Below are 144,179 nucleotides of genomic sequence, written 5' to 3'. Positions count from 1 at the left end.
AAGTTACACAGTCAAACTAAATATACTGCATTTACACTGCCGTTCAAAAGTTTGGGGTCAGTACATTTTTGTCAGTGAAAACATTACAAAATATTTCAAATAAAATTATGTTCTTTTGAACTCGAATAAATGTTTGAGCAGCAAATCAGCATGTTGCAATGCTTTCTGAAGGATCATGTGACACTGAAGACTTGAGTAAAAATGCAAAAATATTTGATTTAAAACAGAAATTAATTACATTTTACTATTAGTCATATAGAAAATGCTTATTTTAAATTATAAAACTATTTCACAATATTATTTTTTTTCTGTATTTATTGATCAAATACTGTAATTGCAGCCCTGGTGAGCAAAGGCAAAAGCAAAATAAGCAGAACTTTTTTTAAATCATAACTCAAACTTTTGATTGGTATTGTAAAGAGCATTAATATGTTTGTGGTATGTTAGAATGGATCTAAGCAGTACTTGAACAAAGGAACAGGCAATGGTTCCACTTCTCAGCTGGTTCAGCAGAGTTTCACACACAGCTACATCAGGAACGCTCGTCACTCCATCAGTGATGATTATTATACCTGCAGGATATCACAAAAGATGAGTAACTGTACTGTATTCATAACCATTTATTCACTTATTTTACTGCCTACTCAACAATCAAACACATTTTGTTTTGTTCTTACACGTCATTTAGCCATGGGTAAATTGGTTAAACATGGCAAACTTTGGTTAAATGGGTAACTAGTTTGTCTTTAAAAATCCATCATACTATGATACAAAAATAATTATAGGTGCTTAAACTAATGAAAAATAAAATAGGTTTATAATGGTGTATTCACCCTTGTAATTCAGTTTGCTTGGTTCATTTGGTCTGGACCACAAAAAAACAAACACATTTAGTCCTGGTCCGCTTAGCATTCACACTGGCATTTTAACACAGAACCTAAAGGCATACAAATAAGTTAACAACCTAATTGGTTGGCTTTTATTAAGTATATTTGGTGGCCCAACATCCAAAACAATGCTGTGTGTTGGGCTAAATGAGCTCGTTGTAAGTGCGTAGCCTGCATATGATGGTGTTTTGACCAGCTGAAAACTCATGAAGAGCTTATAAAATCTGTGTAAAGGAGTCAAAACCATGGCAAAAATCCCTCAGTCACACACACAAATGAAGATCTACTGCGAGGAGACGTGGTTCTGATGCCTGTATCAAACTGTGACAGGAAACATCAAGACTATGATAAGAAAAAACAGGTGCTTGAGCATTCTTTCCTTTGTAGGATCGCATCTTGTGACATCATGTCCTGTTGGTACATTTACATGTCTTTGGTCGATGTTGTGTTCATATTTCCTATGAACCGCACCAGAGTTCAAATGGAAGCGGAGTGAGACCCATGTTTTCAGTGGTCTCGGTCTACTTGTTTGGTTCAGATGGCAGCGTTCACTTGTCTGGCAATCACCGGACCAAGCTCAATTTAAAACTGAACATTGGTCTGGGGAGTCTGCTCAGTATTTTCTACTGCACAAGAGGCAGGATCAAGGAGCATTATTTGAGTGACTCTATACGCAATTGGACAGTCCTTCAACCAATCAGACCACAAGAGCCGTGATCAACAGGCAACGACCCATCGTTTCTCTATCCCTCATCATGTTAAACCTGCCAATAGCGCATCAGATGGATAAGCCAGTCTGTGATTGGTTCCCGCAAAAGTGTAACAGCAGCAGTAGATATTAATGTATGGGTTTCCAGACTGAGTTGCAGGGCAAAATCAAACCGCCGGCAGATCAGCCTGGGTTTACCCAGTTTAAGCGTTCACACTTATTCAAATGAACCGCACTAACAAAGCAATCACAAGTAGAATTAGTTTGAATCCAACAAAAAAAACCTAAATGTATTTTAACATCAGTTTGGACATAGGGCGCATAGAGACACTGACCTGCACCAGAGTTTGGAGGCAGAAGTTGCAGCGCCATAATCCCCTGCCTCACCATGCTGACCAGCCCGACATCTGCCGTCACCATTGAAACCCCAGGCTTCCTCTGAGATGGTTCCTCCACAACGTCATTGGAAAAGGACTGATAAACAGATCCATTGAACTGAAGAGTATAGAAAGATGATGTTTTTCAGACAAGTGTCTAATGTAACAAATTCAAATCTTATTATAAACATACACTACTGTTGCTAAGATTACTTAATGTTTTTGACCCCCACAAAGACTACATTTATTTGAGCAAAGATACAGTAAAAACAATTGTGACATTATTACAATTTTAAAAGAACTGTTTTCTATGTGAATATATGTTAAAATGTTTTTTTTTCCTGTGGTCGAAGCAAAACATTTTAGCATTGTTACTCTTCTGTTGATCTTTTTTTATTTTTCAGGATTCTCTGATGAATAGAAAGTTCATAAGAATTTATAGTATTAGAAAAACAGTCACATTTGATTAACTGAATGCATCCTTACTGAATACATGTATTAATATATTTTTTAAATCTTACTTTTAAACAGTAGTGTATGACATTACACTGTAAAACTATTGTGAAATATAACATATTAACATTAAGCAACAACATATGAGAGGTTATGCAATTAGTACACAATAGCACACTGAACACTGGTGTCTTTTATAATGTTGCTGTTGCTGACAAAGCAATAAGCCACTTGTGGCTGTGCATTAAAGTGATTTTATCGACGCTTTTTACAAAGTTTTGTTTCCTACCAAAAAAAAAAAAACAATTTAACCAGGCCTTAAAGGGGCACTTCAGTGCTGGAAATATGAATCTGTATTTAAACTGGGTCATTAATGTAGTATAAACGTGAAAGTATTTTTGAATTTGGTGCCTTCTAGACTGAGAAAAGACAGAAAATTATTTTTTTTCTAATGGGGATGAAAGACAACAATTCCCAGAATGCTTCGCTGCCCTACGAGGCCACTCCCAAAACCACCGCTACTAGATTACTGGATCATTTGCCCACTGCAATAATTTTCATAAAATCTGTTCAGTTAGATAACAGACACTACAATTAAAAACTGAACATGTCTGTTCAATATAATGTGATTTAGCCGCTGAGGGAGTGTCACAGCACAAACGCTGAAGGAGTCAGATTACATTCATCGTGATGACTGAGCTGATTGTAGGTAAACGCGTCCGCGCTTGCGACATAGATTCACAGCGCATGTTCAGTCTGGCACGTTTTCAGATCATGCCTTTGGAAGCTTAACTTTCATAGGAATTAATCTGAGAAGTCGAAACACTCCCTTTGCTCTGCCGGCTGCTCTGTTTACATGAATGCCTGAGGCTGCAGCTGCCCGAGCTGAGCTGTGATTGGGATCCCACCTCCCATGGACCGGTTGAAAACATGCAAAAATTCCTCCAAAAAGGAATTTAAAAAGATTTATCCATAAAATGCATAAATCTCTTGTCTCAGGGGGATATGAGGGGGAAAACACAATCATTTGAATGTACTCAAGGGTTTCTACTGATACAAAGCCATATGCTAATCACTGAAGTAACCCTTTAAACTAACTTTTTGCCACACCTGCCAATGGCCGGCTGCCAATTTACCAGTCATAAATATTTTTATTTATTTTTTAATATTTTTCACTTGTTGTTTATTTAACATAAAAAAGAAAGTAGCAGGAATATTAAGCTGCTGTCACTTTAAGAGCGAATACCTACTGACACTGTCCACTTGTTTACTTTCTCAACTGCTTAAGACATGACCGATTATGTTTACTAGGATACATAGTCTATATTTGTGCTTTAATTTTTAAATTCTTAACCAGCCTGGCGAGTGACACCGTTTCAAATGGCAATTTTTACTCGCATTTGACGCTTGATTAGTGTTAATTTTAGGCCCTGTATTTAGCTTTAGTAAAATTGCTGTAATGCACTGCAGTGTGGCCTCCTGCTGATTATATGACGTCTGTATAAAAACCACAAGTGCTCTTGCCTGATTGTGCTGCTGCTGTAGGACGTCAGCAATGCTGCTCTCCACGGCTCTCAGCTGCTGATAGATCTGATGCAAGAACTGCTCCAAATCCATACAGTCCAGCTGACAGCCCTGAACCAACACCTGATAGCCAGAATCATTGCATATAACCAGTCACAAAAAGCGTTCTACTAATATGCACTTATAAATTCACAATGACCTGCAATCCAGACCTGATGAGAACTAAGGCCAATGATGGAGGAATAAGCCAGAATAGTGATAAAGATCTCTGGCTGGAACAGGTAATCAGTTCCTGGGACTTTAAAGGGTTTTGCCAGACCAATCAAGCACCGAGACAGAGCATGGAAGACTTCGTCAAAGATCATCTCTCCTGTGCTGTCATCCTGAAACAAGCAACATATGACATTGGACTTTTAAAGACTTAAAACAAGCCACTTAACGTGATGTCGGTGATCTCTTACCACGATCCCAGTGGACGGGCTCAGGTCCAGCTCGATGATGAAGCGGTACCTGCGAGCCAGGAAGGTCACACGCGTGGAGGGAACCAGCAGACACGAGCAGGATGAGGGAGGAGAATCCGCCTGCCATCCTTTCGGGAGGATGCTCAAAACATCCAGCTCATTTTCTGACTTCAGCTAAGCAGATGCAACACAAACATGACCAGAGACGAACAGACACACACACAGATTCTCATGGGATATGATGTGATACAGTGTAACCTGAACTGATCTGGGAGATGTGATTTTACCACAAGAATTGAACAATAAAATTGTTATTGTTAGCTTTCAAGGTTGAAGTAAGGTCTAAAACATGCATGGAAAGATAATAAAAATAGAATATATTAAATTAAGGTTAATTGACTGATATTTGACCATTTTGAGGTTGTTGTTGATATCAACTAGTATATATTGTGCAAGTGTTCATTTTATTTTATGACTTTGTGCAATCTCATTTTCCATCATTAAACGCACACTACCGTTCAAAAATTTGGGGTCAGTAAGATTTTTTTTTATTTTTAGGAAGAAATGTATACTTTTATTCAGCAAGGATGTGTTAAACTGATCAAATGTGGCAGAAAAGACTTATCATTTTACAAAAGATTTCAATTTCCAATAAATACTGTTCTTCCTATTCATTTAACAATCCTGAAGAAAAAAAATGTGTCGTGCTTTCCACAAAAATATGAAGAAGCGCAAATGTTTTAGGCATTGATAATAACAAGAAATTACATTTCTGAAGGATCATGTGACACTGAAGACTGGAGTAATGATGCTGAAAATCCAGCTTTGATCACAGGAATAAATTACATTTTAAGATATATTCAAAAAGAAAATCTTTTAAATGGTTTCTAAATCATTTTATTTTTGATCAAATAAGATCACTCTTTTCCCCAGTGCAAAAACCATCAGTCAACCACTAAATAATCCCAGTCTGTCTCTTACCAGCTCAGACTGTGGACTGGGCCGAATGACCTGATTGAGACGGCTAAGGAACCAGGACAGACGCACGTTGCGTGATATCCTGTACTCCTCTTTCATCAGCAGGTACACCTGCTCAGCCTCCTCCACCTTCAGACAGAAACACACCATATATTGCCATATATACACCATACATCTCAACAAACTGCCTGGTCTTTGTTTTTGAGACAAACTGCTTTTAGAAAGATACAAAGGCAGTACTGATCCTCATGATGTTGAATGTGTTGTAGTTAAGTTGTACAGTATATGTTCACCTTCTCACTACACTATCACATATACAACATAATAAAAATAATAATAATAATAATAATAATAATAATAATAATAATACATTTTATTATCACACAGTGATGATAAAAAACAGCAAATACACCAAAAAAAACACAGATATTTCAAATGTGTGGGCATGGTGAAAACTAACATTTAATATATGTTATAATTCGTATCTGGTTATGTTTATATCTAGACACCTGTATTCTTTGTCACACCACATTGATGGTGGTTGAGGAAATTCCCCCCTTCTATATGTAAAGTGCTTTGAGTACCTAGAAAAGTGCCATATAAATGTAGCAAGAGAAAAAAAGGGGAAAAAAGTGTTGCCTAGTTATTATAAATGGTTCATTAATATTAATTGATTCAATTAACATAAATAGACAGCACAATTTTGACAAACAAACTGCAAAAAAAAAAATGCTTTCCTTACTTAGGTTTTTTTGTATCGTTTCCAGCCCATATATATATATATATATATATATATATATATATATATATATATATATATATATATATATATATATATATATATATATATATATATTAAATCTAGGTGTATTTACTAGACAAGTAAAATGACATAACGAAATTATCTGCCAATGGAGTAAAATCAACAAAAAAATCTTGTTCGTCTCAACAACATTTTTCTTACCCCAAGGGCAGATTATTTTGCTTGTTAAGAATTGAGATATTTGGGCTGAAAAGAAGACAAAAAAAATACTAAATAAGAAATCATTCTTGCAGTAAATAAGTAAAAAAAAAAAAGAAGAAGAAAACTAGCATCGCAGATTTCACTTTGGACATCAAGTGGAGAACTAACAAAGAACCAAAACAGAAAACAGGAAAAAACAGAAGGGTCTTTATAGTGTTTGAGTGTCTGACTGATTCTTGACAGGACTAAAATATGAGTTCAGTGCTGAGAGACACTTGCTGCAGTTTTGGTCCCACAAACTGCTTCTACTGCTGAATAATTTTAAAACGCTTCAGCTACATTTGTAAAACAACGATACATACATGCACATGCAGTGTGTCCACATTTAAAATCACTCAGATATGATCTACGTGAACAGCATGTTGTTGTTGTTGTTGTTGTTGTTGTGTAGTCTGAGGGAGTGGCTGCAAACACATGACAGAACGGCATTGATCTGATTTACTTCCAATCCCTGCGATAAACTCCCTGCAAATATCTCTTATTTTTACAAGATTAATTACAGAACAGGGTATTCGGTGTGAGAATAACAGAATAAAAGTCTCATATTTATTGTAAAATAAATGTGTTCCTCCTGTTCTGTTTATTTGCTCTGTTGCCTAACCTGTAAACAATTTTCGAGCAGAAACTTAACAAAACAAATAAAGTAAGTCAAAGTAAGAGTTTACTTTACCTCATTGTCCTGTCTGTCTGCCATGCCGTGTTTCGCATTACTGGCGGGTTGTTTTTGAGCGAGTTTTAGAGGGTTTGTGTCAATAACTGTAAACTGCAGCTCCTCTGACTGCTGCAGCTGCTTCACTTCCCGTTCACCAATTCAAAATAAGAGTCCTCATAGATACACAGGCTATAGAAAAAATTTATGTACATTACAGTATTGTATTAAAATACAAATGTGCAAATTAAACTTTTCACTCAAATCGGTATGGTGATTATATCATTGGTTAAGCACACACTCACTTAAAATACAATTTATTTAATACTATTCTACTGTATTAAATCTTAATAAACTACTGGTTGCATTACCTGTGATATTATCACTATACCAATGTAAGTGCAAATTTAATTTTCAATTAAAATTAAAGATAATCATTTGTATTATACATGTCGAAATCAATATTTGTTTGGCTCCATTTGCTAACACTACTTTTGGACCCTACAGCATCTTGGCACAGTAGATAAACTAGAAATATGAAAAGCTTCTGTATATTCCTCTGACCATTAAAAGCCTATAATACACTAAAATACTGGTCTATAAATATGTTGCCATGCTAATAATGAATATTTATTAAAGAAGTTAGGAACCATTCTTTCGGGTGAGTTTTGACATCCGGACTCGATTTACTGCTACGAGTGTTTGTTTACTTCCGCTTGATTGTGCCGTTCTTCTAGCCGCTTTAAAATGCAGGTAAATTGATAAAACATTGCCATTTTTTGTCTATTTTTGCAGCTATTTGGCATTAAGAGAAACTTCATCAAAATCGTGACACTAGCACTTAGATAGTTTGCGGGAAGAGGGCTTTTTGTAATTGTTTTTTTTCTGCGGATAAAGTGCTGGCATGCTAACTGTCGAGATAGAAACAGTTATTGCTGTTTTATTTTATCATGTAAGAGCTGATGGGTGATCTGTGTATGTTTTATTTCAATAGCAGCGTGAGGAGAAGCAGCTGGAGGCGTCTGTGGAGTCTCTGGTCACTCGCGTGGCTCATCTGAAAGGTTCCCTGCAGAGTTTCATTTATAAACTAGAAAATGAGTATGAGCGGCTCACATGGTGAGTACGAACTACAAATCGTTCCTGATAAACTCCACAGTGCATCTGTCAATGCTGATGTTTTGTGTGCAGGCCCTCTGTGCTGGATAATTTCGCCCTTGTGTCTGGGCAGCTGAACACCATCAACAAGCTGTTAAGAAATGAGAAGACCCCATCATACAGGTCGCAGGTCATCATCCCCCTGCTGCTGTCTCCTGATCGGGATGAAGAGCTGGCGGTAAGCATATTTACGAAGTCACACTGGTTATGATGACACCAGAACTGGTGAAATCGGGCCACAGTGTAACCTGCATTATTTTGTTACTTCTCAGAAACTGACAGAGCAGCGAGTGCCTGTGTTCAGCCATGAGATCGTGCCTGACCACCTCAGAACTAAGCCTGACCCGGAGGTTGAGGAACAGGAGAAACACCTGAGTGCCGAAGCGGCTCGGATCGGACCTGAATTAGCCCAGGTAAACAAACACTAGTGTGAAATTCATCCTGCTCAACAAAGCAACCTCCTAGCACAATGTCTACATCCTTTTAAACTAAAATCTGATGACCCAGGTATTCAGACTAATTGGCTCTTGTTTAACCCTCTGATGTTCCTCTGATACATTTGTGATCCTCTGCGGTCCTAGCAGACAGAAGACAATAAATAAATAAATAAATGGATGTACTTTATTTTGTTTCAATACTATACAATAAATGTACATTATTTTGTATTTTGAGGTTTTCCTGTAACTAGACAAGATGCACATGATTTTTTTTCTTTGTAAATTAATGCAAATATTACTGAAAAGTTGCATATCTTCAACTAATACAGTGATGCAGTGTTTAGCACTTATAAAGCACATATTAATGCCTTATTCTGCTTGACCATATTCTACATCCCTTAATCCTCCACAATACATAAACTTAACAACTACTATTAATAAGCAATACATTAGGAGTGTATTAAGGCAAAAGTCCTAGTTAATAGAGATAATTGGACCCTAACCTAAAGTGTAACCAAATATATAACCCCAATATTGGACCCCCAAAAAAGTTAGAAAAGTTTGCCTTTTCTAATCATGTCCACATTTTGTTTTCATATAGCAAGTCAACAAGTTTCTGCCATTCCGATGAAGTAAAAAAAATAAAAATAAATTCAGTCTAAAGCCCAGGGCACACCAAGCCGACGATCGATCGCCGGCCAACGTTGGACCATTTTTGAGCATCGGGCGACTTAGTTTTTTAGGTGTGTTCCACACCGTTGGGTTTTTTGGGGCCGATTCAGCATGTAGAATCGGTCTCGGGCCGTCGGTGAGAGAGAGAACTCTGATTGGCTGTTCAGCTTAATGAACGAGTACAGCGAGCAAAAGAAATCATCATCTTTCCTGAATGTCTCCTATTTGAATTAACATGAGCGGAAAGCCTGCAGAGTTTCCCTTTTCGAATGATGAGTATTGATGAATATATCTGCTGAAACAGACTGTTGTCCATTTACACTCAGACACAGAACACGCGTGATGGCTGACAGTCGGCTGTAATTCTCTTGGTGTGTTCGTGCAATTTTTTTCCTGACGCGAAGTGACAATACAGTCTGCTTTCATCAGCGTTAGTTCTTTGGCGTCGGTTTGGTGTGTCCCTACCATAAAATGACCAAAGACCACCGGAGGTTTAAATGCTTTTTTAAACTGCTGTGAATGTATTTAAAATCTATAATGTGGGTTGTTTAATTTTGTTCTGTTTTCTTTTTAGAAACAGATCCAAATATTGAATAAACTTTGCTCAAATCTTTTGGAAAAGCTGAATAATCCTCGTGACGACAGAGACTCTGATTCATCAGGTAGTTTAACTGTTGCTCCTGGTTTTATAGTTGCCTGTTTTGCATGCGTGCAAAGTCATTGATGTTAAATGGACATTTGTATCCAGCTTTAAGACAAAACAAGCCGTCCTTTAACCCGGCCGACACTAATGCACTGGTGGCCGCGGTGGGGTTCGGAAAGGGCCTGTCGAAATGCAGACCACCTGGACCCGTCGCCCCGGGTCACCCTGGACAGCCGATGATGTCCGCAGGCCCCGCACTACATCAGGTCACAGTCGCTGGAGCCTCGGGCCATCAGGCTGGCATGGGCGGACAGGTCACCCAACAGCAGCCTGGACAACCTGGTACCACATTTAATAACATCACAAATAAATGTAGGCTTAAAACCATCCTTTATCATGCTAATAAAATGTTCTGTTTTATCAGGTAAAATGCCCAGCAATATCAAGACTAACATCAAGTCAGCATCTGCATCCATGCATCCTTATAACCGATGAGTTTCATGCATAAGTGCTGCATTTTCTTATACAGTGTTTGGTATTTCAGATTTAAAAAAAGTTAATTTGTTTTGTGCATTTTCAATAAACGTATTTGTTGAAATCTAGTGTTATCATTTCTTTTATCAAAATCAGGATTGAGGATTTCAAAGAAACTAATATAGTGGTCTGTTTTAGTCACTAGGTGGCAATATTGGCATTTTATAAGTGGGTCTGTTTAATGCAAAACAAGTGCTAAGAACACTACCTTTCAAAATGTTAGGGTCAGGAAGATTTATTAAAAATATATATATTTTATTAAGTAATTAAGCATTAAACTGACTAATAAATAAAATACATTTATGATGTTAATCATACATTTTAATACAAAAATTTCAAATAAATTCTGTTCTTTAGAATTTTCTATTCATCAAGGAAACCTAGAAAAATTACTGTATGGATTCCACAAAAATATGAAGCAGCACAACTGTTTTTAACATTGATACAAATAATAATAATTGTTTCTTGAGCAGAAAATCATCATATTAGAATGATTTTGGAGGATCATGTGACACTGAAGACTGTTAGGAATGAACTGAAAATTCAACTTTGATTACAGAAATACATTACATTTATAAATGTTACTAAAACTCTGAAATCTTAATCTTACTGACCCCAGACTTATCCTCATAATTAATTAAATTTGCTTTTAGATTTAAAATTTAAAACTATACGTTTAAAGTGTTAGCCTTGGAGATTTATATTACAGTTTCAGTCTTGTATGTTCCTCATTAAAACTACATTGTAACTTTTATAGTTTATTCTTAGCTAAAAACACTTAGTTCTTTCAAAAATATATGTGCTCATTAATGTATATTTACTTCTTTCAAGTAATAAAGTATTCTCGTAAGTTTATAATACGCCATTGAAAATACATACGGGTGAGGGATAGAATGCCGGTCGCCATGTTGCCCCTCCATCTTGAAAGTCCATTAGCCAAAGAGGGACATACCCATAAATTCAAGCTTCGCTTTTCGTGTTTTAACACTCGATGGCACTCATGAACAAGGTCGAACTGGAAGCCATGTTAATCTTGGACTAAATCGGCCACCGTAGGAGTTAAAACAAAATCGGAATTGAGAGGAACAGAAAATAATATTCACTGGATTGTCATATACCTTTACACCGCTAGATGGGGGAAAATGTAGCTAGATGTAGCTTTAAAGCTACACTGTGTGATATTTTCGGCCGATTTAGTCCAAGATTAACATGGCTTCCAGTTCGACCTCGTTCATGAGTGCCATCGAGTGTTAAACCGCGAAAACCAAAGCTTGAATTTACGGGTATGTCCCTCTTTGGCTTCAAGATGGAGGGGCAACATGGTGACCGGCATTTGAACCCCTCACCCGTATGTATTTTCAATGGCATATTATAAACTTATGAGAATACTTTATTACTTGAAAGAAGTAAATATACATTAATGAGCACATATATTTTTGAAAGTGTTTTTAGCTACTAAAAAAGTTACATAGTGTAGCTTTAAGATGTGTTATGTGTAACAGTGTTATGATGACTGCTGTTTGTTTCATTCTAGCTTGGTACCATTGTAGAACCATGGGTTTTTTACATGTGTCATGGTATTCTATGATCATGATTATCAACAAAGTTTCTTTAATTGATAAATATCATTCCCTTTAGGACTAGGGACATTTTCCTTATAATGTTTCCTTACTAATCTCTTTTAACTCCTCCTTTCTTAGAGCTTCCTCTGCTCTGATTGGTCAGATGGCCGAGTCTGTTGTGATTGGTCGACCACTTACAGTGTGTCAGAAACTAAATTTCTATTACCATATCTGAATTTGCTTTCCTCAGCACTTTATACTCAGTAATACGAATAATGGCGTTGGTTTTTCGATATCAATTCCTCACCCTTTGGAAGTGCATCAAAGTGGACTCGCAGCGCAGAAAACAGCGTCTTCTCGACGACAAGAACCAAACACTTCCAGTCTCAGCTACAACTAGTGTTTGAGGGTGGGGCAAAGGAGACGCTGTTCGCCGGCAGCTAATTAAGACCATAGGCTGGCTTTATGAGAGCCTATGGCCTTAATGTGTTTTATCGTTACGTAGGTATAACAGGAAGTGAGACGATGACTTGGTTCCACAGTTTAGAATCAATTCTTTTAGAAGACAGTAAATATTTATTATGCAATTAGATCTTTACATTCACAAACTACACACTGCATGAAAGATAATATAAAAAATTAAAACATAATGGGGGATAAATAAATAAATGTATCTGCTACTCTGCCAGCAGCCCATCACCCTGTGATAACCTGACAACTAGCACTGATCCCATGACATCGCACACGTTCAGTATCACCTCACATCGTGGGGGTGTTTAATGGTAAATCTAAAAGTGAAAATGAAAACGGTTTGGGACCCTTTTGAGCCTCTTCAAGCCAATTAGCACATCAGGAACATCAGTGGGTGATACATGAATCTTCTCAGAGGACCCCCAAATTTAATCACATCCCTAAATTTGCACATAAATTGGGTATTAAATTTCAGTTCCCGTTTGTGTTCTGTGGGTGTTAATGAATACATAGGAGGAAATAATCGCTGAGAATTAACTGATTTGAGCTTTATGCCTTTGCCCACCAATTTGGACAGATCCACAAATATTCATGACTATAATAGAAAACAGTCAAAATAATCAGTCATAGCCATTTTTATTTCATCATCAGGCTCTGCAACCAGATAGCAAATACGCATCGTGGTGACAATTTTATATAGACAAAACACTTCAGACGGTGTTCAGAAAAGGAAAAATACACACACACACACACACACACACACACACACACACACACACACACACACACACACACACACACACACACACACACACACAACACACAACACACACACAACACACACACACACACACACACACACACACACACACACACACACACACACACACGTGATGCTGCCTTTAATACAATTATCTTGGATTTTTAAGTAATTTATATAATGTAAATTACATTAAACTAAAAAAACTAAAAAATGTAATCCAAAATGTCACAATAATTCTCTGAAATGATCATGATAAACAAGTCTTGAAGCTTCCATTATTAGAAGGCATGACATCACATGACATGATGGATGTAGTCAAGACAAAAGGAAAATCTAATGGGTGTCTTCTTGTGTTATTAGTCTAGAAAACTCCTCCATATGAGGTCAGCATTGCCCCACGGTGCCAGACATCACTGCCTTCAGCACAGCTCGACTCAGATGATGACAGTTTGTGTTATGAGCAGTGTTTATCTAGGCAAGCATCACTATAACTGTTGCTCATTTTTTTGGGATTATTGGACCTGTTTGCGCTATACAGACATGGACATCACTTTATTTTAGTTTTTTTTTTTAAGTCACCATTAAAAACATTTAATGAAATATTTAAGTATTTATTCTAAATGATTTATCTGTGTACATCATTTTTGTGCCTAGTAATCTTGAATCAGAATAACTTCCCCTCCTCTTACAATGACATCTCTTCTCTTATTTTGATGACGAAGGCGGGGCAACCTGGCTGTCACTCACATGAGATCCACCAATAGCAAACCACAACCATCCAATCAATTCCCAACAGACAAAATCAAGCCCCGCCCTACATTTGTTCTTGTTCTAGAAGCATTTCACTTGGATATATGTCACAAGGGATGAAAAGACTAGTGTGACTTACACTTACTAAAGGTTTCTTTGCAGAACCATGTAGTTTCATGTAGTGTAGGTATTCCTTTGTGAAACAAAATTATTTTGAAAAATAAGCTGAAATAATGCGGGCTGATGGCTTCCTTCAGCAGAAGCATATTAGCCTAGAAATCAAGAGGCACCCTAACGGCAGCAAATCTAATCTGCCGCGAGTGTCGTCTAGCAACTCTGAATACACTTCTGAGCTGTAAACGCCAAACTCTGGTTGGGCCAATCACATCATGTATAGAGTCGGTGGGCGGGGCTTAACATAATGACGGCCGAGTTGCGTTTGTGTGCTTCTAGTAAACACAGAAACTGGCGAACGGCGGTCTTTCGAATCAGCTTTGACCGCGACTCTGGAAGACTTGGAGTTAAGCTTTTCTCTGAGAAAAGAACAAAGAACGGCACTGAAGTCATTCTTAAGAAGGGAAGATGTGTTCTGAGTTTTGCCAAACGGATATGCCGAAAGTTTAATCTGTCAACGAGCTCTGTTTAACCTTCGTTGCTCTGGTTGGTTGTAGCGCTATCCTATCGCGTGCAGAGGGAGTTTGAAAGACAACTGTTTATCCCGCCCCTCAGATTGAGCTGTCAATGGTGAGTTTCCAGACCAAACATCTTGATGTGGGTCTGGCTTGTCAGGCTGGAAGCATATACCATCAATCAACAAACCTCATAGCTCATAGGTTTATAAGTTTAAATGAATAGGACTTCCAGAATCAGACTGTTGGATTCTGTAACACTGAAATATGTCTCATATTTTCTTTTCCCCATTGCCATGTTTCTTTATGGTCTCCATTGCAACCAACTCTCTGAAATCATCCAGAACACCCTAGCAAATAATCATGCACGATGCATCTGCCATCATATCGGTATCAGCCGATATATATTCATCTCTAATGTTTTAGTTATCGGCCCCATAAGAAGATTTGTTCGATATATTAAAGGCGATAAATAATGGATTATTTCCTTCATCTGAGACACTTGCCGCATCAGATGGCCACGGTTCGCCATGATGGTTTTGAATCGCTTGAAATATGATTGGAATCACTTCAGAAAAAGAAAACAGTTCAGTGCAACATGTGCAGCACAAATTGTTCATACAGGCTTTATTTTAGATGTTGCATTATTAATAATAACAAGCACTTTTATTTTTCTCATATTTCCATCAACAATATAGTTGAATTAAAATCACTTCAATTATTGTCTGTGCGGAGGCTGCATTTTGATTCTTTATATGCGACTAAGGTTGTGCAGTGATTTGTTTGCATTATTTAGGCATTATTTTATTAATTTGTAAGGTAATAGATTTTATTTGAATGTTGACCATAGAAGTGTAAAATGAATTAGTTCAAAAGGCTACTGTATTTTATTCTATATATTTGATTTATACATGGCTTTTAAATGTGAGTTGTTTTTGGAATCAGGCTCTCAAAAATGTGTATAAAAAGATTTATCACTCACAATATTGGTTATCAACTTTCAAATATAAAGAATTATCGGTAGCGGCCAAAATAAAGACCAATAAAGACTAGCACTTAACTATCCAATTAAATGTTCTGTTTGTTTGTCTTTTTTTTTTTTTTATTATTGTTTGTGTACTGTGCTGGATTAACTGAGAATTCTTACAGCTCTTGCAGGTTGTTGCCCTTTTTTGTTTCGTTGCTTCTATTGCTCTCCCCTTTTTGTAAGTCCCTTTGGATAAAATCGTCTGCTAAATGATTAAATTTAAATGTAAAATGTTCATATTGGTGTAAAGATACATTTAAGTGTGTTGAAAGTTATAATGCTACTCTGCAATTTCTTTCAGCGGTTATGAGACACTTGGGTGGAGCGTATGGTGTCATTGATAAGCGACGCACAGACACGGCCCATATCCTGGTTAAAATTGCTGATTTCTCTGGATTTAAACATTCTGGGAAACATTTAGGATAAGGTACACAAGTCAACAAAATATAGAACACTGTTCTAGTGTATATTTTTGTATATTTGAATCCAAATATCTTACATATTGTGCCTTTAATTTGAAGTTATTTGAGTTTATTGTTGTCATGGATGAATTCTATCATCCAAATGCTTTTAAAATGAACTTCACAGATTTCCGAGTGCGTTCTTGTTGTCATATTACAGGGCATTTCCCAGTGTTCAGCAGGCCAGGGACAGAGGAACTCAACATGACAGCGGCCTCCCGCCTTCAGTCTCGTCTCAGCCTCAGACATGAGTTATTCTGAAAACTCATCTGTTACAGAGAAATGTAGGGCTCGGAGATCTGAGCAGAGACAGAAATAACAACACAGATTTACCCATGTAACCCTGAGTACACACACTTAAATAACTTATCAAACAAATCAACTTAACCTGACCCACAAAGCAGCAGAATGTGTCAGAAAACAGTAAAACTGCAAATCAAACAGCCTTTTTGTTCTGCCAAACGCACTTTTAATCCTTCAAAACAGTGATAATTGTTTGACAAGAAAGACAGAATAGACACAGGTCTGGATGAGCTTCCTCCAGGACTCTGACAATCTGCCATCGTCTTTCAAGGGTATTTAGATTGTATCCGCATCAACGCAAAGCATCCCACACTCCCTTCACTTTCGCGCTTCGTTTTGAATTCGTGTTTCAAAGAGATAAGTTTCCTGTTTGTCTCGAGGCGTTCTTTTCAAAGATGCTCGAGCACAATGCGAGAACGCATGTCTGATTCATTAACACGAGACGCTTTAGGCGCATCTCACAAAGCCGCGCTGTTTAACTTCCAACACCCACATCGCAAAAGTTCATCTCGTGTAAGCACTGGCACCGCTTCCGCGATTTTCGAGGCGTTGTTCTGCGGTTTGATCCACATGAAACGCGTGAGTGACACACCGCGCGAATCTTCCCCAAATGGAACTGAACGCGTCTCTTTGTGTGTGTGTGTGCTTGTGCGTGTGTGTGGAAAAGTTGGTGTCTGAGGCAGATCAGAGGAATATGTTTATCTCCCTGTGGGTGGCAGATGCAAACGGGACACTTAACGAATCCATCCGCCCTGCCTACTGTACGGATATATCAACGGCAACATCTAACCTGATCTCTATTCTCTGTGCCAATTCAACGCGAGTCAACTGATGATGGAGCTGAAATCCTTGCAGCTACGCACAATTCGAGACCCCCATCCGGCATGTCAATATGATAAAGCCCTCGCGCAGAACACTTCGCGTTTCTTTGCTCGATAGAGACGAGAGGAGATAAGACGTGGCTCATCCTCCCTCTGGTCTGCTCCGTAATCTCTACACGGGAACAAAGACGCACACTACAGGCTTTAATTCCTGCCCTGTAGACCTGAGAGATGTTCCCATCTACCCTGCGGCTCACAGATGATGATCACACACACACACACACACACACACACACACACACACACACACACACACACACACACACACACACACACACACACACACACACACACACACACACAGGGGCGGAATGTGTGTGCATTATACTGCCATTGATATGGTACATCATACGTGCATTATGCGGAACGCGTAAACACGCGCTGGGGCTTCTATGTCGCACAAATGCCTCATTCTGTTTAAAGACACTCTGCTCCATTTTCAGCAGACGGATGTATGGAAGGATGCCATTTTATAAACTTTTTTCTTCATTCAGCCACATGTAGGCTATTAACTGTCAATTATGCGTAATTACAACCCTAACCATAGTAGGCTACTACATGCTAATTTATAAGCTTTTACTGAGTAAGGCAACACTTTATTTTACAGTGACCTTTTACACGTTAATACCTATAAATTATGCATAGGCTACTTACATGTAACCGACCCCAAATCAAACCCTAATCCTAACCCATATATTTACTTATTACTCAGTAGGCTTAAATGTACATCAAAAATTAAAATAGAGTATAACATTTTATTTTAAAGAGTCCTTTAACTGTAAATTATGCATGATTACATGCAACTAACCCTCAACCAAATCCCAACCCTATAGTAAGCACATGCAGTTAATTATTATTAAACATAGGCTATAAATTCATAATTACACTGTAACACGGACACCTTAAAATAAAGGGTTACACTTTATTGTAAGGTGTCATTGTTACAATGTAATTATACATTTAAATACAGACATTACATACTTAATATAGGGTTTGGTTTGGGGTTAGTTGCATGGAATTATGCATAATTTACTGTTATTACTACGGTAAGAACAAGGAATAAAGTATTTAAATAAACATATATATTTTTTACATTTTAATAAAATGTATTTTAAATGTGTTTATATTAAATTTATGTTGCCAGATAAAGTGTAACCCTCAGTAATTATCTGTGTAAGTACAATGTAACTACGTCACCTTAAAATAAAGTGTAACTAAAATAAGCTCCAGACTCTCTCTCATTATCATTTTATTTCTAAGGTGTTGTGTTGTATTTTATTACAGTGCCTGTACAGGGTGTGTCTCAAAATCTGTGCAGAATTTTTGTTCCTGGACTTTCTGTTCAATGAGACATTAATTACCCTTTAAAAAAAATAAGTGTTTGATCTGTCTGACATAATGTTATTGGGGTTTTTTTTACAATTTGTGTGTGTTTCTCTGATACTTGACTGGAAAAGGAATGTTTTGAAAATTCAGCAGTAACTAACCCTGAAAGAGTTTAATGTGTTGTATATCACAAGATAACATTTCATGAAATGAAGTGCTGATCATGTGATATTAATGTATATTCTCTTTAAAGATTATTTAATCCCCCCATCCCCTGTGTTGTCTTCTGGGATTTGTGATGTTCTCTTAACGCTGTGTTTGTGAAGCGCATTTTGACTTCACTCAAAGGTTCCTGCTCTGAATTCAATTTCAGAACAGGGTCCCGCTCGTGGCGAGTGAAAAATGGACTACAGAGATCCTCTAAATGGTGGCCATCAATAAACGCACAGCGCTTTGCTTTGCATTCATCTTCCTCCCTTAATTTGTTTTCCAGACCTCAGTCCCTCGGCGGCTGACCTTTCAGAGAGACGCTCCTGAAACAGCAGATAGAGTGAGACGCTCTCCACAGAGAACTCGTGTATTTATGAAGTGCAGTCCGGGAAGAATAGACTGAACGAGCTGTAAATATCAAAGCGCATTTAGCATGAGAGAGAGGGAATCTGGAGTCAGGTTACCATGGTAAAGCTACATCCATTCTCAGGAAACGCTGATATTTGTGCTTGGAAAATGATCAGGATTATTTCTTTTTTTTTTTTTTTTTTAAAAACAAAACAAAAACAATTTTAAACTTCCAATGTTTTCTTTTACTGTACCAAAGTATTCAGATGAGTGCTCAGCATATGTGCTTACAGCCTCACTCTTAGAAAAAGGTTCGGTGAGTTTCTATAGAGAACTCTAGGGTTCCTGGATCAATTTAAAATTTTAAAAGGTTCTATATAAGGAGAATGTCTTAAATGACTGCATAACACTTTCATGTGTCATTTCATTTTTCTTTCTTCTAGTGATAACGTAATTTAACATGAATGTCATTAAAGGTGCACTATGTCGTATTTTTGCAGTGAAATATCCAAAAACCACTAGGCTGGTGTTATATATTTTGTTCAGTTGAGTACCTACAATATCCCAAATGTTTTCAACTATTTGTAAATTGTGAGAAAATTGCTATTTTAACCAAGGACCGGGACGTGTCAGCATAGCGTTTGATGAAGTAGCCTGTCAATCGCGTCATATCTGCGCTACCCTCGGTTTCGTGTTTTATTTGGCAGAAGCGCTTTACTCATAGCAGTGTGAACAAGTGAACGCAAGGAGTAATGTCATTACATCATTTTCAACACACTTAAATGTATCTAATATGATAAACAGAGCTGCATTACCTCATAATCATAATCGGAAAAGCAGATCAGTGCAGGCGCCCGGCGACTGTGTCCCATCCCGTCAAAATTAAAGTCCCGGTGCTCGCGAGGCAGGTTTTGTGTAAAAATCACTCCAGCGGCCGTGCTCAGCTCCACAACACTTTCTGTCCTGCTCTGCTTTACACTACAGTAACGTAATAACCGCATGCATGAATGTGATTTCTGCCCGAGTCCTATTTTCCACCGGCTGTGATGTGAAGACCACATGTCCCAAGATACTGCGCTCAAACTTTGCGTCATCAAACTACGCCTTTGTTTTGAATAGGCGCCTTCCAGTGGACAGAAAGTTGCATAGTGCACCTTTAAAATGAAAAATGTATTAGAGCAAAATTTATTTAAAAAATGATTCCATGATGGGAATCCCTAAAATGTTCTATATGACAGAACCCTTTATATGTAGAATTCAGATGTACAAGAGACTGAACGTGATTCAAGGCCACAATATGACAAAGTTCTTTTTTACATTCTTTGCTCAGAAGTAAAAAGAATTGTAATGCATTATTACCAAACCGTCTCCAAAACATCTCACATGTGCTGTTCCTCTGATGTACTCATTCCTGATCCTATCCATCCTCGTCCCTCCCAAAGAGAACCTCAACATCTTCAGCTCTGCTTCCTCTAGCTCTTCCTCCTGTCTTTTCCTCAGAGCAACTGTCTCCAAACCATACAACATCGCTGGTCTCACTACCGTCCTGTACACCTTTCCTTTCATTCTTGCTGGTACTCTTTTATCACACAACAGACCTAACACTTTTCTCCACCCATTCCAAACTGCCTGCACACACTTCTTCACCTCTTTTCCACACTCCCCATTGCTCTGGACTGTTGACCCTAAGTACTTAAAATCCTGCACCTTCTTTACCTCTTCTCCCTGTAACCTCACTGTCCCACTTGGTTCCCTCTCATTCACACACATGTATTCTGTCTTGCTGCGACTAACCTTCATGCCTCTCCTCTCCAGAGCAAACCTCCACCTCTCTAGACTTTCCTCCACCTGCTCCCTGCTCTCACTACAGATCACAATGTCATCCGCAAACATCATAGTCCATGGAGATTCCTGTCTGACCTCATCCGTCAGTCTGTTCATCACCACCGCAAACAAGGAGGGGCTCAGAGACGATCCTTGATGCAGTCCCACCTTCACCGTGAAGTCCTCTGTCTCACCTACGGCACACCTTACCACTGTCCTACTGCTCTCACACATATCCTGGACCACTCTAACATACTTCTCTGCCACTCCAGACCTCCTCATACAATGCCACAGCGTGAAACCTCATTGAACAACCTAGTTAAAAACTCTACTGCCATCTCTCCTAGACACTTCCATACCTCCACTGGTATGTCATCAGGACCAACTGGCTTTTCTCTCTTCATTCTCTTTAAAGCTCTCCTAACTTCACCCTTGCTAATACTTTCTACTTCCTGTTCAACAATATTTGCCTCTACAACTCTTCTCTCCCTGTCATTTTCCTCATTCATCAGTTCCTCAATGTACTCCTTCCAACTTTCCCTCACCCTCCTGTCAACACATTTCCATCTCTATCTTTAATCACTCTAACCTGTTGCACATCCTTTCCATCTCTATTCCTCTGCCTCGCCAACACATCCCTCTCACCTTCCTTTCTATCTAACATTGTGTACATGTCCTCATATGCTTTCTGTTTGGCCTTTGCCACCTCTATCTTAACCTCACGCTGCATCGCCCTATTATCCTGTCTACTTTCTTCCGTCCTCTCACTGTCCCACTTCTTCCTAGCTAACCTCTTCCTCTGGATACGCTCCTGGACTTCCTCATTCCACCACCAAGTCTCCTTGTCTTCTTTCCTCCTTCCAGATGACACCTAGCACCTTTCTACCTGTCTCCCTGATCACTTTGGCTGTAGTAGTCCAGTCATCTGGAAGCCCTTCTTGACCACCTTGTCTCAACTCCTCCCTGAAAACCACACAGCACTCTTCCTTTTCCAACTTCCACCTCTATACTTTTAGCAAAGTCTACCAACCTCTGTCCTTCTGGGTTCCTTTCCTGAGGACCAAACCTGCCCATCACTTCCTCTTCCCCACTATTCCCTTCCCCAACATGTCCATTCAAATCTGCCCCTATCACTACACTAACAAAAAAAGTAATAAAAAATTGATACACTAATAAAAAAATTGGTGCTATTTGGCACTAAGGGCGTTTTCACACCTGAAAATCCGCACCAAGCTCCGAACCAAAGTTTGTGTTTTGATATATTGTATACATTTGGTTCGTTTTGGTTTGCTTTCACATTGCAGTTATGTCAGCGCACCAAAGAACTTTACATGACGCACTATGTGGGCTGCATCTGAACATTGATTGGTTTGTTAGCGGACGTGCGTCTGACGTCAGTGTGTTGTCAATTCAGCGGGTAACTTTGACAAGAATGAATGAACAGACGCATATCGTTGCCAATACTGTTAATATTATGGCATTACTATCTGCAGCACCAACTATACTCGAGGCAAATTCACCAAATGAACGTCCTCGTTGTGCAAACATTTTATCGGCGCCGACAAGAAAGGAGGAGCTCCTCCTAGAAGATAGGCTTTTTAGCCAAACAGTGTATTTTATTTTATAGTTAAGTTTAAATATTATAATGTTACTTTTCAATTTCATCTAGGCTATATTGATTATGAAACGTGCACGGTGTTCTGTTTGGTCCGGACCGAGACTACCTCTTTTCGTCGGACCAAATTTCGTCTGTTTGGTCCGGACCATGGTCCGAGGGAGGTTTCACACCTGTAATTTTGGTTCGTACCAAACTGAAAAGTCCGAAAATCCGGACCAAACAAGGTAGGTGTGAAAGCACCCTAAAAGTGGTTCTTGGCTTGTAATCATAGGGGAACCACTTTTGATGCAAAATAGCACCATTTCTTTAAAGGTGATCTATAGCACCTTTGTCGAATGGTGCTATGTACAACCCAAAAGAGGTGCCATATCACATTTGATTTTTTGCTCAATAATGGTGGTAAATGGCACCAAAAGTAGCTCTTTGGTGTGTAAAGAACATTTAAAGGTTCTTTGTACGGCAGTGGTGCTATATAGCACCTTTATCACCCCAAAGAACTGCTGAAGAACCACTGAATCGCCAAGATTTGGTGCTATACAGCACTTAAAGTGGTTCTCCTATGATTACAAGCCAAAGAACCACTTTTAGTACTATATACTGTAGCACCGTTTTTTTTAGAGTGTACCCTCTCACCTCTGGGAACAGTCTGCATCACTTTCTCCAACTCAAATCTGTCTCTCTCATTGTGTACAACTTGTGGAGCATAGGCACTAACAACATTCAACATCACACCTTCAATATTTAGCTTCAGACTCATCAACCTATCTGACATTCTCTTTACCTCCAGAACATTCTTCACAAACTCTTCCTTCAGGATCACTCCAACTCCATTTTTCTCCCTGTCCACACCATTATAAAACAATTTAAAACCTGCTCCAATGCTTCTAGCCTTGCTCCCTTTCCTCCTGGTCTCCTGGACACACAGAATGTCAACTTTCCTCCTCTGCATCATATCTATATCTACTAGCTCTCTGCCTTTACCTGCCATTGTACCAACATTCAAAGTCCCTACTCCTGCCTTTCCTCTTCTCTCTCTGCCTTCCTCCTCTAACACACTTTCTTCCTCTCCTTGTTTGACTATCAGTAGCCCAATTTCCACCAGTGCCCTGTAGGTCAACGGCACCGATGGCGGTTGTTGTTAACCCGGGACCCAACCGATCCGGAATGGAAGTCATATTCGTGATTCGCATAATGAATTAGGCAAAAAATTTAAGTCAGATGCCCGTCCTGACACAACCCTCTCTATTTATCTGGGCTTGGGACCAGCAATAAAGGTACACCGGCGTGTGACTTCCTGTGGCTAGATTCTTTCTATGAGAGTCATGAGAGTAAAAAAAAAAAAAAACTCAGACATATGAATCATATTAAATCCTGCGGCTCGTGATGATACATTGATCTCTTAAGTCTTAATACATTAATGTATCGTCATGTGCCACAGGGTTGAATATGGATTCATATGGCTACGTGTTTTTTACTTTCATAGTGACTCTCATAAAAATACACCCCATTGACATGCATTATACGAGCAACGGTTAGAGTTAAAAATCTTCATTTGTGTTCAACTGAAGAAATAAACGCACCTACATCTTGAATGCCCTAGGGTAAGCAGATAAACTTCAAATTTTCATTTTTGGGTGAACTATATCTCTTTAAGACTATATATCTGACCATGCGACTATTTGAATTATTCAGAAATTTCCTTGCATAATACATCGGCATTACAGAGAATGTATGACTCTTTCATTATCCTAAACATTGTATAAGAATTCATTTCATGAAGGGAAGAGCGGCTCTCAGGAGCGCGTGTAAACATCAGATCCTTTCGAATCCGGCAAAACCGCCCCGAGTTCAAAGTTGGTTTAATGTTTGATATTCACAACTTTAGGGACTCTCTGAAGTTATGACATTGATATACACATTTCTAACTTCAGTAGCATTTGAGGAGAATGACTTACAGACATAAAACCAACTGTAAAATGTTTATCTAGGTGGCAGGTATGATGCACACCTTTTAAATGTTTAATATTTATTCAAATAAACTGTCAAATAATGTCATATGTATATATTGCTCTCTGGGATCATGAATATGCCATAATTTAAAGCTCAATAGCATTTGAAGAGAATGACTTAGTCATACAAACCAACTGTAAAGTGTTTATCTAGGTATCAGATATGATGCACAACTTTTAGATTTGTGATATTTATTCGCACATAAAATTTGCCAAAAAATGTGTCCTTGTGAATATCAAACATCCAAAGTCCTTCACATAAAAGTGCACGCTATTATATACAGTCATACATGCGTTCATAGACAAAGAAGTCGGGAATGTCTCATTTCTCTTTTAAATGTCATTGCAAGCTGTTCACACATTGGCAATAAAAAGCAATTAATACATGAAAATTACATACAGCCTCATTAGGGTTCTATATATAATCATTTCTTCTAAGAGTGAGAGTAGAATGAGCATGAACTAATTCTGCACTTTCACAGAAAAAGCACAAATCATTTCAGAACAAAACTAAAACACATTTAAAGCATGATATTGAAGAACTGGGTGGCAAATTGGCTATTTCAAAGAAAATAACCTGGCACACAGCACACAAATGACTGTTTTCTGAGAATGACCCATACATTTATTTTTTCTGCAGGTGTTTAAACATGATCTTCAGTGTGGTCCCTTACAAAAAAATGCAGAAAGCCAGATGAAAATGTACGATATTCCTCAGCGGCATCTCAAGGTCTGACACACTGTGATATCTGACGTCCCCTGCGAAAAATAATGCTCATTGTGTGTTTATTAGCACAAAATCATCCAAATCCATCTGAGAGAATTAGATAAATGCCATTTTTCTTTTCTATTGTCACAAAACTGAAGATTGTTACACTTTACAATAAGGTTCATTTGTTAACATTAGTTAACTAGTTAAAATGAGCTAACAATGAAAAATACCTCTAAGGCACATCATTAGTCTTACTAACCCATTACTGAGATAACAGTTGTACCTGTTAATATGAATTCATGGGTCTGAGCTAACATGGATTAACAATGAACAGTATTTTTATTGAATAAATGAGGTGAATAAAAACTGTAACTAATATAACTAATAGGACCTGTTGTGTTAGCGATACAATAATAGGGATTCATGATAGATCAGTACGGAAGCTTGATTCACCACTGAGTAAAACATTTTAAAGGAACTTTTTGGGACTTTAGCTTATTCACCGTGTCCCCCAGATTAGATAAGCCCCATTCTCATCTCTGTGCGCGCCATAACTCTGTCTGACACAAACACACCGCTAGCCTAGCTTAGCACAAAGACTGGAGGTAAACAGCTCCAGCTAGCCAATAAGTGACTAAATAACGGCAACATTTTCCTATTTACATGTTGAGATGTGTATAGTCACAGTGTGCACTAAGACAAAATGAAAATGAAATGAAAGGAAAATGAAAAGTTGCTAGGAACTATACTCTGATTCCTGCGTAATAATCAAGGTAATGTGCTGCCATATCACACAATTCTGACTTTATATCTCTTAATTCTGACTTTATATCACACAATTCTGACTTTATATCTCTTAATTCTGACTTTATATCACACAATTCTGACTTTATATCTCTTAATTCTGACTTTATATCACACAATTCTGACTTTTTATCAGTTGTAATACATAAATGATCTTAGTTCAAAGTAACCCAGCGATCGGACATATTAAAAACATTTTACATTTTAAAATAAAGCAGGCTGTGTTAATAATTCAAATGGAACGCCCACATGAAATCAGACACCAGAGAGAAACATACGGCAACAAAAGAAACTATTTATTCGGAATATGCATTACCAGTACAAATTAAGAGACCAAAAAACCTACACCTTGTTAGTTTTTCTTCACAAAAACGAGTTGGAATCAAAAAGACAATAGTTTGCTGTTCCATTTTATTCCTTTTATACATATGCAGAGATCTTAAAAGTTAAAACTTGACAAGAGAATGTCTCTGCGCTTGATATAAAAAAGAAGAAACATTCAAAAACACTGCAGGAGTTTAAAGAACAAAAGACATGCAACAAAGTAAACATTTGATGTTTTACAAACCGCTGTATATGCAAAAACTAAAAGCATCATTACATGAGGCTTTTCTGGATATGGTGCTGCTGGGCAGGCAGTGATACAAACGTCGTGAGCGGAGGGAAACGCTTCGAGAGTGGGATCTGCTCCGGCGAACTAAAGAAAGCGATGCAGGACTATGACCGTCCAAACCCTCTACATGGTCTCATTCTCGAGTCACAACCCTTCACTTGCAGTGATTGTGGCCCGGATCTCTTCAGGAGCAGTAACCCACGACACGCGCTCAGATCCATCTGTAAAGACCGAGTCATTTTAGACGTGGATGCGATTGTTATAAAAAGAGCAAAACAAGAGCAAAAGTGCACATCTACATATAGAAGCTAGCGCGCATTCACATTATGCTTGCGAGAAAATAAAATATATGGCTGCCCTGAACAAGCCCAATATGAAATAAGAAACGAGAATCGGCTATTCACAACAGGAGGGCATCAAAAATATATCCAAACGATTTCTGCATTTGTGTGCCATCATTAGCTTTTCCTTTTCTTCTCAAGAAACATGACAGAATTCCAGCTGGATTTTTGGTTTCGACTATAACGCACCATGGACATTCGTGAGAAACGCATCCCAGATATTACACAATTTACAACATGAACAATGTTAAGTGATGTCAACGTAAAGAACGGACACGTCTGTGGTTTTTGGTATCAAAGTCGCCCAAAGAGAAGGCTGACGTGGAGCGAAACTGGAAAAGAAAGCCATTTCACATTTGGGATTTGTTCACTTCTTCTGATTGCCGTTTATTGCATTCTCAAGTGCGCTGATGAAAATCCTTCAACGACGACGATGATGATGATGATAATGATGATATATAAAGGGATTTATGTGTCTGTACATCAATATCAGACAAACTGAATCTGATTTAAGATGCAAAATAACAATGCTGTTGTGATAATTTGATAACTGCATTTCTCATTCAAGCAGTGAAATTATGATTTTCCCTTATGTACATTAACATAATCGAAACAACCAAATATTCTAGTGATTAATTAAGGTTATTAGACAAACAGAAATCTAGTTGAGGCAGTGTGAACCCAATCAACTGCTTTTTCAAGCATACTAAATCTATTATTATGTAAAATCTGTTGTGTAAGTGTTACTGAAGAGATGTATAAAAGTACTTTGGCACTATGGTAAAATAGCAAAGTGTTTCAAACATAACGTGATGTTTGCTGTGACGACGAAAGGCATTGAATTCTTTCTGAAATGGGTAGAACTACCTGTCTAGTCTAAGCTTGATATTGTCTCGGTTTGAATCTGTTTGCTGACACTGGTGTGATGTGCGGATGTTTTGAGAGGTAGCATGAAGACGTTAATGTGAAGATGAGGGATGATGATGCATGGCTGTGTTCTCAAAAGTCATTTACACACTGGAGAGAAGAGCGTGTGGCGTGATGCAGAGAGTCCGTTCTGTGTGGAGGATCAGTTGGAGGTGTCGGAGTGAACGCTTCCGGGTCCTTCTGTGGGGGAGGTGACGGAGGAGGGGGTGGTGGGGTCCTGCCAGCCACCGTTCGCCTGACGGAGAGAACAACCAACACACACCATGAGGGAGCCATCAACCACACACTGCACTGATTACATCACAATGGCAGAATAGGATGGCTTATAAACAGGGCTTGAGATTAACACTCGCAGGTTGAATTTGATCCATAATACATAAAAAAGGCATCTGAAATAATAAACTTGTCAAAGATATTGATACATATCGATAGTGAAATATCTGAAACCCTCCACAGAATACCTATGCGACACCAGCTGCTCTTTCTCACGCTCTTATCTCTCCGACAGCGAACTGAACTGACACTCAAACCTGCCTTCCCTCTGCTCATGGTGCAGAATTGGACTCAAATACACACACAATACCACCAAAATTGTGGTCTTGGCAAATATTAAAGTCCTCATGAAATCAAAATTGATGTTAGCACATTTAACGGTCTTAGGGTGAACAATTAAGTTAATACACCGTAAAAATGTTAGGTTTGAAAATGCTTAACCACTCCCCTCCAGCTGTTAGTCTATGAGCGACTGATGGAGACGAGGAGCGCTGCCTCTGTTCAATATTCCGTCTCACTTGAAATTACGTCACAGCACTGAAGAAAACTCACTAGCTACTTCTGGTTCACTGGGACTTTAAAGGGTTAGTTCACCCAAAAATGAAATTTATATCATTAATGACTCACCCTAACAATTATGAATCAGCGTATTGATTCATGATTCGGATCACCAAAGTCACTTGATTTCAGCAGTTTGACACACAATATGAATCAATCCGCTGATTCATAACCATTTTAATCTTTATTTGAGGATTGAAAACAAACGCAGAAGAGAAGACAATGCTGAATAAAGTAGTTTTGTTATTTTTGGACTAATATGTATTTTCGATGCTTCAAGAGATTCTAATGAACTAACTGATGTCTCATATGGACTACCGTGATGATGTTTTTATTCCCTTTCTGGACATGGACAGTATAGTGTGCATACACTTGCATATATGCTCTCAGACTTTAGGGTGAGTCATTAATGACATCAATTTCATTTTTGGGTGAACTAACCTTTTAACGTAGACACAGTCAGTTCTGTTTTAACTGAAAGAAAACAGCTGAGAAAGAAAACGCATGTGTTACAGTATAATTGATCTGTGTGTCAGGACCTAATATACCTGCTGCCAAATTATGAGATGATATTAAAAATATCTATATGGCAGTTTTTCCACATGATATCGTTGCCAAAATTGTGGCCAGTGAAAATGCTGAATGGCTAGTAACTTTGAAAAACCACTAAGCACAGTGGCTGGAGAGCAACACGCGCGCGCGCACGCACGCACACTTGAATAAAACTGATTAAAAGGGACTCTAAATATTTATTGAATATATATGTAAATGTATTCAAAGAATCCTGAAAAAAATAAATCACAAAAATATGAAGCCGCACAACTGTTTTCAACACTGATAACACATGTTTTTTGGGCAGCAAATCTTCATATTAGAATGATTTCTGAAGGATCATGTGACACTGAAGACTGGAGGAATGATGCTGAACATTCAGCTTTGATCACAAGAATAAATTACATTTTAAAATATATTAACATAAATAACCAATTTTTAATTGTAATAATAATATATTTTATATATATATATTTTTTTTAACTGTTTTTACTGTATTTTTGATTTTAAAAAATGCAGCCTCTTCTTAAAAACATAAAACAATTGTTTGAAATATTTCTTTGTTAGTGTTAACAAATTCTAAAAACACCCTTTTTGTCAATAATTTTGTTATGTGAATGCGAATCAGCTTGTGTGTAACGCCTGTCATTTATACTGACACACACTAAAATACTGAGAAAAGAATCAAGACTCTGAGAATAAACCAGGAATCAGGAAGGACACTGAGAGAAAGAAATGCAGAAGACAAACAGATGCAGCAGAAGCCAGCACTAATCTCACAGACAGCAACGCTACGAGCGTTTCAAGGCGACTGAAAAGGCTGGAAATACTGTTCAATCAAACTCAATTAAAGAAAAGAAGAAGATTCTTAAAATGCTGCTGTTGATGTCAAGAGTCAGATGAATGCACAATACTAAATGTCATCTCTGTCATTTGCATGCCACTAATGCTTTCTGTAATACATTTGAATAAACTCAGTTTAATGTACGGTGGCCCCCAAAGTATTTAAACACTTTAAACACATCAAAATTAGATAGTAAAATATCAACGCAAGTTGAAGTCATTAATTGCAATGAAAGACACATGCAATGTATTGTGCCTCTGTGGGTGCGAAGTACTAGAAAATGTTAATAGTTCATGTGGTGAACTTATCTAGCATTGACATTCACACATTTATAAATGTCACTTAAAAAATGGATTTCGATTGAAGCACATTCAAAGTCTTAAATTAGCTGATATATGCACTCATGTTACATTGATGCAGTCATTTGCTACAAAACTATAAATAATATTCCAGGAGCAAACACCTTCTGACAAATGAATTTCTGAGGAATAATATGGATAGCGTAGTATAAAATAATTTTATAGTAATTGCACTCACACAAGCAATATTTAATGGTTAGAATATTTTAGATTTGGACATAATACATATATATATATTTAATCATTTTATTGAATTAAATTTAATGTATTTTCTGTATTATATTATTATAAACTACCATTTAAAAGTTTGGCGTCTGTAAGAATTTTGTCATGTTTTTCAAAGAAGTCTCTTCTGCGCACCAAGGCTGCATTTATTTGTGCAAAAATACAGTAAAAATATAATATTGTGAAATATTACTAGTTTAAAAACCCTGTTTTCTATGTGAATGTGTGTTAAAATGTAATTTATTTCTGTGATCAAAGCTGAATTTTCACACGATCATTCAGAAATCATTCTAATATGATGATTTGATGCTTAAGAAACTTATGATTATTCTCAGTGTTGAAAAAAGTTGAAACAAATTTTTTCAGGATTTTTGATGAATATATAAAGTTCAAAAAACAGCATTCATTACAAATAGAAATCTTTTGAAACAATAAAATGTCATTTCTTTGAAGAGTTTAATGCCTAATAAAAATAAAATCTTACTGACCCCAAAACTTTATATGATTATATTTCCAGAATTGAACAGAATTTTATGCTTAATTGAATATGAATTTATCACAGTGCTTTGTATAGTGCAAGTTGCACTTCAATGACTGTCCCGTATCAAACGCTTCTGATGCGAATTGAGAAACGTTTTCTGTGTCTGTTCATCAAAGTCAAGCCCACAATCCTCTCATCCCGCAGATCTCCACACGCATCCGGGAAAAAGCAGGATTTGCATACATCCGTGCTTCCCCCCCCGATGGCGTATGATCTCATTAACATACGGCCAGCGAAGCGCGGCGGAAAGGAAGCGGGACAGAGACGCTGACCGCCCCCCCCCCCCCACCCCCACCCCCCCTCTCGTACTCGGCTCGCTGTCAAGCCCATTAGCTCGGCAGGAACCTGATCTGAGCAATGTGCTTGGATTGCTGTCCCAAGTCCACACTCCGCTCCCCGTGTGTCTGTCGTATTGATTTTCCCCTTTACCACACGGCTTGTCGCTGTGAATTTTCTCGTCGCGCCAAGTTGCCAGCAGCGCCCCTCCCGTTCCCCCGCTTCCCGAGCGCGAGTGAAAAAAACACAGGATGTCCTCCTACGAGTGTTTTACCATGGGCGCACGGCTTTATTTTTAGCGTTTGGCTGCGAGATTGTCCGCAGAGTGTTTTTCTCTGCCGCCCTTTGGGGGATAATCAGGGTCAGGTGACTTTGGGGCACGGCGAGGACTCGTATATTTGCAGCCGGTGTCACCTGTTCGCCCCCGTTCCCGTCAGCGGGGCGCGTGGCTGCAGGTGCCGAGGCCGATCTGATTGGATGTGATGGGCTCAGACAGACGCCGGGCCGGTCTCGTGTCCACGTCTCGCTGGGCAGCGCGCCGCCCGTGGCGTTCACAACACACAGGCAATCAACTAAGTGACCACGATTCCCAGACAAGTCCCACTAAGTGGCATTCTGAGCCCTATGGCTTTGAAATAATTGGTAGAGGGCAAAGCAAGAGGAAGGGGGGGAAAAAAGAAGTGTTTTTTCTCGCCTTACATTGATGCCCTGCGGACTGTACATCTGGTTTGCTGCGAGGCCGTCACTGTATCCTCCTGTCTGGCTGATAACATGGCGAAGGGTATCCACCTGAAACGCAAAACAACACGGCAAGGTCAGAGCGCACCAAAACGCAAACGCAAGGTCGGACGAAGCGACGCACGCGAACAAAGCAAAGTCAGATGACACGACGAAGAAGAAAGCAATGTCAAAGAAAGCAAACAACAACAAAAGACAAAGAACACCCGATGAAACACAGACGTACAAACACAAGATGACATGCCAACAATAAAACGCATTACAAAGCCATTCTGAAACCTAGTAAACAGCATTTTAATTCCTTATCCTGCCCTGTAAGATACCTCAATTCTACAGTAGCATTGTGGTAGAAAGTGACCCCTGAATGCATTGCATCAAAAAGAATCCAAAATTGAGGACGAAACTGAGAAATGTGCATTAAAAATATACTTACACTACTGTTCAAAGTTTGGGGTCGCTAAGATCGCTGAGTCTGCTCACCAAGGCCGCATTTATTTGATCAAAAATACAGTAAAAACTGTATTTAATATAGCTGCTTTCTATGTGAATATATGTAAAAATGTAATTTATTCCTGTGATCAAAGCTGCATTTTCAGCATCATTACTCCAGTCTTCAGTGTCACATGATCCTTCAGAAATCATTCGAATATGATGATTTGCTGCTCAAGAAACTTTTTTTCCGGATTTTTTGTGGAATAGAAAATTCAAAAGAACAGCATTTATTTGAAATAGAATCTTTTGTAACATTATAAATGTCTTTACTGTCACTTTGGATCAGTTGAGTGCATCCGTGCTGATTAAAAGTATTAATTCCGGTAAAATGTAAATCTTACTGACCCCAAACGTTTTAACACTAGTGTATATTTCATGAAAAGTTTTCATCGAAAAGTTCATATACAGTATATAATGATTACACTTTTATATTTTACACAATATTTGTGTGTACCCTGTATTTTTATGCTTCGTGTCTAATGTCAAACAGAAGTCATTATTTGATGTAAAGTGTTTCAAATTCAGTCAACTTTCTATGTAGGCAGAAGACAGAGAGGCAGTTCACACGTTTCTTTTCAACATTAAAATTTGACTTAATATCTGTAACTTTATATAGATAGTCCATTCTGTTGACTAAAAGTAATTTTGCAACTACATGTCAACTAACTTTCATTAGATTATTAATAGACTATCTGCTTAGTATCTGCTAACAATTTATTTGAATGCTCCCCCAAAAGACATTCTACTGATAGCACTCTCAAAAAACACTGAAAGAACACTCTCAAAACAGTCTCACTCTTTTTTGTACCTCTAAGTCAGGGGTAGGCAAGTTCGGTCCTAAAGAGCAGATGTCCTGCAGAGTTTAGCTGCAACCCTACTAAGCCACCACAGAATAAAACTCATGGCTCCCAGCATGCATTGCAATATTAAGTATGTCACCATTGTTGAGTTTTATATGCTGATTCTTGATATCTGTGTGTGCCTAAATTTTTTCCCGCCTGAATGTATTTAAAAATCAAAATTCAGAGTGAGTTATTGGCACTATACCTGTGACTGCACATTGGCTCCCACCTGAGAGCCCTGGTACGAGTCCCCGTTCAGAGACTGAACACTCATAAACAAATCGCCAGAGTTTGACATGCTAAAAGAGCCAGCAGAACCTGAGAGGTGCACAAACATGACAGAGAGAGACAGAATAAGCCAGAGAAGATGAGTTCGAAAAATTCCAAAGAGCAGAAATGCAGAGTTCATTTTAGATAAGCTTTAAGATCATAAAGCAGCCCGTAAAGAAGACAAAGAATTGTTGCAAAGCAGGAGGGATTCAGCTAGCAGCAAGAGAAAGCTTGACGCCACAGATAACAGCTCAGACTTGTGCAAGTTTGATTTTTCATTTTTAATTGCAAAGCATGTTCCAAAACAACTGACCGATTGAGAGCGGATGCCATTTTTAATTTGATGCAATGCCAAGTCTGTACTATAATACAGTATAAATGCAGAGACATCATTTTATTCCTATAATCGACCACTTCTTTTTGCGTGAAATAGATCTTTGCACTGAGAGAAAAAAAAAAAAAAGATTTTTCAACATATAACATTTTGAAAGTTTTTTTTTTTTTTTTGAAATGGCTAAAACCATTCAAAAGTTTGGGATCCGTAAGACTTTTTTTGATAGACTTTTATGATATCACAAAAAAATTATATTTGAAATAAATGATTTTTATGCTTTCTATTCAATCCAAAAAATCCACAGAAATATGAAGCCGCACAACTGTTTTCAACATATAATAATCATAAATGAGCAGCAAATCATTATGATTTCTGAAGGATCATGTGACACTGAAGACTGGAGGAATGATGCTGAAAATCACAGAAATAAATTACAGTTTATAATATTTTCACATAGAAAACAGTTATTTTGAATTGTAATAATATTTCACAATATTATGTTTTTATCACAGTATTTTTAATCACATAAATGCAGCCTTGAGAAGTAAAAAAAGAGAAGTAAAAGAATCTTACAGACCCCAAACTTTTGAACAGTAGTGTATTTTTTTATTAATTTATCAGCTGAAGGATTGATGCCCCTCAGACTGTCCTATAGAGTATACCTCTCACTTTACTCTATAGTCACATGTTCTCATGGCTTTAATGGAACACAAAGCATTTGTTTTTAACTAGACAAGCCCTTCGAATTACACAAAGAGAACTAATGAGACAGGAGCACGACATGGTGTGATCCGTACAGCACTCGTCCTGTTTCAAGTGAAAACATATCAAATATTTATAGTCCTGCGCCTCATCTGGACTCATGGGAATCGGTGTCGAGTTTTTAATCTCACCTGCTGAGTTTGGAGTGGACGGGGAATTGGCCTGGCTGCCGTGTGTGGACACACTCGCAGCGGTCACGGCCGTTCTGGCGGCGTACATGTTGGCTTCTTCCTGGAATTTTCCGATGTTCTTCTTATATCGGATTCGTTTGTTTCCGAACCAGTTGGACACCTGCCCACAAAAACATCAGAACCGACATGTGATTTCCAACAGTGTCCTCTTGAACCCCATGGGTACATATCATGAAGGTTTATAAAAAATAAACAGATTTTTAGACATGGTGGTCACACATTACAATCAAATTCATACATTATACTAACGTTCAAAAATTTGGGGTCGGTAAGATAATGCTCCCTAAGGCCACATTTATTTGATCAAAAATACAGTAAATACTGAACTATTGTGCAATATTAATTCAATCGTTAATGTGTTTTAAAATATAATTTATTCTGTGAATATTCATAATCATTCCTCCAGTCTTCAGTGTCACATGATCCGTCTACAATCATTCTGATATGATGATTTGCTGCTCAAGAAACATTTATCCGTAACATTTACGATTATTATCAATGTTTAAAACAGTTTACAAAATGGCTTACACTATTTTACGGTGTCCTTGTTACACGTTACATGTTTCTATAGTAAATTACTATAAATTATGCATAACGCAACTAATCCTAAACCAAACCTAATCCTAACCCTATAGTAAGGACATGATGTTAAGCAATTCAATGTATAATTAAGGAGTAAATTTTACAGTGTAATTATATTTTTAAGTACTGAGTAATATTAACAACATGTACTTACTATAGAGTTAGGATTAGGTTTGGTTTAGGGTCGTTTGCATGATTATGCATAATTTACTGTTATTACTATGTTAAGTACATGTAACATATGTAACAATGACACTTAAGTAAAGTGTTACCAAATAAAGTACAATTTAAAACTCGGTTGTAACATTAAAAATGTCTCTACTGTCACTTTTGATAAATTTTATGTATCCTTGCTCAATAAAAGTACTAATTTCTTTAAAGAAAATCTTTTTGACCCCAAACTTTTGAACGGTGGTGTAGGATACAATGCACTCACAATGTAAATGTCACAATTTGTAACTTTTTTGCAACTCTAGCTACTAAAATACTTTTTTTTCACAAAATGACAACTCTAAGTAGACATAAAACATAGATAGGTCATGTTAAACATGAAAACATAATAAAAATGTTTTAACTAAAATGTAACAAGTACCCAGTGGATAGTATAACATTCCAAACATATCCAGCTATACATTTATTACTGCCTTTGAATAATTTCAATCATAAGCACACTTGAACGGCACCCCAATGACCAGTAGGAAACCAGTATGGGATTTATTTTCCATGTTGGAGGCGTGTCGATAAACAAATGATAGTGGAAGCAAATAGATTCTGATAACTGTAAATCTTGACTGTGTTTATAAATGCATTTTATATACTACTGTATATAATCAAACTTCTAATTTAGCCAGTTTTGTGACAAAACTAACTAGGTCTAACCACGATGGACACACACACAACACGTCAGGATAAAACGATCGCTTATACCAATCTCAGTATGTCGGTGTGTGCTGGCAGCAATGATCACAGCACTCACTGACAACAATCACTCAACACACACACACTGACGCCCATTACTGCTAATACACCAGCGGATGAGGCTCTGTGCTAATGATAAACACCATTACGATGAAAAGCTAATCAATCCTGCGGCTAAGCTTCCCGTTCCCGCGAGAAGCTAAAGGTGTTTCTATATTACAAACGGCCCGCCGGTCATCATTCATCCCCGCGAGCCTGACTGAAAACCAGGCCTAAATGCATCATACAATCATTTCAGCTAAATTTATTAAATAGTTTAGAATGCATTACGCATTTAGCGCAGCAGATGAAAAATGCTAAGAGGCATGTGGTGCCATGCTGCAAATGATTTTGTTTTCGAGTTGCATGAGGTTGAACTCACGTGAGTATTACTGATAGATTTCACATGCAAAACAGGTAGAAACAAACATTGGCTGTGTCTCAGCATCTAGTGAGCTGCCTGCCTAGAAGGCATGTCTGGACATCATTGGGAAGCGTGCAATATTAATCCTATGGTATTCTTTGGAATCATATGGTATATGAATATGATAGCCATTCAGAACCGTGCTACACTGAATAGTAAAGAAGAATGATATCACTATTACTGAACTATGACAATATTTGGGGAGTTAAATAATGACTGGTTCGTACCTGTGAGACCGTGATCGAACATTTCTTGGCCAGCTCCTCTTTGGCCTCTTCGCTGGGATACGGGTTACTGAGATGAGAGTAGAAATATTCATTCAGGATCTCTGTGGCCTGTTTGTTGAAGTTTCGTCTTTTCCTCCTGTGCAGAAAGAGACAGAGACAGACAGATGAGATGTGGGCATCTGAACAGAGCTTGTGTGAATGTGTTTTGTTGCACAATTTCACTTTCTATTGCATTCAACTGTATGCATGGAATAGCATATCTGTGCATAATTATTTAAGCTTATTACAGAAGTATATATATATACACACACACACACACACACACATACATATATATATATATATATATATATATATATATATATATATATATATATATATATATATATATATATATATATATACTGTATATCCAACTAGATGCAATCAATAATCAAGGTATAAATATTTGTAAATTAGTGTATATGTATGTATATATATTAGCACTGTCAAATTGATTAATTGCAATAACAAACATTTTTGTTTATATTATATATGTGTGAATATATATACATATCCATACATATACAAATAAAATACACTCACCTAAAGGATTATTAGGAACACCATACTAATATGAACAAAAATGTTTGTTATTGCAATTAACAAACTTACAGTTGATGGAGATTTGTGGGATGCACATCCAGGGCACGAAGCTCCCCTTCCACCACATCCCAAAGATGCTCTATTGGGTTTAGATCTGGTGACTGTGGCGGCCATTTTAGTACAGTGAACTCATTGTCATGTTCAAGAAACCAATTTGAAATTAACTGAGCTTTGTGACATGGTGCATTATCCTGCTGGAAGTAGCCATCAGAGGATGGGTACATGGTGGTCATAAAGGGATGGACATGGTCAGAAACAATGCTCAAGTAGGCCGTGGCATTTAAACGATGCCCAATTGGCACTAAGGGGCCTAAAGTGTGCCAAGAAAACATCCCCCCACACCATTACACCACCACCACCAGCCTGCACAGTGGTAGTAACAAGGCACGATGGAACCATATTCTCATTCAGTTTACGCCAAACTCTGATTCTACCTTCTGAATGTCTCAACAGAAATATAGACTCATCAGACCAGGCAACATTTTTCCAGTCTTCAACTGTCCAAATTTGGTGAGCTTGTACAAATTGTAGCCTCTTTTTCCAATTTGTAGTGTAGATGAGTGGTACCCGGTTGGATCTTCTGCGGTTGCCCATCCGCCTCAAGGTTGTGCGTGTTGTGGCTTCACAAATGCTTTGCTGCATACCTCCTCATACCTCAGAGTGGTTATTTCAGTCAAAGTTGCTCTTCTATCAGCTTGAATCAGTCGGCCCATTCTCCTCTGACCTCTAGCATCAACAAGGCATTTTCACCCACAGGACTGCCGCATACTGGATGTTTTTCACTTTTCACACCATTCTTTGTAAACCCTAGAAATGGTTGTGCGTGAAAATCCCAGTAACTGAGCAGATTGTGAAATACTCAGACCGACCCGTCTGGCACCATCAACCATGCCACACTCAAAATTGCTTAAATCACCTTTCTTTCCCATTCTGACATTCAGTTTGGAGTTCAGGAGATTGTTTTGACCAGGACCACACCCCTAAATGCATTGAAGCAACTGCCATGTGATTGGTTGATTAGATAATTGCATTAATGAGAAATTGTGTATATATTGCAATTATATAGTAAATTGATCAATAATAACATACCAAATAACTATCCCTCTACTGTATTTGCAACCCTGTTACCCATTTATTTACTTTATTGTTTTTTGATGTTTATTGGAAAATAACAAAACTGCTGATTAATCTCAATCCCAAACGGTAACATGAAATATATAAAGCACATGAAACATGGCATTTAATATTTAGTCTGACCTCCTGAGATTGACAACTTAAGAAAATAAGAAAGATAAACTGCCTTCTGCGTTTTCCTGGAAAGTGCCAAACGAATTCAAATGTGCAAAGACGAACTATGCAGGCAGAAGGAAAAGAGGAATAAAGCAGACCGCACACATACTCGAAAGAGAAGAGCTTTAAAACGACAGTAAATTGAGCTTTTGGTGCCAATGAATTCAACCTCCTCTCGGCATCACTCATCTGTGGGTTAAGAGTGTGCGATTGGAGCTCGTCTCAGGGGGTTTTACATATGCAGCACTGAAGGGCCGGAACAGAGGGTGAGCCGATTTCCTCCCCAAAACCCCTCTTCACAAAATGCAAATGAGCACAGCATGGTCTCAGCCGAAGAGAGGATTAATCAGAGGAACTGAGCATGCTCCAAAGAGACAGAGAATGGATTCTGAGTGCTGGAAGGAAACATGAAGCTCATTTAAATGTTATGCCTCCGACTCCAGGCTTCCAGTGCGATTTATCCGCAAAGAAATGTATGCAAATCCCAGGCACGTTTCAAAAAGAACAAGCGATTACATTGAGAAAGGGATGGACTCAACACGGCAAAGCGCGTGTGGGTTTGGATGTGGCCCTGAAAGCGTAAGTCTGGGGCCTCGACTCCCCCGGGAAAGATCAGGAACGGGAAAATCCGTGCAAATAAACCACAGGAGCGTCTGTTTACATGGACGTGGTAGTTACGGGCTTAGCTCTTAGAGCGCGAGGAAAAGAATGAGAACAAATGCAGCAGAAAAGCAACACGCACTGACCTGGCGTCGAGGAAGCGGGACCGCAGGATCATGACGGCCTCGCAGGTGCTCTGCTTCAGCTGCATCTGGATGGAGCTGAACTTGCGGTGGATGATGCCGACCATGCGTTCGATCTCTTTGGGCGAGATGGGCCGTGTGCGAGACTGTTCCCTCAGAAGGTTCATCACATGGGTTGTGAACTCATTACACGCCTGGAAGGAGGCAAACGGAGACAGATGCATGTTATCATAACAAGTTATGGGTTCAAATGACACTATCATATGTAGTCTACATATATATGTATATTTATATACACAGTAGTGTTCAAAAGTGATGTCCAATGGGGGATGACCGTACAAGTTTGAATAAATCATCAAAATATAAGGAAAATATTAGTATTTTTTTTATTTTTAAAATATGAGGGAAGCACAGAACACTAAACTCAGTTAAGGTATTTATCGGACTAAATTATTTGGCAAAAAAGGCAAACTATAGCCACAAGTTTTATTTTACAATGCAAAAATAAATGCATAGAAAAACAATGTTCACGGAAAAAAAAAAAACATACATTTAGTACTACATAACTGGTTCATAATTTCTTTGTATGACAGCCTGGCCAAAAATTAGACCGCACAATTTGGCATGTTTTATTTATCACAAATAAAACTACTGATTCCAAAGACAACTACACAATATTAATGAATAGGGTGAACATCACTTTTGGCCACTACTATATATATATATATATATACTTTTGGCAACTATATATACAGTAGTGGTCAACTGTCACCAACACAAATTGCTTGTGTGTGTAAACATACATGGTAATACAACTCATTCTGATTCTTAAAAAGTTTACTGAGATCTGTTAGGACATTTATTGAAACTAAACTACACAACTGGCTTGTTCAGAAATGATATGCTATGACATAACAACTGTGAGCTCATTAACATATGACAGCCCTCATTTACATATCAACAACAATTCAGTATTGGGCTGTTTTTAGAGCAGTGACTCACTGTCACTCAAGTGAAGAGGTTAGCCAATCACAACGCAGCTCATTTACATACAAAAGCAACAACAGTATGCATTATTTCAATGGTCAAAGCAGATGAAAAAAAGGTTAAAAAAGACCCTCAACTTTAAAAAGTAAAAAAGTGTTCAAACTTATTCAGCAAGGACATTGAATTGATTAAAGGTGACAATAAAGACATTTAATAAAATGTTACAAAAGATTTCTATTGCAAATAAATGCTGTTTGAACTTTCTATTCATCAAAGAATCCGGAAAAAGAAATTCCACAAACATATGAAGCAACATAACTGTTTTCAACACTGATAATAATCAGAAATGCTTCTTGAGCAGTTACACTGAAGACTGGAGTAATAATGCTGAAAATTCAGCTTTGATCAGAATGAATAAATGACAAATTAATCATTTGAAAATATATTAACGATTGTAATATTATTGCACAATATTTCTGTTTTTACTGATCACATAAATGGCACCTTGGTGAGCAAAAGAGACTTTTCTCAAACATTAAAAAATCTTATGAAAACTCCGCTTTGACCACAGGAATAAACACAATTTTTCAATATATTCACATAGAATACCAGTTATCTGACTGGACCCCATCATTCACCCGGCACAATGTGACGCAAGTGTGTTTTGCTAGTTTCAGCATGACACAGTTATTATTTTCATGTCCAGCGGCACGTTGTTTAAATAGTAAATGCGCTCACGTCCATCTGTTCACCCATGTTCGTGCTGGTCTGAGAATGAGGTGTGTTCAGACGTACTGTTGGTGCGTTGCTATTTTGAGGAACTGAAAAACGACTGCGCCATTGACCAACAAACACTTGGGGCCCTATTTTAACGATCTGAAACGCAAGTGTCAAAGCGCGAAGTGCAAGTAACTTTGTGGGCGGGTCTCGGCGCTGTTGCTATTTTCCCGGCGGGATAAATGGCTCTTGCGCCCGGCGCAAATCTAAAATGGGTTGGTCTGAAGTAGCTTCATTATTCATAGGTGTGGTTTGGGCGTAACGTGAATAAACCAATCAGAGCGGCATCCAACATTCCCTTTAAAAGCAGGTGTGCAAGTTCCATTATGGATTGCTATTATTATGGCGTATTTACCAGGCGCACGCCAGGAGCGGTTCACAGCCGAGGAGACGGATGTTCTTGTAAGAGCAGTGAAAGACATAGAAGTTGTGTTGTATGGGGATGGGAGAAACCCACCCAAAGTAGCGTCGGTTTTTTCAGTTTTTCAGTCGATTTTTTTTCCTGGTTCTTGACGGACAAACCAATTTGTCAGATGTCCTTATATACATATACGTCTTGCCACTACTGGGCAAACAGGTCTGATCCTTAATTACTACCATTAGTCTGAATATTTTGTAAGCTAGATTTATGCCTATTTTTTCACATCTTCGTGGCACACCACAATGATTTCCGTCATCTCATGTGTTAATATTTTTTTAGTGTAACAATTTATGATTTGCAAAAATAACTGTTGCATCTGTGTAGATTACATGTGCAAAGTGTATGCGCGTTGTGCATGCTATACATTATGGTCAATCATGTGCCCTTAAAATAGCATAATGAACAATGCGCAACGCGCCACTGACTTTAGACTAGGTTTTTTTCTGGTCAGTGGCGCAATTGTTTAATGGAACAGCAAAATAGCACCAGGGATTGTTTGCGCCTGAACACGCCTCCTTTTTTGCGCTGAACCGCCCAGGGAGCGCAAGTTCATTCACTAGTTTAGCGACGTGCTTCTGTGGAGGGAAAAGCGCACTTTGCGCGGGTGCAAAATAGGAATGACACATGCGTCGGTGTACAAAGTCAATTGCGCTGGGTGCAAGATAGGGCCACGCAGCAGCAAACAAACATGCTAAATTTTAAAAATAAAAGGATTCCTCTCTGGAGAAGCGTTTAGTCACAAATTCCCTGGCTTTTAAAGGGAATGGGAGATGAGACTCTGACTGGTTTAGTGCACGTTACGCCCAAAACACACCCATGATTAATTAGGAGACTAGGAACAACCCTTTTAGACCATGTGCCTGACACACCTTCCATTTATTCCGTCGTTAAACTAACAAAAGTGGATTCTGACATGCCGTAAGTGCACCTGCTCCATACGTTTCAGAACATGCGCTCAGATCGTTAAAATCTGCATTCATATTCCAGATCCACGTGTGAATCCTGAATGGAGATTAAGATTATGCTAGAGAATGTGGATGCTGTCTAATGTAGTGATGTCCATATAAAACTCATCCATCTCTTGAGCCCTCATTCCTCCAGAGCAGACCCTACTAGAGTTCATTAATCACGCATAAATATGAGTCGTTACACTTTCAATATTGTGACTTAATTCTGAAATGGCCTCATTGGCGTGAGATTCTCATTACTCACAGAGAGACACAAACAGATGAGCGAGAGAGCGGAGCGTGTCAGGAGAACCGGGGCTCATGGGAAGACGACAACAGCAGTTACAGAACGAATAATGAAGGACGTTTTGGGTCTTGTGCTGGGTGGTCCGTGTGTGTGTGTGTATTTGTGGTCCTCTATGACAGCTATGAATATGCTTTTGTGAACAAACACACAGAGGACACCTGGCCCTGTCCCAGAATGCATTTCAGTATATCACCTCCCCTATGTCGCGAGCGTTCATCATCACGGATGGATCTACTGTCCGACCACGCTGAGAGCCGGTACAGCAGGGTCTGATACTCTCACTTAAACATCAATGATACTCATGATGATGTTGATGCTTTGACCATTGAAGTCCTGAGAAACTAACAACCTAGAGCAGCAGCTTTTTAGTCATAAAAAAAACTTTAAACAGAAAGTTTAATTTCAAGCCATTGGGTATTATAATATATTTTCCAGGATATAAATAAAAAACTGTATCATCTAGTATACTAGACTTTTATTCCAAAGCGACTTACATAATGCAATAAACGTCAAGTATGCTAAATGGTAATAATTTGTATTGGTGCCAAATGAAAGAGGTACGTGAGTTGAAGTTTATTTGTACTGCGCATTTCCCAGACGCCGGTAGTTTCAGTTTCGCTTTAAATAAAATTAGTTTAGGCTTGGCATTTATGATAAATGTTGTTTATCATGAATGACATGTTTTATACTCATTGTTTTCAATCATGTTCTGTTCTGAATAATGTTATACGAAAAGGATTTGTTGTGGAATGAGTGGAACTAAAATACAAGTGTATAGAATTTAGAATGTTTGTAAAATTAAATTGTATTTATTAACCAGCATTTTACATTATTTCTAAATGTCATAACAGATTGTGGGCCCTATTTTAACGATCTGAGCGCATGGTCATGGGTGAATTTTGGGCATAACATGCAATAAACAAATCAGCCTCATCTCCCATTCCCTTTAAAAGCCAGTTGCGCTTGCATTACAGCGGATTCGCTATTAACATGGCGGAATTTGTGACTTCTGTGACTTGAACACTTCTCCAGAGAAGAATCCTTTTATTTGTAATATTTAAAAATGCTTGTGTGCTGCTGCGTGTCCTGTGTGTGTAATAAGCAGAGAATATGTGCATTTTGAACCCACCTGTAGGCATATATTTCTAACAAAATATACTGCGCTATTGACTTTAGAACAGGTGTTTGTTGTTTAAATGGCACAATCGTTTTCAGTTCCTCAAAATAGCAACGCGCCAACAATGCACCTGAACACACCTTGTTCTCAGGCCAGCACGCCCATGGGTGAACAGATAGGCTCGAGTCAAGCGGCAACCTCCCGCGATCACTCTTGAAGCCAATACGGAAGGAATGTAAACTGTAATTCCTCAACTCGCCACTAAAGGCAGGCTCCAGAAGGGAGCAGAATCTCATTGAGCCCCATGTTAAAATTCTCAACTTTACAGCAGAAAAAAACATGTTTACAGCCTGGTACAAATTGTGGTTTTGGCTTATAAGGCTAATTTTGATCTTCATGACAACTGTGAGGGGGGTGAATTTTTTTATAACTCATTCGTTTACGTTACATTCAGTTACACTGAGTTTCTGTTAGTTCAGATGAAGAACAGTAGGCTATTTTCTGCATCTACAGTACCAGGGTCAAAGAAACGATGCTTCAGCAAAGCTGCGGTCTGAGTCCAATGTGACGAGACAGAAAGACTCTGACACTGTGAAATGATACAACAAGACAACAAATAGCCGAAGCGTCTTTCTGTTGCACTGTCCTCTCCTCTCCTGCCGCACGCAACGACAGACATACAGCGAGAGCAGTGCAGTCTGATTCATCCGCCAATGAATGAATCCACCAGAAGTCATGAGTAATTGGTTTGAATCAATCTAACGACTCACTGAATCAGTCCAAATGAACTGTTCTTTATAGAAACAATAACAAAACTCAATCATAATATCATTCTAAAAACTATGGCTTAAATCAGTGGATCAGTGTAAATACTATTAAAGTTTTTAATATATTTGAATGCAAGTTTTATACTTTCATTTTACATGTTACATTTTTAGTAATTTGTTATATGCTTATAATTTTTGATATATAACTACTAGTGTAATTTTTGTTTATTTTTGAGTCCTTGTTCTGTTACTTAAAATAAACAAAAATCAAAAAGTTCTTTATCTAATTTTCTATATTTTTTAAGCTTTTTTACAATGAACAAAAATGCTTTAATAGTTTTACTTTTAGTTCATGATAATAACAGCTACAATGGAGTTCATTTAGTAAAGAAAGCTGTTTTAAAGGAAGTTCACCCAAAAAGTTAAATTCTGTCATTATTTCCTCACCCTCAAGTTGGTCCAAATCAAATATTGATTTGTATATAGCAGAACAAAGAAATGCATACAGGTTTGGAACAACTTGAGGGTGAGTAAATGAAGAATTTTAATTTTGGGTGAACTATCCCTTTAAGTGCTCGTCCTAGTCGTAAGCAGAATCATTAAAGTGTTCCCATTATGTTGTTTTTTTGTACATTGCCTTTCATGCAGTGTGTAATATAGCCGTCTAGTTGTGAAGCCGAAAGTGCACGATAAAAAATAAAGTTATTCTCTCTCGAAAGAAAGAATGGAGTCTAAACCGCCTAAACGAGTCATCAGGAATTCGAATCTCACTTCTGTGACGGCTGCACATCACTGGACAACACACTGCCAGCTGCTATATCACCCTGTAGCCCAAGACTGGTTGCCCACTGAAGCTAAGCAGGGCTGAGCCTGGTCAGTACCTGGATGGGAGACCAACTAGGTTTCTGTGTTAGTGAGGCCAGCAGGGGGTGCTCACCCTGTGGTCTGTGTGGGCCCTAACGCCCCAGTATAGTGATGGGGACACTGTACTGTAACAAGCACCGTCTTTCGGATGAGGTCCTGACTCAATAAAAATCCCATGGCACTTCTCATAATGAGTAGGAATTTAATCTCCTGGCCAAATTCCCTCCATTGGATTTTAGCATTAATTTTCTTCCTAAATACTTCAATAGGCTGAGGATGAGGATGAGAAGAGTAAGTGAGTCACATAATGTACCTCAAACTGAGTAGTGTATCACTGTGAAACGTCCTGCTCAAGCGATGCAGGTGCAGGTTGAAAAAGTAGTTCATCCAATACTTCATCATCGGTTTAGCACTCGGATCGATACGGTAAAATCAATGCCATTGTTACTGCCTTTCCAGTGTGTACATTCGCTGAGCTTTAGGAAGCCTCTGGAGCTGAAGTTCAGTTATGATAATGAGTGTTAAGCTTCCGACAGACCAATCAACACTGAGACATCTGGCCAATCAGAGCAGAGTAGCACGCGGAAAGGGGATTTAGAGAGACTGATTCATCTGTCGAGTCTTTTGAAAATCATTGAAAAATATGATGTGCAATGTATATTATGAGAAAACGAAAGTGTTTTTCGGCCTTTGGTAGACCTGTTATAGGGCGCTCCAAAACAAAATTGAAACCTTTAAAATAGCACTTTAAATTCCTTTCCTTTCCACTCTTATCTATATTTATTAGCCTCCATCACAATTTGAACATTCCCGTGTGCTTCCCGGTTTTCCTTGAGCGTGGGAACAGCGGGCTGTCAGCAGCAGCCTCTGTGATGCCTCTGAAACATTAAAACAGGAGGGTTGAAGAGCCTGCTTTCTGCCAGCAGAGCCCCGCTGTAACCCTCCCTTCACCGACAGCATCTTAAACACGCTGTTCACATCATGATGTGATCTGACAGATTTTGGGATGGAAATGCTGCCTGCTGAGTTACACTCACGCGCGCACACGCGCGCACACACACACACACACACACACACACACACACACACACACACACACACACACACACACACACACACACACACAAGTATGACAACGGCAGTCAAACAGATGTTCTACTAATCTAATTTATGAGATATTACAGTCAACATGAAATCAAATGAAACTTCAGTACACGTTGCTGGTGTTACTGCACATGAATCATCAGTGCATGCTATTCCAAATAAAATCGTTCATTTTTCATCAAAAAGCCTGTTGTGTTTTTTCTATGATGATTAAGATGTCTGTGAATTAATAGCAAAGTTATACTAAAATACCAGTTGCTTCTGTTAAGTTCTGTAGAATCTCCTGCAAAAAGCTGTGCGATCACACTTCCTGAAGAAGGTGTGGTTCTACCACTTGATTACCATGCTCAGCATGGCAAATTGGCTTTTGGCTTTTGCAGGCTTGCTGACCTGTTCGTATTTCTCCAGCTCGGTGTGGTAGATCTGGCGGATCTGGGAGAGTTTGGCTCTGTAATCCGAGTGTTCTGCTGAGTTATCGGCTCCAACTCCACCTGATGCCGCCGCCGCCGCCGCAGCCGCCGCGGACCCGCCCCCTTTCTCCGGCCCGGACACGCCCTCCGCCAGCAGCATGTTGTCCAATCGCATCAGCTGGGCATCGGGAGGCTCCTCCTCCTGGGCGCCGCGGATACTCAACACTGGAACAAAACAAGCACATGAAAAGGTTATTCTAACCGGAGTCTGACACAACGGGTCCGACCTCATCGATCCGCAGAGAATCCGCTCTTTCTGATAAATTGCCTTCGAGGCCGAAAACTGTAGTTGTCTTTGCCAAGTTGTATGATGATATAATAAAACTTCATCTAATTCACATCATGAGCTTCCCACTCAGCGGTGAAGCTCTGTGGCTGTAAATCTCAGCACGAGTATCCCTGCGCTCTCCTGCTTTGACACTAGAGGGCCTTAGTGTTTATATTTTACATCAGAGTGACCATCTCTGAGCTTCACTGGTAAAACAGACACACTTGACCATATACTGTACACACACTTAAACATACTGAGAACAGGAAATCAACACACTTAAATAGTTCTCTAATGAAATCACGTGCTCTTCCATTATATTTATGATATATTATTTAATATACACTATTTAGAAATTAACTATATCATTAAGAAACTATTGATTTTTGTCGATTTTAGTTGATATTTTATATCTTACAACACATTACAAATATCTCTATATTAAAAACTATAAAATAATTATAATATATATATATAATTATTTTATAGTAATTATATATATATATATGATATTATTAATTATAAAATACTGCAACAGCATCATTATTATGTAGGATTTTAAACTTTATTACTAATTGCATGGTATTTTTTCACTCTAGTTCCAATTTAATTTTGAAATACACTGTCATGTCTTGTTTTCTATCTCAATATAAATTCAGGGACTGAGCAGTGGAATATAAAAGGCTCTCTCAGTTCAGCTCTGAATGGCACACAATCCTGCTGCCAGGTTTGATCTTCCTTCCATTTTAATTATCAGTGACATTCTCCTCTCTCATCCAACGTCACATCCAGTTAGCGAGTCTGAGGTAGATGTAGTAATTTCCTCACAAGTTCTGACACATGAGCATAAAAAAAACGATATTGAGACTTTAAGATTAACGCTGATTATGGGGCGCATTGTCTGAGAGTGAAAGGAAACGGGGAGGAGAACACTTCATTAATCCAGAGACAAAGCCCGTGCACTGGTGCATTAACCCCAGACCGCTGCGGCCCGGTCTCGGACGCCGCGGCGGTGAGAAAGAGGCCGGCTGTATGGCCATCGGGAGGGTTTGGGAGGGGTGACGTGATTCTGACCTCCTCTCTAAGTCAAAATGCAAATGAAAAGACTGTCGGCGAGCAGGAAAGGTCAAGAGTTCACGACTCGGGCCCAGCGGGAGACAGACTGCGCAGTTCTGTGTTGCTGAGCTTCACGGGCAAGAGAAACATCCGTTTCATTAACCAACATATTTCATCCAACCTGAAATGAGGTATGGCTTCAGATGGGGCTTCAGATGGGGAAAATCTCACAGCATATGCAATCTGACATGGATTAACATCACGTGTCTGAGTGACCAAAAAAATAAATACATTGGGAAATATAAAATGCAATAAAATAAAATGGTACAAAATATGGCATGGATTAACATCACATGTCTAGGAGAATGAATGAATGAATGAATGAATGAATGAATGAATGAATGAATGAAAAAAAGATAAAATATGACATGGATTACATGAGTGACCAAAAATAAAATATAATAATAATAATAATAATAATACAATTAAAATAAAATAAAATATGGCATGGATTTCACACTTCTTGTGTCTGAGTGACCAAAAAAAAAAAAAAAAAATTATGAAATAAAATAATATGATAAAATATGGCATGGATTAACATCATGTGTCTCAGGGACCCCAAGCCCCCCCCTGAGGGAATTAAAATAAAATAAAAAACTAAACAAAATAATAATAAATATAACAAAATAACATGAAATAAAAAACAACAAAAATAAATAAATAAAATAAAACAATGAAATAAAACAAAATAAAATAAAACATTAAAGAAAAAAATATTAGATTAAATAAAATAAAACAAAATTTAAATAAAATAAAATAAAATAAAACAAAATAATAATAAATATAATTAAAAAAAATAAAAAAATTAAAAAAATTAAATAAAACCAAAATTAAATTAGAATAAAATAAAACTAAATAATATCATAAAAAATGCAAAAAATAACAAAATAACAACACCTTTGGAAAACGAATGCCAAGGTAATGCAGTTTTTTAATGAGAGTCTGTGGGATTGTTTTATGGGATTTTCACGTTTTATCATCTGTCAAGTGTAAATTGTAAAGCTGATCACCTAGTAGAGCACACCTCTGATTATTCATATGCGGAGCACAAACACTACTAAAAAATCAATCCAATCCTACGTCACCAAACAGGTGTTTCTTATTCGAAACAGCTCCTGCACTTTCACTCTCTTACTGAAAAACACACAGCCGAATGCAACGCGGTTTGCCTGTAGTTCACAACTCATAAACAGCACGTTTATGATCCAGCGCGTTAAAGCACTAAACCAAACCAAACCAGTTCACAACCTCAAGCTTCTAATGGACTCAGACACTCTGAACAAGAACTTTCAAACAGAGAATAAGGACTCTATCACACAAGCTTAGCACATGTTTTACGGCGCTTTTAGAAGTAAAAACGGAGACTGTGAGCACAAGGGAGTCTTGACAGAAACTCAAGGCCAACAGAATTCCTCCCAACGTTATAAAACGTCTAGACTGTCAAGCGAAAATGGAACATAAAAATTCCCCCGTTCACGAAACGATTAGGTTTCCCTCTGCCAAGTCCTGGTTTCACATTCGCGGGTGTTTATTTTACTTGGCTGGATGAATCTCCACCATCAGTCTGTTAAAACCAAAAGCTGTTTGGCCAGTGATGGACACCGAACGAAAAACCCTGAGCCAAACGCAATACGATATACTCGTTTGAAAGGAAAAAAATGGCACGGGTTCAAAAGTCAATGGAAAGAAAAAAAAATGGTCTGAACATACAAGCATGAAAACCTTTCTGGAGAACCATAGCATTTTCATGAGGTCATATTGAGCAATACTTCAAGTACTATAAAATCAAAAGTCAGGTTTACAAGTGTGCTGTAACAAAACGGTCTGTGGCGATCTGGCAGCATGACAGCACAGAACCTGATCCTGTTTATAGTTTCGCACGTGCTCTCAAGAAAGGAAGACTTCCTAAAGCGGTTTCAGCCGAAGATGCACACACAGATCCTGCTCTGCATCTGTCAGGAGAGCTGCGACGGCCGTCAGGATCCCGCCATTTGGGTTCTGCCGTCATCACTCATTGACAGCTGATTGTTACACAGAGCAAAAGACCAAGCTACAAGAGCACAGCTGCTCTTCAGCCGTCTGCACAAACTGGGTATGTGTCGATCCCACCAATCAAACGCTGTCATTTTCAATGGGTTAAGGTGTGGACATGTGAAGTTATGGGCATGTAAAATGATCCTGCAATGAATAAAAACAGTGGCAGGCTTAAAATATTTTTTTTATTTTTTATAAAAAACAGTGGCAAATGATGTCATAATAGGCTTTAAATAAATTAAAGGTCCTGTTCTTCACGATTCCATCTTTCAAACTTTAGTTAATGTTGCTGTTAGAGCATAAATAATACCTGTAAAATTATAAAGCTCAAAGTTCAATGCCAAGCGAGATATTTTATTTAACAGAAGTTCCCTTTCAAAGCCTACAGCGAACGGCCGGTTTGGACTACAGCAGGAAGTGCAGGGATGTAATGACGTCACTAGAACCGTTTGTTGACTAACCCTCCGCCCACAAGAACACGCAAAATAGGGGGCGTGGTCTTGTTGCTCTCCCACGTGGAGAAGAGCGCATTCAGCGCTTGCATCTCCCCGTTATGGTAAGAGGCGGGACCTTTCCGGGCAAAGTGCGCTAAGCTGCTGTCCAATCACAACACAGGAAGTGCTGGCCCACTCAGAACTTGTTACGTGTTTCTGAAGGAGGGACTTCATAGAACAAGGAAATCATCAGGCCGTTTTTAGGACAGAGAAAACTGCGGTGTACAGATAAGTAAATTGTGTGAAAAATACAGTTTTTTTACACGCGAAACATGAACTCATGTTATATTGCACACTGTAAACATAATCAAAGCTTCGAAAACGCGAAGAACGGGACCTTTAAATAAATGAAAACAGTGGCATATGATGACATAATAGGCTTAAAATAAACACAACGAAATAAAGTTAATAAAATAATGAAATGAATAAAAACAGTGGTATATGATGTCATGATAGGCTTAAAATAAATATAATTAAATCAATTAAATAAAATTTATATAATGAATAAAAACAGTGGCATATGATGTCATGATAGGCTTAAAATAAATGCAATTAAATACATAAAATAAAATAATACAATTAATAAAAACTGTGGCATAAAATAAATGAAATAATAAAAATTTAATTTAATTAATATATTGAATAAAAACAGTGGCATATGATAGGCTTATGAGGCTCATGATAGGCTCATGATAGGCTTAAAATAAATTTAATGAATTAAATGAAATAATAAAATAAAATAAATGTAATTAATAAAAACGGTGGCATATGATGTAATGATAGGCTTAAAATAAATTTAATGAATTAAATGAAATAATAAAATAAAATAAATGTAATTAATAAAAACAGTGGCATATGATGTAATGATAGGCTTAAAATAAATTTAATGAATTAAATGAATAATAAAATAAAATAAATGTAATAATAAAAACAGTGGCATATGATGTAATGATAGGCTTAAAATAAATAAAAAAAATTAATATCTTCTGAAGAAATTGAGTCTTGTAAACTTGAAGCAAAACAAAGCAAAACAAAACAAAACAACAGACTCTAGGCTTGTAACAAAGCAAAGCAAAACAAAACAAAACAAAACAAAAGAATCTAGGCTTGTAACAAAGCAAAACAAAACACAAAGCAAAGCAAAACAAAACAAAGTAAATCAAAATGAAAAACACAAAACAAAACAACAGACTCTAGGCTTGTAACACAACAAAACACAACAATAAAACAAAAACAGTCTAGGCTTTAACAAAATAAAACAAAAAACAACAAAATGTAATAAAATAATAAAATAAAATAAAATAAAAACAATACAAAAACTATTCAGACAGGGAAGCCAGAATTTAGTAATTCAAGTGGTCAGTATTTTAGCCTAAATATTAAAATACGATTATTTTAATTTTTTATTTCTTATGCATCTGTTCTGCTATATATATATATATATTTTTTTTTTTTTTTTTTTTTTTTTTTTTTTAAGAAAATCAGTCAGACTCTAGGCTGCAAATAAAATAAAATAAATAAATAAAAAATGTTTATATCTTCTGAAGAAAATGAGTCCGACTTTAGGTTTGTAATAAAAAATAAAACAAAATAAAACAATAATATAAAAAAATAAAATCATTTGCCAGTCAGATCACATAAAAAACAACGGAACAACTCTCCTCAACAAGCGGTGTGATTTGAAGAGTCATTCATATTCGTAGCACTAATAGTGTGGGACAACTTATGTGCTGAAGTTTAATATTTGGGGTTTGGGTTTGTCCAATTATCGTTCTCCATTTTCTAATTATTTCCTTCATTTCTTTTCCATTGATGGATTACATTTGAAAGAGCAGTCCTTTCTGCACTTACTTTCAATTGACACTTGGCTAAAGAGTCAAAACCACACGGATAAACCGCATGCAGGAATATCCTACAAGACCACGTCTCACCGAGACAAACGATGATTTATTTATCTCCCTCGTAAACTAGAGCACATAATTAAAACCACTGAATGGATTATCTTAAATAAATACAATTAAGCGGAAGGAGGGAAAAGGGTCCTGCACGCACAGAATGGGCTTGGCTCTGGGTCATAATTACACGACTCACTGAAGGCCACTTTACTCCATAATGGCAGGCTAATTGATTCCTGCTAATATTTTCCAGCGTCGGAGCTGCATGATTCCTTCCAGCGGGGCAGCGTGGAGCAGATAGCTTAGCGCCTCGGAGAAAAGACATCTCTACCCTTGTTTAAACCGTTGTTTTCTCTTTAGCGAGCCTTATCTCATCCTTAAAGTACAATCGTTTTCGCTGCATTCAGAAGCAACCTCATTTCAGAACCACTTCATTTGAAGAGGAAGTGTTTGTAAAATCTGATAAAAAGGTAAGACTATATAGCATGTACTTCAGGAATGAGCTAATCCCATGAATCCCATAAAACTATTGACTATAATTCCATCATTGAGAAAGGAGATCAACATCCAGTCTAGACATTTACCTGACGTTACTGAAGATTTACTCCGCTCGAGCTTGTTTTGTCAGCTGCTGCGAGTTATATCCCACGTGCACAACAGGAATGATATGTGCCATTAGCCAAATCAGGCTTTCTTTGCCAGATCTGCGCTCGGAAGGTCGAGGAGACACCGACCCAAAACATCAGATGTTCAATTCAACAGAAAACAAACGGGAGTTCGTGACATTTGCTCAACCCCACGGCGTGTGGCCTTTTACAAATCAAATCAATATTTAATAAAAACCCAAGACCACAGGCTGACCAGACAATGGATTTCCGGAAACCATACGCTTCGTTTCAGACAAACCGACTCGCGTTATTGGAGGAAAGGCACATGCAGGATTTATGCACCTTTTCTCAAGGTGGCTCCTCTCCAAAAGCCTTGTATTTTTCTTTTTTTTCCCCCAGCATGGAAGGATGTTTAGTACTCGGAGTCCTCTGCATTTTCCATTAGCCAAACATCAAGTGGTTCTGCTTCAAGCCACGGCTCCCACAGATGCTGAAATATTAATTGAACTTCTATAAAAGGAGACAGCGATGACTCCGGCTGAACCCTACCACCGCGGCCCCGTCTTAACCGAACGAGCACAAGACACAAATGCCAGTTTGTGACTGAAATGTGTCCAACAGGACAAAAGGAGATCATCCGCAGCGCTGTAGATTCAGCCGGACCTCTTAAATCTGTAGAGGCCACGTAGCATTTATAGTTTTACTTTTGCAACAAAATCACAGATTAAGCTTGTTTCCACCCCGGCTCAATATCACCAAATTCAGACTTCATAATTCGCAATTACGAGTTAACATCTTGCAATTCGTCCCAATTCAGAGGCTGTATTCTTTAAAGTCTCCTTTAAATGCGTTTCCCAATCTGCGAAGGATAGAACGAGTGGATCCTTCGCAGCCTAGTCTATCCCAGCATACACTGCGCACCAGAGACAACTGGATTTGTTTTAAAGAACATGCTGGATTACATGCAAGTGTTAGGTTTCAACTTGCTTGATTATCTACCAATACAAATGTAAAAATAAAACTTTAAAGTGTCTCACACATTGACATATATCACTAAGATGTGATTTTCTATAGTTAATCCATAAATGGACCAAGGGGAATATATTTGTTTTCAGACATTTTAATGTAACGAATGTAAAAAAGTCCAGTACAAACGTTACTGTCACTCATAAATTGCATCTGTCACAGTTGCTAAGCGACAAGAACAATCATGACAGCTCCAGTCTACTTTATTAGTGAGGAATAAACTCCCAATTCTGACATTATTTCTCGCATTTGAGAGATATAAACTAAATTCAGACTTTTTTTGTTGCATATGCGAGTTTATAACTTGTAATTCAGACTTTTTGCCAGAATTTCAAGTTTATATCTCATAATTGGAATTTTACAACTTGCAATTTTGATTATTTCTCATAATTTACTTTTTGTCAGTATTGCAAGTTTATATCATGCAACAACTCGCAGCTCTGACTTTATAATGCCAATTATGTGGCAATTTTTAAATTTAAATTATGACTTTATAATTATAACTTCATTTCTCGCAATTGAGTGGCACGTCGTTTAAATAGCAAATGCGCTCACGTCCCTCTGCTCAGTCCTCACGTCCTGTGTGTTCAGACGCATTGTTGGCGCTTTTCCATTTTGAGGAACTGAAGACAAGTATTTTTTGTGTTATTTATAATGGGTGTGTTAGTAATGTGCGCCTATAGTTTTTTTTTCCATCATTAAATTAGCAAAAGTGCTCAGGTCGTTAACATGGGGATTTATGTTATTTTGAATTGAGAGACAAAAAGTCACAACTTCCTTCTTGAAACAAGCTTCCAGAACAGACATATATCCTGGCATTTTTCTAAACTCGAACTCAAATTTAAATTTAACAGCCAGTAACTGCACAAACAATAGTGATTGACACTTACGGCTTGCCGTCTTCTGAAACTCTACAAATAAAAATTGTCCCTATAGTTTGAATTAGGATGAATGTACAAAATTACACTATTTTCAAAAATGTACTAGTCCGGTAGGTTTTAAAACTTTACTTGATTAACAGCTAAGCTAAGGAATGCCACCGAATGGAACAGGAGACTACAGGACAGAACAATAGCTTTAACTTGTCATTTATGAGATTCACTTTTTTCTGTCAAATTAGAGTAGGAAATACATGAGATTATATTCATGTCAGTGGTCTGACGGCAGGATCGGTTTCCTCCCGAAATATTTGAGCTCTGAACGGAACGGCTGTTCACAATTCTTATCCCGTCTGATTAGCCGCAGATAACACACGGCTGTCAATAGCCGGAAGAACGCGTAATCCTCAGTCGATGGATGCAGGCGTGTCAACAGAGGCGGTTGTCATGGAGATTCTCAGATAGGAGTGAGATGCTGATGTTGAACGAAGGATGTTTAGGTCTGCAGCTGTCAGTCTCGGGCACTTGTGTGGGGAACGCCGCGTCTGCTTTTTTCACATGGACAAAGAAACACATATACTTCTGCTCTGGCTAAAGGACAATAAAAATCCTCTAATCTAAATAACTGAGCACAAAAACATCATGAGAGAAACATATTTTACACTGTATAGTGATGGTAGAATCACTTCAAAAAACACTTCAAATACTTCAAAATAAATAATATTTTATTGATGACTTAAAACCATTGAAGCACATAATGCCCAGACCCCATATATTATATAATAATATAGTAATAATTAATATTATTTTATAGTCTTGTTATTTGTCTATCATTTAATGCATTGATATCTATATCCATTTTTTATATCCAACACTACCAGAAAAAGTCAAAAAAGTCAAAAAGTCAAAAAAATAAAACAAATAAATTATATATATATATATATATATATATATATATATATATATATATATATATATATATATATATATATAATAATAATAATTTACTATCATATTAAACCACATTAATATTGCTTAAATTCATCATCATCTATACACATCATCATATCTATATATCTAACAACGTATATAATAAGTTATAAATAAAAAATAATATATATATATCACTAAATATGTTAACATGATTTTTTCCCACTGGTACTCGTATTGAATCTGGCTGCGCTCGTCGGATTCCCTTTGCCTGATTGACCCTTTCTAGCGGGCTGTGTTGAAGCGGTGGCTCAGATTGACGCTGACAGCTCTGGCCCTGTTTGTTGTTGGTGATTCAGTGTGTGTGGCTGCAGCACTTGATAAATCAGGGCGTGTGCAGCGGTGGTCCCGTCACAACGCAGGCACCAGAGTCAAGACGACAGCTACATGCTAATTCAATGGCGGCATTATTCATTATACAGTCACAAGTGTAGCGGAACGGAAAGGAAAACTACACACACCGGGAAGGGTGCGACAGGACTCGATCTGTTAAACCAGGCCACCGCTGTCACAACCCTAGACGGTAAGAATACTGGCAAACGTGTTTACAAGGCATCAAAAAAAGAAAACAGAATCACTCTGAGCAGATAAAGCCTTCAAAACATACTTCAGCGTTATGTGATGTAAATGAACAACCATGAGGAGATTTTAAAGGGTTGATGCAGAAACCGATATCTATAGAGCAGAATTATTGTACACCCCACCCCACACACACACACTCACATGTGCACACTTTTTATATTTACAATATATATTTATATATTTGTTTAAATTTATTTATAAATATATACAGCAAATAATACACAACAAATATTTGTATAAAATATAAAATACTTACATTTAACAACAAATTAAACAACAACACACACAAACACACATACAAACACACACACACTTGCATAAAACAAACAATATATTTGTTATGGTTTATAGTGTTTTGTTTATACGCAGACATATTTCAAAATATATCAAAAAGGCCAATCTTTTTTGTTTTATTATTTTACTATACATGGATACATACATATTTGTTGCTTTAGTTATAGTTATATTTAAATATGTCATTATATATATTTAAATATTTTTTGTTATATAAAATAGTTTATACCATACTTTTTTAAAATAATATTTATAATATATTTTTATATTTATTTATAAATATATATACAGCAAATAATACAAAACAAGTATTTGTATAAAACATAAAAATAATTAAACAAAAATTAAACAACACACACACACACACACACACACACACTTTTGGTCTTTTAGGACTTTTTCGATAAATCGCTTTGCATATAATCAAAACTCATTAATGGTTTGTGATATTAAATGCACAAAACTTTTTTATGCACAGGACGTCTCAAAGGATACAAAGAAAAGGTGCAATGAGGGTAATTAATCAATCAAAAACAGAATAAAATCACAAATTAGAAAGTCAATTAAAAGAATAAGCCCCAGTGTACATGTGCAGGTGTGACACGGCGCTTAAACAGAGCTGACAGGAGCTCTCTCTCTCTCTCTCTCTCTCTCTCTCTCTCTGTGTGTGTGTGTGTGGGTGTGTGTGTCTCTCTCTCTCGAAGAGACGCATCCCTACAGCCCAAGACCAGCAGCTCCAGCCCAGTGGACCAGCACGAGACGCGGCTCTGCGTCTGGCCCGCGCAGGCACCTCTAGAGTCGGCTCTAATAATGGTAATTATAATCATTAGAGGCCGGCCAGGCCCGAGGCGAGCTGGTAATGACACAGCCTGAGCTGGAAACCAGAGATAGAGACAGATAGACATCGAGATGGAGAGAGAGTCGAGTCATTCATTAGGAAAATACTGTTCCTCATTTCAAAGCATCCTGCGCCTTGGGCCAGACATATTCCTATTAAATGTATGTGATCTATGAGCTGCAGCTAATCAGGGCTGCGGTCGGTGGACATGCATGAGCAGTGCCGGAGGAAGCAGGACACACTTTCAATGCTCAACTACTTATATAGGCTCAGTGTTCATAGTAAAGAAATCTTTGAGAATTTTTTTTTTATTTTATATAAAATTTTAATTTGTAATATTTACATTTGATTAATTAACTCATAAAATATAAACACTGGCCTGCAGAAAAACGCCTTACTTTTGAAGTGCTGAACGAATCTCCAGAGATGCAGAGAACATTTTTAGCCAGTCAAAATATCATAGTGACTCAGGCACTTGGTAAACACCCTAGCAACTGCATAGCAACATGCTACAACAACTCAGAAAACCACATAGCAACATCCTGATAACCACCCAAAACACTATTACTAGACACTATTTCTAAGTAGATGTGGAAGTCATTTCAACTTAAATTACATTAACTGACTTAAAAATGTGTTTAATCTCATAGAACTTCAAACATAAAGTGTGGCTTAATTTATTTTGATGAGTTGAGGTAATGTAAAAACATGTCATGACTTATTGACCATGTCATTTTTTACAGTATAGATTACTAAAGACACAATCTAGAGTTTTACAATGAATTTGGATATTTCACAGTAATATCAGGCATCTAAACATTTTATTGCAACATATGAATTACCCTTTAGTACTACAGAAAAAAAAATATTTGTTTTTATTTTTGTAATAAATAAGCCCTGATATTATCTGAATGGAATAAGTAATACATAATAAATACAATTTAAAAATAAATAAATAAATAATGTTTTTAATACTTATTTACCTATTCCAATAATGAACAAAAAAACAAACAGAAACACACACATAAATATGGGCCAATGCTGATATGATCAGAGATATATCCCTATCTGAATTGCTAGTGTATGAATTTAAATATACAGTCAGCTCTGTGAAGTGCTGGTCAAAATATAAATCTGAGCTGTATGAAGAGCCCAGTTTCCCCTCAGACTGGATCAAGCGTCCATTTCTCAGCAGCCCCCGAGGGGCCGAACGGCCCGAGACAAGCGTGTCATTAAAACCTGCCCTGCAGCTCTTTATTAAAGTCATTCCTGTGGGACGCCAGAGACACGTCAGTCTCCAAAAGAGCCACAGAGGGCAGGGTGACCAATGACACGGCGCTCATTTCCCCATCAGAGTGAGTCAGTTCCGTTCCGCACGGATCGCCGGCACAGAACTCAATATCAGACTGAGATCATGTGACTGTCAATCCCTGATTCATAAATGGTGGTGGTGTAGTGGATGAAGATTCTGGTTTCCAATCTTAGATTAGCAACTCCTCTCCAAAAGCCTAGCATGAACTTGCTGAGTTCACCAGCACCATGTTGACATACGCAAAGCACTAAACCTCATGTTACTCTAGGGAAACATGTCCTGACTGTATCTGTACACCACACTGCATAAACAGCATCTGCCAAATACCAAATCACCTTAAAGGTCAACCAGGTAACTAAACTGAATAAATTAACTAAAAATAAATAATTTAAACATTTTCTCACAGAAATCGTCGTGAATGCCAGTGCAAAAGTTGCTATGGTGATACATAGGTGGTAGCTAGGGTGTTGCTATGCACTTGCGAGGGTGTTGGAGGTTTTTTTTCTATATGGTCACTAGGTTTCTCACTAACCTAAGTCACTCTTTCCACCAATTGGTTGAGCCATAATCTGAAGTGCAAGTGTTGAGGAAGTCGAACTGCCAATAGATTGTTTATAGTTGACTCTACAGTAGGGCTGCAAGATTAAAATGAAATAAACCGAAACTACGATATAGCTTGGTGCGATTATTATATTGCTCCTCATGGCTTTCCTCCAAAATAAAAGCTTGATAGTTTAACGTTTGAAAATCAATTAAAGGTGCACTGTGTGAATTGTAGCGGCATCTAGTAGTGAAGTTGCGAATTGAAACCGCCTACCCACCCTTTAGGCCGTGTGTCCACCAAAGCGTTTTTACCCGACTGAAAACGCTAGGCGCTCTGCTGAAAACGCCTCGCTGTGAGCGCTTGAGAGCGTTTTTCTTCAGTTGAGACTCTTTGCTTGTTATGATACGGAATATCCGTGGAAGTCTTACTAATTTCACAGGTAGTTTGTTTCTGTATTGATTCTATATAAAATTGCAGCTCCAATGTAAAGTATTTGCTCTGTCTTTTGTTTTAAATCATTTTGTTCCGTTATTATTGCTTGTTTTCATCTGATGACGACACGCAGAATGTGGCAGTTGGTCTGTGTTGTATTTGTCCCGCCCCTCCTCTACTGTGATTGGACGGCTGAGTGAAGAGTGACAGTGATGAGCGCTGCGTTTTACTCAAAGCTGAACATTCTTCAACTCTCGGCGACCAGTTAAAAACGCTGAGCGCTCAGCGCTTGAGCGTGAAATACTCGCTCAGCGCCTCGTTGCGCTCCAGGCGTTCTAAAAACGCGGCGCTCTCATTAAAAACAATTGAAAATGCCAGCCAGCAGTGTGAAAAAAAGCACTTTGATGGACACACGGCCTTAGAGAAGCTACAGTGGCCAACACAGGACAAAGATGTCGTCGTCTGAGACCGCAGAGAGTGACTAGAGCTCTGTAGAGCAATTTGTTCGTTTAGGGCTACTGTAGAAACACGCCGGCACTTGTAAAATAGAAAGTTCATTCTAAGGTAAGAAAAAATAACTCATTATTCACGTTCATTATGTAAGGTCATTATACACCACTGAAAATATAGTTGTGTGTATTATATACAGGTTTTACCAAACAATCAATTTACAATTGAACTGCCTGAATAGTGTAGCTCTACACATTAAACTAGTACAATAAAGTATATAAAGTATAATATTGGAAAAAAACACTTTATCTTTAATAACTTAATAACTTCCATTTAGACAATACTGGAATACAAAGGGTGACCAGCTGACGTGAAAGAGTGCATAAACAGAAAGAAAAACTGTTTTCTGTAAAGAATAAAGTCTCAGGTAAACATTGAAGTCAGTGAGAAACTCAGCTTCTCAGCCTCTTTGTCAAGCGTGCACATGTGTGGCACATTTCATAAAGCATCATTCTCACAGCCAACAAGTTTATGTAAGTGATTAACCGTAATTAAGCCATAATTACTCTGATTAGCCAAGTCGCAGTAAATTACAGCAGCACATGTGAAGCACTGACGGGATGGAGTGCAGCTCTGGAGGAGGCGTGTTTGAGACGGACCGCTGCATCGATTCGGGAGAAGCTGAACCTGTTCACTGAATGAGAACCTCTTACCCACGACTCATCTCAAGCTCTGTGGTGTGGAAGAATTTTTGGAAAGATTCTCCTTTTTAAACAAATAAGTGTAGTTACAAATGTCCAATGTACTTCAAAAACTGGACAAATTGCACATTTACGTTTTTCAAAAGAATAAACGAGGCAACACACTCTAAAGTCGGCTGTAATGTATGAGAGAAACTGAATAGAGAAAACAAAAGAGCCCATGACTTGACATTAGCGCAACATGATTCTGGATAAATTGATACATTTCAAACAGAGATCACGATTAAATCAAAGCAACGAACTAAACAAAATAATCTAATTTACTAGAGGTTCTGACAAAATGTTAATCGCTGCAGTCTATTTGAAATGTTTAATGAATCTGAATCTGAATTCATTATTATTTTTTAAATAGTTCTGAGCGAATCATTCACTCAAATATAAATGGATAAATCAGCGTTTTTGAATGAATCTCTTGAAGGAATGATTCAATGACAAATACAGATTTTAACAGCCACTTGTTGCCACCTACTGGTGCAATGATGCATTGATACAATCGTTATTTAAAGTGAAAAGTTACTTCCAAAAGATGATCGGCTCCATTTTGATCGCTTCCGTAGACAACGGTAAAAATATATTTGTAACACAGAAATAACGATAATGTGTGGTTGAAAAGATCAGCGGCAGCGCGAATGCAGATCCGATTGTTCAGAGAGACTAGCAGAACAATAACGGAATATAATGAAATTCATCAGCCTGCCCTGCTTTGCAAGCTCTGGCCCATACGTGTCTGAGTCCAGTGTGCTAAAGGTATGTTCTGTTACACACGTACACATAAGCAAAACAACCTATAACAATACTATCAGATATAAAAACACGTTTTACTCACATCGGTGTGTTGCACCAATCCTGTCGGATCCAAATCCAGCATCGACCGGAGATTTGTTTACAAATGATCCCGCAGTGAACTGAAGTGAACATGTCTTCCCCACGTGAGCTGGAACTTCATTAAAAATAAAGTTCAACCACTCATTCCTAATATTAGGATCAGAAGGAAGCTTATGCAGCGACTGTGTTCTTCCACAACCAGGAATAGTGTAATATCTTAATCTTCTTCGGTGTGTTTATTGTTGTTGACCAGCTGCACGAGCCCTCCATGAGTCGGTGGGCGGGGCGACTGGATTAGACGCGCGGTAGAGGCGGTGTTTCGTCACGCACTGACGTCAGTATGAAGCACAGGACCGTTTGCTGAGCCTGGTGTCTATAAAAGCTTTTCTTTGACCAACAAGGAAGGTTTCAGCTCTGAAACTTACAGGATAATCTTATATTACTGCAAGACCTTTTATACATCAAAAGCTCAAGGGAAAATTGATTTCTCAATTCATCACCCCTTTAACATGCTATAAAGTCAATTCTAGCTTCCAGCGCCTTTCAAATTCAACTTACAAAAAAATTGTAGCGCCTCACGCAGTTCAAAACGCTTGCGCTATATCTGACGTCATCATTGCGGCAGTTACAATTTCTCCGTAAGTTAAATATGCGGAAGACGGTCCGCTGCAAGCTAGATATTTTACTTTATAACGTGTTAAATATGGATATTCTTACAAAAACCCATCGATTCACTTTCAGAAGGCCTATATTAACCCCCCGGAGCCGTGTGGAGCACTTTTATAATGGATGGAAGCACTTTTTTGGGCTTCAAATTGTGGGCTGCCTCTCACTACCACTATAAAGCGTGGATTAGCCAGGATATTTATTAATATAACTCTGACTGTATTCGTCTGAAAGAAGAATGTCATATACGTCTAGGATGGCTTGAGGGTGAGTAAATCGTGTGGTAATTAAACATTTTGGGTGAACTATCCCTTTAAGGCACCTATTAATGTATTTTATAGGGGTGGTTGCATGCAATTTCACTTTTTTAACTTTAGTTAGTGTGTAATGTTGCTGCTTGAGCATAAACAGTATCTGCAGAGTTACAGCGCTGAAAGCTCAATGCAAACAGAGATATTGTCTTTTAAAATTACAAGTTTATTGCCTACAAAAACAGCCGGTTTGGACTACAACGAGCTTCTTCCTGGGTTGGTGACATCATAAACCCTTGCTAGTCACCACAGATGTGACTTCAGCCTGTAATGGTAAGGGGCGTGGTGTTTCCAGACAACCTGGCACTTCAGCCAATAAAAGTACAAAAAATACATGAAACTACATTTGGCCATCTAACCAATATAAGACCATTGCGTTTTTCGGAGGGAAGAGCTTCATAGAAGCAGGAAGCAAATGAGCCGTTCAAAGGACAGTGGAGACAGCGGTGTGGAATAAAGGTAAAATATAAGAAAAATACAGCGTAAAAAAAAAAGAAGAAGTATTAAGACATGTTATACTGCGCCCCATAAACACAATCAAGCCCTAGAAAAACACCACGGAACCACCCCTTTAAAGCTGCAGTCTGTAAGTTTTACCTTTTTGTCGCCATCTCTGTTTGAACACTGAAACTGCATTTAATTGCGATAAGGACGCAAAGATGAATGGCGGAAGCTTGTATTTCCCGTGGAAAGCTACCAGTCCCATTTAAATTATAACATTATCACAAGCTTACCGGTGTGAATCGGGTTAAGGTAAGGAGTTTTTAACACTGGTTGGTTATGTACTTGCTCAAAAATTGATTTTGCATTATTTTTAACCAAAAAAAAAAAAAATTACAGAATTATTTACTTTAAATAATTACATATAATTGTAACTAAAACTCTACATTGCAAATTAAAAATAAAACAGAAATCATGGAATCTGGCACAAAATAAAACTACACAGGGCCCAGCATATATGCATCCCTCAAAATCACCTGCTGTGATTTCACCACTCAAGAACAAAAGACTCACCAGCCAAGACACTGACCTTTCCAGTCCAACACAGAGGCTGCAGAATGGAAGCCAGTCTTCAATATTTATTGTACAAAGCACACACACACACACACACACACGCAAGCACGCAGGATGGGTCGTAACGCCAGCAGAAGTCTCGGAGCATGCCAGCAGTGACGGAGGCCGAGCAAATCTATCTCATTTCATTTGAGTCTGGCTCTTCTTTTCTGGCACATAAATAATGCATCAGTCGGAGGCGTGTGGCGCTGCAGCCTATCTCTCTGCGGGGAGCGCTGCGGCTCCCTGAGCGGCCCCTGCTCTCCCCGTTACACCGCTCCCGATTAATTACACACTTTAATGAGCTGCATTATTAATGGGGCTCTTACTTGGCAGTTTAAGGAAACGCAGTGGAGCGCTCAGTGCTACCAGCTTCTAATTCTCATTAAAACATCACACAAGGCTTGTGGAACGGCACACAACATCTACAGGATTTAAACGCCTCACATGAAAAGAGCTGGAGAAATGAATTCAGAGTATGGTCTCGTGAAACAACATCATGAGGGAAGATTCAATAGGACGTCGAGCTGCACGAATAATCTATAAAGATTGCGTTCACCACACTTCTAATTGACAATGATTCACTTTGTCTATTAAACCTTTGACAACAACACAGCGAACATTCAGATCTGTGCTGCAGTTGACCCACAGAAAGTGGCAACAAGTGACTTTAAAAAAAATGTATTTGTCATTATATCATTCATTCAAGAGATTCGTTCAAAAAACACATTAGAGTAGCCTGACGTGGGCATACTCAATTCTAGTCAGAATATGAGTCTGATACTGCTCCATTGGGCTGTGATTATGGGGTGTGTTTCAACCCAACAGGAAAGACATCAATTAGATAGACCGACAACCAATCAGAACAACGAAGCGATCTCAACTTCACTGTGTTGCCAAGTCTGCGTTTTTTTTCTGTGGGTTGTTTTCCATGTCCGCAGGTTGAAGCGACCTCTATATGTGATATACAGTGCCTTGCGAAAGTATTCGGCCCCCTTGAACTTTGCGACCTTTTGCCACATTTCAAGCTTCAAAAATAATGATATAAAACAGTAATGATTTACAGGTGCATTTATACAGAGACTTGATTACACACAGGTGGATTCTATTTATCATCATTAGTCATTTAGATCAACATTGGATCATTCAGAGATCCTCACTGAACTTCTGGAGAGAGTTGCACTGAAAGTAAAGGGCCGACTAATTTTGCACGCCCAATTTTTCAGTTTTTGATTTGTTAAAAAAGTTTGAAATATCCATTAAATTTCATTCCCCTTCATGATTGTGTCCCACTTGTTGTTGATTCTTCACAAAACAACTACAGTTTTATATCTTTATGTTTGAAGCCTGAAATGTGGGTAAAAAGGCAAAAGGTCGCAAAGTTCAAGGGAGCCGAATACTTTCGCAAGGCACTGTAATAAGTAACTACATTCATTAATGTCAATAATCACAATAAACAACTAGAAAAAGACAAACTTTGAATGTTGGTTAATGGGAAGTGACTCCAAAGGTCAGGCAAATGACATGAACACAAAAGACGATTCTGTGAGCTTTTTTAAGAAAAGAAAAAAACAGTTCATAGAAATAAATCAAGTTATTAAATGGGTTCCATGTTGCCAACATGCACACAAGCATTTTAATTACTACCTTTTTAAAGTCTATTTTAAGCCTAGGCCTCAACGGAGCAACTATGACAATAAAATGCAACTGACATGTAAAAGGAAAACTCTAAAACAGAGTAAAACTGCAGCAAGATGCACTGAGATATCTGCACTTGGATTGAGGCATTGTTGTTCATATTTGGAGCTACATAAATATCTTTTTCTTTGTGTTTGCCAGTGAAGCTCTGTCTGCGTCTGTCTGATAGCGTCTCTGAGATGAGATTCACAGCTGCAGAGAGAGAGAGAGAGAGAGAGAGAGAGAGAGAGAGAGAGAGAGAGAGAGAGAGAGAGAGAGAGAGAGAGAGAGAGAGAGAGAGAGAGAGAGAGAGAGAGAGAGAGAGAGAGAGAGAGAGAGAGAGAGAGGGAACGAGCAAGCGAGAGTCCCGCGGGTCCTCCATTTGGGTTACTTTGTGCTGGAGACGCTGGCAGAGCGACTTTCCTCCTGCCATTCAGAGACGTATAACACAACACATCAAAACACGTCATCTTCCATTAACGCGCAACCCTCCACATAAACAGGAGAGACTTCAAAATGACCAGAAATACCCCGAGAACAACATCTCAACACATCCTTAACACCGCCAAGCAGGAAGCACGATGCAACACTTGTGAATCGATACGGATAGAACCAGATTTTCAGTGCTAGTCCGTGCTAAACTTAGCATCGTAATGCTACTGGGTGTTGCTACGCAGTTGCTAGGGTTCTCTTGGCAATTGCAAGGTGATTACTTGCGGTCTTGTGTCAAAACAGCCTGACTTTCAAGTTTCTCTGTGATATTATGGTCTCTAGACATGGCTTAGGTCTCTCCTTCAATGCAAAAGTATGATTTTTTTGGATAATATTAAAATGCTGCTTTTTTATTTAAAAAAAACCCCAACAAAAAAACCCCCACCAAAACCCATAAATAAGAAACATATCATCAATATTATAAAACATATCATCAATAATTTTTGAATGTGAATTGAGGCATCACAATATAATAAAGTTCAATAAGAAAAATGGATATTCATTTTTGATTGATATGAAGATGAAGAGTGTTATTAAATTCATATTTTTTTAAATGAACGTGAAGTGAACTTTAGATAATATAAAAGGTCATCTAAACGTTAAAAAAAAGATAAATGAGGGTCAAATTAAATATCCAATATCGCCAGATAACAATATTAAGGCATGATAATATTATAATGTATAATATAAAAATATATATTAATTTGAGATTTGTCTAAAACGAAAATCAAGTTATTAAATTATTGTTTTTAAAAGAACTTGATTAGATAGTAAAAAGGACATCTAAAATGGCAGATATACCGATAAACTTATAATATCTCTAATATTGGCTAAGTATCAATATGGAAATGTTACATAATGCTATATTTAAACAAAAATGTAATGGTGCCTTGACAATTAACTGAACTAAAGAAGTCGAAATATAAATACCACATTTGCTAAAACTGAAAGAATTAATTAAAGCTATATAGTATTATATACAAAAAAAGACTAAACAAGAAATAAACAAACTAAAATGAAAAAAGAAAATATAAAAAGGAAAGCTGTAATATGATATACAGTAAATAATAAAATAATTCAGTTTCAAACAAGGAAAATATTTTTTTTCCCCGTGAAAGTCGCACCCTGGGACAGGAGCAGGTGAAGATGTGTGTGTTCTGCCTCCATCAAGCAGAGGCCTCCCACCATCCTGTCACCTCAAACCCATGAATAGTAATGCGTGACCCCCCTCCCGACGGATGAGAATATTCCTCTCCGGACCCCAGACAGCACAGGCCCTGGGGACAAACTCCATCAGTGGCAAGGCCAAGACGAGGAGGAGCCGGACACTCATTACACCAGCACTATCTGGGTCACGGAGCAGATGCAAATGTAGGTCACGGGAAACTCCTGTTGTCAATCAAGATGCACAAAAAATGACGAAAGGCTGAGAGTGAAAGATCACGCCTGCTCGGCTGGATCACAGGTCATCGGAGAGGGGAATAGACGAATATTAGTGGAGCCTACACCAGGCGGGCGGAGGTCAAAGGTCACGAGACACAGAGGACACCTCCAGCAAATTAAAACCTCCGAGTCAAAGTCATTAACGGCTTTAATGCTATCCAGACCAGGAGTGAAGTGATGCTTGGTCATGTAATTAGTTTGGGGTCTTTTTTTAAAGAAATTAATATTTTATTCAGCATTAAATGATCAAAAGAGACATTGATAATGTTACAAACAACTGTCATCAAAGAATCCTGACTAAAATGTCCGCTGTCCAGTGTCCACAAAATATGAATGTTTTCAACATTGGGCAGATCATTATATTAGAATGATTTCTAAAGGATCATGTGACAGTAAAGACTTAAGTAATGATGCTGAAAATTCAGCTTTGATCCCAGAAATAAATTACATTTTAATATTGTAATATTTCACAATATTGCTCGTTTTACTGCATTTTTGATTAAATAGGTGCAGCCTTGGTGAACACTAGAGACTTTTCTAAATAATACCGATTTCAAACTTACTTTATACATCATATACATTTGCCATTCACAATCCAAGCAAAACCCAACACAGCGGTAGATTTACAATATTAGCCTAATATAAGTTCACACATTGGCTGATCAGCATGTTAGTTATAGTGGGTGACTTGCAACAAGCTGCCAAACAATAATCACTAACATCGCTCACACTCATGAAAAAATACATTGGTTATTTTTTTCTTTCTTTTTGTTGTCATTGCTCATTTATTAAGAACTCAGCATCATCTGTATTAAAGAGAAAGATTCATCCAATGTTTCAACTGAAACAGTTTACCCAAAAATGAAAATTAGCCCATGATTTACTCATCCTCAAGCCATCCGAGTTATAAATGGCTCTCTTCTTTAAGACAAATACAATCGGAGTTATATTAAATCATGTCCTGGCTCTTCCAAGCTTTATAATGGCAGTGAATGGCAGCCCAAAATTTGAAGCCTAAAAAAGTGCATCCATCCATTATAAAAGTAATCCTGAAGGGGTTAATAAAGGCCTTCTGAAGTGGATATATGGGTTTTTGTAAGAAAAATATCCATATTTAACACATCATAAAGTAAAATATCTAAATTCCGGTAAACCGCATTCCGTATTCAACTTACGAAGAACGCCTCTCGCATTTCAAAACGCTTACGTTACGTCCGACGTCATTGGTGCACCAGTGACGCTTTTTTCCGAAATTTGAATACGGAAGGCTATCCAATTGTATTTGTCTGAAAAGAGAATGTCATACACACTTATGGCTTAAGGGTGAGTAAATTATGGGATCATTTTAATTTGTGGGTGAACTATCCCTTTTAAAGCCTCCTAGGTCCAAATCTACTGAAGAACTTCGTTCTCTCCCACCTGACCTGTGTGTGTAGGTGAGGTGAGACGAGAGAGGGGGACTCAAAATGTTTCTAAACTTAAAAAGCAATTTTTTGCCCTGTTTGCCTTTGTATTGTTTTACTACTCACTTATTTTAAGTAGGCCTATATATCTTTATATAATTTACAATGCACAATGTGTTTTTTAATGATATGGGGGGGGAGGGGGGGCAACCCTCAGATGGGGTGGATCCTGACCCCTGTGATTTACACCGATGTCATACATAAAAGTGTTTCAGAGGCGGAGTAAGTCGTTACCTTCTGATAAAAGATTACAAAGACAGACATTCTATTTAGAAAAATGTCCACTGATGACTCAACATAAGTTTCCGTTGACTTTATCCTTCACTACGAACCTCAGCAAAGCCCACTAATTAAAAGTATCTCCCTGAGATCGATTCCAGAGGATAATAACATCCTGGGATGCTTTTGTCTTATTCTGAGAAACTTGAAGACGTTCTCAAGTAACCGACTCCAGCTGTCTCTGAAGGATTCCTCCAGCGTTCTGCAGATACCCACTGAATGATAAAATCACTCTGACCTAGATGCTGCGGCCCTCATGAGACTCTCTCACACAAGCCTCCCTGCCGATGCGCTCTATGAATACGTAATTCTAATTTATGAAGCAGGCATTGTGTGTGTGTGTGTGTGTGTGTGTGTGTGTGTGTGTGATATATACATATATAAAAATACACACGCACGCACATACTCTGATGCCTCTATCCATGCATGTATGCTGATGTCCTAGTCAATCATCGCGCTCCATCGTGTTGTTCTCCTTCAACAGAACCTTGTGATGTTGGTAGAAAAGTATAGCGGTGTCTGCGCTGACGGAGGAAAGTTCCAGGAAAAACTGACAGTCCTTGTTCGGCTTGAAAACGCATGATGGAGGAAAAAATAAAGAATTCAGAAGGAGCACTTCAGATGCACTCATTGTGTTCAAGGAAAAAAAAAACACATAGGAATAAGAAACGCTGGCAGATGTGTTGGGAAAGGACGCACACACACACACACACACACACACACAGGTCTGACAGGCTCTGGAATAATCTTATGTTAATGCTGAAGGCCTGTATTTACCCTTAAGTGCACCCTACGAGAGATTTTTTCCCAATTGGAGAGAGAAGATTGAGGAAGAACAGTGAGAGATGGAGAATCTTTGAGCACCGGCAATTTGTAGCACGGATGACAATTTTGCCGTTTCCTGAGAAGACGGCACTTTATAATTGTGCCGAAGCGGCATCATGCAAAGATGAAGACTCGTTTACGGAGCAAAAACCTCTGACAGTGATGAACACTTGCTAGCAATAAGCAACATGTGCCATTTTACCAGACAGAATTGCAGAAACCGGTTCATAATGACTGAAGCCCCATTCACACTGACTGATCCTGCACTCCCATTGGTCATCACATTTGTATACCCAGTTGCTGTTCCAGAATCAAGCATGGATTGTTAATTTGCTACTCAGTGACAATACTAACTTAAATAAATAGTTCACTTGAAAAATTTAAAGCACATCATCATCATTTGCTCACCCTCATGTCATTCCAAACCTGTATGAATTTCTTTCTACAGCAGAACACAATCCATCAGTGCAAAAGTAGTTGAACTCTTTTAGTGCAGCTTTCTCTGTAAACTTGTGAAATTAAGTTTCACAATGAAGCAATTCACTTCATTAGAACCAATCAAGTAATAATACTATGGTACTTTCCAATAACCATGTATCCAAATGAATTCCATATTTACATTTATATGGCATTTGTAATTCAATGTATTTCAAAGAATACAGTAACACTCTAATGGTTATATATGAAGGAAATTGCTTTTCAGCACACTACCATTTAAAGGTTTGAGGTCAGTGAGATTTTTATTAAGAAATAATACTTTTATACAGCAAGGATCCATTAAAGGAACTGTATGTAAGAAATGTATTTCAATTAATCATAAAATGGCCCTGATATGTCACTAGACATTAAGAAATCATGTTCATTTCAAACACTTATATCACTGACAACAGTAGTCCGGCCAGGATATTGTCATTTAAAAGTTGTTGTTGCAGCCCTCAACTGATGTTGATGTTGACATGTTGTGTTTCGTCCTGAAGCTCCGCCCTCCACCTATCGACCAATCATGAAGTCAGCAGTGTTTGGGCAGTAGTGCTTGGTTTGGAGGAACCGCGAGGGGGGGGGGGGGGGGGGGGTACTTTATCAAGTACATCTGTTCAAATATCTAATCAGCCAATCACATGGTAGAAACTCAATGCATTTAGGCATGCAGACATGGTCAAGATGATCTGCTGAAGTTCAAACTGACCAATGGGTGACCTTGGTTGTTAGTGCCAGTCAGGCTGGCCTGAGTAGCCTATTTCAGAAACAGCTGATCTACTGGGATCTACTTTTCACGTACAACCATCTCCAGGGTTTACAGAGAATGGTCCGAAAAAGAAAAAGTATCCAGTGAGCGGCAGTTCTGTGGCTGAAAATCCAGAACGAGATTTGGCCAGACTGGTTCGGCTGATAGAAAGGCAACAGTAACTCAAATAAGCTCTCGTTACAACCGAGGTCTGCAGAAGAGCATCTCTGAACGCACAACATGTCTAACCTTGAAGTAGATCATGGGCTACAGCAGCAGAAGACACACCGGTAGCACTCCTGTCAGCTGAGAACAGCAAACTGAGGCTACAAAACTGGGCAGGAGAAGATCGGAAAAACATTGCCTGGTCTGATGAGTCTGGATTTCTGCTGCGAGATTCAGATGGTAGGGTCAGAATTTGGCATAAACAATGTGAAAGCATGGATCCGTCCTGCCTTGTATGAACGCGTCAGGCTGCTGGTGGTGTAATGGTGTGAGAGATTTTGTCACACTTTGGGCCTCTTGTTACCAATTGAGCATTGTTTAAACGCCAAAGCCAACCTGAGTATTGTTGCTGACCATTTCTATCCCTTTTTGAGCACAGTGTACTTCTGATGGTTACTTCCAGCAGGATAACACACTTCACAAAGCTCAAATGGCCCACAGTCACCAGATCTCAATCCAATAGAGCAGCTTTGGGATGTAAAAGAATGGGAAATTCACATCATGGATGCGCAGCTGACAAATCTGCAGCAACCGCGTAATGCTATCATGACAATATGGGTTCCAGCAGCTTGTTGAATCTCTGCCACGAAGAACAAAGTCAATTCTGAAGGCAAAAGTGGTCTCACTTGGTACTAGCAAGATTTACCTAATAAAGGGTCGGTGAGTGTACATTATATTAAAAATACTAGTAGCTGTTCAGCAAACTGCTTTTGTCCTTTGTTTGCAAGTCGCTTTGGATAAAAGTGTCTGCTGTATGCAAAACAGTAAATGATAATGTAGTAACTAAACAGAGTATTTATAATTGTACTAACCCTCAGCGTTCTCACTCTAAATTGATGCATTACTTCTACCCTATTACAGTCTGGAATTGGTATACTTATAATTTGAATAGATCATAGAGTAAACCCTGATAGCATCACACCTTTAAAAAAAAACATTAATATTCAATATTAACCACAAAAAAAAATTTAATAGCTGAAACCCAATAAAAAAATCTAATAACATTTATTAAATGTGCCTAAGCTAACTTTATCCCCCAAAACCAGGATGGTTTGACTGTCGCTTAACAGCATGTAGCTTAGCAAACGACCGCTTTAAAGTAGCTTCCCATGCATCCCTGCTCTGTACCGCCCTTGGCAATGACATAAACATCAAATCTGAGTGAAAATAGCCATAAAATAAAACAGATCGTCACAACTCCATCTTTGCCTCATAACATTCACACCAGATGATGGGAGACATTCAAATTATAAATGGGCAAAAATGACAGGGGCTTTCAGAATAAAAAAGCTCATTTGCCTTTAAAGGTGACGGGATTTCCATAAAAACAAAAGAGCTGGTGAATAAACCCTTTAATGACACCACCAGGGCCTTTCGGTTTGTCGCATTGTCCCCATGAAGCCTGGAAAGGCAGATGTAGAAATTGATTGCTCTTTCCAGGGGACTGGAGGGGGGTAGAGCGAGCTTTCTAAAAATAAGGCATCTGAACGCTGTGTATTGTGTGTGTGCGCTCTATCTGCCGGTGTGATAAAGTCACTAGCAGCCCTTTATCGGCCGGTGAGGGGAAATATGCCGCCACCAGATTACAGCCCAACACTCTGCCAAGGTTATAAACAGCCTGTTATCTGCCGCGCAAACACACAAATCCACACACTATCAGCACCCAAACATATGGGCCACACACACACAAACACACACACTAGACCTCAGCTTCTGACGGACACACCAAATGCCTAACGCATACATAATCGCACATGTGCACACAATACGCATTATATTGACTCTTTAGTGAATAACTATTGAGTGCTAAAATAAAGGACGCACCGGGTTTATTTTGCATGCTCACTTTTGGCGCGCGTCTTTACCTCTGAGAAGGGCGCTGGCAGCGCTAAAAGGGCCCGATGTCTATTCTGCCGCTCTCAATAGGCTCTTTCTTCCCCGTCCCATCTCATTCTGCGGCTTTTGTTGCTTGTTTGTGTTGATCTGCATGGCAAATTAGATGAATCCGCTAGCACTGCGCAGAAAACGCATTTAAGGGAGACAAAGAGCTGTCATCTAGGAGCAGAGTGAACGACGGCTGACAAACACACACACTTGGCTAATCAATAAGAAGCAAAACATCCGCAGATGACGCATTCAGTCAAAACTAAAAACAACTTTGGCATCCGTATAGATGGAGAACGACACACATACAGTTCAGAGAGTTAAACAAGCACCTCACTGTGGCACGCGCGGGTTCAAGCATTGGCTCTTTGGTGATATCACGCTCCAGCATCAGCACCGGCATCAAGGTGTCTGTTCTGACTCCAGGGAGCTCTGATGGGATGTCTTTGAGCCGCGGTGAGGCGACCTTGGCCATCCTGCACTAGATTCCTACAGTGGCCTGTTCTCTGAGCTTCAGCGCTGATGTTAAAAATGGCTTCTCCCTCTAGATTAATGACTCAGGAGGGAACAGACCATCAGCGAGAGTCTGAAACTGAAGGTGCAACAACAGAATTCAAGAATACGAGACTAGCAAAAACAAGCTCTCATTTTCTAGAACAGGGGTTTTCAAACTGTTCAATGCCAAGGCGATTTTAAATATACTATTTAATAATATATATATATATATATATATATATATATATATATATATATATATATATATATATATATATACAGTATTTTATATATATATATATATATATATATATATATACAGTATTATATATATATATATATATATATATATATATATATATATATATATATATATATATATATATATATATATATATATATATATATATATATATATATATATATATATATAATACTGTATATATAAACATTTATTCTGAGTGAGAAATTATAACTTAATTTGTAAAAGACATCAAAATTAAATAATTATTTCCCAAATTAAATATCACTATGATATGATCTATAAATAAATATCAATAAATGATACATTTTAATTTTAAGACTAATAGATATACATCATATAAACAATATCTATAAAAAAATATGTTGTTTTAATATGTATATATATATATATATATATATATATATATATATATATATATATATATATATATATATATATATATATATATAATATATGGCATATTTATAATCTATAAAAATATATTTTATTTTGTGTGTATATATACTTATATAATTACACACACACATATTATAAATATGTATAAAAATAATTTACATATTTATAATCTATAAATAATTATTTTAATTTTTTACATTTTTATTTTTATGTATATTTTTTACACACACGCACACGCACACACACACACACACACAAACACACACACACACACATACACACACACGTAGCGTTTCCATGTTTTATGGGGACTCTCCATAGGCGTAATGGTTTTAATACCATACAAACCGTATTTTCTATCCCCTTACACTGCCCCTGCCCCTAAACCTACCCATCACAGGAAACATGCTGCATTTTTACTTTCTCAAAAAAACTCCTTCTGTGTGATTTATAAGATGTTTTCCTCATGGGGACTTAAAAATGTCCCCAGAAGGACACGGATTTCGGATATTACAATCTTTGTTGAGACATTTTGTCCCCATAATGTAGGGATTACCAGCCTGCCCACACACACACACACACACACACACAGAGACAATTTGTAAATAATATATTTTTATTTTGTGTGTCTATCCGAGTGTGTATACAGTATATACACAATAAAAAATACAAAAACCTTACCACCTACTCTATCGCCCACTAGCTCATTTTTTTCTGCTACAATTTGTTTGCACTGGTTGTGATGACAATATCGGCTTCATTTTTTGATCAAGCCCTACCATTTGCGTTGGTATAACGAACTATACAGTGTGGACCAATTACCTATAAGACAGCATGGCACGACTGACCGTTCCGATCGCATAGCACTGCATGAAACATAATGACGAGAACCATCTGAATATATCACACTGGAGCAAAAACTGAATATTTCATACAGCTGAAGCAACCAAAGTGTTTGTGCTCTCCAGTAATGATGAGGCACGGAGAGAGGGAACGGAACAACGTCCTGATATATGAGAACTAGGAGACGTCTACAGCCGAGTGTTAATGAGTGGAGTGTTAAAGCGGAACACATCTCGGTCCTCTTGTGTCTCCTGCATTGCCAGTCTGTGATCTGAATATCTCTGCCTTCATAAAAGATTCAAGCACTATTAACTTCCTGGTTTGGTTTCCCCTGGATAGAATCACCTCGCAGACATTCAGCCGAACCTCTACAGGAACAACAGCACACACTTAATGAGGATGAGGAGGAGGAAGAGCTTCAAATACAGCATCCTGTTTTCAAACAGAAACATGTCAGAGAAACAGCCTTGGTAAACACGGATATACGGATATTGAGTTTTAAATATGGATGTGCAAATCTTACTAGTCAGTGGCAAGAAGCTACCTGGTCTTGAAGTCACCATGAAACCAAAATAGCTCGATATGAATATAATCTTATTTCATGATAACAATATACTTCATATAGCAAGCTGGAATGAGTAAATTACAACAATATCCATAATATTTGTAGAACTGTTACTTTATTAAAGTGTATTAAACTAAAAACCAGCAGAATTGTTAAATAAATTAAAAAACCCTGTGGTTCACATTAATGCTAAAAACATAAGATCATGAGAATGCATGTAAAATGAGGAGCTGGACATGCAGCAATTGGACGTCCAGCACATTAATATGCCAAAAGAGGATTTATGAGCATTTTCGCTCATGCTGCTGATTTGAGAGTCTCGTTCTATAAAGTTTAAGATGTCACCGCAGGGTCATAAAACGGACCCAGCACAACGCGCCATCCATTTAAACATACCAATAAAGTCTTTTATTCTTGGACCTGCGATAAAACGCGCTTCGAAACGGTCATCCTGGGGGTAATTGATGACTTTATTGTCATTATGGACCTTCTCAGGGGGCTGTTTCTGCTTTTACCATTCAGACCAGAGACCATGACACTCACATAACGGACACAACCTCTTTCACTGCAGAAACTGCCCTCACTGTCCATTTACAAGATGATTTTCATTCAACACTGCACGTCCTTCTCGTAATCACCGCAAACATGTCGCCATATTACAAGCGCACACTCCAACCCGGAGCTCAAACTGGGATGTAATTATTTAGAGACAATTTGCCATTTGGCACATATAAATCATGTGAAAACACATCTCACAGTGTAACAGGTTTAATCACAGCGGGCGGCTCTGATCCCTTATTACACACATTCGAAGAAATTTCCATGTCATAATTCCATCCCCCAAAAAATGTAATAAAAATAATTAAATAATCAAATAAATATATATATATATATATATATATATATATATATATATATATATATATATATATATATATATATATATATATATATATATATATATATATATATATATATATATATATACACACACACATATACACACATACACACACACAATATAACATTTTATTCTATTCTGCATTAAGACGTCCATTTAGAATGTGACATTACATTCATGTCAAAAGTATTTATATATTTTGTACTTTCTTATATTATTACTTGTATTATAAAATACAATCAAATGCCGCAACTTGATAAAAGGTATCTTTTCCATGTGAAAGTCCCCAATAAATGAACACATTCATACTAAAAGCCAAACATTTTGCTAAGATATTGACAAACAATAAACAATGACAAAATTCACATTTAGAAGATATAATCCCGCAAAGCTTCCAGTCTCTCAATGATTTTGATGACTTCTGCTTCTCATCAGATTTTCTGTCCAATCAAATGCTTTCTAGAATCTAAAGCGTAGATAGATAGGGAACGATTCAGACAGTGTAAATATGCTTTCCATTGGGGTGAATGAAGTCTGGTTTTGTGTCGTGAGCCGCCGCAGCTTCGGTCCAGAGACAAGAGAGCTCGATGGCTCTTGGCGAGCTGTGATACAAATAAAATGCTTTTAGCCATTTAAAAAAAAGGGAGGAGCTGTTTGATGTTCTTGTTTCAGTGAAAATTATACCAACACACTGAATAATGCTGAGGAGTTTCAAGGCACTTCAGCGGGCTTAAATCAGATTTTCTGTCCTAACCAGCTGCAACGGCGACACGCCACAATCCTATTTTAGAAAAGGTTTCTATTTTTCTGTGACGTTATGGCTGGAACAACAACACAAAGTATAGCAATGATAATGTTCATGTGCTTAATTTATTGCGTGACTATCACCAGACCAAGCTCAATTTAAGATTGAACATTGGTCTGAGGAGTCTGCTCTGTATTTCCTACTGCACAAGAGGAGTGATCAACGGGCATAATTCCAATGACTCTGTATGCATAACCAATCAAACCACAAAAGTCGTGATCAACCGGCAACTACCCATCGCTTCTCTATCCGTCATCGTTTTAAACCCGCCAATAGCACATGAGATGGATAAGCCAGTCTGTGATTGGTTCCTGCAAAAGTGTAACAGAAGCAGAAGAAATTAATGTACAGGTTTCCAGACAAAGCAACAGGGAGAAATCATATCGCTGGCAGATCAGGCTGGGTTTACCCAGTCTAATTTATTTAATGTTAAAAGCGTAACATGTGACTTATAATTATATAATTTAGTATAATATATATAATTTAGATATAATTTAGTGCTACCAGCTTTAGCCACACTAAAAGAAACTATGGATAATTCACCTCAGATCCTGAAATAAACAAATGGAAACAAGAACATCATCCATACATCCAATCATCAATCCATCCAATCATCAATCCATCCAATCATCCATCCATCCAATCATCCATCCATCCAATCATCAATCCATCCATCCTTCCATTATACATCCATCAATAATCCATCAATTATCCATTCATCCATCCATCTATCCATACGTCCATCAATCATCCATCCATCAATCATCCATCCATCCATTCATACACATACACATACCCATCCATCCATCCATCAATCATCCATCTATCTATCCATCCATTCATCAAACATCCATCCATCCATCCATGTATAGTTTCAGTAAAGAGTTCTTTGTTCATAAAACATCTGGTTGATTTAGGTTTAAAACCAGCAAAAAAAATTGTTAATCAGAGAAGACAATAAACTTAAATGAAGATATATTCTGTGAAAAAAGAAAATCAGAAGGGAACTTCAAGAAAAGAAAAAAACGACTAAAATACTGCGCAAGAAATGAAGTTTTGCAGCGATAGCGATGAGATTCTGAAGTAAAACCGGAAAAGCTAATGTTCTTTATGGATCTGTGCGAGCAGCATTTGTTTTCCTGAACTTTGGCTTCTGAATCCCAGACTGTCGAAAGCTTCCTGAAGTCAAAAACCTGGGACAGCTCGACAGCCCCAGTGTGGAAAATCATCACGAGGCACAGATGAACAGAGCGATGAGAAACGGTCATATTTCTCTCCGACGACAAGAATTTCATGAAGTCACCGAACATTGATTAACAGCAGCTGTCGATTTGTTAGTCTCCAGTGTCTCTCTGTCAATTATCTGATGATTGTAGACGCGAGCACAGACATCAGACATGGAGCTGACAGAGTATCTTCCCACCGCCGGCATATTGACAGCATGTCGAGTAATGCAGAAACATCTATTTTAATTCAGAGCTTGAATATTAAAGTCTGTCAGAATGAGTCATGGCAACAGACTGCAAACGAGGGGCAAGAAAGAAGCCATTTTTCAATCTAACAGCCGTTTCTTCTTTTCTACTTTTGGTGTGAATTCTGCAACTTTAATTAAACTTCTCAGTTTACAAAACATTAATATTTTACGTCAATCTCAAAAAATAAATGCGCAGAGATGTCTAACTAAATTTTTAAAAATGTAATATTGCAAATTGACAATTACATGCATACTGACAATGCCATTGTGTGTGTGTGTGTGTGTGTGTGTGTGTGTGTGTGTGTGTGTGTGTGTGTGTGTGTGTGTGTGTGTGTGTGTGTGTGTGTGTGTCTTTGACCATTAACCACAATAAGTCTTGAAAGAGATCTTAATTGTGGCTATTATTATTATACACAACCACCCTATAATGGTTTACTCCTTTTTTTTACTCATAAATCATAAGCAGTGTCTCAGAATGAGCCATCTGCAGAGTCTAGCATTTGTGACATCACATTGCACCGACCCCGCCCACGACTGCTGACAGACTTCGCCCTATTAGCATAGACCCCGCCCTGAGTGAGCTGTACAGTCCACCATGTTTATTTCCTCACCAGAGCATTTAACAGCAGCATTCATGTAAGTGATGTATTCTTATTGAAGCTACTAAAGTTATTCAGTCGAGCAGTGAGTGATTTTCTGTTTTTCTTTAGTTGTTTGATTCATATGAACAGCACATAGATACACACAGATCTAATATATAACTGATTTCTTTACTTGCCGTTTACGTTCACAGACATAACCGACTGTGAACTTGTGTTTTTGACATAACCTTGCGTTTATTTGAAGCACAATAAGACATGAAATAGAACTAAGTTTAATACTCATGAGATGTCCCGTCTGACATCCAGCTTTTTGTCTGCATGCTTCGGGTGTGTGCGTTCAGAAAACCATATATTAGACTTAAATGGCTTTAGAACGCATGCTGATAATACACTTTTATGACGATGAAGAACTGCAATGTAACGTGACCGTCACCGCGATTGAGATGATCATTGAAACCAAACAGATTTTGTTGAGTATTGTCAGCACAAGCTGTACAGGCTCCGCCCTCTTCTGGAAAGTGCGGTGGGGAGCAGCAGCTCATTTGCATTTAAAGATACACGCACGAAAACAGCATGCTTAACCTTCCACTCAAAAATGGGCTTTTACAACTTGGTATAATACGGTATTTTAAGATGAAAATTAACAGACTTTCACCTGAGACTTAGGGTGCTTTCACACTAGCACTTTTGGTGTGCATCCGGGTTCGAATGACGTCAGATTCGGTTCGTTTGGATGATGTGAACGCGGTCTTCCAAAGTAAGCGCGAACCGTACCAAGTCCGCTTTAAAAGGTGATCTGGGGTTCAGTTCATGTGAACTCCGGTACGGTTCGCTGCTGATGTGAACGCAGTCGTACTAAATCGCGGAAGTGAAATGCTATTAATGATGTATGATTTGATAAAAATGTGTGTTTTGTGTGTTTCAGTCATTTACCTGACAAGCGACACTGACATACTGCAAACAGACAGCTGTAGATCTCATCTCTGCTCACCGTCAGCGTTCTTTAGAGCATTTGCAGTACATTCACGGCAGATAGATGCTACAACTGCCATTATGTACTAAAGCTTTGTTAACAACACTAACGGTTAACAAAAATATAAAAGTGGCGTGAGCAACGCTATGCATTTTAGCGCCTTCACGCTCGCTGTCGTTACTAAGCAACAGGGTAAACAGCTGCTGCTTTGATGACGCAAACAAACCCCGGTTCGGACCCAACTAATATAATATGAACCCAGTCCAGCGGGGAAGGGGGAGCAATGGAACTCGGGTTCGGTCCAGGCTATCGAACCAAATGTCAAAGCACCCTTATATTACATCTTGTAAAAAGGGGCGTAATAGGTCCCCTTTAAAAAAAGACAAAACAGCCTGACAACCCTTTCCAAACGTATCGAGATAGAAACCATGTAGAATGCATCAGTCTTTGCCTTTCAAAATCTAAGGCTCAAAACGCTCAAGCGACAGGCGTATCTGATGCAAGTCTGTTAGTAATGCGGCGGGTCAATAACAAACGTTTCAATCTAAAGCATTTGGGTTTAATTAGTGGAGCATCCCAAGACCCCACACATTAATCAAAGAGCACAAATGTGTGTCTCATATGACAGTCACACAATCCCATTTTCCATGTACTGCAGCACACACACACACACACACACAACAGAGTGATGGAAAACTGTAGCTCAACCCTCAATACATCATATTGTTTGAAGAGGGAGAGTCTGGGATATTAAATCCATATGAAACACGCTTGAAGCTCATCCATATTTCCAACAGATACAGAGCTGGATTTACTAAAATCATTAGCGTAGGCCTTTGTGAGAGTGGAAACTAGTGTGACTATCTTTCAGGAAATTTTGTAGCTTCACTCAGTGATGCCCGATGTGACTAATATATGAGTAATTTTTTTTAATAACAAATTCTGTATGAGACTCTTTTTTATTTGGAATTTCCTAAAAGGTCAGTTCATTCAGTATGCCAAAGAAAATATTCAAATTACAGTAATACTAATCTTATAAAACTTTGATTGGACGAGTCACATCAGAAGTTGTTTTAAAACAGCCAAAATGCACAGTTGTGATGCACGTCAACCAGATCACCATATATTTATTAATTAATTCTCCTGTGTAAAATATCACGCTCAATAGTTGTATATCTTTGTGTCAAAAATATTTTAAAGAATACTTTCATTCAGCAAGGACACATTACATTGATCAAATGTTGTAGTAAAGACCTTTTTAATGTTAAAAAAGTAAAATATTAGTATATATTAGAAACTGAAGACTGAAATAATGATGCAGAAAATCAGCTTTGCCATAAAATAAATAAAAAATATATATTTAGATAACTTCTTTTAAATTGTAATTCCATTTCACAATATTACTGTTTTGACTGCATCAAATAAATGAAGCCTTGGTGACTTTCTTCAAAACAATGGCAGTGTAGCATCACACCACCCAGACCTATTGGAAAGTTGTTGACTATTTCACCCTGCAGTTCTCAGGATCGTCTTTGGTCTGTCCTTGATTTGGGAGTGCAGTCGGTGAAGCTGAAGGGAGTTTGGGTTTTGGTTCTGAACTACAGAGCACAGTTGCTCCCTTTCCTGCATGGAAAGAGGCTGGGAGGGAGGGAACGCAGGAAACAGACTTTAATAATTGAGCGGAAGGCTACAGGCAAGGCCTGTCTGAAGGGTAGTACCTCTAAAAGATGTATGTCTCTGGAGAGACGGGTCCAGATCACATGGGCATCGCTTCAAACTTGAAGATGAACTCGAAAACCTTTAAAGTCAACATGAAATGCCATTCGCTACCCATTTGGCTTTCATAATGCGGGGTATTTCCGAGTGGAACGGGTGTTTGATTTTTGAGCGCAATTTGATTATATCCATTTGGGAACTAATTGGAGGATGAAAAAGACTTTAGGGTGGACAGAAATTCTGAGCACAAAGTCTCTGGGGATTTATAGAAGATCTGTACAAATATTCATGGAGATGCCGAGCAGGGCTGCATGATTAATCGAAAATAAAACCCAAATTGTGAAATCCATGATTTAAGGGCATCCAGTAAAATTATTATATTATTTTTTGTGCTGTCAAATTGATTCATCCCGGTAAATCGCATTTAACATAAAGTTTGTGTTTATATAATATATGCGTATGTAACATGTTTAGCTAAAACCCCTACAGATGCACATTCATCCAATCATCCATACATCCAATCACCCATCAATCCATCCATCCACTCATCCACTCATCCATTCATCAATCAAGCAATCATACATCCATACATTAATCACCTATCCATTTATCCAATAAATCAATCAATCAATCAATCAATCAATCAATCAATCAATCAATCAATCAATCAATCAATCAATCAATCGTCCATCCATCCATCCATCCATCCAATCAATCAATCAATCAATCATCCACACATCAACCACCCATCCAATCAATCAACCAATCACCCATTCATCCATCCATATAACCTTCCAATCATCCATCCATCCATACATACATCCATCCAATCAATCAATCACACATACATACATACATATATACATCTCGACAGAAGTAATTTTTCTTAAAAACATCTTTTTAATACAAAATACATTTTTATTTTGTTTTTATTTAGTATTTTTATAGTATTTAGTATTTAGTATTTATCAGCATTTAGTTATATTATTATTATAGCCATATTGATAAATAAATCACAATATTTTAGCCAAATCGTGCAGAACAAACAAGCACAGCAAACCTGAGAATTGCATTTTAATATTCAAAACTGCAGGAAAATATTAGAAGAAAAAAAAAAAAAATCACAAAATGATTTTTTTCCCTCCAAAACATGCACCTTTAACGCAGAGCCATTAAAAAAAAAAAGTCCTGATGTTTATCATTATGGTATCATCTGCTTCATCACTAAAAGACATCTAGCAGCAACTTACTGAGGCTGGTCACTTTTTATCGATAAGCCTGACAGTCTCTTATTTACCGGAATATGTTCTGTGTGTGTGTGTGTGTGTGTGTGTGTGTGTGTGTGTGTGTGTGTGTGTGTGTGTGTGTGTGTGTGTGTGTGAACCAGATAAAATGAAAAAATAAGCTAAAATATATATTACTATAAATAAATAATAAACCTGAGAAGCTAAAACTTCCACTAAGTGTAAAATACGCTGCCATTCCTGACGCAGACGCTGCTCCTGGTTTTATCTGGAAGTGTCACATCTCTGATGTGTTGTGTTCGACTGGCCCTGTCATTACCGCTCAGACCTAAATTATTGATCGTGAGCGTTCATCAGCATCACAGTCACGTCCTTGAGCTCCTGATCCGTCCCCAATAACAGCCACTGAAATAATTAGGAGGATTTCTCATTAAGGGCGAATGAAAAAAGAAGGCGGAGAGAAACAGCGGGGGTTGTGGGTGTTAAATATCTCCCCATGAGAGTCCAGAGCGTTCGGATCATATCCGCTGAATGACAGGCCCTCCACCGCAAAACACACACAGAAACAGGAATAAAACATCAATACAGAGAGAGAGAGAGCAGCTCTGCCAAAGTAATGAAGAATGCTTCAATCTGAAACCAATATTTATCAGACATTTATGTAACAAATCCAGTCCTCATGGCCAGCAGAAAATACTACAAAACTTTAAAGCACATGCATATACATACAGTATATATGATAGCAAGACATTTATACTATTGCAAAAGATTTCTTTTTCAAATAAATGCTGTTCTTTTGAGCTTTCTAATCATCAAATAATACTGAAAAAACATTTGAACAAAATAAATACGACTAAAAACTTTTACAACAATAATGCATTAATGTGTTCTAAAAAGAAACATCTAAAAGGAATAGCTACATGAGGGGAAGCTGAGGAGTGAATGAACAGCAGTAAACCGAAGCCTGTTCTGCATGGCACACATATAAGATATAAGATTAATCCAATGTCCTAGATGCAGAACATAAACACAAAATTACAACTTGTTCTGCACAAAAGGATGATGTTATGTAGCCAGAAAGTGTACAGCTCTTCCTGTAACACTGAAACACAGGCAACTAAAGCACAAAGAATATACAACATTCTATTACAATATTGTTCTCATTATAATGTTATGCATAAGGCAGTTTGTCGCTGCACATCTTGCACTTACTAACTGTATTTCATGATCAAAGTAATCCCAGACATCACTGCGCACTTTCAGATTCATAGTTTCACTTTGTTTCAGCGTTCTGGACAGCATGCTGTCTTAATGCTATCCAATCAGAACTCAGGTACCGCACAAATTGCTGCAATAACCAATAAAGAAATATATGCTGTTTTCATGATCGATCGTCACTGTCATGTCCGAGTACTCGCGTACCTGCGCACATTCCCGCATACATATATATTTCAAAAGCACTAGTATGGCATTTCTGAATGTAAAGCCTCTAGGGCTGTAACGATACACCAAAGCCACGATTCGGTTCGTATCACGATTTTTGACCCACGGTACGATACAAACCTCGATATGGGGGGGAAACAAAACAGTTCAAAAGATATTTTGAGGGGAAAAAAATAATCTATCAGTGTGTCTCCAGCATCTCCATGTTGGTTGTGTTGCCTGCCAGTTGGGGAAGCTTCTTGAAACACTTACGGCAAATTGTGTGGGTCTTGTCAACTACACGATTGCCATCCTTGCTCTCCAACGGGTAGCCGAAATGTTGCCATACTGCTGACTTAAAAATTGGACCTGGACAGGAAGGATAATTCTGGGAGTTGGAAGGGGTGTGTCGCGATTCTGCCTTCTCACATCGCGATATAGGTTCGTGGACCTGCATATTGCGATTTCGATTTCATATCGCATATCGTTACAGCCCTCAGCCAACCACCATGCTGCATTATGCCAGTTTTTTGTTTGTCCAAAGACACAATAGAGTGCCGAAGTTCTGACGTCACTTTGTAGGCCAAAACGCGGAAGTGAGTTAGCATTTTAGCACTTCCGGTTCCCTCGCACAAAAGTCTATGGGTTTTTTGAATGGGTTTTTGCCAAATCGCCTGAAATAAGGTCTGTGGTTAACAAAGCCTCTAAATATTTTCACGTTTTGATCTATGACATAAAACACACTAGTTCTAACCTGCTTGAGATTTTTTTTAACTTTATTGTGTCTTAAAAACGGCGGTTGCTAACAAGTTGCTAAAAGGGACTACATCCTTTGGCCGGGACTTTAGACGTCATCGTGACAAACGGGAAATCTCACCAGCCCGCCTTTCATTCACTCTTGAATTCTGTAAGTAAATGTTTAATAAAAATACAAAACTAGCCCGCGTTTCAGCCTCACGTTCTTATAAGTTCACCTTTCAGTTAATATACATAGTTATATATTTAGTCCTTTCAAATAGTGGTGTTTCCAAATATTGTTATACACAGAAATCTGTGATATTAAGGTAACCGATTACCAGTTCTTCATTTCTGTGGAGAGACTGTAGTGTTTTGTTTTGTCCTGAGATGGAACCACAAGTCGTCAAATGAAAGCTGCGCTGTTCTACATGTCCAGATTTATAGTGGTTCTCTCCTCGATATATGATCAGTCGTCTAAGAAAAAGGACATACGATTGTAAATTGATACAGCTAGCTTACGTCGTCAGTGCTTCGGAGGTGGTAAAAGCACTTTTTTCGTGGCGAATTAACAAATGGTATGCAAACATACAATCAAACACAATACAGTGAAAGATTCTTCAAAAGACTCTTTAAAGTCTATTTGGGGCACGATGATCAGGCATAATAGCCTAATCTTAATCACAAAGACAATAATATTAAGCTTTATATAAAATAACAAAATAATAAATAAAACATTAACAAACGAGAAAACAAATCTCAGATCGGCACACATAAACCCAATTAGTTTCTAACATTTTTGGAAAAAACGAATGGGCAATATTTCTCATTAAGCGTTCATACACAGCGCAGATCATAATGAGCGAACGTGTTTTTTAAATAAAGTTTGAGGAAGCTTGATGATGACGTAGATCCGCGACTGTGTGCTGTAGTCCGTTTATAGCCTACCGTTAGCATTTTATATCTGACGGCTTTATTTAGGCTTCAAACGGTATACATGTTGGATTCACTTGTAAAGATTATCTTGATAGACAAAACGTGTAAGGGTCATAACTCTTTGTTGAACACAGATCTTATTTTTTGCGATTGTCCAAAAGTCTATGGGGAAAATGCATAGGCTTTTGATCGAGGGAACCCATGTGCCGCTAACTTCCGGGTTGGCCTACAAAGTGACGTCATGACAATCATACACCCGGCACGATGCGACGCCAGGTGCAACACGAGTGTTTTTTAATAGTTTCAGCACAACGCAGTTATCATTTTCACGTTCAGCGTTACCTTGTTAAAATAGCAAATTCACTTGCGCCCATCCATTCGGCTATGAGCGTGCTGGTCTGAAAATGAGGTGTGTTCAGGCGCATTGTTGCCGCATTGCTATTTCGAGGAACTGAAAACGACTACGCCAAATTCTTTGTGTTATTTAAAGTGTGTGTTAGATATGTGCCTATAGGCTTGTACACAACGTGCATAAACTTGGCTTATTAGACACAAAACATTTTTAAATATTAAAACAAAAGGATTCCTCTCTGGAGAAGCGTTCAGTCTTTCTGCTTTTTAAATTCCTCCATTTGAATAGCGAATCCACGATGGTGCAAGCACAACTGGCTTTTAAAGGGAATGGGAGATGAGACTCTGATTGGTTTATTGCATGTTACGCCCAAAACACACCCATGACTCATTAGGAGACTAGGAACAACCCTTTTAGATCATGTGCCTCGCACACCTTCCATTTTATCAGTCTTTTAAAAAAACGAGCAAAAGTACATTCGGACACGCCTTAAGTGCGCCATACTCTTCAGACCATGAGCTAAGATTGTTAAATAGGGCCCAATGATTTAATAATATGTAAATATCCTCAAATGCTCTGCATTTATATTTTTAGGTTTGGATGCATGGTATAGTTGAATGAGGCATTAATTGAAAAGGGATGGGAATGTGATTTTGAATTCAGCACCGGAGCCTGCCGTTAACTCATCAGCGGAATATGAAGTGCCGTGAAGAGCGAAGGTCCTCACGGGGTCTTCGCTAAACAAACGGCCCTTCTCCACGCATGCAAACACGCAAAAGCACATCACGAGTGGCCTTCATTTGGCTATTGAAATATTCTCTCTCTCTCTCTCTCTCTCTCTCTCTCTCTCTCTCTCTCTCTCTCTCTAGTGTGCTGAAGCGGCTCAGAAGCACTGAGACACGGAACACTAGTTGTGTTGGCAATTATGGTAATGGGATGCTATTAGGCCATGATTCCGTATGAGTGATCTGGGAGAGGGAGGCCCCGGCGGTGCAAACGATAACAGAGCGTGTGCTTCTCCTTGATACTGCTCCAGCTACATCATTTGCATAATGAACCCTCCCAGTAATGAGGGGTGTGGCCTGAACCGGCTGCTGCCACTACGTTCTGAAAAGCATGCTAACATACTAGTCTTATTATTTCTGCAGCATTATTATCTACTCTGCACATTTTCTGAATGCTTGGAAAACCTGAATGACCTGCTACATTTGCTAAATTGTGCAGTATTTAAAAGCACACTGCACTGGAAAATGTGTCCCACAATGCACTGGACCATGACGATGAATGAATTAAAAGCAATTAGAAGTTTCCACTGTGACTCATTATGTGATCATCAATCGCATCTAACAAAAGTTTGTGTTTATATAATATATGTGTGTGTGAACATTCTTCTTCTGAGACATTTATCTAAAATAATGTTCTCTGCTTAACATACTATTTTTAAAATAATAAAGTATAAAGTATGCTGAGCAGTATTCAGCATGAAGTAAGCTATCACTTGATTCTGAACACAACCTGAGTCTGTATTACTAGGCAGGAATCTCTCTATATCTCTAAGCCCCACCTCCAGCGTCCGCTTGCACACAGACACACACACTCCCAAAGGAGACACACAACTCTGATGAATTGATTGACACCATTTTCCATCTGCTAGTGCTATCACAGAAAGAGAGAAAGAGATACAGGGGCCATTTCCGCTTGATTTCTACACACACACACACACGCATGAACACAACATACACCATACCCATTTACTTGAGTCAGGTCAAAACACTGAAATCATGCACATCATTAAAATATAACTGCAGGATTTATATGAAGCTCTATCCTGATAAAATGTCCTATATGATGCACCATGATGATACAGTGATTGTACGGTAATCTGAATGAAAAAGCACCGGTTGTTCTTCTGGACATCTTGAACTCGCTTACAGTGATCTAGCTGGGCCGATTGGTTTAGGTTGATGATTTTAAAGTGGTTTTGGCCTTTTGTCGGCAAATGGCTGACCAGCTAGACCTGTAAACCACCTTAAACTGTTTATTTTAGCAGGGAATGCAGAACTGAAACATCACCACACAACTCAATTCCACATCCGTCACGCTTCTTTAATGACAACTAAATCAGCGCAATTAGCACGCCATGCTAAGAGCTAACTATTCCATCAAAAACAGACAAATGACCTAAATCACGCTGTACGAAGAGGCTTTTCAGTCTCTCATTTTATGATGAACAGAGAATGTGATCTTTAAATACATTGCTTTTGACATTTTTTGTATTAATTTGAGAAGCTAATTCTACCGTGAATGTGTCTCAATCTGTTCTCGGGCTCAAAACTGTACACAATAAATTTTCTTGTCTACAGATGTGTGTTATGATGTTTCTTCAACAGCTAGCACAAGCCAAAAAACATATGTATTTTTAGTCACTTTGAATAAAAGATGGTTAGTGTTCAAATTAAATACACTTCAGAGTTTTCCAAAAAAGTGTCTATCTAGGGGACGAGGGAGTGGAATGAGACACAGCCAGGAAAACTAGTCCAGTGCATTCACAATTTCTCACTGCGATTCCCTCAGTAAGCGTCTCTAAATCCGTCTTAGCCAGGAACTCATTACTTTTGTGCCACAATCAACATCTTCAGCCCACTACGACCATCAACCTGACTCATTCCTCAAACACGACCGCAATTTCCAGCCTAGCAACCACACGCTGTTGATTATTGACCACAATGTTGGAGCCACAATGACTACTCGCCCACCCACTCACACACACACACGCGCTCTTTTCTCCAGCAGTTTTAATTTGACACCCTGAGCCGGGGTAACGAGGTGAGGAGAGAGAAGCCGCAGTGGAATTCATTAGCCGCGCCACTGCAGGGTCCTCTCTCCCGGCGTTAATGACATCGGAGGCTGGAGAAAAACGAGACAGCCCAGACACAGGATGAAATAAACATGAGCGCTGTCAGCAAGTGAAGGTTCGGGCTAAAGGGACGGCGAGCACGGGGTCTGAAGAAGACCTCCAGCCCCTGAAAGATCACACCAGGCGCCTCCGGGACCCTCGGCGTGATTCTGAGCCGCATGTTATTATGGGCTGATGAAAGCAGAAAGAGATCCGGGCGACAGGAGTTCCCGTAGCACTTGTGCCGCGGTAGACGTTGCATTTGCACGGATATCTGTGGGCAGGACAACTTTTTGCTAGTTACACGAGATATAGACTAATAAATGTGGAGAAATGCAGGAGGCGTGCGTCAAAAAAGTCAAGAAAGAACTGGTTATTAGGGGCTGGGCCCAAACTGGTTCATCCAATCACAATGCAGAATCTGCTTTATAATTATAGTGATTTTTACTACAGCAGAACACAAAACAAAGTTGTTGTTTTTTTAATAATAAAAGGCCAGGGTTATTATGAAAATACAAATTTTAAATATAAACAAAAAATATCATATTAAAATCATTGATACTAAAAACCACTGTAAAAGAAACATCTGTCCAATAAATACATTTATTTGATCAATTAACACGTTTTTTTAAATCTTTAAAGTGTCCCATAATGTGACAGACGTAACATTTATTTGATATTAATAATCTGATATTTTTGGTTTGTGTCCATTAAATATAAATAAAATGTCCATTTAATTATTGGATTATGTAATAGTTGGCATTGCCACATGATAGTGAATATAATTTCTTTAAGCATAAAAAATATATAGTTTAATAATCATATTATAGTACAATATATAAATGATATACTATTATTTAATTAAATGGATGTATTCAGAATATAATTTATATTCATTAATTGTAGTCAAAAAACAATGTAAAGCAAATGATGTAAACTCCACTGTAAGATAACTATTCAAGACAAGAAAAATCCATCACTATACGTTTGCGGCAGCAACAACATCTACAATTAAATTATTAACGTGAACGCACAGCTCAGACCCCGCTGTTAATGTGCCCGCTGGAATATATTAAACACACAGCCATCTTTGTCAGCTTCACTACAGATCAATTGAAATGCCAAGGAAAGGAACATGCATGCAGGAAATGGAAATGTGTGTGTTGGCTGCGGAGAGAGAGAGAGAGAGAGAGAGAGAGAGAGAGAGAGAGAGAGAGAGAGAGAGAGAGAGAGAGAGAGAGAGAGAGAGAGAGAGAGAGAGAGAGAGAGAGAGAGAGAGAGAGAGAGAGAGAGAGACGAATCTCCATGCGGCTCTGCATTAGTCATTTGGCTCCCACCGGCTCGTGTCACCTCTGAGTGGAAGCGTGTCATTTTCTGGCAGTCTGAACAGCGGGAGAGTCAAGACCGAAATTGTCCATAAAGTGACAAGTTAAACTTCTGTTAGACGTTTCTCTTCTGTTTACACACACGAAGAAACAAACTCAAAAATGCGGTGTTGCTGATGAGCGGGTCCAGGCGCGATCACATGCCCTGTGCTAATTTTGGTGGAAAATCTTTAGAATTCTGAGGAGTGTTAAAATGCTAAAAGGAGTTTTGCCTGGAAAGATGAAAGGGTTTCTCTCATTCAATGATCGCTGCAATACACCTCAGAACATGTTAAAGTCAATCTGGCATTAAGATTAACCTCATTTTGTAAATGCATGTCATATTAACTTATGTTTAACCAAAATCAGCTGATCTGAAACTCTCTGGTGACGACTTCTCCAATCATTTGGTCCTTTTTAAGTGCAACCCCCACAGTTCAAAATATAATCAACAACTGATGGATTGAAACAAGTCCCCAACTGTCACGTTTATTTTTTAGTTTCTCATAGTTTTGTTCCCTTTGTTCTGTTTTCCGTATTATAATTTTTGGGTATAATATGTAACAGACTTTATTTTGCTCTCCTCACTTACATAAATCAATTATAGTTTCCTGCACCGACTAGTAAAAATGATATCTGGTGTCTGAATTATTTTTGGTTTGAATGTAAATGCAGTCTCGTCAGAGTCAGAGTAGCTAAATCAATAATATTAAGAAATCATAGCCTCTGATTCCAAATCTCATCTGTTTTCCGAAGGCCAAACAAAGCGGTTTTGCTTTTGCACCGAAACACAAAGCCTTGTCTTCTTTCTTTGCGTATGCCTTTGGTATGGCTTTTTGCTAATATTTCACATTGTGACGTGGACGTTTAAGGAAGTAATATCTGGATTTCAATCAAGGTCTGACTGCAGCTGTTCTCTGTTAAACAGAATAAATCCCTTTGAGGAAGACTATGAGCTTTGCAATTTGCATTACACATCTCTCTATCCCAGATGTCTGTGGAATTAAAAATACATGTATATTATTTAATACTGAAAGAACAGTTGCAATTTTTACTATAAAGCGAAAAACACATAAAGGAGTTACGATTCTGTGAAAATGTCTGCAGTTTTTCAGTCAATTTTATGTGGGTCTGTACTGGAATTCTTTCCATGAGGACACGGATGGAAGCAGATCGTTTCTGCTGCGTCGGCAGACAACAAGACAACATCCCTCAAACCCAGCATCTGACTTCAGTGACGCGAGACAACGCCAAGCTGCCTGACACACCTAGTGGGGGTCGGCAGAGGAGATGACCTCTCTTTCCGAACCTCTCATCCTCAGACACCGAAGGAACGGTCTTGACAGTCATCTGCCAGGATAACCAGACTAAAATGACGGCTGTGTACAGTAGACACCTGTCTTTCTTCAACGAGACCCTCTGGATGACGCTTGCATATCGGCGATCGGGACTGTGCGCTGACAGATTTAACAGGGAGTCAGAGAGCGACTGTACGTGAGCAAAGAGATCAAACAAATCCCAGACAGCACCGGCTATGACATTTAGAAGAATATCTCCAAGCGTCTCATTCACATGCCTATATAAATCAAGAGTCGGCTCTTGATTTATTAGGCAAAAAGTCATATTGGCAAAAAGAACCTCTAGGTGTAGGTCAGGCAATTCAACGCGTGTTTGGCTTGGCTGCTCCGACAACTAGACGTGTTTTAAAAGGAATTTCACATTCGCTGAGCCCTTCCAATGCAGCAATTAAGACGTCATGAAAAATCTCCCGGCCGCATATTGAGGGAGTAACGTATGGAAGAGTGAAGAGACGGCAGCACGAGTCTCTTTATCCGACCACACCACAGAAAGTGACAAATTGGCCTAGTTTTGTATTTAATTAATCACAGCAGCCTGACAGCTACCTGAGCCCGACTGCATCATTAGTGCGGCGCTACCGGTGTGTTTGGGGAGTTTGTGATAGAAGACGATTCTGTTCATTAACTCGTCCAGTTCAACAGATCACAATAAACACACTCCAATATGACATCTTACGGATGATTTTTCAGACGAGAAGATCAAGTAAAAGATCTAATCTATATTTTGCAATGTGGAAGCAAGCTTTTTTCTACTTCCGATTCATAAGCCGCGTTGAGTAAATAACTAGAGGAATAACAGTGCAGCAAATGGTCAAACTAACCAGAGTGTTTCTCATTACAACAAAACATTTAATGGGTTACTTCAACGATTTAGCATATGGCTTTGTATCAGTAGAAACCCTGGAGTATAGTCAAATGATCGTACTTCCCCCGCTCATATCCCCCTGAGACAAGAGATTTATGTATTTTATTTCTGGGGGAAAATCCTCCGATGACACAAATATCGTCAATTTGCGTCAACGGAGGGTTTGTTGGCCAGAGGCTAAAGACTACAGCCAGCAGAAGGTATTTCTGCATGTTTTCAGACCACGCATGGGGGGTGGGATCGCACTCACAGCGCTTGGCTCAGGCAGCCGTGGCCATTCATGTGAACGGAGCAAAGTGAGTGTTTCAACTTCTCAAATTAATTCCTATGAAAATTAAGCTTCCAAAGGCATGAACTGAAAACGCGCCAGACTGAACACGTGCTGTGAACGACTGCCACAAGCACGGACGCGTTTACCTCAGCTCTTATCACGAGCTCATCCATGACTGTCAATGTAATCAGCGTTTGTGCTGTGACACTCCCTCAGCGGCTAAATCACATTATATTGAACAGACACGTTCAGTTTTTAATTGTAGTGTCTGTTCTCTAGCTGAACTGATTTTATGAAGATGAACGCAGTGGTGGGAAAGTGATCAGTGATTCAGTAGCGGTGGCTTTGGGAGTGGCCTCATAGGGCAGCGAAGCATTCTGGGAATTGTAGTCTTTCATTCCCATGAGACAAAAAATAATTTTCTGTCTTTTCTCAGTCTAGAAGGCACCAAATAAAAAAATAATTTCACATTTTAAGGGTAGGGTTAGGGTTAGGTTAGGGTTAGAACGTCTGATTATGGAAACATGAGCTGCTGTTTTTCAGCATCTCGTTTTTTTTAAACCGCATCTCAAAACCTGTCTCTATTTGTCAGGGCTGTGGCTCTGTGGTTGGATACTACTTTGTGATGTCCCACGTTTTTAAAAGAATGAGCATGTGTGAACCGCCTCTGACGCCTGTCACTCTAATTGGAATGATTATCCAGGCAGATGAAGAAAAAGTCATTTTTGTTTACCGTAATATGTTATTTTATATGCAAAAACATGAAGCGGCATTGCTGAACATCAGATATTATTTATTTACCGAAGTCAATCCAGCAATCCACCTTTATTTTAGCCAATCAGAAACATCTTTCTGTTTTTTTTTGGGGGGGGGGGGGGGGGGTGCCAATTAAAGGTGGAAAGCAAATTTTAATAGTTAAAGGGTTAGTTCACCCAAAAATGAAATTAATGTCATTACTGACTCACCCTAATGTCGTTCCACACCCGTAAGACCTCCGTTCATCTTCAGAAGTTTAAGATATTTTATATTTAGTCCGACAGCATATCTAAGTGTATGCACACTATACTGTCCATGTCCAGAAAGGGAATAAAAACATCATCACAGTAGTCCATATGTGTCATCAGTTAGTTCATTAGAATCTCTTGAAGCATCGAAAATACATTTTGGTCCAAAAATAATACAAACTACGACTTTATTCAGCATTGTCTTCTCTTCTGCGTTTGTTTTCAAACCTCAAATAAAGATTCAAACGGTTATGAATCAGCGGATTGATTCATGATTTGGATCACCAAAGTCACATGATTTCAGCAGTTTGGCAGGTTTGACACGCAATCCACGAAGACAATGCTGAATAAAGTCATAGTTTTTGCTATTTTTTAGGACTAAAATGTATTTTCGATGCTTCAAGAGATTCTAATGAACTAACTGATGTCACATATGGGCTACTGTGATTATGTTTTTATTCCCTTTCTGGACATGGACAGTATAGTGTGCATACACTTAGATACGCGGTCGGATTAAATATAAAATATCTTGAACTGTGTGTCTGAAGATGAACGGAGGTCTTACGGGTGTGGAACGGCATTAGGGTGAGGAGTTAAGGACATCAATTTCATTTTCGGGTGAACTAACCCTTTAATGTTCACTATACCGAATTGTACACATATCATGTACAGACCAGTGACAAAGGACAAAGCAGCACAAGAATGATCAAATAAAGCGTCAGTTACACAACAAATGCACATAATTTGCTCTTCATTTTAGTGAACTAGCACTAAAAACCTCTAGGTCTTTGTTGGGAAACAGAAAGGAATGGCATTTCCCAACATTTCCCATTTATTCTGACCAAAAGTACTTGAACAAACAGCAGGTCATAATTACGATTTTCAAAATATGTTTAAGCAATGCAGCAAAATAAAAAAAAATATGTGGACGTAAATCTATTGTCCACAAACATGTTTCAAATCATTGTTTGGTCCAGCTATGCAATAAAAAAATGTAGCAATAACACTTTATTTCAAACAAAATGACATTGTTTGTTGTGCTGTATTCAATACATATTCTTATAAACTTGATCAAAGTCTTACTATACTCAATGTCAATGCATGAATGTACCAAAATCTTTCTCACAATGTTGTGTTTCTCACCTATACTCATTTTTTTGTTCTTCCACCTCTACTTGTAATCCAGCACACAACGAATGCGCTGGTTTACTGCCAATTAAACGTTTTTCTCTTCATGCTTCTGACCAGAGATCACAGACATCCAGAGAGACTTTTTCCACTTGAAGCCCTTTCAATTCCACCCGTCTGTTGCAAAACAGGCAGCGGAGGACCAATCAAAACAATGAGACATGTCAGTGGACAAGAATAACAATGAAACCGTGTCAGAGCTGATTAATAAAAGTACCATCAGCACGCCGGTCTTCAACACCTACTTAAAGACGGCCGTAATTCACGTCCTATCAAAGGGAATGTGACTTCTTAAGAACATCATTGAGATTCTGCCGCTGGTGTTGAGAGGCTGGATGGTGGGACGTTGAGTGACGGTTTGAGCGACTGAAGGACAGCTGGACTGGCTCCGACTCACCATAGCCGTGGCGTATGATTGACATCTCGTTCTTTATTGGCGTCATCCCATGAAAAGGAAAGTTCAGGGTTCATCCCCTCCCACCTGGACAGACGTACTCAGAGAGGCGTCATGAAGCATGTAGATAAAGAGACGCAGAATCCATCATCTGAGGACCAGGAGATATCCGACCAGACTAACGTGTTAAATAGGTTAGCTCACGGTGGTCAGTGTTTACTGTCTACCGGTCAGATGTTTTTAATGTTTCTGAATGAAGTCTCGTAAGCTCAAAAATACAGTAAAAACAGTAATAATGTGAATATTACTGCAAAAGTGTTTGATCAAAGCTGATTTTTTTTCTCCAGTCTCATATAATCCCTTAGAAACCACTCTAATAGAAGCAATTCTAATTATTATCAATGTTGAAAACGGTTGTGCGGCACCATATTTTTTAGTGGAAACCGTGATACACTACCATTCAAATACTATTTTGGGTAAGTAAAAAAAAAAGAAAAAAGAAAGAAAATGATTTTTTTTTTATTCAGTAAGGACACATGAAATTGATCAAAAGTAACAGGACAGACATTTATAATGTTACAAAATATTTCTATTTCAAATAAACTGTTCTTTTGAACTTATAGATTTGACTTGATCTGCTTGACTGAAAAAAAAAAATGTTTTACCATTGATAATAATAAGAACCATAAGTAATAATTTTAAATGTAAAATGACATCAGTTATCTTCAAAATGTATGCGAACCAAAAAATATATATATATTCCAAGTCTTCTAAAGTCATACGACAGCTGTGTGATAAACACTCAAATTTAAGTGTCTCTGGTACAGTCATGAGAAGTAACAACGAATATTCTTTTGAGTCTGACCTTTTTAAAGTATCAGTTGATTCAATTTACTTCTCCAAGTCTCAGAGAAAAATGATAATTACACAAATACTGACCTCAGAACACATGGAATATGCAGTAGGCATATGGATTACTTGTATGATATTTAAATGATATTTCATGATCCTTTTTGAACATGCATTGCATGTAAAATTGTCAGAATTTCTCCTGTTGTAAAGAAAGTCATAAAAGTTTGGCATTTATTCTTTACTACGTGTTCATCATCCAACAGCTGGAGAAGACCTACAACAGCTGTAGTGATTGAGACATGTATACACACCACTTCTATACAATCATTATCTGAGTTTTTTCAAGAAAAAACAGCCTGATCAAACTCTTCTCATGCAAAAAAAAAAAAGACTTTTTTTAAAGTGACAATGCTCCAATCTGATTGGTTATCTGTCATGTTCACAAGTTTCCAAACTGCTACAATGATGGCCTATGAGGGGAAAAATTGTTGCTTGCCCAATGCATTGCAAGCACACCGTCCCATTGTGCATGTTTAATGTGCATTTTTGCATTTTACTACGGCAGTAACAAACCTCCAGTACTCAAAGGAGGCAATAAACTGCAAAGTGGCTATAGACAACAGGCATAAAGTCTGGCTAAACAAGACATTTAGTCCAAAAGTGTTGAAATCGCTGACAAAAAAATGTGAATTAATGGAGGTCTTTAAAATGCTCTACCTTTGACTCCGAGACATAAAAAAGATGGCGTGGGAAAATGGCTCCAAATAAGCAGCATTAAAATAGATGCAAGCACACAAATAGCTGTGGCGCAGCTTGTGCTGACAGACCTGAAAATGAAAAAGAATGTTGCCATGTAAAATTTCCTGCACGCCGTTAATATTTTATGAGCGCTCGTTTTGACACCAGGCTGTATATCCCTAATTTGTGTTGCTGGCTGGCAACACAAATGGGTTGTGAATAGAAAAGAAGAGGTGAGGTGGGTTTACAGCAGAGGAGAGATGGGTAACGAGAGGAAAGAAGATAAGAGGCGACTGAAAGTGGCAGAAAATGGACTGCACAGGCACGACGGGGGAGATTTCGTAGTCGGTGTGCTACACAAAACATCTGAAATGGCCCATTTAACTGCGCCGTATTGTGCCGCTATCGAAGGCTTCATTTTCATACTCCATGATGATGGAAGATGGATTGAGCACATGAATCTCATCGAGATGAGCGCTTTATCAAGGTTACGTTAACCTCCAGCCTTTATCTTGCAGGAGATGAAGTTGGAGGTGAGTAAACAGGAGAAAGCCATCAGCGGTCTGATGAATTCAGTCAGAGATAATGGCACTTTCATTAAGAACACTGTCTGGTTCTCTTACAAATGCAGCCGCTCTACAGATCACCAGAAGGATCCTGCAGATGTTACAAGTTATTGCCAACTTTCATTTCAAGAGCTGTTCCCTTCATACTCTGGTGTCAGGCTCAGACATGAGCACATCCATGGACCGGCAAGCGCTCCAAACGCCGGCTCACGCTTTTTGCACACAAACGACTCAATAACTGACTAAAAATGGAAACTGGAAATTAAAACATGTTGTCGATGGCATTTCAACTATGCAAGTGTGGATCATTAAAATCACAACAACCAATCAAACTGGGATCTGGGGCCTCGTTTATAAAACTTTTTTATGGTCGGATTTGATCCTAAATTCCATTGATTTAGTCCTACATCAAAAGTGAGGAACAAATCGGGATATCTAAATGCAAAAACTGGTGTGAAAAACATTTGCACAAATAAACCCCCCATTAAAACAATACGACACTGATTATGTAAATGTATAGATAAATAGGCAATCAAAATATGTATTTATATTAGGGCTGGGTAAAAAAAACTGATTTCTTCACCTAAAATAAAAAGTGAAAACAGAAAATATATGAATGATTTATAAATAGCATTTATTAAAAGTATTTTTCAAAAGGGGACATTTTTCATTAGCAAGTTTTTGTACACAGTGTCAAGTAAAATCTACTTAACCAAGTATTAACAAAGACTATAGGCAAATTTAATTTGCTTGGTTAAAGTTTTTTGAGTAATTTCTACTTAGTTTGTGCAGTTGCAATAGTCTCAAGTACATTTTTAGTACATCATTGTAGTTTCAAGTACATTTTTCACAAATACTTTAGAATAATTGTCATTAGTTAACATTAGTTTATGAATTAACTAACATGAACTAGCCATGAGCAGTATATTTGTTTCTGTATTTTGGTCATCTTTGTTAATATTAGTAAATAAAAATACAGCTGTTCATGGTTTGTTCATATTAGTTCACGGTGCATTAAAGGAAGTGTATGTAAGATTGTGGCCAAAACTGGTACTGCAATCACTTTCAAATGACTGTAGAGCGGTGTCTCCCCTCTCCCCCTCCCACTGACTCGAGGTTGCCAGATTGGCTGCAGGATCAGCAGGAACGTTTATAACTGCAGCTGTGCTTACTAGAGCAGATCTGGAAACCCAGATGCCCAAACACTACTGACTTCGTGATTGGTCGATAGGTGGAGGGTGGAGCTTCAGGCCAAAACACAACATGTCAACATCAACATCAGTTGAGGGCTGCAGCAACAACTTTTAAATGACAATATCCTGGCAGGACTACTGTTGTCAGTGATATAAGTATTTGAAATTAACATAATTTCATAATGTCTTTGACATGTCAGGAACATTTGTGACATTTTTTTACATACAGCTCCTTTAACTACTGTTAACAAGATTTTAATAATGCATTAGTAAATGTTGAAACAAAGATAAATAAATGCTTTATTTATAAATGCAGTTCATGTTAACTTATGTAGTTAACTAATGTTAACTAATTACCATTATTCTAAAGTGTTACCATTTTTACTCGCTGAATTAAGCCACGATTTTAAAGTGTTTGCTTTACTTAGAACATCTAAGTAAATAATACAGCAGATATTGTGTAGCCACATATCTACATAATAGAATTAACATGGGCGGTAACATTTGCTGGATCATATTAATGTGTCATTTTGAGTAGAAAATTAACTCCAGATGTCACAGAACAGCAAGTTACTAAACTTAACAAGAAAAGCAATATAAAACGGTGTAAATACAGATTGAAAACTGTGGAAAAATGCAACATTATTAATTATTCATGACTCTGTGCATGATGGGAACACCAGAAAGTTGAGTAGCTTTTACTTAATTTTATAAAGTTGATATTTGTGTTTAATTTCAACAAGCTTTACTAATATAGAATTTACTTTATTTTTTTATTCTTGCTAACTAACTTATTCAAGTAGAAATTGCATTCGTTTTTTCTATAGTACCAGAAAGTAGTATCACTTCACCACAGAAGTGTCACACGTTTACATTAAGGTTCATTCTTATACGTACATCTTTTCTGACACACATTTAGAAAACAGCATTCACACACACACAGACACACACACACACACACACACACACACACACACAGACACACACACACTAACAAACTCTGACAACAACAAACAAATCCCATCAAAATCTCCAGTGCGAATGAACCCGCATAGCTCCAACTTGGAAGTAAATGGGAAGTTTTTGTTGATGCTCCAAAATCTGGCTTGCATTTACATTAGGCGAGTGAAATCACAAACCCATCAGTCATAAAGCAGGGTTCTGTTTGAGCTGAATTTGGCGGTGTTGGATGCGGTAAATGAAGCATGACGGAGCAAAGAAGAGCAGCGTGTCTGTTAGTGCTCATCTCAGTTCACATGACTCACGCCTGTATTCTGGGCCACCAGTCAGAGAACGCCAAAGAAAGAAATAAAGAGAACGCAACACAACTAAACGGACTTGGACGACTCCAAAAGAAAAGCTCGAGCACATCTTGTACCTTATAAACAGTTTGGAAGGATTCTGTTTGAGGAGTTTGACTGCTGATCAAAGGCTGCAGTTTCAAATTACACAAAGTCTGTCCTTAGTTGACCACTCAAATGACAAGCACCTGTTTCATCCTCCGCATCCCTGACAGCACAGGGGATCGCACGAGGACGCTGACTTCAAAAGTGCTGAGCTAGCTAGAAAGCGACAGCGCCATTTTCCCCCAAAAAAACCTAGGATTTAACTGAGCAAAGCTGCTGCTTTCCGAAGCACTTCACAGTGAGATCAGAGAGAAAATAACTCATCTCCATGTATGTAAGCAAGGTGAGACAGGTTTATGGACCGTAGAATGTCGACTTCTAGCATTAAGCAACATTAAATGATGCAACTATGCATTGCATGCGGTTCTGCTCGAAACCGGTTCTTGCACGTGCAGAAGGAACTTCAGTCTTCCGGAGCCTGCGATGGCACTTGCGTCTGTGCCGGGAAAGCGGCCAAAACCGCCGCTCTCTGCTTCTCCCAAACATTTGTTTCCTTTCAGGGGGCACAAGGCTCCACATGCTTCCTTAAAAAAACATTTCCGTGCCACAAGCACTGTGTCGAGAGACTATTTTAAGATGCCAAAAGAGACACATGAGACCAAACACTTTCACAATGAACTAATGCACTAATTGGTGTAAGTGTCCATAGATTTATTGTTAACAATACATGAGGGCTACACCATCAAAAAAGGGGGAAAAAACATGTCTAGCATTACTCCATTAATACCAGCTTAATTTAAATCACTAGCTACGTTTTATATGGACACTTTTTCCTTCCGTCTGAACCCGAACGTAGAGTTTACATGAACGCTATAAAGGGATCGGGTTGATGTGCTTCTGATTATAGCTTCTGATCGGATTGAATCTTTTGACTTGCGCACAATGCATGAATATACAGAGTTTCTCGCTGTTGTTGCATACTAACCATCCTCCTTTTCTTCGTTTTTGAAAAGCAGACATTATAGTTTTCTATTTCGAGTCCTAATTGGGCGAAGACAAATGGTAAATGGACTGCATTTATATAGCGCTTTTAACAGACCCTATGGCCATCCAAAGCCCTATTGTCCTGCTAAAATTATGAGTGGAAATGGCAGGACAATCATTTATGACACCTTATTTATACATCATAACGGCATTTTTTACATTATTGCACATGTTTTTCAGTTTCGGTTTTCAATCGGATCAAATGTTTAACTAGTGGCAATCTCCCGCGGTCTCTCTTGATGCCAACACAGAAGTGACTTAAACTGCAATTCATCGACTGGCCAGAGAGAGGCTCCAAAAGGGAGCATGACAACTGTGAAGCTGGTGAATTTTATTATAACTTTATAACTCATCCGTTTAAATTATATCAAGCCTCAAAGTTCTGCATAATTAAGGGCGTGGCCACTTGAGTGACAGCTAGGCAGGCGTGGTTTCAGCAGCCAGTCCCCTCAGCACCACCCACGTCCCTTCTCTTTGCCCATTTTCAGTTATCAGGGAGTGACGCGCTGCCAAGACTTTAGACTTTAAAAATGCTCTTCAGAAACCTACGGGTGACGTCACGGACACTACGTCCATACTTGTTTTACAATCTATGTTGTTAACATGTCCTCTCAATCGGATTAGAAAAGGAATAAACCACCCCTTACAATCCAAATTAAATTTTAATCAGATCTGGCCAATTCATTCTGATTGACATGGTTACATGCGACTTTTTGGTTTGGATTGTGCCACTAGCCCAGTTACAATTGGATTACTAAGGTCCATGTAAACGCAGCTACTGCCTTACAATTTTTTGAAAGAAAAAAACTGTGAAATGTGCATAAATGAGGCAATTATTGAGAATATTTTTTTTATGCAAACTGTGACATGTCTATGGGAATGACAGAGAGGACTGTGGGAAGCGTTATTTTAAAGACACATTTTTTGCTGGACACAATGGAGAGACTGGCAGACATAACGACAGACTGCGGCTTATTACTGCCATATATTAGCATGTCTAATTATGAGAGATTTGCATAGCCAGACAATCCATACAGGAGGAGAGAGAGAGAGAGAGAGAGAGAGAGAGAGAGAGAGAGAGAGAGAGAGAGAGAGAGAGAGAGAGAGAGAGAGAGAGAGAGAGAGAGAGAGAGAGAGAGAGAGAGAGAGAGAGAGAGAGAGAGAGAGAGAGAGAGAGAGATGGTGGATTTCCTCTGATCTCTGTGGGGAAGCTCACAGGAACAATCATTTCTTGTATCAGTTTATAACACTACAGAACACAACCTTGCAACAAAGGACAGGTCACAGTGGTTTACTAATCTTTTAATAAACCATTTAGTCAATTAATGAGGTCAGCTATTCACTACTGTTCAAACAGTGGGTATTTTGAAATATTATTGGAATTTAGAAGTGTTTAGAAGTGTTTTCTTGGTGAATATATGTTAAAATGTGTTCACTTATTCCTGTAATCAAAGCTGAATTTTTCATTTCCCCCAGTCTTCAGTGTCACACGATCCTTCAGAAATCATTCTAATATGATGAGTTGCTGCTCAGTTCTGATTATTATCAATGTTGAAAACAATCATATATTTGTGGAAACCGTGATATTTTTTTTTAGTATTCTTTGATGAATAGAAATTTTAAAAGAGCAGCATTTATTTCAAAATATAAATATTTGTAAAATTATAAATATCTTTACTGTCACTTTTTACAAGTAGGCTATTCATTTTTTTTTTATCTTAGACGCCTAACTTTTGAACAGCAGTGCTGATTGTTTCATACATATTTTAGTTATATTTAGACAGTTTCCAGCACTGTAGACTAGACTTCAAATCATTCATTGCACACCAATCAAAATCTAATAATAACTTGTCAAAAGGGTCCTCATTTTAAAACTTGCAAAATCTAACAAACTCCAAAGTCCGTTAAAAACATACTTTTAACATTTAAATATCTCATTTCTTGACTTTGACTATGACAACAACTTAAACATCCTTCATGACAAATTTAACATTACTGTTTGGGTTCTTAGAGACCCCAGGTATAAAACATGAATGCAATACATTTTCTCATGTGAACAATCTCTAATGTTTCCCAGCTGTATATTTGCGCGCTTTGTTTTGGATTTTTATTGTGACTCCATGAATAAAAGTGAATGCTTTAAGATTGGACACTGGTCTGAGGAGTCTGCTCTGTATTTTCTACTGCACAAGAGGAGGGATCAACAAGCATTATTCAAACGACTCTGTACGCAATTGGTTAGTCTTTCAACCAATCAGACCACAAGAGGCATGATCAACGAGCAACGTCCCATCGCTTCTCTATCCGTCATCGTGTTAAACCCGCCAATAGCGCGTCAGATGGATAAGCCAGTCTGTGATTGGTTCCTGCAAAAGTGTAACAAAAGCAGAAGAAATGAATGTACACGTTTCCAGACTGAGTTGCAGGTTCTTCGCCTCTGCGTTGTGCATTAAAATCCTTTAATGCATGGCTAGCCGTTGATTATCCCTTACATAATCAATCCCACAAAAGGAACGTGCAAACAATCCATCAAGAGACTGATGAGTTAGATGCAGCGTTTTACCTTTAACGATCAGAAGTTAACTATCAGATGCAAATAGAAAAGGGAATCTATCACGTGTGTAATGTGACGTGCTGGAAAAAGGTGCGGATGTAGAGAGAGGGTGATGTATGAAGGAGCTGGATGAGAGGTGAAAAGCGTGGCGGGGGTTCAGATCCTTGCATCCTGAGAGCCCAGGGCAAAAGTGGGATAAATGTTGATTTTGTCCAAGGAACACCCGGCAACTGACAGAGGGACTAAACTGCAGCGAAAGGCAGCCATTAATCTTGGTCTAGTTTAAGTAGTGTATATTAATTTGTGTCATTTCCAGTACGTGGAGAGAGGCCTCTAGTCTCCCTCTCTCTGTGCCGAGCGCCTGTAGCGGCGGTGATGGCGAGGGGGGAGGAAATGAGATTCCCAACCGCGCATTAAAGACAGACGACTCCTCCGGGGTTGGTATGGCAACGGCGCTCACGAGAAGCACTTCACGTTCACTTTAATGCGCATTACAAATTTTCAGATTTGATTAAAGTCGTAACATATCAAGAAAGCTGGCAGTAACGGAGGGCCGACCGTGTCTCCACCTACCAGCTTTACGATGAGCTGTTGGGAAGGAGCGACACAAAGCAAACGGGCAGATAAAATCGCCACAGCATCTCTGTCTAATGCACCGAGCGAGCGCCATCTCGTCTAATGTGATGCTAGCGCCGGTCATTCATATCTCTGTGAGCAGAGCCCGTTTGAGCCTGAGATACCATCTATTGACAAAAGAACAGATTCGGAGGCGGTTTACCAGGCGCATTCTGCTTGTGAGGGTTTATTACGCTGCCGAATGCAAAGCTGACATTTTCTAATGGTTTTGCCTCTGCGGCTGGCCAATACATCAGGAATTGAAAATATTAGGCCTGCAACAAATAATCAATAAAAATTGACAGGTGCAGAGAATTCATTTGTTTTTAACACTGTTTTTTATGTTTTTTGAAAAAAGGTCTCTTCTGTTCACCAAGGCTGGCCAATAAAAATGTGTCAAATAATAAAAAAGTTTAAAATAACTTTTTTCTATGTGAATATTTAGTCAAATGTAAGTTATTCCTGTAATCAAAGCTGCATTTTCTGCAGCATTCAGTCACATGATCCTTTAGAAATCATTCTAATATGCTCATTTGCTCCTCAATAAACATTTCTGATTATTATCTAATAATAGTAACGTCATAACTAATACTTTTGATCAATTTAATACATACTTGCTGAATAAAAGCATTAATTTCTTTCAAAAAAATATTTCTGATCTCAAACTTCTGAACAGTATTGTATACACATACATACATCTTTTTTTAACCCTTTAAACTGTTAGTTTCGGCCATATTAGGAATGAACATATTAAGGAATTTAATATTTAATGGTTTTGCTTCCTTAAGAAAACTGCTAAGAACGCACACGGAACCAAACGTGATGAAAAGAATTTAGTCCATTATTTTTTTTTATATTCTACTTAAAAATACTCTCTGAAGCGTCAGGCCTTTGCCTCGGGTGATATATATATATATATATATATATATATATATATATATATATATATATATATATATATATATATATATATATATATATATATAATTATGCAATTGTGCAATCAGTACTAAAACTTTTTATTCATCCTGCCTTTTATTTCCTAAACATGTCATCACTAGATCAATTTAAGCTTGACAATGTTAAAAGAAGGAAATTAATATTAAAAGAAGAATGAATATTGGCAAGGCCGAGAATAATATCTCTAATTCGGGCACATGCACAGACATATAAACACTCCAACGTGATCTTCAACGAGCAGCTCAATCAACGGCACCCCAAACTCGCCGTCGTGCTTAATTACCAAATAGCATCACAGTTAAATTCAAGCTATTAAGCCTCTTAATATGATTAACACATCTCAATTAGGCCACTGACAATTTGCATAATTCATAAGGTAATGTGATTGTGCTCCAGTGTATACTCAGAGAAAACGATGACAGATCTCTCCGTAACCGTTGTTGCGTGCTCGCCTAATCTCATTTCTGCAAAAGCCTGGCAGAGTCGTTCCAAAAAACGCCACGCCGGCCGCGCGCTGCCAGTCAGTGTGCGTGCGCCTCTATTATGTGCTGGATTAGGCTTTAGCGTTTCCGCTTGAAGGATGATGAGCCGGTCCAACAGATGTGATTCTCATATCCTGCTTGTTCGCGCTCCGCGGAGATGCTGCATCAGCACGTTTAAAAAAAAAAAAAACACACAGAATGAAAGACAAAGCAGCACACATTAGCACTGAGACCAGGCCAGCCACACGTCACAGCATACCGACGGCACGCAAAACCAGCGACTTCAGGCAGCTGTGCTGTGCTGGAGAGGACAACCTGCTTTGTTTGTCTTCAGGATTCAAACACCTGATCGGACACCTGAGGGTTGACCAGGAAGCTCCAAGCCCTTGTTTTAATGCGGAATCGAGGCCTAGGGGTTCAGATCTGGAAAAGCAATGCTAAGTGCAAGTAACAAATTGCAACTAACAAAACAAACGTTTAAAAGGAAGCAGAAAACCATCCAATTTCTTTTCTCATTGATGTCAAATGTGCAGCCAATTAAATTTACTGCATACTATTCAATAGAAAGTGAAAAAGTGGGAATTAATTCAATAAAAATCTTTAAAATTGGTAGTTTTCTGCACTTCATGCTGCATGTAAATGGCACATGGTCATAATATACTGGATGATACAATGTTAAATATTCAAACAGAAAGAAAGCATTGCATTTTAGGATGCTATGTTGCACAATTTGGCAGGTAATATTCTATCCCTAAAACATGTTTATACCAAACTGCTGCAAAAGTAGTATTTGCATATTTGAAAGAAAGACTGAATGAGGTGAAACCACCAAAATGAGGTGTTTTTCTATCGCCCTAACAGGCCTCCTCCTGAATCTCTTTTGTGACATCAAGCATGTCATTGTTAATGCTACACACTCTTAAAACGTGTTAAATGAACGTCTGTCAGCTGGTTTGAAACTGAGCCGCCGTAGATGATTTACTCCGTCTGTAATGAGCTATAGAAGTGTATACTGTGCGCACTGGTGTGTTCAGCCTAAGAAGCCGTAAGGAGTCGAGCTTCCCACAGGACCGAGAGCACGGCGTGCTGAGCGCGCTCGCAGTAATCATATCTCTGGCTCGTTTCAACGCTGTCAAATATTCCCGCCCTGCCCTCTGCTCACCTCGTTCTCACCCATCAAAAAATAACATTACGTCACCCCAGCCCCCGGGCGCTAAACCTTACACCGTTTAAACACATGCCACAAGAAAACGAGCCTTTTGTTGAGCTTCGCAGAGAGAAAGAAAACTCTGCAAGTCAAGATTTGTGAGATTTGACAGATGTTTAGAAGATTGAGATTTACAATCGTCATTGTATGCTTGCAGATGGTTGCAATAAAAAATACATTGTACAGTGTTGAAACCAATAACTAAATTAGCTCTTCAACTTCTCTGCTTTTAAACAGCATTTTACTGATTTAAAACATATAGAGAAAATAAATACATATTAGCTATTAAGAAAGGAATGCATTACTGTCTAGGTACACATATAAAGTAAAAAAAATATATAATAAATAAAACAAAAATAAAAACATGGGCTTTCAAAGAATCAGTTTGACACACAAAAAATCAAAATTACCCATTGCAATTTTTTGTGACTAGTTTACGTGCAACGCGTGAAAACAATGCAGACAAATATGTTCACTGAGAAGAAAAAAAGCTATTCTGAACGGGATAAACAAATATTGTAAAAACAACAACAACAAACAAGCCACTGAGAGCATAAACAGCTTCCATTAGGGCTTCATTTGGAGCTCTCAGAAGTTCACGACTATTCGTACGCGGCGTAAAATCTCTGACAGGCGCTCAAACCCTCGCACTCCTCACCGGCAGAGCGCCGCTACTGAGTCTTTGTCAAAGCTGAAGGTTCAAGGTGGTGTCACTGAACAAACTCTGACATTCGGCAATTAGATGCCTTGACAACGTTCTGAAGTTCCAAGAGATCCAAGAATTCCACTTTCATAGAGACGAGTCTCCGTGTGTCAGATACACTGAGATGAAACCAAAGAATGGGGGGAAAGGATATATTTGCACTGCTCCTTTCAAGTGCTGGCTGGGTTATATCGTCGTGAAGAATAATGAAAAGAGAGTTTGCGTGGTGTCGGGTCCGTGTGAGCCAACGGATCTGGCTGGAATTGTTTGAGAGTGTATTTTTGGAAAGCCATTTGGTGCCAGAGCCTTCCAACATGATTCTGTGCTGCACGCTTCAAAGATCACAGACGCTCGGACAAGACACTGCCATTGTTTTCATGAGCGCGCGTGTAAACAAGAGGATTGCTCAATTTCTATTTGGAACATGTTTTAAAATTCATCACTCATTTTTAAAAATGCATTGCATAAGTGCATGTCATTCTATGCCACTAAAGCAATTCGTTTAACTACAAACAAAAGGGACAAATTGTATTTTTTTGTACTATTTTGCCTTTTTTGATGGGAAAACAACATAGCTTGCATTACAGAGATTTTACAATGGTAAATGAGTACCAGCCAAGTACATAAAACAATCAAGCACAACCTAATAAAAAGCCAAAAACAACAATATTATAAAAGACACCAATAAAAAAATCTGGAAAATGTACAGTGATGTTGAACGAGTTGTCCAAACTATAATACACACCATACAAAGATGAGTGCAAACATACACAAACACACACGCTTATGCAGAAACATTTGTGCACACACACACACACACACACACACAGACACATTCCTCAGACAAGAAAGAAAATATGAGTGGAATGAAAGAGAGTAGAGAAAAGCGGCACGAAAATACGGCAGGACTCAAATAAAGCGTTCCTTCCTCCCGCACGCAGAAGAACGCCTTTAGATTTCCCTCTGCGCCCGCCGTTCCTTTATGTCCCAGTAAAAACACAGCGGGGTCGAAAGGTCGGGTCGTGACCCAAGGCCGCGTCCTCCCCTGCAGGTGTCAATTGGCACACTGGGAGGAACTGTAAAAACACACTACAGACACACATGCAATCTGCTGACAGGACTGTACGTGATCTTGAGCTTTAACAAAACGAGACGTTTCAACTGTGGGACTAAACTTTACCAAACACAATCAGATGTTTAGTCTCACTCTTTGTTATATCGTGACAATGTGGCGACGTTGCAAAGCAAATTTTGGACTTATTTAAATGCGTTTCAAGATCTAAATTACGTATATTCGACAGTACACTTTTAAAGCGTAAACATATATTTAATCACATGACTACATGTTGATAAGCTTTAACTTTTTTAACTAGCTTGACAAAACAAAGAAATGATATTTTAAGCACCCAATTCTGAAAATCTCACTAAAATGTCCTGTTTTAAATGGGCTAAAGCACTATGAATATATAGTACACAACTCTTGTTTTTAAGAGAAATGCAATTCTGAAATGTCAAATGAATTTTACTACTAGTCTGGCTTCAACTACATGTATTATAATCACTATCATAATAGACAATTACTTATATTACTTATCTTTTTTATTATTATGCAAAATATTTGTTAGATTTTATAAAGCATTTCCAAACATTTTAACAAGGCTAAAAAAAAGCTAAATTAAAAGGCAATTATATTGTATTGCAATTTTGGTAAAATTTTGGATCTACAAGTTTACCCAACTCTTAGGAATAACTCTTTGTTGCACTAGCTTTACGGTTTTCCATTGTGCTAAGCATACACTGATTCAAACATCACTCCTGCGTAATTTTTCCAGTGAACCAACATCTCCACAGATGTCACACACAATACACATTTCTCAAGATCTATTCTGATTCCCGCATGACTTCAAAATAAATGCAGTCGACCAGCAGTCTGTCATTTAAAATGCTGAGTGACCAAAACATTTTTAGACATGACCAATGTTGTAAACTGCTGAGAAGATTTTAAAAGTGTGCCAAACATCCAAGCTGAAATTCAAAAAGGCAGCAGAAGAGGGACGACAACTTTCTTCCTCGCATCTAAACACTTAGAAGCTCACGCCGTGTCGTTTCGACCTGTGCCGTCTTTCAGAGCTCGCGGCCTTTCGTATTTTCACAGAGAAAGGGCAAAGAGGAGCAGAGCAGTCTGGGATGCGTCCACACCGTCCGCCGTTCCGTTTGAGCTCGAACTCTGCGTGAACTCGAAAAAGAAAAACAAACAGAAGAAGAAGAAACGGCGGGGAGTAAAACTCCACGCATAACTGTGTCACTCCCCTCTCGGACGCTTAGCAGGAGCGGAGCAGCAGGCCGCAGAAACACCCCCGACTCAATGAAAACATCATAGCCAAGAATAAACAGAGATGAGAACCACCCACGGCCTCACAGCTGGAACAGAGCAGTCGAGAGATAATGATAAAGAAATCTGCTTTATCCTTCATCTAGTCCTTTTTATTACATGCACTAACGACTGCGAAACACGCTGGAACCGTTTCCACATCAAACCGCGGAGCGATAGCGTCTCAATATCTCTCCAGCTCGGATCCTGCAGACAGTCCGGGCAGAAAACACACCAGCAAAACGTCAACGGCTCAAAACCAAACGAGCCTCCCCTCCAAAAACGCACACAAACACAACGTTCATTCATCGCTTTAGCCAAACACAACTAAATAAACATTTCAGCTAAACAACTTATGGCGGATTGAAATTGCATCCTGCACTTTCCTAACCAAAACCTAGCTGGATTTTTCTGCAGACAAAAAAAGACGAGTGTTGCTGTGCAAGAGTTATAAAGATGATTTAGTGGCGAGGGGTCAAAGAAGCTGAGCGTTTTTCTTCATTTCCTCACTACGATGGCCACAAAACCACATTTACCCGCTGAAATCCGCACTCGAAAACATCCACATCCAATGCACAATGTAAACTGTTATTCTGAGTATTTACATAACTAGCATGTGCAAACCCTTAAAATACAAAAAAGTTGCTTTCGCTGTGTTGAGCAGACGCCGAAATACCAATTCATCTCATCCAAGAAATATCCAGTCATTTAAACAAAATATGATCTTACATTGCATGACATCACTTGCCTGTTTTTTCTTTGATTTCACACAGGACGTTGAAGAGCGCCGGCTTCATTCTGTGGCAGTTGAGTGCATGTTTTCTGAAACACAACACAAGGCCGCGGTGAGCGTCTGAACGGCCTAGTATTTCACTCGGACAGTAAAGAGTCATTTATCTGCCTGTTGACTGAACGTGAAGTGATCAGGAGGAAATGAAAAGCACATACTGACCATTAGCCAGCTCATTACAGTCTCTGTTTATCATATTTATGCTTATGCACAACGTTAACAAAATTCCATGAGTAACTAAAATGATTTCGGTAATTCATAGTTTAATTCATAGTTCTGTATCTTTGCATGTACTGTAACAACACTAATTATTTTCTTTTTTTAAATGAATGCTTTTTATTGAACACATCCATACACATTATGATTAATTAATGTATTCGTTTAGCAATGGTAATGGTTGTAAGTTGAACAATTATTATTATTTTTTTAAACATTTATTAATATTTGTTCATATTAATTTAATCATTTACTAATGAATTACTAAAATCAAAAGTTGTATCTGTCAATATAATAAACCTCACTTAACTAACAATGAACAGTTGTTATATTTTTATAAAATACTGTATACTGTAACAAATGTATTGCTCATTGTTATATAATATTACTTAATGCATTAACTAATAATGGAACCTTATTGTAAAGTGTTACCCATTTCTAAACTGGTCAAATCAACCGTAACACTGCAGGTAGTTCCAAAATATACAGGTTGAAAAAAATGCTTAAATTTATTTGATGAATTAAGAACCACGATCCGTTCGGAACAATAATCATCCTAAAGGGACACGACGTGATACAAAGTCTCGGTGCTGTCTGTCAAATTCTATCTTGGCATCTCTTTCATTTCTATTGACAAAAAATGAGCACTGCGTGTCAGAAAAATACACTGATGTCTGTCACTACACACCACATGTGTTTGGACACACTGACAACAGCAATCGTGTTATCAGTCCATTTCTGGATGCCAGCTTGTCAATAACTCCTGATATGCATGTAAACATTTGCTAATTGTCCATTATTATAAAGATGTCAAACATATCACCTATATTCCCTGACGATGGTAACCTTTTTTCTGGCTAAATCACAGTTGTTACTACAAAAGAACAGTTTTTTTTCCCCAATTGATAAGTGAAAAGAAGCTTAGACGCCAACTGACATTAAAAAAAACTAAATGACAGAAAATATCTCATATTAATTTATTAAAAGTTTAAAGTTGTAACAATAACTATAGCATTGTATTGTATTTATCATTATTGACAGTATATTTGAAGGTACACTTAAAATTTAATTAGGTTAATTAAAATTTCGTTGAGAGCTTATTATTATTACTATTATTATTAATAATAAAAATATGCATATGTAACATTTATATAATGTTTTACATAACTATAATATAAAAGAGCCTAAATGTAATTTGTTTTATTGTTATACAAATATTGTAGTGCATGTTTTTTTCCTTTCACGTTCTTTGGAAATTATTTGATTCATGTAGTGAATATTTTTTGTTAAGTGTATTTTATTTTATACTCTAAACAGCCAAGTGTCACTGCATCTTGAAGATGAAAGTCTATATGAATATTCCAGATCTTTGGACGTGATGAGTGACAGCTCACCTGGCCTGCGCCTCGTCCAGACTCTGGTCAGTGATGGTCATGATCTGTTGTAAAATGTCTCCAATGTCCTGCTTCCTTCCGTCTCCGTCAGTCGCTCCGGTGTTGTCCGGAATGTGCTGAGACAGGCCGGGGTGTCCGCTCATCCCCACGGCCGCATGAGCGTGCATCAGGCGCGGCTGCTCGTCCATGTCGGCCCGCTCTGGTCCTCCGGTCGCTCTCCGGTCCAGCTGCGGCGGAGATTCCTCTGCTACTCTCTTTGCAATCTGTAAGCACAGTCCTCCTGAGCTCACTCACAGCCCGAGCCACTATCAGTCCTTTAACCACTAAACTCACCAGTGTGTGTGTGTGTGTGTGTGTGTGCGCGCGCGCGTGCGTATGTGTGTTATTAATCAGGTCCCGCGTGAAGAACGCAGCGCTTCATACACTCGCGCGTTATTTCACTGTTTCATCCCGCTGCTTTTGTTACATTGTAGCACTCTCAGAGCTCAGAGACTCTGCGATGCTTTTGGCCCCGCCCGCGCATCTTGATTGGATGCAAGGACCGTGTAGCCCCGCCTCTGTATGTCTCTCAGTGTACGTCAATCATTGGGCAGGGGAGATGAGACGCGGGAACGCGCCTTCGTGCTCTCTTGAGAGGCAGCTATTCATGTTTGTCCTGCACATGTGTTTTCTTTATATAAAAAATATATATCTAAACGCACTATTTTTTTGTGACGACAAATGTTTGGGGGTGTGACCAATATGCAAATATAAATGATACTATTGCTATTAAATTAATTAAATTAATATTAAATATAACGAATACATATAATATATACATTTAATATAATTTAATAATTTTAAATATATAATATCATAACATATTTATGTATATCATAATATAATTATAATAAATATTTTTAATATTTGTGTGTGATTACACACACACACACACACACACACACACACCCATTTTATATATATATATATATATATATATATATATATATATAAAATATTAATTGCATTACTATATTTCTTAAGTATTGAGACATAACAGACAAATAAATATAAAATAATTGTATTTAAAAAAAAAAATTATGATACTATTGCTTGCTTTATGCTTATTACATAAACCATAATACTAATAGTTATAAAAAATATATTGTATTATAAAATAATATGATAATAGAATGTTAATTTTATATTTTGTTTACTAAATTACCTTATTTTATTATATTTATATTTACAGGTGCACTGTGTAAAACATTTTCAGTAAAATATCTAAAATCCACCAAGCCAGTGTTATATATTTTGTTCAGTTGAGTAATTACAGTATCCAAAATGTTTCTAAACTATTTGTAAATCGTGAGAAATTAATTGTTAATTTGCCTGTCAATGGCCTCATATCTGCCTCACCCTCGGTTTCCGGTTTTATTTTGCAGAAGCACTTTTCTTTTAGCAGTGTGAACAAGTGTCACAGCAGCGCAGAGCAAACGCACAGAGTAACGTCATAACATCATTTTAAACTCACTTAAATGTATCTAATATGATAAACATACTCATGACCGGAGAAGAGGAAATGGCGGCGGCGACGATCCCCTGCGACAAATTAATGATACACTTTTTTTGTGATCTGCTGTATGCTGTGCTATGTTTGTTACATGTTCCTTCTTCAAATAAAAAAAAAAAAAAATGGCGGCGGCGAATGTATGCCTTTATAATAAAAGTCCCGCTGCTTGCGAGGTGTGTGTTGCGCTCATCTTAATAACAATCGCTCCAGCGGCCTTGCTCAGCTCCACAACATTCCGTCCTGCTCTGCTTCATTACTACAGTAATGTTAATAATCACATTCATGAACATGATTTCTATCATGATTCTTTTCCACCGGCTGTGAGGTGAAGAAGACCACATGTCCCAAGAGTCTGAGCTCAAACTTGGCGTCATCAAACTACGCCTTTGTTTTGAATAGGCGCCCTCTAGTGGACGGAACAGTTGTATATTGCACTATGGAATGAACTATGATATTCTATGCATTATACATAATAATAATTTATTATAGAGTATGTAAAATATTATAATTAAAAATATATGAACTATTTAAAGAATCTAAATGTCATATATTTTTTTATTTGTCAATCACTCATTCATTCATTCATTCATTCATTCATTCATTCATTCATTCATTCATTCATTCATTCATTCATTCATTCATTCATTCATTCATTCATTTATATGTGTTATAGGAACACACTTTAGAATGAGGGACATTCAAGATGGTGGAATATATTGATGTGTGGAGGATGAGTTAAATCACTGAGTCTGACATTCAGGGCCTGTCTCACTTTCCCCTTTGACCAGTGATAGACCTCCATTTTCTCTCCAAGACTCCATCTCATTTTCCAGCCCACTGCCAAGGAATAGACATATTTCACTCCTAATCAAAACAATCGACCTTGTCCTTCATTCATTTCAGTTATTACCCGGTTAATGTGCTTAATTCAGGATTAACGATCGAATGATTCTATACTTCACTACAGTCGAGGAAATCCCAGTGAATAATGTTGAATCCTTACATTTTGCATACCGTTTTGCTCTTTTAATTAAACAGTGGCAAAGTGTTTGTGAAATCCACTCCTTAAATGATTTCATGCATTTTACTTAAACGTCTTGTTTGAGCATCATGCATCGATCTGTTTTAATGCTCAGTGCAGCGCTGTGTTTTTTCAGGTATGTCCAAGCAGCACGCTTGACTGTGTTCGGTTGGGTTTTTCTAATGTAAGCCGGTGACCCATGGTGCGCAGCCAAGCAGCAGGGCCCCAGTGTGTGTGACCAGGCTGAAAAGTGCCTTCCAGGTCTGAAGCATCCACTCTAGTGCTCCTGCCACAGGGAAAGAGGGGGAGGTTACACACACACACACACACACACACACACACACACACACACACACACACACACACTCACACTGGATCCAGTGTGTATGATTGAGAGATGCCTGCTTAATTCAGCCGGGAACATCCAGCAATCTCAGAGCAAAAATAAATGGAAGACACTTCAGGCTAGTTTCCCTGTTCCAAATTGAGCAGTGACCCTCTGGCTAATAGACGGATTTCTTGGAATATATTCGGAATGACTTTTGCAGACAGTTCTCTGGTTGTTCTGTGTTTGAATGTGTAAAAGGACAGTTCTGTACCTGGTAAGAGGAGACAGCAGCGTATGCACTGTGGCGGTGGCGTCTAGTGTGCAACTCGCCATCTGCCAAGCGTAACAGGAAACCCTGAGAGATCTTTCACAATGCATGAGAGACGGTCACACTGTCCAAACATCTGTCCTGACCAGCGCACGGCAACATATTCCTGACCCATCAGATCAATCTAACAAGCTTTCAGGTGCTGCTTTTGAAGTGCACACTTCATGGAACATTTAATATATGGGTTACCATCAAATAAAAATTGTCAATTTTTTATAGAATATTGCATATTGTTTCAAATATGTGTGCCTCGTAATCTTGAATCTATGTTGAGGGCGGGGCAACCTGTCACTCACATGAAATCCACCAATAGCAAACCACGACCATCCAATCAATTCCCCACAGACAAAATCAAGCCCCGCCCTACATTTGTTCTTGTTTCAGAAGCGTTTCACTTAAATATATGTCACAATAAGGAAGAAAAGACAAGCAAAACTTCAGTTTCATGAACTGGTGATTTAAACGACTTTAAAATGGTGGTTGCTAGCCTAGAAATCTACCTCCATAGACTTGCCAGCTGGAAAAACCAAACTCTGATCAGGCCAATCACATCGTGTATAGAGTCAGTGGGCGGGCTTAACATAATGACGGCAGAGTTGCGAAGGTTCCGCGTGCTTCTTGTAAACAAAGAAGCTGACGAACGGCGGTCTTTCGAATCAGCTTTGACCGCGACTCTGGAAGACTTGGAGTTAAGCTTTTCCCTGCGAAAAGAACAAAGAACGGCACTGAAGTCATTCTTAAGAAGGGAAGATGTGTTCGGAGTTTTGCCGTACGGAAACCGCGTAAGATTAATCTATCAACTAGCTCTGCTTCACCTTCGTTGCTCTGGTTGGTGTAGCGCTATCCTATCGCGTGCAGAGGGAGTTTGAAAGACAACCATTTATCCCGCTCCTCAGATTGAGCTGTCAATGGTGAGTTTCAAACATCTTGATGTGGGTCTGGCTTGTCAGGATAGGCGGTCGTAAAGATACACTCTTAAAAATAGGTTCTTTATTGCCATGAAGAAACTTTAACATCCATGGAATCTTGTCATTGTTCGTTATAGTGGGAAAGGATTTATTAGATTGTTTTCTTCACACAAAAAGGGGAAAATGGTTCTTTTAAGAACTGATCAGTGAAAGAAAACCAGAAAATGGCATTGCTGTGAAAACCCCCTTTCGGAAACTTTATTAGGGTGTAGCAAAATAAATAGGAAGACAAATCCAATTTTGGTGCAAACCAAACCAGTTTGAAACCACTGAACTATTTCATTTGTGTGAAATCACCTCTCAGAATATCAATATATAAAATATTGTTTGTTACACACTCATAGTTTCCTCCCAGTGTGTATATGAAGAGACACAATATTGCCACCCTAATGTGATTCTATGTCATACGTTCACAACTATTAAAAGTAACAGAGTCCATTCCAGATCACGATGTCAAATACAACACCACCGTGGGGGAAGTAGCTTTCCTCGTCCTGCTTCCATATGGAAACCCACTAGATCAGCTGTATCGTATAGTTAAAATACAGTTTTCTGCTCTAAATACAGGGAATTCTTCAGGATGGATTAAAGTTTAGGTTGATATATAAAAACAAAATGCATGATGTGGAAGCTGTGTGGAAATTTGTTTCGTGTAAATCTTTCCACCACATTCTGCAGGCACATTCTGTACATAATGCCATAAATAACATATCCTAATTTACAGTTTTAATAACATAAAAAGAACCACCAGGAATGGCTATTGACATACGACTTAAGACAGCATCTAGGATTTTCAGCTGCATATCAATAAAGACATGAATTAATGCCAAATCATATATCACATTTCTCATCAATGAAAGAGGTTTACCGTAATCACTTAAAGCCTCACTCTACACACACCGTGATCACACTGTCTGTGCTGTTTCACACAAACACACACCGACCTACCACCATCACACTTGCATGTGTGTGTGTGTGTGTGTGTGTGTGTGTGTGGTGGGTGGCATGAGTGAATTGAAGCTGACAGCGATGCAGTCGTGCAGTGGATCGGTGGATCTCTCTGGTGCCACGGGTCATTCCTCGCAAGGAGGAGATTCCGTTCACACTGCTGGAAGTTTAAGAGCTGCTCTTGGAGGAAGTGTGAAGTGTGATAATAATAAAGGTTTTTTTATTATTATCCCCCACCACCACCACCACCACACCCCTCTTGGAGTTACATCTCTTCTCTTCTCTGATGATGATGCTGTACATTTGTTCTTGTTCCAGAAGCATTTCTCTCTATATACACGTCACAATAGGGAAGAAAAGACAACTTCCATTTCATGCCGACATTAACACATTTTAACATGGTTAGGTCCATTCCACATAGTCTGTTGATTCTGTCTGGGCATGAAAATTTCAAATGCATTCCAAAACCTTTATTAGACATTATTTCAGTGTTGTGACGTATTTCCAAGTGAAATAGAGGGCAGGGTTATACTTCAGCGCACCTCCTCTACATCCCTCGCTCATAGAAGACTGGCGGATGGAGGGGAGTTAAGGATATTCAAACCGAAGCAGTCAAACTGACGTCATCAGAGAGAGAACGCCATTCCAGAGAGGAGGCAAATTCTCAGATTTTGATTAAAGCTGCAGTTCGTAACTTTTTTTTGGTTAAAAATCATTTTTGAGCAAGTACATAACCAGCCAGTGTTCAAAACAATCTCCTTGCCATAGCCTGATCCATAACGGTAAGCTTGTAATAATCTGTCATAGTGGAACTGGTACTGGTAGCTTTCCGTGGGAAATACGAGTTTCCTTCAGTCGTCTTTGCGTAATTACGTCACGTCTGTATACATGAAGAAGGAGTCCGGATAGTAGGCTATCTCATGCGAGGTTGCTGCAGGTGGCGGATCATTTACAGCCTTTTCTCGCAGCAGCTGGAATAATTAAAGGTGCACTATGTAGTATTTTTGCGGTAAAATATCCAAAAAACACTAGGCCAGTGTTATATATTTTGTTCAGTTAAGTACTTACAATATCCAAAATGTTTCCAACTATTTGTAAATTGTGAGAAAATTGCTATTTTAACCAAGGACCGGGACGTGTCAGCATAGCGTCTGAGGGAGTCGCCTGTCAATCGCGTGTCTGCGTTACCCTCGGTTTTATTGTGCAGAAGCGCTTTTCTCTTAACAGTGTGAACAAATCACAGCAGTGCCGAGCGAACGCACACAGTAACGTCATAACATCATTTTAAACACACTTAAATGTATCTAATATGATTAACAGAGCTGCTTTACCTTATTCTCATGACCGAAAATGCGGAAATAACGCAGGCGCCCGGCGACTGTGTCCTGTCCTGTCATAATAAAAGTCCCGGTGCTCGCGAGCCATGTGTTTGTTTAACAATCGCTCCAGCGGCCGTGCTCAGCTCCACAACACTTGGTCCTGCTCTGCTTTACTCTAATGTAACGTTAATAACTGCATCCATGAACATGATTTCTGCCCGAGTTCTATTTTCCACCGGCTGTGAGGTGAAGACCACATGTCCCAAAATACTGCGTTCAAACTTGGCGTCATCAAACTATGCCTTTGTTAAGAATAGTGGACAGAAAGCTGTATAGTGCACCTTTAAACGTATCATTTTTATGACAGATTATAATCTAGAAAGGTCCAAATGACAAACAGTGACAACTGGAGAGTCAAAAGCAAAAGATTAGACTGGACAGAAATTGAAAACAGGTAACGCTAAAACACACTAAATACACGTCACTCGATGCTAATGTTGTTACCATTAACAATTTGAGAACAAAGTATAACAATTATAATCATTTGCATTTCAAGCTGTGCTTTGATTTGTGACTATTTACATGGCAGAATTTGTGAGCGGAAAGACTGAATGCTTCTCCAGAAAGGAATCCTTTTATTATCATGTTTGTGTGCTGCTGTGCGTCCCTGTGTGTGTAATAAGTAGTGTGTACCCACGTTGTGCATCTGACCAATAGGCACATATTACTCTATGACAGCCATGCCGTCAAAAATATACAGAGCTACTGCAAAAACAGAAGTTTAAACAAAATTCAAAAAATGGTTTACAATTTTGTTTCTCTGTCACATAAGGTCTTTAAAGGATTGGTTCACTTCAAAATGAACATATCCTGATCATTTACTCACCCCCATCTCATCCAAGATGTCCGTGCCTTTCTTTCTTCAGTCGAAAAGAAATTATGTTTTTTGAGGAAAACATTCCAGGATATTCCTCCATATACTGTATTTCAATGACAACCAACGGTTTGAAGGTCCAAATCAATGCAGTTTCAAAGGGCTTCAGAGACTCTGCTGGGATTGTTCCTCAGCTGGGATTGTGTAGAGCCATCTAAAGCCCTTCGAAGCCCTTTGAAACTGCATTGATTTGAACCTCAAAAAACTGAATTTCTTTTTAACTGAAGAAAGAAAGTCATGGACATCTTGGGTGAGATGGGGGCGAATAAATCATCAGGAAATTAGAATTTTGAAGTGAACTAATCCTTTAAGATAAGGCATTTGATTTGTTTGGCACAAGTGGCACCAACTGGAATTGCACAATAATGTATTTTCGAACAGGTCTCTCATTGGTCAGTCAAACAGATTGTCTGATTGAGTCAGAATCGCTCTCTGAGGAGTCATACATCTCAAAAACAAAAACTTTTAGTCCTTGATATCTCTACATGGAAACGAACATTGTAGGTATAACGGAGAAACAGACTCGTGAGAGACGGTCAGGGCTTGTGGTATGAGCGTTTAGGTTTCAGGGCATCAAGGAACCTCAGAGACGCTCTGAGCAACATGCCAGTGGAGCCTCCATAGACGAGCCTGAAAGAATCAATACAACTGAGAACAAAGAGGAGCTGTGTTACAGCAGACATACTAATCACTGGCCCAGAGCCACATCAACGCCGCCTCACAGAGCGAAAGAGAGAGACTCCAACGTCTTGTGCTCTTCGGGAGGTTCTGCTTCATCTGTTGTGCTGCGATCACAGTCCGGTCTCCATCAGCGGCGCGTCTCCTCCATCACATCAATCAACAGCTTGTTTATTTGCAAGCCTCGTTATGTTAGTGTGCCATCTGCACTCCTGTCCTCCTCCTCTTCTCCTCCTGCGCCCTCTTCTCTTCATCTACAGGTGAGTTCAAAACAACTGTTTTCTATGTGAATATATGTTCAAATATAATTTAATCCTTTGATCAAATCATTACTCCTGTCTTCAGTGTCACATGATCCTTTAGAAACCATATATATATATATATATATATATATATATATATATATATATATATATATATATATATACACACACACTCACACACACACACACACACACACACACATACACACACATACACACACACACACACACACACACACACACACACACACACACACACACACACACACACACACACACACACACACACACACACACACACACACACACACACACACACACACACACACAAAATGTTTTCCATGATACAACCACTTTAAAAACATGCTGTGTCTTTTAAACTCAGAGTCAGATCTGTTGTCCAGTGCTATAAAACGTGCCTGAACTGCCTTTGACCTTTGACCCTATAGCTATCTCACAATCTAATGAACTCATGAAGCTGATGTTCTGCAGCACACACACACACACACACACACACACACACACACACACACACACACACACAGCTGCCAAGGATACAAATGAAAAGTCTTAGAGTGGAAAAGTGTCCTCTGAGACATGTAAGTACTTCAGAAAATTCCATCAGACGCGCCATACATGCACTTATGCACTTACGTGTAAAGACAGCTATTGTTTTCACAGCTCACGGACAGAGTGAGATAAATACAGTTTCCATATTTGGACTTCAACTACAGGACTACTTCATTTATGGAATAATATTAAATTGTTTAAAATCTACAGAAAATGATCTTGAGTAAAAACAACACACAATAAAAACATCCCTCGCTCTATGCATTTCAAAACAGACCTGTACCGTTAAACGCGGCTCAATTAGACAGTGATGATTCTCACAGACCATTATCAGGCGGCGTCTGAACTGGCCCGTGTTCAAGGATAACCTTTCAGAGACACTTGATTGTGGAGAGAAGGTTAAACAACACATTAACATGCCTTAAAATATTAAATTATGGCTCCATTTACTGTATGAGGAAAAACAACAACATAAAAAAAAAAGCTTTTAAAGGCCGTTTATAAAGAGTCAGGACGGGCAGGCTGGTTGGAGGAGGGCAGAAAGGAAGATGACACACACACACACACACACACACACACTCCCTCTCCCTCTCTCTCTCTCTCTCTCTCTCTCTCTCTCTCTCTCTCTCTCTCTCTCTCTCTCTCTCTCTCTCTCTCTCTCTCTCTCTCTCTCTCTCTCTCTCTCTCTCTCTCTCTCTGCCAAAATGAACATTTCTTTGAATTTAGGTTTAATGAACTAATGCAGGTCAGCTCTGTAATTACACTAAAATTCTGCAGAAGAGCTGAGGAAAAAAGTTCCCAGTCCTCCACAGCCGAAACATCTTTTCCACATTACACCAGAAGAACTGAATAGATGTCTAAAATAATGCATCTTTTTCCAAGATATTCTGAGACAACATCCTAATTAAACTGATAACTGGAATTTGAACTGAAGTTTGACATTGCTAAAATAACAAGCAATATTTAAATACAAATATTGGGTACATTTATTTAGCGATACATTTCATTTTTTAATGAATTAAAATTAATATTTTAATGCACGCATGCCATTTTGGCCAAATCAAAATATCTTTAAAGGCAGTATGTTTTGTGATTTTTGAACAAACAAACAAAAAAGAAGTGTGTTTTGTTCCGGAATGATTTTGTGTGTGAACGAATGATTCAATGACTGTGATTGTTTCATTCCAAAATTAACTCAGGGTTTTTGATTGAATCATTGAGTGAATGATTCAATGACTCACTTGTTAAGATAGAGGCTGCATCCAAAATCACATACTTCCCTACTACAGCAGGCGAGAAACTGTATGTCACAAAAGAAGCATGTCCGAATTCACATACTAGGCAACCTGGATGACCTTCTTCTGGCGAGATTATGAAGTGTGCATACGATGGACACTTTGTTATACCATGAGGCCATGGAAGAGGATTTAGGAATAGGCCACATGATAGTGACAGCATGGCGAATGTAGTACATCCGGATTACATTCATGCTACACACACTCATACTATATAGAACATCCTTTTTTAGTGGTCATAAAGTAATTACATTTAAAAGAAAGTAACAGATCAAGAGAGTATGCTATTTCGGACACAGTCAGTCACTTATTTTGTTTTTTAATTAATCAGTGTTTTGAACAAATCGTTTCAGTGAATCTTTAATGATTGACTGGTTAAGGCAAATGCTTGTCGCCACCTACTGGCGTAATAATGTAACTTGCAGAAAGAGTCACTAAAAATTCCACACCGCTATAGCACAGACTTAGCCTGACAAGCCAGACCCACATCACGATGTTTGGTCTGGAAACTCACTCAATCCGAGGGGTGGGATAAACAGTTGTCTTTCAAACTCCCTCTGCAGGCGATAGGATAGCGCTACAACCAACCAGAGCAACGAAGATGAAGCAGAGCTAGTTGATAGATTAAACATTCGCCGTATCCGGTCGGCAAAACTCAGAACACATCTTCCCTTCTTAAGAATGACTTCAGTGCCGTTCTTTGTTCTTTTCTCAGAGAAAAGCTTAACTCCAAGTCTTCCAGAGTCACAGTCAAAGCTGATTCGAAAGACCGCCGTTCGCCAGTTTCTGTGTTTACTAGAAGCACGCAAACGCAACTCGGCCATCATTATGTTAAGCCCCGCCCACCGACTCTATACACAATGTGATTGGCCCGACCAGAGTTTGGCATTTACAGCTCAGAAGTGTATTGAGAGTTGCTAGACGACACTCGCGGCAGATTAGATTTGCTGTGGCTAGGGTGTGTCTAGATTTCTAGGCTAGCACAGACTGATAGTATCTGGAAAACTAGCTGTTCTATAAAAAAAAGAGGGAATAAAAAAGGAAACCATTTTGAACAGATGAACAGGTAAGAAGAAGTTAAAAACAAACAGACAGTAAGCACATTAGTTGAAACACAAGAGACAGAGTGGCTAAAAAAGGGGCAGAGGAGAAGAAAAAGTGGGACAATTTAGCAGTGAGAGAGAAGGAGAGGCAGAAAGAGACACGTCACTCTGAATCTTCATCACGGAGCAGGTGAGGAGAGATAAATGTCAAAGGACACTCAGCGAAAGAAAGCAACAACTCGACTGTGCTCATCCAGGCCAGAGTCACTCAACCACACACACAGAGTCCTGCCCTTTGGTTAACACACACACACACACACACACACACACTGCATGGAAATTTCACTTTTTGTTTTTTTGTTTTTTACTATTTTCTGTGCCATCTGAGGTTATATAGCCACAAGTGAGCTGTTCAACTGCCATGTTGACCAAGCAAGAAGCCTGTCTGTGCTCCAGTACACACAACACAACAGATGCTGCTCTTCTCAGCACTGACTGACTGATTTTTTGCCAAAATTGTGCGTATACACGGACACAGATATACACAGATCAGGCATAACTTTATAATATTGTGATTAATATTGTGTTGGTTGCCCTTTTGCCAAAACAGCCATCGATGCATGGACTCCACTAGTCCCCATCTCAAACACATTATTGTGCTCCTCAAACCATTCCTGAACTATTTTTACTTTGTGTCAGGAGCATTATCCTGCTGAAAGAGCCACAGCATCCAGGGAATACCGTTTCCATGAAAGGCTGAACATGTTCTGCAGCAATGCTTAGGTAGGTGCTACGTGTCAAAGTAACATCCACATGGATGGCAGGACCCAAGGTTTCCCAGCAGAACATTGCCCAAAGCATCACACTGCCTCCGCCAGCTTGCCTTCTTACCATAGTGCATCCTGGTGCCATGTGTTCCCCAGGTAAACGACGCACACGCACCCAGCCATCCACGTGATGTAAAAGAAAATGTGATTCATCAGACCAGGCCACCTTCTTCCACTGCTCCGTGGTCCAGTTCCGATGCTCACGTGCCCACTGTTGGCTCATTTGGCAGTTACGGGTCAGCATGGGCACCCTGACTGGTCTGCAGCTATGCAGCCCCATACACAATAAACTGTGATGCATAAAAGGCACTAAAGACATCGTTACAAAGCTGACAAGAATAGTATTTGTGCGCAAAAACGAAATAACGACTTATATAGTGATGGGCAAAACAAAGATTCGAACCGGTATGAATCAGCGTATTGATTCATGATTCTGATCAGACTGATCTGATCTGATTCGCGTGTCAAACTGCTGTAATAACGTGACATTGGCGTTCTGAATCATGAATCGATACGCTGATTCACAACAGTTCAAATCTTTGTTTTGAAATCAGCCCATCACTATGTAAGTCGTTATTTAGTTTGTTTTGCGCACAAAAACTATTCTCATCGCTTAATAAAATGATTGTAGAGCCGCTGTAGTGAGATGGGCTTTGTAACGACGTCTTTAGTGCCTTTATGGGTCTTGAGAGAGGAAATGACTCCTTTCTGAGCCATCGGATTTCAACTAAAATATCTTCATTTGTGTTCCGAAGAGGTCTTACGGGTGTCAAACAATATTAGGGCAAGTAATTGCTGACAGAATTTAACCCTTTAAGAATTAAACATGCTTTTAACATCTTAATGATTATATTATCTATTAATATTATTCCTTAATATAAAAACATAATAATATAAAAAATGTATTAAATTAATTTTATTTATGCATTTAGCAGACTCTTTTATCCAAAGCACTTTACGTTGCATTCAAGGCACGTTTTAATCAGTTCTTGCTTTCCCTGGGAATCGAACCCATGACCCTGGCGTTGCTAGTGCCTTGCTTACAGTTTACAGAGCTACAGGAAAGCACAAGGGGGTAATCTAGCGCTCGGAAAGCGTTCCACCCATAGGGGCGGCCATTGCTATCCAAGCCATCACCTGCTGTTAGCATCCCATTGACTCCCATTCATTTTTGAGTCACTTTGACAGTGAATAACTTTACATCTGAGGCGTTTAAAGACTCCATTTGTCCATCGTTTATTTCTAAAGAAACACAACAATGCATAAAAGGCTCCGTTACCTTGTATCTTACACTATCGCCCCGTAGAAGCTGTTTTTGTAAAAATAGGCTAATGATTGTGTCATAACCAACATGACTCTGTCGCACAGTTGAGAAATTACCGTATAGACAGGAGGAGACGCTCAAAAGCAATTGTTTACTGTCTATGAGGCAGTCGGGGGGGATGTGGAGACATAAAGTCCGATAAAGTCAAGGGAGAAGCCGATAGTGATTCAAAAGCAACGGGAGAAAATATTTAAACAACGTGATTCAGATTTTACTTTCCACAACTACTAGAAGACCTACAGCTGTCAGACAGGAGGCTCACGTCACATCTACGTCGTCAAGCTCAGTCTGAGCCTGCGCAGTTTGCTCAGCCATCAGGAAGTGAGTGCCTCTTGATTGACCTCATTTTTCGCCTTTTAGGTCTATAGGAACGCTCTGTCCATTTCTTTTACTGTCTATGGGAAAGCATAAAGTCAAACACGTTGAAGTGGTGTCACCATCCAGAGACAACAATGAACAAGAAATCTCATAAAAGGCTGCTATTCTTGAAAGGAACAAAAAAACCTCTTGAAAATCCTTATCAACCCTTAAACAAATGAATGCAACATTCATGCCAATGTTTGTTTCCGGCCACCCAATTTACAGCAGTCACAACAGCGAGTGAACGCGTCCCAGTGGGCGGCTGTGTTGGTTTGTATCTGGACGGGCTTTGGTGAGATAAGCCCCCCGTAGCTCTGGGGTCTGTCACAGCTGAGAGTGGCAGATTTGTGTGGGAGCTCTCAAACCCACAGTCACTCACTCACTGCTTTTATTAAAACACACACACACACACACACACACACAATCAGGTGTCTAAAGCCAAGCGCCTGGTGCCGGTGTTTTTTCAGGCCTAATTTGCATTAATAAAGAGGCTGTTCCTTGTCGGAATGTGTTTTATTCCGCTCAAAAAATCCCTGGGTGATCCCTGGCGGAGAAGCGCCCGGGAGAATCCGACTGTCAGATACGACAAGACAAATGTATGGTGGTGTCATCGGCGTGCGGCTCACAGATGACAGATTGAGAAGAGCTGTCCCTCTGCCGACAGGCACGCTTCATTTTCAAATTAATAAATCTGAATAAAATATTTTAGCCTTCATTATGAGAGATTTCTGGCTGACAGCTCGGCATGCTGGGAGTGTGTGTTTGGGATGGGAGGGGCTGCGGAGAACAGCTTGCTTCCAATCCACCTGGGCCTCGGCTTCACGTTTGTGATGTGAACATGCGCTGAGACTCGTGTGTGTGTGTGTGTGTGTGTGTGTGTGTGTGTGTGTGTGTGCGTGTGCGAGCGTACATCTGTAATAATTTCTCCTAAACATAACAGCGCTTGCAGATTCTCTCTCGTAGTCAGCAACTAAATAAACACACCGATATAACCCCGTCCCAGTAGAACCTGGGTTATATTTGCATGTCTCACACCTGTGTGGCCACATGGGGACTAAACGACCACAGTAGGAAAATACATTTAGAACAATGAGTCGTTGACGCTTTCAACAAGAAAGAAGAAAAAATCAGAGAAAGATCTGGTTGCTCTGAAGTTGCTGTTTCATATCTCATGAGACTTTCTTTGTAGTTTGCTTTTTCTCCTAAAATTCCTTTGGGGAAATAAAAATAGTCAATATTTGTCATACAGTGTATATACTATAAAATGAATATGGAGAGCAGCTCTGATCTTTTTTCATTTTGGGAGGATCTGATGAGCTCATACTGAGATCTAGACTCTGGTGTCTTGGCAAATCGAGAACATTTTGAGACTTTGTTGAGATCTTTTCAGAAGGAGGAGAATATGAGATTATTAAAGTCTTTTTCTCAGTAGAAACATCTGAGACTATAAGCAAACCTCTTCATTTGTCATTGCTGTCACGATATAAACCAAGGATAATTGAGAGTATAGTGTTAATATAATATTTATGTAATATAATATAATATAAACATTCAAAACGTACAGGATCCTATCATACACCCCGTGCAAAGTGACGCCTGGCGTGACGCAAGTGTTTTTTGCTAGCTTCAGCCCGAGACAGTTATTATTTTCACATCCAGCTGTTTATTAGCAAATGCAGTCGTGCCTATCTGTTTGACCATGGTCTGAAAACGAGGTGTGTTCAGGCGCATTGTTGGCGCGGTGGTATTTTAAAGCTTTAGTTTATTTTTAGCTAAGAACACTTAGTTCTTTCAAAGATATATGTGCTCATTAATGTATATTTACTTCTTTCAAGTGCTAAAGTATTCTCGTAAGTTTATAATATGCCATTGAAAATACATACGGGTGAGGGGTTCGAATGCCGGTCGCCATGTTGCTCCTCCATCTTGAAAGTACATTAGCCAAAGAGGGACATACCTGTAAATTCAAGCTTCGCCTTTCGCGTTTTAACACTCGATGGCACCGTGTCGAATGTGAAGAGGGGGATTGCCATGTTAATCTTGGACTAAATCGGCCACCGTAGGAGTTAAAACGAAATCAGAATTGAGAGGAACAGAAACTAATATTCACTGGATGGTCATATACCTTTACACCGCTAGATGGGGGAAAATATCACACAGTGTAGCTTTAAGGCAATTAAAAAAATGACTGCGCCATTGCCAGTATTTTCGCGTTATTTAAAGGGTTTTTTCACCAAAAAAGGTAAATTACTTACCCTAAAAGATAATAACAGAAGAGGAACCTCTGGGATGCTAGTCAGGTCTGGTTAGAGAGTAGGACTAACAGAGTTTATTGCACATTTCAACTTTATTAAAGACTGTTGTATTTTTAAAAAAAAATTTGTATGAACAAACACACAACTCTGCTATTGATACCTTTTTATGAAGCAACATCTTACAGTCACCATGAAAGTTCTTGTTTTTTATGGAATATTGCACTATTTATTATAAATGATTTATCCTTCACATCATTATTTTATTATTGTTTTAAATTCATGTGCCTCATAATCTTGAATCAGAATAACTTCCCCCCCTCTTGCTGCATAAAAAGTATCCACATCTATCTGTTTCTTTAATAATATAGTTTTTGGTTGCACTTTATTTTAAGGTGTTTGTTACACTGTAATTATACATTTGAGTATTAGTAAGTAACTGCACGTACTTAGGATTAGGGTTTGGTTTGGTTTCGGGTTAGTTGCATGTAATTAAGCATAATAGTAACTAAGACTAAAATAAAGTGTTTTTTAATAAAACAAAATCCAGAGCAGAAGGACTCGTCATCTTTCAACTGAAAGCAAGAAGGAGGAATACAGTAATGACGGCCGCAGGAGAGCTGTGAAATATTTAGCCACTGTGGGTGATGTGTTTGGGGGAAGGGTTGTTGTGGTTAGCCTGAACCAGGCTGGAAGGCAGAATAAATTAAAATCCAAAAGCAAAACTAATATGCCTTTTCAACACATAATCTGTGTCTGTGTGAGTCCAACAAGAAATTAGAGCTTGCGGCTGCAGATCATTTTAATATGTAAATGCATTACGAACGCAGAATGCGAGATGCATTATTGCATTCATATATTTTCACGAGTGCCCCTGCACTTTCAAGGTGATCAAGTAAATGGGCAGATTTATCCAAGACCCTCCAGTGGAGAATTAATTTGGATCTCCTTGATATATTTAAACACAAAAAGCCGCTGATGGAAGATGCTCATTTTTCATGAGAAGCTGTTTTGTATTTGAGGGAGAGGTAGGTGTGTAGATGGTCGAGAAAACAGAGCATCATTAGTGCGGAAGACATCTTTATGAGTTATTGCTGAGTTGAAAAGATGGAGATGAATAAATATCTGCTCTATAATATCTCAAGCATGTAATGAAGATGCACAAATGCTGGATAACTGCGAGAGATTTAACCAGCATTTTTATTGTACATGACACATGACTGAAAACATCATTTCAGGTGTGACTTCTTTCCTGTAAGCTTCAGATATTCAAAAGACAAATCTGTTTGTTTTCACTGTAGAACTTCTAAGAGGTCCTTTCAATATCAACAAACATACAGTATTTTAATAGAGAAGGAAATGACCTAAAGCAAACTGGAATCTAATTAACATCTGTGATTTCTATATAATAAATAATTCACCTTTTCACCAAAACACTTTTATTCCATAATGACGCATTGCTCACTTTGAACAAAGACATTTATAATTTGACTAAAGATTTCTCTTTAAAATAAATGCTGCTCTTTTGAACTTTCTATAAGCAGCACAACTGTTTTTAGCATTGATAATAGTCAGAAATGAGCAGCCAATCATCGTATTAGAATGATTTCTGAAGGATCATGTGACACTAAAGACTGGAGTAATGATGCTGAACATTCAGCTTTTTTTAAAGATAGTGCCAGCCCTGGCCCATACATGTTCAAATCTGATCACGAATCGCAGGACAATGAACCAAAAACACCTCAAATACAAAGGATACACCAGCCTGTGACAGCGTGGTAAGTTATGTTTAGTTAGACGCGTACATAATCAGAAGATATCAAACATAACAATGCAATTCTATCACATATAAATAAAGAAAAAAACATTTTTACTTACATATTTGTGTTTTGCATCATTTCTGTCAGGTGAAATAAGTCTTTTTTTCTGAATTCTAGTACAGAGAATTGGCAGAGGGGGGTTCATTAGACATCGTTGTATAAAAACGGACTATATTTGATTAATTCATGGGCTCGTTGTGAGTGTGTGAAGGCCGATTTGCATGTTCAGAAGGAATGTTGTCGCGATGTGCCATTCTAATGTCTTATGGCAACTCGTGTACAGCTGATAACAATATTTCATAGGAGGTCAGGGCCAATAAAATGCCATTTCAGCACCACAGAGATGAATCAATCCTGACTGCAACACTCAAACACAGCAGACAGACACACACATACACACACACGCATGCAAACACGCAGTGACTGTAACACATGACGGCAGGGATGCAGTACAAACAATCCCAGCTTGTCATTAATGATGAAAGTTGTGTTGTGAAACAGCGAGGCTGGTCATTACCGCTGATAAATGGCTGAAACTAGCACTGAACTAATCTAGTGAGCCATCAGTTTAACCAATAGCACATCCAATATTCCAGCCATAGAATTGAATCCCCAAACATTGTTTGAAGGGCATTAGGGAAATAACAAATGCAGTGCAATTTAGTTAAGGATTCTGGAAATGTCACGTCCTGAAAGCAATAACTCCATCAAGCCCATTGGTAATAATGAACATCTCTCATGTCTCCATTGACACATAAACGGTCACAGCGATTTGCGTTTGTAAATAGATGTGTGCGTGTGTGTATGCCCTCCTCGGGAGAGATTAAATATGTATGAGCATTCAGCATTCAAAGAGTTAAGGGTTCGTTCCCTTAAAACAAAATACTAGAACAAGAACAAATGTAGGGCGGGGCTTGATTTTGTCTGAGTTGAACTGATTGGAGGGCTGTGGTTTGGTATTGGTGGATCTCATGTGAGTGACAGGTTGCCCCGCCCTCGTCATCAGAGAAGAGATGTCACTGCAAGAGGAGGGGAAGATATTCTGATTCAAGATTATAAGGCGCATGAATTTAAAACAATAAAGATGTGGATAAATCGTTTACAATAAATACGGCAATATTCCATAAAAAATAAAAATTTGAAAATTCAAAAAATTTATTTCATGATGATTTTAAAGCCACAATCATAATTTTGCCTGCTAAGAAACCTTCAGCATCACAGTGTGCATTGTTTAGTGGAAAAACATTTTTTTTAAGTCTTTTAAAGGGATAGTTACGGTGGCCCAGTAGTGCAGCCGTAAATTAAACCACAACACAACGAAATCGTCACAATACAACGAAATCGACACAATACAACGGAATCGACACAATACAACGAAATCGTCACAACACAACGAAATCGTCACAGTACAACGAAATCGTCACAACACAACGAAATCGTCACAACACAACGAAATCATCACAATACAACGAAATCGTCACAATACAACGAAATCGTCACAATACAACGGAATCGACACAATACAACGAAATCGTCACAACACAACGAAATCGTCACAACACAACGAAATCTTCACAATACAACGAAATCGTCACAATACAACGAAATCGTCACAATACAACGGAATCGACACAATACAACGAAATCGTCACAACACAACGAAATCTTTACAACACAACGAAATCGTCACAATACAACGAAATCGTCACAACACAACGAAATCGTCACAACACAACGAAATCGTCACAATACAACGAAATCGTCACAACACAACGAAATCTTTACAACACAACGAAATCTTCACAACACAACGAAATCATCACAACACAATGAAATCGTCACAATACAACGGAATCGACACAACACAACGAAATCGTCACAATACAACGAAATCGTCACAACACAACGAAATCGTCACAATACAACGGAATCGACACAATACAACGAAATCGTCACAACACAACGAAATCTTCACAACACAACGAAATCTTCACAACACAACGAAATCGTCACAACACAACGAAATCTTCACAACACAACGAAATCGTCACAACACAACGAAATCTTCACAACACAACGAAATCTTCACAACACAACGAAATCGTCACAACACAACGAAATCTTCACAACACAAGGAAATCATCACAACACAACGAAATCATCACAACACAACGAAATCTTCACAACACAAGGAAATCATCACAACACAACGAAATCGTCACAACACAAGGAAATCATCACAACACAACGAAATCATCACAACACAACGAAATCATCACAACACAACGAAATCATAACAACACAACGAAATCATCACAACACAACGAAATCGTCACAACACAACGAAATCATCACAACACAACGAAATCGTCACAACACAACGAAATCTTCACAACACAACGAAATCATCACAACACAACAAAATCGTCACAACACAACGAAATCATCACAACACAAGGAAATCATCACAACACAAGGAAATCATCACAACACAACGAAATCGTCACAACACAACGAAATCTTCACAACACAAGGAAATCATCACAACACAACGAAATCGTCACAACAAAAGGAAATCATCACAACACAACGAAATCATCACAACACAACGAAATCATCACAACACAACGAAATCGTCACAACACAACGAAATCGTCACAACACAACGAAATCGTCACAACACAACGAAATCTTCACAACACAACGAAATCGTCACAACACAACAAAATCTTCACAACACAACGAAATCGTCACAACACAACGGAAATCATCACAACACAAGGAAATCATCACAACACAACGAAATCGTCACAACACAAGGAAATCATCACAACACAACGGAAATGCTCCGACCACGAGGGGGCTCTCGGAGTGCAATAAAGTTAGTTTTCCTTGCTATTGCTCTATAGATTGTCCAGTCTTACAAAGATATAATAAAGATATATTTAAGTGTGTAACCATTATATTGACATGAAATATAAATTCAAAATTACCTACATGCATATTAGCTGCATATTTATACTCGAAAAAGTTTTTTACACGCTGTCACGGGGCTTGCTTAAAGCCCAAGGGAACGTCTGCCAATTCCACCATGCAGTTGAAACATATAATTTGTATGAATAAAAATTACTTTTAACATTTAAAAACAGACATGTGCAAATTCCACAGCTTTGATGTATTCTAAAAAACTGACTCAATACTGCACAACATGTTTGAACATTCAAACAACAAAAAAGTAGTTTTAATTCACAAAATTATATGTTTCAACCACTTGGTGGAATTGGCAGACGTTCCCTTGGGCATCAAGAGCCGTGATCGCGAGTAAAAATGTTCACATGTATAAATATGCAGCTATAATGCATATAGGTGAGTTTGAATTGTAGCCTAACAAGCCAGACCCACATCAAGATGTTTGGTCTGGAAACTCACCATCGACAGCTCAATCTGAGGGGCGGGATAAACGGTTGTCTTTCAAACTCCCTCTGCACGCGATAGGATAGCGCTACAACCAACCAGAGCAGCAAAGGTGAAGCAGAGCTCGTGGACAGATTAAAACCTTCGCCGTATCCGGTCGGCAAAACTCACAACACATCTTCCCTTCTTAAGAATGACTTCAGTGCCGTTCTTTGTTCTTTTCTCAGAGAAAAGCTTAACTCCAAGTCTTCCAGAGTCGCGGTCAAAGCCGATGCGAAAGACCGCCGTTTGCCAGTTTCTGTGTTTACTAGAAGCATGCAAACGCAACTCGGCCGTCATTATGTTAAGCCCCGCCCACCGACTCTGTTCACGATGTGATTGGCCCGACCAGAGTTTGGCGTTTACAGCTCAGAAGTGTATTGAGAGTTGCTAGACGACACTCGCGGCAGATTAGATTTGCTGCTGCTAGGGTGCGTCTAGATTTCTAGGTTATTGAACTGATATTCAAACATACTACAGGTGGCCGAAACAGGACAAAGATGACGTGGTCTGAGACAGCAGAGAGTGGCTCTCGCTCTGCAGAGAAGTTTGTCCATTATGGGCTACTGTACAAACATGCAAAATGGAGACTTCACTGTAAGGGGACCCGCGGTGTGTGTAGATAGAAATGGCTCATTCTAAGGTAATAAAAACTTAATGGCTCACTATGTAAGGTCTTTATACACCACTGAAGACATAGTTGTGTATATTAAATTGCATTTCTGCCAATAGATCCTCATAAATATTACACATTGCACCTTTATGTGCACTTTAATTTATAAAAAAAAAAAAAAAAAAAAAATGTTGTGTATTGTGCTAATTAATTGAGATTTCTTACAGCTCTTAGGTTTTTGGCCTTGTCTGTTCCGTTGCTTCTATTACTCTCCCCTTTTTTGTAAGTCGCTTTGGATAAAAGCGTCTGCTAAATGATTAAATGTAAATGTATTTGAATTACTCTTCGCTGTTTTATGTAGATAATGGCTTAAATTTGGTATGTTCCTCAAAAGGTTTTGCATGTCTTCAGTAGACTTGTAATATATCGCACAAGGCCACTGTATATGATATATGATACTTTAACGGCACTTTATATGCCCTTTTTTTAGAGCTTGATAAACAACAGAAGAGCAGCATGAAAGAATAAAAGTCATACACAATTAAAAAGGATGGAGTAATGAACTAATGAATTACTGATTTTTTTGGTTAACTTTCCCTTTAAGAGTCTAAAGCTCTCTCTCTCTCTCTCTCTCTCTCTCTCTCTCTCTCTCTCTCTCTCTCTCTCTCTCTCTCTCTCTCTCTCTCTCTCTCTCTCTCTCTCTCTCTCTCTCGCATGCGCTCGCTCACCATCCTTATTCAACTCCAAACTGACAGTGTTTTTAATCTTTCCTCTGCTTCTCTTCTGGAGATTGGGGAAACAAAAATCAATAGCTTCTGGCAGGTGATGTGGAGGGTTGTGAATTACCGCCCACTTTTCTGCAGCGCTGACGGCCGGCTGGCCTTGAGCCGGGGAACACGACAGTGTGGATGGAGGTCAGAGGTCACGACAGGAGCAGCGTGGGTAAAGTGAGGTATTTACTGCAGGCATGACTGCAATGAGAAATAACTCCTGAAAGTCTGTCAGTAAGAGGATGAAATCACACAGGCTTTTTTTGTTTTGCTAGGTATACTTCTGTGCTCTCAATTGTTGATTGGCTCTGATCCAACATACATATGCAGCTGCGTTTTAAGGCAGCAACATGATTCATGACTGCTAAGCTAGCAGCATGATGCTCTAACTGCATTCATATATACTGCATACAAAAATATTGGGTTAAAATAGTCCATTGTAAATTAGAATTTAGTTTTTTTTCTCTGTATTTTAAATAGGCCATATTATGCTCTTTTATAAAGTACTGATTTTATTTTTGCTCTTTACTAAAATAATGTTCATGCTTGAATGTAAAAAAAAAAAAAAACATGATTTCCCCCTTTGTTGACATTGTTGCAGCTCCTCTCATCCCAGTCTGTCAGTAACACTCTGTTCTATGAAGCCCCTCCTTAAAAGCACAATGTGCTCTGATTGGTCGACTGGAGTAGTGTGTTGTGATTGGTCAAGCACTTTTAATGTCCCACCTCTTACCTCAACCACGAGTCTCAACACACCAGTTACTCAACCAGGCCCGCCATTTTAATCTGTGTATGGCTTAGATGGGAATTATTTAAATGAGGAACATCGTGATGTGTTCGTTTCTGGAAGAAAACTGTTTAAAATTATTATGTTTTATTTATTTGTATTATTTAATTTTACGTTATTATAATAGTACAATATTATATTTTATTATAGCATACCCATAATCAACATTTTTGTCAATGTCGGTAATCTTGTAGTTGCGATGCATTCTGTAAAGGACACGTAATGTTACGTTTTACTTTGTCCATAAGAAGACAGAAACATGAGGTTGCCTACCTGTGTCAGAATCATGTTTGTGTTGGCTTAAAATGCTGTCTAGTTAGGCAGCTTCCTGGGTTTTGGAACAGAGCCACACACACACACACACACACAGAGGAGAGAGAGAGAGAGAGAGCGAGAGAGAGAGAGAGAGAGAGAGAGAGAGAGAGAGAGAGAGAGAGAGAGAGAGAGAGAGAGAGTGAGAGAGAGAGTGAGAGAGAGAGAGAGAGAGAGAGAGAGAGAGAGAGAGAGAGAGAGAGAGAGAGAGAGAGAGAGAGAGAGAGAGAGAGAGAGAGAGAGAGAGAGAGAGAGAGAGAGCAGGTGATGTATAGTACCTCAGACAGTGCGTGTGTGTGCCAGCCGGGACTACAAATCCTGTAAGAGAACACACTGACGCTCCAGCGTGTCATTACCGTTTAATCACACCACTGACGTGTGTTTCAATCCTTTCTGTCTACTACACGAACAACACCAGCCCTCCACAGTAAATCCACTCACACCACACTCTTTTCATCACACATCTCTCCAATGGAAAATCCTGATTACAATTATAACTCCTTAATCAATATTACCAATTGATGCTCTAAAAACTTTCATTTCAGATTAGTAAACAGATCTGCCTATAAAGTGTAACTGAATGCATTAAAAGCCATTGTAAAAAAGCTGATCAGTTGTTATGCACATCAATTGAAGTCTATATTAATACGCCTGTAAACATCACAGTTAGCCAAATTAAATATATTACCTTGTGAAAGAACTATTTCAATTATTACTTTAAATATTATTATGGGTTTATTATAAATTATTATTTATGCATTATTTTTATTATTATTATTAAATGTTTTTTTTTTTATCTTATTGCTGTTACCTCCATTTTGTTTTGGGGGTGCACTATGCTTTCATGCTTGGTTAAAAAAAATACATCATTTTTCACATATTTTACATTATTACAGCTCCTTTCTCTCCAGTCTGGCTCAAACATGTCATTAGTTCGGGTTTCAATGAAGCCCGTCCTTCTGAACGACAAAATGCGCTGTGATTGGTTAGTTGCGTATTGATTCATGATTCGGATTGGGTGTCAAACTGCTGAAATAACGTGACATTGGCGATCTAAATCATGAATCAATCCGCTGATTCATGACCGTTTGAATCTTTATTTGAGGTTTGAAAACAGACGCAGAAGAGAAGACAATGCTGAATAAAGTACTAAAATGTATTTTCGATGCTTCAAGAGATTCTAATGAACTAACTGATGTCTCATATGGACTACTGTGATGATGTTTTTATTCCCTTTCTGGACATGGACAGTATAGTGTGCATACACTTAGATACGCTCTCAGACTAAATATAAAATATCTTAAACTGTGTTCTGAAGATGAACGGAGGTCTTACGGGTGTGGAACGACATTAGGGTGAGGAGTTAATGACATCAATTTCATTTTTGGGTGAACTAACCCTTTAAGAATGTCGTCATTTTTAAACCAGTTCAAGCCTGATTCAGACTTACAAATGTTAATGAACAAAAGGATTGTCCAGAGCGGATTTCATGCACAGACTTTGCAAGCACAGATTTCACAGGTTGTTCAGAGTGGTATGTTTGTTTTTTTGTAATTTTCTTATACATTTTAGATACAATGTTATGCACCATTTAATCATGAAAACTATAGTAATACAAACAGTAATCTATCACAAAAACAAGGTAAATAGAGAGATTACAAAAGATAAACACTATATCAACACCAATGTCGGCTTACAGGCTAGCTGGGGCAAAGCTTTGCCCTTTGTTTACATCGTAGAAATAACATAAAACCTATAACTGTTAATAGAAAACGCTTAAATTACAAATAATAAGAAACAAACAACAGATTGTCCTGACAAATTCATACGCAAAAAAGTGTAACGCACAGATAACTGTTGCGATTATAATGTTCAGGAACAGTGTTTAAAATAAATTTAAACCATTCTAAGTCAACAAATGAGTCCTCTCAAAACCAGCTCAACTAGGCCTCATCCCCTTTTTTGCATTTTCTGTGGGTGGGGATTTTTTTTTTTAAATTAAAAACATTATGACTTCGCAAAGCCCCCCCACCCCAAAAAAAATGTAGTCAAAACAAGTAGTTTGTTGTCGTTCTTGGAAAGTAAATTCTGTAAAATAAAAAAATCTGCCTTTGTAGTGGACTTTGAGCTTTGTAACCTTGCAGATATTTCTTAGGACCAAGCAGCAACATTCCACACTAAAGCATAATAGCACCCCTTTAATGCCAGGTACACAGTCTACACACGGCACGATTTTAGCCCCGATTTTCCCTCACTCACAGTATTGTGGAAATCGCTGACAAATGCCGAAATCAGGTTCAAAACGTTGCTCATTTATGAGTGTCAATCGCATAGTGTGTATTATTAAAGACACAATCTAATGCCAGTCTCAGAGGAGTTTCAGGCCGATTTATGCTCGATTTACCCCTCCCAACATACAGAGAACACAATCATGTCCAGAGCATCGGCTTGTTCTGATGTTCGGCCCACATTATCTGGTAATGTGAGGCGTTTACAGATCAAATCTAAAACCTCTAGATCTGCTCACGGACACGCAATAATATCAAACATGTTTAGTGATTCAGGATGATTATGTCAGTACTCCCACAATACCAATGGGGACCGAAATGGAAGCCGTGAAACAACTTGCAGCTGTATGGAGGAACAACAGGCCGAAATGTGGCAAGTCTGGCAATGACACTGCTGTTTATTCTCTAAAAAAGAAACTGTATTGATACAGTAAGTTGCCGCGACACAGCATCCATTTAGTTTACATCCGCTTCCCTGTGAGATCACGTCAGGTGTTAAATAAACGTAAGAATATATCCATTTCAAATCTTGCAGTGTGTGCAGAAGGTGCAAAATCAATATTGAGCTTTGCAAAGTTTCTAACTCTTTAAAATCCCTCTCTAAATGACAAGACTGACAAAAACAATGTTGTCCTCATTGATATTTTAGTCAACAAGTACAAGTATGTTGTGGTCTTCAAATCTTCAAAAACCTTCTAAAAATACCAGTTGCCATATTTAACTTCTGTTTAATCTAATTTCCCAGCCTCAGGAGAGCCGAGCTCCTGAATGAATATGAAACTCGTCCCATTACCGCAAACAATGACCCACTATGTCAAAACTGTCCAACAAACACAGAAACAATGTTTCTCAAAGTTTAAAATCTCCTCAGGACACACAGGATGCAAGCCCATATTTGATCTTTTGCTTTTAAAATCTTGTAACAGCCTTATAGTGCATCTCTCCACTCCTCACAGCTGTATATTTCTTCAAGCTCTCTGGAGGTTTATTCTCCATCAATAGCATCCTCATGCATACGTTCCCTCTGCAAATATCCTCAGAAACTGTCCCGTAATTTCTGTCGATGCTAGAACATCTTACTCGGTTAAGTATCTGCCTTGGCTCAGATCCATCTTTTCTCAGGCCAGAATATGGCTTGATTAATTTGTGTTTGAGGGATCTGATCGATAGGTGTGCGGTCAGCTGTCAATACCGCACTGACTGAGTAATTAGCCAATGGGCTGCTGCGATCGTTGGCAGAGCCGACAGCCAGAACAGAGTCCCGCCCACTCAGATTCAGGAGGAAAAGACTGTGACTGTTTTTCCAATAAAGCAATGGAAATCATGTGAAAATGCAAATTGCAAGAAGGACTCTGCTATACAAAATAATCATCATAAAGAATATTTAGACTGGAGTAATGGCTGAACAGTATGAGGTTGTGTGGCATTTCACTTCTGAATGCTTGAGGTAACAAATAGGGTTCGATGAAAACATCCTAAACAAATCAAAATTGCTTCTCAGATAATATATTCGAGAACCGTGATCAACTGTCGCATGATTTGCAATAACGTCTAGCATCTGCTAGTTTCACTTAACCTAATAATTTCTCCCAGGCACCCCTACAAGTTTAATACCATAGAACGGGAAGTTCACAAAGCAAGGAATATTGTATGTGACTGACCGATAATGGCGTCTTGATTTCAATAATTTTCTGCTCTAGAAGTCACAAAAGATCCATTGTGGCCTTTAAATTTGAGCAAATTGAAACTTTCGCTCTTGTTTTCCTGCTCGATTTTCTCCAATTGTCACAAAATCGATGAAGCTGCCTGTCTCCTCAACAAACCCGCCAAATGGCCGCAGGCGTTTCATACTCAACCCGCTGAGCAAAGTACCAGGGTTAAGTGACCGGAAAACACACACGGAGATGCTACACAATCCAGGCATGTTTGTTTATATCAGTGGATATTCTGACTGTGTCAACTGACTGATCCTTCTTTACAGTTCGAGGTCTAAACTAAACTAAATTTCTCAAAACTACTTGTTCAGCCTCCGCATTATCTAGTCATTTGTGCATATCTATCTATCTATCTATCTATCTATCTATCTATCTATCTATCTATCTATCTATCTATCTATCTATCTATCTATCTATCTATCTATCTATCTATCTATCCATCCATCCATCCATCCATCCATCCATCCATCCATCCATCCATCCATCCATCCATCCATCCATCCATCCATCCATCCATCCATCCATCCATCTATCTATCTATCTATCTATCTATCTATCTATCTATCTATCTATCTATCTATCTATCTATCTATCTATCTATATATCTATCTATCTATCTATCTATATATCTATCTATCTATCTATCAATCATAAAAGCTCATTATTTTGAACAAATTGCTAATTCTTTGGTAAAGTTCCTTGCACAAGTCATTAAATGCAAAATAGTTTTCATATTGCGTTGTGTAATTTCTATACATTTCTATGAGACATTTCTGTGTGTGTGTGTGTGTGTGTGTGTGTGTGTGTGTGTGTGTGTGTGTGTGTGTGTGTGTGTGTGTGTGTGTGTGTGTGTGTGTGTGTGTGTGTGGGCATGTTTTTGTGACATATGAGGACACAAATGTGTATAATGACATGGGTATGACATAGGTATTATAGGAGAGGGGGAAATATGAGGACATATGCCGTGTCCCCATTTTTCAAAATGCCTATAAATCATACAGGATTAATTTTTTTTAGAAAGTAAAAATGCAGAATGTTTCCTGTGATGGGTAGGTTTAGGGGCAGGGGCAGTGTAGGGGATAGAAAATACGGTTCGTACAGTATAAAAACCATTACACCTATGGAATGTCCCCATATGTCACAAAAACAAATTTCAGTAATGAAGAGAAATGTAAAGGGCTAGATCAACCAATAATCAACCAGTTCTCTATAATAGCTCAGAGATGCATCTCCCTTTATTTGGCAAACATATATAGATGACAACACTACAGTTTCTTATAATTGGAAGAACAGCAGATAAACAAACAGGGAAAACAGCCAGGAAGAAGAAGAGGAGTAAGAATGTGTGGTGGAAGGGTACGGAGGCAAAGCAGTGGAAAAGGTAGAGGAAGCCAAGCGTAGACATGTTGCTGATGAAGTATGGGCGGACCATGTTCTCAACCTTACGGCTGAGGTGGG

At 38.5% G+C, this 144,179-nt stretch overlaps 3 protein-coding genes across 21 annotated transcripts in view; 1 reads left to right on the top strand and 2 right to left on the bottom strand.

Moving 5' to 3' along the window:
- LOC137093882 (KICSTOR complex protein SZT2-like) overlaps positions 1 to 7,209 on the bottom strand; it is a 114,721-nt gene extending 107,512 nt beyond the window's left edge. For all 17 annotated transcript variants that reach the window (XM_067458859.1, XM_067458864.1, XM_067458870.1 and 14 more), the window contains exons 1-7: positions 7,084 to 7,209; positions 5,393 to 5,518; positions 4,412 to 4,585; positions 4,163 to 4,333; positions 3,951 to 4,073; positions 1,932 to 2,091; positions 466 to 572 (exon numbers count right to left, since the gene is read on the bottom strand). In XM_067458859.1, the coding sequence (XP_067314960.1) occupies positions 466 to 572; positions 1,932 to 2,091; positions 3,951 to 4,073; positions 4,163 to 4,333; positions 4,412 to 4,585; positions 5,393 to 5,518; positions 7,084 to 7,107 (885 nt within the window). In that variant the 5' untranslated portion in view covers positions 7,108 to 7,209. The remainder of the gene's footprint in view (positions 1 to 465; positions 573 to 1,931; positions 2,092 to 3,950; positions 4,074 to 4,162; positions 4,334 to 4,411; positions 4,586 to 5,392; positions 5,519 to 7,083) is intronic.
- Positions 7,210 to 7,669: 460 nt separating this feature from the next.
- Positions 7,670 to 10,559, top strand: med8 (mediator complex subunit 8). Its single transcript, XM_067458245.1, has 7 exons — positions 7,670 to 7,815; positions 8,057 to 8,178; positions 8,251 to 8,395; positions 8,490 to 8,630; positions 9,901 to 9,988; positions 10,075 to 10,311; positions 10,394 to 10,559. Exons 1-7 carry the CDS (start codon positions 7,810 to 7,812, stop codon positions 10,462 to 10,464), a joined length of 810 nt encoding a protein of 269 aa, XP_067314346.1. The 5' UTR covers positions 7,670 to 7,809; the 3' UTR covers positions 10,465 to 10,559.
- A 15,917-nt stretch (positions 10,560 to 26,476) lies between these two features.
- On the bottom strand, positions 26,477 to 115,436 carry pbx1b (pre-B-cell leukemia homeobox 1b). 3 transcript variants are annotated; one of them, XM_067458856.1, is made up of 9 exons: positions 114,954 to 115,436; positions 113,302 to 113,375; positions 47,889 to 48,133; positions 40,211 to 40,401; positions 37,530 to 37,665; positions 35,280 to 35,439; positions 33,988 to 34,100; positions 32,410 to 32,499; positions 26,477 to 28,317 (listed from the first exon to the last, which is right to left on the bottom strand). In XM_067458856.1, the coding sequence occupies exons 1-9, from the start codon at positions 115,139 to 115,141 to the stop codon at positions 28,225 to 28,227; spliced, it is 1,290 nt and encodes a 429-aa protein (XP_067314957.1). In that variant the 5' UTR covers positions 115,142 to 115,436; the 3' UTR covers positions 26,477 to 28,224. The 3 variants fall into 3 exon arrangements, with proteins under 3 accessions (XP_067314957.1, XP_067314958.1, XP_067314959.1); XM_067458857.1 differs by lacking the exon at positions 33,988 to 34,100; XM_067458858.1 differs by lacking the exons at positions 113,302 to 113,375; positions 114,954 to 115,436 and adding an exon at positions 65,307 to 65,328.
- Between the last annotated feature and the right edge of the window lie 28,743 nt (positions 115,437 to 144,179).

The sequence above is a fragment of the Pseudorasbora parva genome, chromosome 12 (assembly GCF_024679245.1).
Source record: "Pseudorasbora parva isolate DD20220531a chromosome 12, ASM2467924v1, whole genome shotgun sequence".
In the NCBI taxonomy this organism is placed as follows: Eukaryota; Metazoa; Chordata; class Actinopteri; order Cypriniformes; family Gobionidae; genus Pseudorasbora; species Pseudorasbora parva.
This window is presented reverse-complemented; position numbering and strand designations above follow the sequence as displayed.

What these genes read in the sequence shown, in the direction of transcription:
- med8 (XM_067458245.1), top strand. An exon ending in ATCGGGATGAAGAGCTGGCG is followed by an intron (nt 8,396 to 8,489) that starts GTAAGCATATTT and finishes GTTACTTCTCAG; the next exon opens with AAACTGACAGAGCAGCGAGT. An exon ending in ACAGCAGCCTGGACAACCTG is followed by an intron (nt 10,312 to 10,393) that starts GTACCACATTTA and finishes CTGTTTTATCAG; the next exon opens with GTAAAATGCCCAGCAATATC.
- pbx1b (XM_067458856.1), bottom strand. Translation starts at nt 115,141, where the DNA reads ATGGACGAGCAGCCGCGCCTGATGCACGCTCATGCGGCCGTGGGGATG. An exon ending in CTGGACGAGGCGCAGGCCAG is followed by an intron (nt 113,376 to 114,953) that starts GTGAGCTGTCAC and finishes GTTGTGTTTCAG; the next exon opens with AAAACATGCACTCAACTGCC. An exon ending in TCCCGCTTCCTCGACGCCAG is followed by an intron (nt 37,666 to 40,210) that starts GTCAGTGCGTGT and finishes CTTTCTGCACAG; the next exon opens with GAGGAAAAGACGAAACTTCA.